The sequence below is a fragment of the Tiliqua scincoides genome, chromosome 1, assembly GCF_035046505.1.
Source record: "Tiliqua scincoides isolate rTilSci1 chromosome 1, rTilSci1.hap2, whole genome shotgun sequence".
NCBI classification, from domain to species: Eukaryota; Metazoa; Chordata; class Lepidosauria; order Squamata; family Scincidae; genus Tiliqua; species Tiliqua scincoides.
The window spans coordinates 58,012,784-58,130,176 of NC_089821.1; the positions used below are offsets into that span (position 1 = coordinate 58,012,784).

At 41.9% G+C, this 117,393-nt stretch overlaps 1 protein-coding gene across 1 annotated transcript; it reads left to right on the plus strand.

The window, feature by feature from the left end:
• The first annotated feature begins 8,783 nt into the window (after positions 1 to 8,783).
• CHID1 (chitinase domain containing 1) lies at positions 8,784 to 107,270 on the plus strand. Its single transcript, XM_066635809.1, has 13 exons — positions 8,784 to 8,866; positions 13,624 to 13,770; positions 17,306 to 17,455; positions 17,656 to 17,788; positions 19,156 to 19,200; positions 20,111 to 20,217; positions 21,119 to 21,180; positions 31,154 to 31,246; positions 59,125 to 59,226; positions 60,897 to 61,052; positions 102,180 to 102,260; positions 103,803 to 103,845; positions 107,061 to 107,270. Exons 2-13 carry the CDS (start codon positions 13,657 to 13,659, stop codon positions 107,157 to 107,159), a joined length of 1,185 nt encoding a protein of 394 aa, XP_066491906.1. The 5' UTR covers positions 8,784 to 8,866; positions 13,624 to 13,656; the 3' UTR covers positions 107,160 to 107,270.
• Positions 107,271 to 117,393: the final 10,123 nt, after the last annotated feature.

The window sequence follows — 117,393 nt, forward strand, 5'->3', positions numbered from 1 at the left end:
GATCCAGTGGGGCTGTTCTTATGTTCTTACCATCGTGAAGTGACTGCATTTAGGGAAATGTTACAGATAGGTACTTCTAACAGGCTCCTACAGTGTTTCTCAAATGGTGGGTCAGGACCCACTAGATGGGTCCTGAGCCAATTTCAGGTGGGTCCCCATTCATTTCAGTATTTTATTTTTAATATATTAGACTTGATGCTACCTTGGGATGTGACTGCATTTGGGGAAATGTTACACATCTGTACTTTTAACAGGCTACTATGTATATTATTTTAACAATGATAGTAAATGGGACTCACTCTTAGGCAAGTGTGGGTAGGATTGCAGCCTAGGATTGTTGAAAATTTTTTGCTTGATGATGTCACTTCCTGTCATGACATCACATCTGGTGGGTTTTGACAGACTCTCATTCTAAGAAGTGGGTCCCAGTGCTAAATATGTGAGAAGCACTACTACTATGTATATGCTTTTAACCATGATAGTCAATGGGACTGACTCCTGAGTAAAAGCCCAATCCTTTCCAGCACCTGTGCAGCCCTGAGGTAAGGGAACAAATGTTCCCATACCTTGAGGAGACCTCTACCTCCCCAGCACAGTAAGCAGTGCATACCCCATTGGCACAGCAGGACTAGCACTGGAAAATTGGGTAGGATTGGGCTCTAAGTGTGGGTAGGCTTGGAGCCTAGGATTGTTAAAACTCTTCCTGCTTGATGATGTTGTTTCTGGTCATGACATCACTTCCAGTGGGTCCTGACAGATTCTCATTCTAAAAAGTGGGTCCTGATGCTAAAAGTTTGAGAACCACTGCCATAGACTATAATGGGACTTACTTCTGAGTAGACATGCATAGGATTGGGTTCTAAGGGCCCAATCCTATCCAACTTTCCAGCACCTATGCAACCACAATGCAGCCCAAAAGTAAAGGAAGACATGTCCCCATACCTTGAGGAGGCCTCTGTGATTACCCATAAGAACATAAGAACAGCCCCACTGGATCAGGCCATAGGCCCATCTAGTCCAGCTTCCTGTATCTCACAGCGGCCCACCAAATGCCCCAGGGAGCACACCAGATAACAAGAGACCTCATCCTGGTGCCCTCCCTTGCATCTGGCATTCTGACATAACCCATTTCTAAAATCAGGAGGTTGCGCATACACATCATGGCTTGTACCCCATAATGGATTTTTCCTCCAGAAACTTGTCCAATCCCCTTTTAAAGGCATCTAGGGTAGACGCCAGCACCACATCCTGTGGCAAGGAGTTCCACAGACCGACCACACACTGAGTAAAGAAATATTTTCTTTTGTCTGTCCTAACCCGCCCCACACTCAATTTTAGTGGATGTCCCCTGGTTCTGGTATTATGTGAGAGTGTAAAGAGCATCTCCCTATCCACTCTGTCCATCCCCTGCATAATTTTGTATGTCTCAATCATGTCCCCCCTCAGGTGTCTCTTTTCTAGGCTGAAGAGGCCCAAACGCCGTAGCCTTTCCTCATAAGGAAGGTGCCCTAGCCCCGTAATCATCTTAGTCGCTCTCTTTTGCACCTTTTCCATTTCCACTATGTCTTTTTTGAGATGCGGCGACCAGAACTGGACACAATACTCCAGGTGTGGCCTTACCATAGATTTGTACAACAGCATTATAATATTAGCCGTTTTGTTCTCAATACCCTTCCTAATGATCCCAAGCATAGAATTGGCCTTCTTCACTGCCGCCGCACATTGGGTCGACACTTTCATCGACCTGTCCACCACCACCCCAAGATCTCTCTCCTGATCTGTCACAGACAGCTCAGAACCCATCAGCCTATATGTGAAGTTTTGATTTTTTGCCCCAATGTGCATGACTTTACACTTACTGACATTGAAGCGCATCTGCCATTTTGCTGCCCATTCTGCCAGTCTGGAGAGATCCTTCTGGAGCTCCTCACAATCACTTCTGGTCTTTACCACTCGGAAAAGTTTGGTGTCATCTGCAAACTTAGCCACTTCACTGCTCAACCCTGTCTCCAGGTCATTTATGAAGAGGTTGAAAAGCACCGGTCCCAGGACAGATCCTTATACTATTATATTATAATACTAGCCGTTTTGTTCTCAATACCCTTCCTAATGATCCCAAGCATAGAATTGGCCCCCCAAAGTGCAAGCTGCAGCACACATCCCACTGGCATGGCTGCACCAGCCCTGGAAAATTGGATAGGATTGGGCCCTAAGCCCTGTGAAAAATTAGTGCACTGCCTTCTGAGTAAGCATGCACCCAGGGATGGTTGTGCATATAATTTATGTAGGAGCCAATGGAGGAATTCTCTTGGTGGGGGGGATGCACTAACCAATTTAAAGGTCACTTGCCAAAAAAATAAAGCACTTCATGGAATCAAGTGGATCAGAATCCCAACTTCACAAATATTTTGGGGGGGGGAAATGGGGAGGGGGGAACCACTGTAACCATTTGTGCCTGAATGGAAGCCAAAGATGTATCTCCAGGGTGAGCAGCAATAGATTCAGTGGTGGAGTTTCTGTAAAACCAGGGAGTGAGGCAGGATTTTAAACTACCACCGAGAGAAAACTGAATTTGGCTGATTTATGACTGGGGAGATGAGAAACCACATGGCTATTTTTTTAGATCTTTCAGAGGCTATAAAATAGAGCACAGCCCTAAGCCATAACACACAGGACCCTTCCAAGTCAGGGCCCAATCCTATCCAATTTTCCAGCACCAGTGCAGCTGCAATGCAGCCCAGAGACAAATGCTCCCATACCCTGAGGAGGCCTCTGTGATTGCCTCCCCACCACAGGATGCAGTGCACTCCCCATTGGCACAGCTGCATTGACACTGGAAAATTAGATAGGTTTGGGCCCTCAGTGACCACAAGTAAGATAAATGTGATAGTTTTTTCTATTAGTAATGTTAGAGATTAAATTTAGATAGTGCATTCGGTAAAAAAAAAACACCAACCAAATCAAATGGGCTAGTATTTCTTTTACTTCCGCTCTCTAACTTGTAAAGGGGCTTGTGTGTAATTGGAATAGATTTCATATTTTCTACAGTATAAGGGTAAAGGACCAATATTGACTCTTTATTCCTGTTGCCTTCTATGGATACAGAAATCAATGTCTAGCACAAAAGAGGCTACTCTGTGCAATTCCTGCTCAGGGTGGGCCTGGGGCATTTGGGGGATACCTGAAGTAACATCCAGTTTGCAACCCCCTTTTTAAAAGTAGCACATGTCCCATCTCCCCCTGCTGCCACCACCTCTGGCTCATTTCTCTTCCAACAACCCAGCCCATTTCTTCAAAATTGACAGATGCAGGAGCATGTTGGAAGAGGATTCTGCTCCCAGCATCCTCCCATCCAGCCTGATTTTCAAAAGTAGCCAGATGGTGGAGGAGGAAGGAGGCAGAAACAGTGAGAGGAGGGTATATTTTTGATGGCTCTAAACAGAAGATGAATCAAAACAGGATTAGAGCAGCCCTTTACCAACTCGTCCAGCACCAGCACTGCAGTCATGTCAGTAGCTCTGAGGAGCTACTTCCTAAGGTGATTCTTCCTCCCTAGGAGTAGGGCTTGGGGAAGTCACCCCAATTCACCTTTTCCTAGGGACAGCTCTGCTCCCCCTACACTCTTACCAACTGCAAGCTTTGAGGCTTTGCCATTGTATCCAGCTTCCCTCTAATTTTTTGTTTTACCATCTCACCTGATGAAGATCTTAAAAGCTGCCTGGCTGTTCACAGTTTTGTTATTTTGGTTGTTCTGACTATGGCTTTTCAGTTTTTTTTTTCCTTAATGGACCAATACAGCTATCTGGTAGCCCAAACTTATGCCAGCCTCCACCGGTGGCATGAGCACGTGCACTGTCACAAACATGTTGTAAGGCTTGTCCCACTTGCTAAAAGGGCTATACCAGCCTCCCTGATGTCAGTTGGAGGCCAGTGTTCACCAGAGCAGGTAGGCGCTTCTTGGTTGTTAGGAGGCAGAGGAGGGCAGAACGGGGCAGGGAGGCAGTATGTGGCAGGGGGAGGGCAGAGAGGGAGTGGAAAGGCACAGGAGGCATCCACCACATCCTGTCCCCCCTTCCAAGCCTAATAGCCCAACATGGGGCAGCCAGGATTTGCACCAGCTATAGAGCTGGTGTGGATCTGAATAGCCCCATAGAGGTTGCTGGGGTTTTACCTAGGGTAAGGGGACAAAGGTCCCCTTACCTCAAGGAGTCGTCCAGCAGCCACAATATTCATGCTGGGTGTGGCGAATCCTGCACCAGCCCCTGCTGCACTGCAATACAGGAATTTGGTTATGATAGGGCTGTAAATTTTTTTAATCCTATGCATTTTCTTTGGATGTAAATGCCGTTCTATTCAATGGGCTTAATACCAAGTAAGTATACATATGATTGTGGCTGTAGTCATAAGGTTTTACTTGAACATAGCAATTAATTGGTGCATTTTCATTTTTGGGTTTTGTCTGTTTGATCCTTTTCGCATCTTCAGATATTACACTGTTATGCATAGGTTTCTATGTGCATGAATCAAAGTTGAACATCTAACAAAGTAACTCCTAATATAACAGTAACCACCTCTATGTCAGCATGTCCACTTTCCCCCAAGCCCAGTATGCAGCACCTTCTCACTCATTGCTTGTGCTTGTCCTCCAGGAATCATTGGGATTAGATAGCTGTTCTTTTCAGGGTAAGTACTTCCTGGGTCATGGAAGCATTTTCATCAAGGTCTTTCTCACATGCAGGCTTTCTCAGCAATCTTGGAGCCCAATCCTATGCATGTCTACTCAGAAGTACTTTCCATTATAGTCAATAGGGCTTACCCCCAGGTATGTATGGATAGGATTGCAGCCTTAATCTCTTTTTCAAAGCTTGCAGGCAGCTCTGTCAGGAATTTAAACCTAACTTGCCCACTTTTACTGCTAAACTGTTTCACTTACAGATCCTGGATTTTCCTGTCTACAGTCTCTGACACAAGATGAAATCTCACTGAGGCTGCAATCCTAAACACACCTACTTGGGAGTAAATTCCATTAAACTCAGTGTGGCTTACTACTGAGTAGACTGTCAGATTCTCTGCTTTCTTGCCCTCTGACCCCATTAATAATTAGGTTACAATCCTATCCACACTTACCTGTGAGTAAGTCCTATTGACTACAATACTTACTTCTGAGTAGACATGCATAGAATTGGACTCTTAGTTCCTTGAGTTCTTGTTTAGCCATTAGTGAATGGTAGTTTGCTTCAGTGTAACAGGATAACTAAAACTGTATTCTTATTTTGGAATAAGCACTTTTTAACTCAGTAAGTCTTAGCAAAAATATAAAAAAAAAAGTCAGGCAGAAGTTCAACCAAGGCAGCTAACAACATTTTATGCAACAAATTTAAATAACAATAAACAAGAGAAAAACAATAAAAAGAATAGTATAGACATAAAATAGCAGTTAAAATGCACTGAAACCATATCAAAACCATTTTGAGAGTAGACAAACAGATCAAAAGGGACCATCATTAAAATACTAACTGAAAAAAGATACATCTTCACAGTCTACTCGCAACCAGGTAGTGAGGAGGCAAGGCAGGCCTTGCAGGAAACAGAACTGCACAATCTGGTTGACACTGCTAACAAGGCCCTATCTTAAATCTCCACTGACTGATCTTCCAAAAGTGAATGGAAGCAAAGCAGGTTCCCAGGTGATGAACACAGCAGGTGAACAGGCTCATGTGAAAGAAATGGGTAGCACCAGAGGTCAGCCAGGTTGGACCATGGCCAATGATCCCATCAGAGGGCCCACTTGGCCAAGCTGACCTTTGAACTCTTTGTACAAGTAGCAGCACTCAGTGCACCAGTTGGTGTGGCATGTAGGTCTGCTGCAGGGTTTTGCCAGAGATCACCCAGCAACCTGGCACCGGCAGTGGGATGGAGGCTGTTCTTCAGGTTCTTTCATGTAGGGCTTTATAATTATAAGTAGCACATTTAATTGTGCCTGGAAATACAAGTACAATGGTGGCCAGTATAGCTGATAAAATGCTGGGGCTATACATTGCAGCTGGTAAGCCTCAGGTAGCTTTCCAGTGGTCACCTACAAAACTATGTATTGAGATGTATGTGTCCATCCCACATCTTAAAAAAGTTGTGTATCTTCTCTTCAGACATTTACTGTCTCTTGAATCCTTTATGAACAAATTCTGTATTGTAGTGCTACTGCTTGAAATACTCGTTTATGGACTCCACTGATTCAGTTCTAAGATACTGTGAAAGAGGGTAGTTCCAACTCATGCAAGAAGGGCCCAGGTCCCAAAGTTGGCATTTGAATCCTTTAAGGGCACAATCCTAATCAATATTCCAGCACTGACTTAGCCGCAGTGCAGGCCCAAAGTAAGGTAACAGACATGCCCTTACCTTGAGGAGGCCCCCTTGACTGCCTCCCACTGCAAGATGCAGGGCACGCTACATTCACACAGCTATGTCAGTGCTGGAAAGTTGGTTAGGATTGCGCCCTAAGTTGTTTCTGTTGTTTATCACAACCTATTCTTGATCCAGTAACATAAGGCAAGGTATGTTTCTCTTTTCATGATAAAACAATTTGCTTGCCTCTTTCTCCTGTTCTTCTGCTTGCAGCCTACTGACACCTATGATAGTTATTCTCTCCTAATCTGCCCCCTTTGGGTTCCTCACTGAGAGTTGTGGCTCTGTCTGTGGGTGTCATGCCAGTGCCTGCAGCCTGCCTAATTTTCTCTCAAATTGTGCCCACCTCTGACAGACTCTGCCTGTCAGGTCTGCTATATCTGGAGTAATACCAATGTTCTTTGACCCACTTTTATTTCTACCTTGGTGTTGTGTTGTCCTTGGGCAGTCATGGTAAGTAGAAGCCCAATAATAACTGGGGTGTCTGCCTGCTAACTCTCCTGTCTCCTTGCCCTCTGCTTCTCTACCTACAGTGTACTGCCCATTTCAGCAAGAGGGAAACTGATGGCTCTTGTGTCCATTTCAAGCGAAAGTGAGAGTGTATTCACATTTTCCTGCCTCTATGAGGAATATATTACATCCACCTCTATGAGAAAGAAACTGTGCCCACGCACTCCAACTTCTGCTACCTTACAACACAAGCCTATGCAAGTTTACTCAGAAGTAAATCTTACTGAAGTCAGTGGGATTTAGTGCAAGGTACTGCATAGGATTGCAGCAGCAGTGTGTGTATATGTGTGTGAAAGAGAGACAGTGTTATTTCACTGTTACTACAGAGTGCTACCTGCACCCATCTGCTACTCAAAGCAGCTGTTTCATCACACCTCATGGATGGACTGGCCCTGCCTGGATCAGTCAGGGATTATCAGATCTCTTTCTTACTCTTCAGTGCTCCCAAATGACACTTATGTTTTATGTATGTTTACAAGATATGTTTTACCGATCTTTGGATCTCTTACAGCAGTGGTCTTCAACCTTATTTTGTGCATTGACCTCACTAAAAATAACTGAAGTACGAGACTGGGGACCCACCACCAATCCTGCGCCCCTCCTGGGACCTGATCTGCTTCCATCGCTGCCCACCCCCTGCCTGCTCCATTTCCCCCTACCTCTTGTATCTTCACAACAACCCTGCTAGGTAGCAGCCTAAACAGGGCTGGCCTTAGGAACTGCAGTGCAAAACAGCAAGAAGAGGCTGTGTAGGATTGTATTAAGAACTCAGTTTTGAGAAGTCAGGACCGTTTTTGGATTGGATCCAACCTAGCCCTCTCTTGCACAAGCTTCAAAAGTTTGCTGCGACCCCCAAAATGAGGCTTTGCAACCCCATTGGGATCCCAAACCACAGGTTGCAGAACACTGTCTTACAGGATCTCTTTACAGATCCTGTGTCCGTGGGGACTTCTCCAAGTAAATATGCATAGGATGGCACCCTTACTTGGGATTTGTTTCTGTGTGTGTGTGTGTGTGTGTGTGTATATATATATATATATATATATATATATATATAATATGCATAGATAGGATAGCAATATGACAGCCCAATCCTTGCGTGTCTACTCAGAAGTAAGTCCCATCTGAGTCAATGGGGCTTACTCCCAGGAAAGCGTGGATAGGATTGGGTTGTTACTCATTCTTCTTCGTGGGACTCATAAGAAGAACACCCCTGGAACAAGCCCCATCTAGAAGACCCATCTAGTCCAGCATCCTGTATCTTCCACCAGATGTCTCAGGGAGCACCCAAGAGACCTTCCCCAGAACTAGGGGAACTAGAAGACCCATCTAGTCCAGCATCCTGTATCTTCCACCAGATGTCTCAGGGAGCACCCAAGAGACCTTCCCCAGAACTAGGGGAACTAGAAGACCCATCTAGTCCAGCATCCTGTATCTTCCACCAGATGTCTCAGGGATCACCCAAGAGACCTGCGTCTAGATGTCTCAGGGAGCACCCAAGAGACCTTCCCCAGAACTAGGGGACCCATCTAGTACAGCATCCTGTATCTTTCACCAGATGTCTCAGGGAGCACCCAAGAGACCTGCGTTCCGATGCCACCCCCTGCATCTGGCATTCTGAGGTAGCCCACCTCTAAAACCAGGAGGTTGCATGTGCCTGTAACCTCTGATGGACATTTTTCCTCCAGACATTTGTCCATTCCCCTTTTAAAGGCATCCAGGCCAGATGCCATCACCACTTCCCGTGGCAAGGAGTTCCGCAGGGCGCCCCTCTGCCCCTCTCCTCGGAACCTGCGACTGGCACTGGGGGCGGCGCCACCGCGGCTCCTTTAAAAGGCGTGCGCCACCTGGTCCTCCCGCTGGCGCTTCCACTTCCGAGTTGAGGAGGATCCGGTTTGCGGAGAGTGAAACGGGGGTGCGAACCAACCAGCCACCCGCACGCGTCCCTAACCAGGTGGGAGGGGGTGCCGCGCTGCGGGCAGGAGCCCCGCTGCTGAAGCGGGACGGGGGCGCGGAGCGTTTGATCCGGTGGCTCCAGCTGCGTGGAAGGGGAGAGGGGCAGAGAAGCTCTTCTGTCTGGGCTGCCTGCGCTGCAACTTGGTTGCTCCGGCTGCAGCTTAAGAAGAGCTTCCTCTCAGTCCTAAGTGGTGTGTGGGGGGTCCCCCATGACCATTTCCCCCTTCGTTTTCCTTCTCTCCTTCCATAAACTATGCTTCCTTTGAGTCGGTCTGCACACACTAGTTTGCAATTACTAGTACATACCACTAGTAACTTAGGAGTGAATTACTTAGTAGTAGTAACTTAATAGTTAATAGTTACTTATCAGTAACTTAGGCTGCAATCCTAACCACACTTTCCTGAGAGTAAGCCCCATTGACCAAAATAGGACTTACTTCTGAGTAGACCTGTTTAGGAGTGTGCCCTTAATAGTTACTTCTAGTGGTATTGTTCAGTTGTTAAGTCGTGTCTGACTCTTTGTGACCCCATGGACCCCATGGCAACATGCCAGATCCCTCTGTCTACCACTAATTTCCAGAGTGTGCCCAAATTAATGTTCATTGCCTCTGTGACACTGTCAAACCATCTCATCCTCTGCAGGATCCTCATCTCATCCTCTGCACCCATCTCCTTTTGTCTTTAATTTTTCCCAGCATCTGGGTCTACTAGTTTACTACTAGTAGTTTTCATTAGTAACTGCACACAAGTGTGTGCTTACTAACTAGTAGCTGTAGTAACTAGTCCACAAGTTTTGTCACCCTGTTGTGCAGTGTTCAGACCACTAAAGAGAGAGTCCCCCCCCCCAATGGCTTGGCTAAGGGAGGAAAGGGCATCCTGATTGTGAGTAGGGCAACAGAGTAATTGGCAGCCTAATCCCTAGAGACCAGATGTCCCTGAGCCTAATCCCTAGGGACCAGATGTCCCTTCGGCTAGTCACCGAAGAAGCGCTGAACAACATTGAGTGCCTGCCTGTGTTGGAGGAGCTTGACAGTGAACCAACCCTAGAAGAACTTCACGTGGCCCTGGACTCCCTTGCCTTTGGCAAGGCACCAGGAAAAGACAGCATCCCTGCTGAAGTCCTAAAGTGCTGCAAAGAGATCATCGTCACTGAGCTGCATGAAATCCTCTGTCTTTGCTGGAGAGAAGGTGGAGTACCTCAAGACATGAGGGATGCAAACATCATCACGCTGTACAAGAACAAAGGCGACAGGGGTGACTGCAACAACTACTGTGGCATCTCTCTCCGTAGCGTAGTAGGAAAGCTGTTTGCCCGAGTTGCACTAAAGAGGCTCCAGGTACTTGCAGAGAGCGTCTATCCAGAATCGCAGTGTGGATTCCGAGCCAACAGGTCTACCACTGATATGGTATTCTCCCTTAGACAACTGCAGGAGAAATGCAGGGAACAACGACAGCCACTCTTTATAGCCTTCATAGATCTCACGAAGGCTTTCGACCTGGTCAGCAGGGACGGCCTCTTCAAGATTCTCCCCAATATTGGATGTCCACCCAGGCTCCTCAGCGTCATCAGATCTTTCCACAAGGACATGAAAGGCACTGTTGTCTTTGATGGCTCCACATCAGACCCCTTTGACATCCGAAGCGGAGTGAAGCAGGGATGTGTTCTTGTGCCAACCTTGTTTGGGATTTTCTTCGCTGTCCTGCTGAAGCAGGCCTTTGGAACTGCAACAGAAGGCATCTATCTCTGGACCAGATCAGACAGAAAGCTCTTCAACCTCTCCAGACAGAGTAAAGTCCAAAGTTCAGCTGAAATGTTTGCGTGACTTCCTCTTTGCCAAGGATGCAGCTGTCACTACCCACTCTGCCAAAGATCTCCAGCAACTCATGGATCGTTTTAGCAAGGCCTGCCAAGATTTTGGACTGACGATCAGCCTTAAGAAAACACAGGTCATGGTTCAGGATGTGGACTCACCTCCCTGCATCACAATCTCTGCGCATGAACTGGAGGTTGTCCATTACTTTGTGTACCTTGGCTCAACTATCTCCGACACTCTCTCGATACCGAGCTAAACAAACGCATCGGTAAAGCAGCTACCACGTTTTCCAGACTCACAAAGAGAGTCTGGTCCAACAAGAAGCTGACGGAACATACCAAGATCCAGGTCTACAGAGCTTGCGTCCTGAGTACACTTCTGAACTGCAGCGAGTCATGGACTCTTCGCTCACAACAGGAGAAGAAACTGAACGCATTCCACATGCGCTGCCTCCGACGCATCCTCGGCATCACCTGGCAGGACAAAGTTCCAAACAACACAGTCCTGGAACGAGCTGGAATCCCTAGCATGTATGCACTGCTGAAACAGAGACGCCTGCGTTGGCTCGGTCATGTTGTGAGAATGGATGATGGCTGAATCCCAAAGGATCTCCTCTATGGAGAACTCGTGCAAGGAAAGTGCCCTACAGGTAGACCACAGCTGCGATACAAGGACATCTGTAAGAAGGATCTGAAGGCCTTAGGAGTGGACCTCAACAGGTGGGAAACCCTGGCTTCTGAGTGGCCCGCTTGGAGGCAGGCTGTGCAGCATGGCCTTTCCCAGTTTGAAGAGACACTTGGCCAACAGTCTGAGGCAAAGAGGCAAAGAAGGAAGGCCCATAGCCAGGGAGACAGACCAGGGACAGACTGCACTTGCTCCCAGTGTGGAAGGGATTGTCACTCCCGAATCGGCCTTTTCAGCCACACTAGATGCTGTGCGAGAACCACCATCCAGAGCGCGATACCATAGTCTTCTAAGACTGAAGGTTGCCAACATGCAATCCTTAGGTGTGTTGGTCCTGAAGTAAGTCCCGTTTTGTTCAGTGGAGGTTGCTTTCAATTAAGTGCACACAGACTTGCCAGTTGAAAGGATGTTAAAAGGTGGTACATGTCTGTGTAGGAGGCAATTCATTGAGCAGTTGTTAAAACAACTGTAACCAAGTGCCATACATGTGGGCTTTGCAGACTGGATCAACAAGGCTCTCTGTTGCAGAATTCTTATGATTCTGTGTTTAAGAACATAAGAGACCTGCTGGATCAGGCCAAAGGCCCATCTAGTCCAGCTTGAATGCATCTTCCTGATATATTCAGTGTCGCTGATTCTAGCTCCAATTTTTCAAAATATTATCATCCAACTGAGACTTCATTTTGCAAGTAATTTCTTTTTTATCATTTTTGTGTATGTTGGTAACAATTTCAGTTATATTCTGGAAGTGTAGATGGATGGCATCTGTTTGAAGTAGGGTTCCATCAGGTGTGGGTACTAAGTAATAATTATAGTATCTAGCATGTACAACAATGGCTAGAATTTCCAGAGGAGTTACCAGGTGAGGGCCTATCCAATTTTCCAGGGCCAGTGCAGCCATGCCAATGAGGCATGTGCTGCATCCTTTGGTGGTGAGGCAGTCACAGATGCCTCCTCAGTGTTAGGGAACATTTATTCCCTTACCTCCAGGCTGCATTGCAGCTGCACCAGGGTGCTGGAAAGTTGGATAGGATTGGGCTCTTAGTCTGTTGCATCAAAAACAATCAAGATTTGTAGCACTTAAAGGCTATCATATTTATTGTGTCATAAAGATGTGTGTACCAGATCCTTGAAACCTTATGGCCCAATTAATCCATTGATTTTCAGGAAGCTGTAATGATATTTTCAAGTCTTGCAGAGTGAACCGGACCTTTCAAGGAGATATTTGTCTAGTTTTAAGGAATGACTCAACAATATTCTTGATATTTAAGATTGCACAGTACTAACAATGTAGTCCAGTATACATTTAGCTGGAAGTTAGTCCCATGGAAATGGGACATATTTTGAGCAAATAGGTTTTAATGGTTTGTGCTATAATAGCACCTTTTGAATTTGCAAGTCAGAGAGCTTAAAAGGATTTAGTGGCATGTGTGAAAATGCTCTTGGATTTGTGTTCTGTCTTTATGCTGGTGTCTGGAAGCAAAGATAGGGCTGCTCATTTTCTTGCAACTTTCCTTTGTTGAATGCATAGTTCATTGATTTGTGACTAGGAGAGCTGAGCAGTTTTGAGAAGAGACTTTAAAGCTGTTGAACTGGGCAATCAGAAACATGATGGGATAATTTGTGGCTGAAACAAGCCGGTTTTATTTATTAGTGGTGTTGCATGCTGAAGAGCAGTTAACCTCACTCCTCAGGCTCATTTTGGATACATTAAGGATGGCCCTGGCATTCCCAGAGTAATGGCATCTATAAATTTAGGCTAACAGGAACTAATTTGCTTTGGATAAATTAAAATGTATGCAATTAACTGAGAAAAGTGATCATCTGAGGGTCTTTCTAGATAAGTACTTAATTATATAGGAAAAATGCGGTTATGTCTGGTTAAAAAAAACGTTATGGGTGTTATTGCTGCCCCAGGTAGCATGAGAATTGCAGGGAAACAACATCTGCGGCTGTTGAGAAAATTTACGCTTTCTCAACAAGTAGCACTGGTCCATTGCTTTGTCTACCTGTTGTCTACTCTGACTTCTTGGCTTTTTGAAATCCCTGGCAGGGATCTTTCCCATTCCTGTTTCCTGAGATCCTTTTAATTGGAGATGTTGGGGGGGGGGAAGGCTCTGCCATGCATGCAAAATATGTTCTTTGCTGAAGGAGGGGGCCACATCCCTGACACATCCATCTTTGGCTGCAACAACTAATCAGAATTAGATTGCTGCCTAGCAAACCACACTCTTGCTTCTGTTTTCTCTGTCCACAGAAAGTCAAGGTGACTGGAAGAGCTAAAGGTGCCATGAGATGCATCTGTACCAGACTTCTGGTTTTTGCCCTGGTTTCTCTGCTGGTTGATGCTACGTTGTCAAAGACAGATGCAAAAAAAGCTGCCTCAAAAACCCTGGAGGAGAAGGTAGGAGAACATACTTGAACTTAACTATCCATATCTTGTTAGCAAAGATGTTCATTTATTCTCGTAAAAGATTTCTATCCTGCTTTATCCAAAGCAGCGTACAAAATAAATATATACATTATTTAAAATAGATTAAAATGAAATATACAGAATATAAACAATGCAGGCAACACTAAATCCAACTGGCATCAATGCCATATGAGTGGATTAAAATATAACATAAAAGTACCGTAATAAAAAACACTGAATAGCTGCAAAATAAAACCACCAGATAGGAGCAGCACTAAATAAGACAGAATATGTAAGTAATGGTTTTCAAAAGAAAAGAGCGACCAGGTTATCCTCAAAGGCTAATTGGAATAAATATGCTTTGAGCTCCTCTGAAAGCTGTATAAAGATGGGCTGTCCTCATATCTTCTGGAAGTTCATTCCATAGGTGTGGTATTACAACAGAAAGACCCTGCGCCTTGCCACCTTAACCTTGGATGGTGGTGGTATCCTAAACAGAGCTCTACCTGACTGTCTTAGAGGACGGGCAGGATTATATGGGAGAAGACAATCCTGGTGCCATGCCATTTAGGGCTTTGAAGATAATCACCAATTGTTTGAATTGGGCTTGAAATTGATGGACAGCCAATGTAGCCACTGGAGAACAGCATGGCAGAGTCAAACCACCAAGCCCCAGCAACCGTATGGATTGCTGAGTTCTGCGCTAACTGCAACTTCTGAACTGTTCTCAGGGGCAGCCTCACATAGAGTATGTTACTGTAGTCTACACAAGATGTCAGTAGAACATGGGCCACCATAGACAAATACGACTGATTCACCTATAGTTGCAGCCAGCACCCCAGCAAAGTTGGGCAAAGGCCCCCCTTGTCACAGCCACTACCTGGCAATTCAAGAATAGCTGTGGATGCAGAAGGACTTCCTGGGTGTGCACCTGCTCTTTCAGAGAGAGTGCTATCTCATCCAGGTCATCCAGTTTGTGGGGATTTGAATCTGATGCTCTGGAAGCTGGTAGTATTGACCTTTGCCTAGAAGGTAGCTGCATATTCTAAAATACCTTGCGGCCAAAGTAAATAGGACCAGAATAGCTGTTTTTGTTTCTTCATGTATCTGACTTGTTCATGTGTAAAGTGGATAGTGGGTCTAGTTTTAACATACAGCTGGACTGGGAGAAAGTGTCAGGGGCAACAGAACATGTGGAGAATTCAACTCCCTTGGATCTAGTTAGATGAGATTGTGGCAGAGATGTGACTGAACAAATATGACTGTTCTGGGCACATCTAGTTTGGCTCTTCAACTGGACAACAAAAGAAAAAGCACCCACTCCCCCCAACTGTTTGTCTTTTCTATTTTCCCAGCCTATCTTCATTAATCCTAATATCTCATTTCCAGCTTGTGGGCTGTGGCATGACTGCTTGAATTCCTAGTGAAATTCAGATATGGACTATTAATGTTTCCCTGTTATTTCTGGTTATGCTGACAGCTAGTCTGAGAAAAATTAGGATATGTCTGCATCAGTTGTCTTTTCCACACTGTGTTCAAGGACACACCATTTCCAATGGCACTGGAGCCCCTACTTGTGCAAGAATCAACTTGGGAGCAATGCAGAGCTCTTACATCCTTCTTTGTTCTTGTGGTGTTCTTCGCAAGTATTGTTTTCATAATCTTTTGTTCTTCAGGCACTGGGATTTTCCAAGGTAGCAGGCAAACAATGCACCCTTTTATTTACAGCTGCACTAGTTGAATAAGGAGGCACACAGACAGTGTTACTTTCAAATCAGTTTCAGCACAACACCCACTGTGTGAAATTCCCAGACCGTTTCTGCCAAGTTATTCTAAACATCTAGAACTTTTTTTTTCTTTTTATTTGGTCAGATGAGAAGTATAAATTCTTCTTTCAGACACCCAGGTAAATAGATGTGGTATTCTTGGGACGCTTATAGCCACTGCCTGTGATATTGCATTTATGGACAAGGGCTAGGTTATAAAAGCATATGTTAATTGGAGCCATGTGGTATAAAAGAATAGCATGGTCATAACAATATGAATTGTGTGTGCACAGATGAGCAGGACAGGAGCAAATGAAGAACAAAGATGCACATTGAAATGGGATGAAGGGGAGGAGAGGAGGGCGGCCATCAGATGCAGTTGGAACCACATCTAGAGTGGCTGCAGGAGCCCACTGCAGCTCCCCACTGTTCTGTGGGCATGAGTGGGTCACAGTACCACCCCCCAAGCTCCTACCTTCCAGGCACCCGGGGCATTTGCACACCTTGCTCCCACTTGGGTACACCAGTAACTACCACCCTTTGCTTCTGGAAAGTTCTGAACCCTTATGGTTGGAGCCTAACCTTCAGTGAACAGAAAGAGAATTGTTCTCATGCAAGGGGACCTTTTGTGAGGGCAGGTCTCCTTCCATTGTTGAAAGAGCCCATGATGATGGAGGTCCCTCTGCTGACCTCGTTGCCAAAAGGTAAAATCCAGTACTTACTCCAAGTGTGAGTTCTTTCATGTGTTTCTATGTGCATAGCCACAAGCAGAAATCCATTAATCTCACAATTGCCTCTTAGATTGCTAAGCAGGTAATAGTGTAGTGTGAAAGCTTCTAGGCAATATAAAGGCATTCTGTAGTTGAAGAGTTATGTTTAATTGTTAACGGACTCATGTGCATACTTGTTCCAGAAATATAGGAATTACAAAATGGGAGACTGAATTTACATCAGTGATTTAAATGTGTGTGTTTTTTCCTCTAGCAACAAATCATGATTTAAATCACTTTGGTTAAAAATTAATCCATACTGCTCAAATTCACTAGTGGACAAGTTGTGGCTGTGCAACTGCCTGGCTCCTCAGAAGAGGCATTTGGGGAAAGAAGTTCAGAGCAAAGCCCCAACTGTGGATCAGACTGCTTGCTGCTGCGTGCAGCTACCATCTCTAGTGGCAGTGGTGGTACTTGCGAAAAGCGGTGCCTGGGAAACTAGTACAGTACTTGCAAAAGCAAAAAAAAAAAAAAAAAGATTGAAAAGCTAAATGTAGGATGTGCTAAATGAAAACTTTGACAAAATGAAGATTTTCTTCAATGTTCTCGTATCTGAAGAGGTACTGCCTGAGGACACTATCAAAGTCTTTATTCAGCTGTATGAATTTGTCATCTTTATGTGAAATTGTCAGAATGTAATGATGCAGTTTATATAACTTAATAGCTGTTTGTGTTTGTGTAACTGTAAAATGAATAACACAAGAGCATAAGAAGTGCTTTCTTAGGCTGGACCAAAATTATGTTTAGTGCAAGCTTCTGTTTTCTTCAGTTGGCCACCTGATATTTCTGAGAAGTGCACAAATAGGGGAGAAGCATTAGATGTTCAGAGGTGCATTCCTTTAGTACATGTAGGTTCTATTTAGCTCTCAGGTTCCTGAACCACTGTTGACCATATTTTTCTTACATTTGCCTAATCCATTTAAAAGCAATCAGAACTTGTTATCTGTTATGTTTTGTAGCAGTAAATCTAAAAGAACTTCTTTTTTCTAGGCTCATCATTCAGATAAAACCGTGCAAGACCGTGGTCTAGTAGTCACCGATTCAAAAGCTAAGGATATTATACTGGAACACAAAAGCTACTGTGCCAAAAAAGCACGAGACCGATCCTTCTTAGGAGATGTACTGGGCTATATTACACCTGTAAGTGTGGAGAAAAGGAAATTATATTGAAATGCAGCCAATTGTGGGAGTGCCGAGTCTGTTGCAGTCTTTTTATGACTGAAAGTAAAACTTCACTTCAGATTAGGAACATCATCCTAATACTTCCTACATGTGATACAGCTCGAGGATGTAAATACTTGTGAGTCTGGTCCTAATACCTTTTTTTTTTCCTTTGACAGTGGAACAGCCATGGTTATGATGTTGCGAAAATATTTGGAAACAAATTTACAACCATCTCACCGGTTTGGCTGCAGGTGAAGAGAAAGGGCAAGGAGAGATTCCAGCTGACAGGGCTCCATGATGCTGACCAAGGTTCTGTACTTCAAATGCTGTACTTGGTAATCCGTGTCTAGTAATTTAGCAGTTTGGCTTGCCAGTGTGTTAATCTGTATTTTGTAAATATCCAGTGATCCAAAGAGCTATTTGGGCATACCCAGTGGAATTTCTGACTTCTTCCTTGTGAGTGGCAGTTTGCAAACTTCCTTGGTTCCAAAGGAAGTTTGCAGTATGGGAAAGCTGTTTAAGAAACACAAATCCCACTCTTCCTTGAGTGCCTGTAACTAGCCATGTTATTCTTTAGATTGAGGCTTCTGAGTTGTACTGCAGGGTGTTTCTTGTTTGTTTTTTTTGATTGTAGGAGTAAATCTTGCATGGCACCTCATTTTAAGGAGCATAATAAATTTGCTTATAGTTGGATATATGTTAGACAACACAATTTTCTGACCATGTAATGCCACAGCATATTTATTTCAATTACAAACTTCTACTTTAACTTCATCCAAAAATAGAGAGTTCTGTTAGAACTGTAAAGACAAATTGAATTTCACTTGAACTTTTCTCCATGTTATGGCATATATCCCAAATGGTCATAGTAGTGTTCATCTGTGAATGCTAACTATCAAAGAATTTAGAGCCTGTCAGTGTACGTTTGACATAGGGGAAACAAATGTTCACTGATACAATTTAGTGAACATAAACACTCTTATGCAAATGTTGGCAATTGCAAATCAATGTTTACATTCGAAAAATGCAACACATAAGCCCCACAGGGGAAAAAGACTGCTGCGCAAATTGAGATAGAGAGATATAAGAACAGATCCTGAAGGTAGAGATACAATGCATATGTCAGTTGAAATTAATGAGAAACATTAACTTACTGGCTCACAAGCAGGGAGGGGGGAGGTAAATTCAAACACAGCTGACCAGCTTAGGCTGGTGTTCAGTTTTTTATGAAACCAACCACTTACATGTGAGACCACTGTTTGTTGTAATTATCAACAGATTGACTAGTAAATATTGGTAGCCCAGGTTAATACCTTGCAATAAGGATCCTTTGTATCTGAAATGATATTTACTGCCTTGCATAAATTTTACAAGCTAGTTTGTACCTGCCTGATTGAGCAAACCCCCAAAATTATTGTATTAAGTAAGATGTGTGTGGTAGTCTGTGCTGGGATTGAAACCTTTGCTTAGCAAGTAATCTTAGCAATCTGCTCTGGAGTATAGCCAGTTGGCTTTCTTTTTTTTCTTTTCTTTTTTTACAGGATGCTCCATCCTGCCATTATTTTTTCTGTCAACTACAGAGTGAAAATTTTTGAAAAGGCATATCTGTATTTGAAGATGTGGCTGGTGAAATTTGGCACGTACCTATTTAATCTTCATGTTTTGTCTTTTTGCAGGTTGGATGAAAGAAGTCAGGAAGAATGCCAAAAACATCAAAATAGGTGACTAGCGTTAATCTTTCATATTTGAATTCTCTTGCTGAGAGATCTTTGAGGAAGAGTTAATTGTAGCCATTTCTGTCAGCACATAATTGCCTTTGTAGTCAGTTTGTTTTTAAAACACATCTTAGCCCCTTTTGTGCAACTCAGGATGGTTTTCACAATCATGAAAACTTGGATACAATAGAATAGCAAAATCCTGATGATCTCTAATTCATGAATAGAATAATTTTTGAGTTACAACTTTGAGAGGTTTAGCATTATACTGATTCTGGGTTGCTGCATTTGGTCATTTAAGATTTCCAAGCTCAGTTTAATCTTTATAACAACCCTAGGCATGCAGTATTTTTTTTAAAGAAAACTAGTACCACCTGGTTGACAGATTCTTAAACTGGTGTTGTCAGCTCTCTATTTCAGAGAAATGGGAAAACTGTTATGATAAATCACATGTCGCATCTACTCTGATGTTGTAAGGTTTCATATGATTGCCTAGGCCAAAGCTCTTGTGATGGAGCAGTGGGCAAGCATGCCCTCTTCACCATTCCTATGTCAGATGGCTGTATGTGCAGAAGACCAAATTTGTTTCCCTTCTCTCACTTCCTTTCTTGACAGGAGAAAATTTGAGCCTCTGTGTACAATGGCAGCCATGAGGGGCTGTTTTCCATAATTTTGTCTTACTTAGTATGGAAATAATATATTTAAACCTTAAGCATATTGAACTTCATGAATGGAGGGGAGATCTATTTGGTGCTGTGGGAGGGATGGAATGTGGATGGCAAGGAGGCACATAATATTGACAATATTATAAAATATAATCCCAAATCCTTTCTTCATAGAACAACAATTCTTCTAATGGTATGTAGAGAATTGATGCCAACTTCTGTGGTTTAATTTTAATTTTTTCAATCCTTAGTTCCAAGGATTTTGTTCGAAGACTGGAGTTACCATGACTTTGAGAGTGTGTTTGTCAGTGAGGATGAGATAGAAGAGCTTTCCAGTCAGATGATTCAAGTAGCCAAGGTAAAATTACCCAGGAGAAGTAAAGAACCTGCGCAATATGAATGGTGTATGTGATATATTAAGACATCTGTTTTTACTGTTTTAAGTAACATGTTAATTCTGTTTAACATATCAAACTCAGAAGTGAATAAATGTGGCGTATGTGTGTATGGCTCAGTTGTAGAGCATATACTTTACATGCAGAAAGTCTCAGGTTCAATCCCTAACAACTAAGTAGGGGTGGGAAAGCCCCTTGCACAGAACTCTGGAGAGCTGCTGCACCAATCAGTGTAGACACCTGAGATAGATGGTTCAATGACCTGATTCAGAATAAGGCAGCTTCATGTCCTTAAATAAAACTGTACTCCTAGGTGTTAAAGTAAATATTTACATGTGTTTTTAGTGCCCAGTAAGATCACTTCCTTTAATATGTGGAGAAAATATGGAACCAAGCTAAATGCCTGCACTTTCCAAATTTAAATATTTTTTAAATTTCATATACATATAACCACAGTGTATACTTTGGTTAACAGTGACACCATGGCTGTTTGTGCAATGGTGTGTAACATTTGCTAACATCTATTTATTAAAATGTATTTCTCTGCCATTGGATACAGTGGAGTATAGACAAAACCAATGACAACATTTAAAACAAAAACCAGTAACACAGCCCGATCCTATGCAGGAGTATGTCCCATTCTGTCTAATGGGGCCTTCTCCCAGGAAAGTGTACATAAGAACAGCAGAAAGGGTGCTACCATAGCTGACAAAGCTTAAGGAGTCATAGGCCAGTGGGAACATGAGATTTTACAAGCAGTATAAAACTATATGCGAAAGGAAGTCTGACATTATCAGAAGGAAGTTATGCTCTGTTATCTGTGTCTTCCTTTATTCTGAATGGCTCTAATGTACATTATTTTAGGATGAGAATTTTGATGGCTTTGTGACTGAAGTCTGGAGCCAACTAGGAAATCAAAAGCAGGCGTAAGTATGCGATTTTATTTATTCATTTATTTTAGAGATTTTTATCCCGACTCTCTATCCACTGAAGGACATTTTTAAGATGCTACATGTTTCAATGTGTATTGAATCCTCCGAACCTATAATCACAAGTACTATTAATACTTATATTAATAGTATTAATAGGCCCCATGCTATTTAATATCTACATGAAACCGCTGGGAGAGGTCATCCGGGGGTTTGGAGTGAGGTGTCATCAATATGCTGATGACACCCAGCTCTATCTCTCCTTTCCTCCAGACTCCAGGGTGGCGGTTGAGGGCCTGGAGCGCTGTCTGGAAGCAGTGAGGATCTGGATGGGGGCTAACAAGCTGAAATTAAATCCGGATAAGACAGAGGCTCTCCTGGTTCGGAAATCCTCGATGCAGGTGCTGGATTATCGACTAGCTCTGAATGGGGTTGCACTCCCTCTGAAGGAGCAGGTTCGCAGCTTGGGGGTCCTCCTGGACTCGCAGCTGCTCCTGGATTCCCAGGTGGTGGCTGTGGCTAGGGGGGCCTTTGCTCAGCTTCGGCTGGTGCGCCAGCTGCGACCGTACTTGGATCGTGCAGACCTGGCCACGGTGATCCATGCCACGGTGACATCGAGGTTAGATTACTGTAACGTGCTCTATGTGGGGCTGCCCCTGAAGACGGTTCGGAAACTACAATTAGTACAGAATGCGGCGGCCCGTGTGGTCACCGGAGCCAGGCGGTTTGACTCTGTCAGCCCGCTTCTCCGGGGGCTACATTGGCTGCCCATTCGTTTCCAGGCCCAATTCAAGGTGCTGGTTTTGACCTTTAAAGCCCTATACTGCTCTGGGCCAGGATATCTTAGAGACCGCCTACTCCCGTACAATCCGGCTCGTCCTCTCAGGTCATCAGAGAAGACCTTTTTGCAAGTGCCGCCACCCAAGGAGGTCCGGGGGCGGCTGCAAGAAATAGGAGCTTCTCGGTAGTGGCACCAACATTATGGAACTTCCTTCCCCTTGACTTGAGAATGGCTCCCTCTCTTGAGAGTTTTCGGCGAGGCCTGAAAACACTGTTGTTTAAACAAGCCTTCTGATTTCTGGCCTTCTTAACTTTTTTATACATCTTTTAGTTTTACAGGCTTGATTCCTCGGTGATCTGCTCTTTTACTCTTTTAATCTGACTACTGTTTTTATGGCCTCTGTAGTGTGTTTTTAAATGTTTTTATCTGTTTGTATTAATGTTCTTAAAATCTGTTTTTTAATATGTTGTTAGCCGCCCTGGGTCCCGTTAGGGAGAAGGGCGGGATAAAAATAAAGTTTTATTATTATTATTATTATCATTATTATTATTATTATTAGAAAATAGATTTTATTTTCTGATAACTTAGACAGATTGCAGCTATGTGGCTAGTGCCATGGATTATATCCTAAGTCAGAGGTTCTCAAACTGGGGCATTGAGATGCCCCAGCCTGAGGAGCTCTGTCTTTGCCCCTTTAAAGGGCGGAGAGGAGGGAATGCAGTGACATGATCCCCAGGATTGTGCTGCTACCAGGGGTGACAGGGTTTTCATTTTATTCACTGACAGCAGCAGCAGTCTCCCGGGGCTGCAGGTGTGGGAAGAAAGCCCATGGAAACCTCTACAGGGCTCCACAAGCCTCAGAAAATCTAAAAATAAAGACTGTGACCCACTTCTGGTTTTTGATCGTGAAACCAGAAGTGGATTACAATCTTGTTTTTAGATTTTCTGAGGCTTGGGGAGCCCTGCGGAGGCTTCTGTGGGCCTTCCTGCAATCCTGGGAGACTGCTACCGCTGAGTAACACAAAGCCCCTGTCACCTCCACAGCGGCTTGATTCTGAGGATTGTGTTGCTTTGTGCCCCTCCTCCACAAAGAGTTATTGCGGCTTCCAAACTCCTGGAGAATTTGGGAACCACTGTCCTAAGTAGCGCAACCATGACTGAGTTCAAACTCACTTCCCCATTCACTACCCTGCTAGGTCAGTTCAAGCCCTCAAAAAAAAAAAAAAAAAAAAAGAGGTACTGCTCCTGGCAAGTTGAGGAACTCTTAGAAATGATATGTTATGCTAGTGCTGATTAGTGATTTTTATAATGTGGGCAATGTGTTCAGCAGGTGATATGGCAAAATGGTTTTAGGAAAAATGAGGAACGAATTCAGTTCGTGTTGAGTCCTTGATCACTTTGCCCCACTCATTCTGCTTCATGTATGTCAAATTTGGCCCCAACTTTCCTTGCTTTTTTAACAAAGGGGTCATCAGCAATGAAAGTTGAGGGCAGTTGTAGTCAAGATTTTCGTCACGATTAGAATTTTTTTTCATTGTTGTTATCTTGCAAAGGCCTTGTCACTCTAGATTGCTAGAAAAAGTAATCTTGATTTTGTGTGTGTGTGTGTGTGTCGTTCTTCTGCTTGCGAAACAGTCCTTAAGTAATACAAGTGTAGCTGACATCAGAATTTTAAGCAAGACTTAAAAGTTTTCAACAGCTGTTGTCAGTGGAGATGAACACCATATTAACTGAATTGGTATAGGTAGAATGTGCTAGTTCTGTAACTGAACTGAAGGGTGATGTATGAGTGTAGAAACACCTTCCAAGAAGAAAATTTTGCACTTGGGGGGGGGGGAATCTGCAGATGTTAATACTGATTCAGGCCCTTGGCATATGCTTCTGTAATGCAGAATGAAATGTTTTATGTAGCATAAGCCTTCAAACAGTGTTTTTCCTATTTGTGTCATCAGTACTATAATGATGCAATTGTGTAGACAAGTGGTTCTTAAACTTCTTGGGAGTTTTACTCCTGGGGTAAGTTTTTACAGGGGAAGGGGAGAAGTAGCAAAGCAATCTCCAAGATTGTGTTGCTTACCAGGGTGTAAGGGGGGGTTCTTAAACTTGCAGAGGGCTGCTACAAGCTGCTGAAGGTGCAGGGAGCAAGCTGCAGGAGATGCAACCCTCTGAAGGGCTCCTCAAGGCTTAGAATGTTCAAACGGAGCGATCACAAAGCACTTCCTGTTTGTAAATGCAACTAGGAAGTGCTTTGCAGTCTCTCCATTTGAACATTCTAAGTCTCGAGGATCCCTGCGGAGGGTTTCATGAGGATCTCTGGACTTCCTGCAGCTTGCAGCAATCCTCTGGGAATATAAGTACCCCCATTAGCGACTCGATCCTGGGGATCGCTTCACTGCCTCTCCCCTTCCCCTGCCCCTTAAAGGGACTGGGGGACCTTTACACGAACTGGTGGGTCACGACCCACCCGTTTGAGTACCACTGGTTTAGAATATCTCAATGTTTGCTTGAAGCATGTAAGAATTATCATCTTAGCATTTTGTTTAGGATGTATGCTTTGCATTACTAGTCCAGATGGCTCTGGAAGCATTTTACAATAGGTTGAATAACTTGAAGCAATAAAAGTTAAAGATTTTACCAAAATAAAAGAACATGCTAAATTCATAAAACACTAAAAATATAGCAGAATGAGTCTTTCTCTCCAGTGACCCAAAAGCCTTCCTGAAAAGGAAGGTATAGCTAATCTGAGTTCAAGAGTGAGTTTGCCAGGCATGTTTTCTTAGATAGAGCATTCTAGTAATAGGAGTACCACCTTGGAAGAACAGAATCTGACAGACAAGATGTTGCATGGCTTGGTTAATCTGACTGGAGAAGCATGGCAATGCAGAAGTATTCTAGTTTATCACTCAGAACAGAGATGGACAATTGTTTAATCTGGGTAGCCAGCCACTCCTAGGCCAAGCTGCTCTTTCTTTCCGATGATGAATAGAGCTTAATAATATGGCTGAAGGCACTGAAAGAAGCACTTCGCAGCTCAAAAAGAGCATTTTATGGATATTCCAAAAAGGAAAAGACTCCAGGAGCATGCTTTTGTTTTGTGCTGAGAGGTACCTGGCAGTTCAGAGGTTTGCTTTTTAGTCAGTGCTGGCCCAGGCAATGCCCCTTGAACGTAACATGTGAAACTGCCTTACACTAAGCTAGACCCTTGCTACATCTAGTGCAGTCTTATCTAACTAGCAGTGCCTGTCCAGGGTTTCAGGGAGAGGGTCTTTCCTATATCTAACTAGGGTTGTTGGGGATTCAACCTGGGACCTTCCATATGCAAAGCACTGGTTCGACCAGTGAGCTGTGCTCCTTTCCCCAAGGAGTGGGAAACTGCACTGTCAGGACCAACACCTGTGCCCACAACTTCACTTTTGAATTAGTCATTAGTACCCTCAACCTTCCCAGTGCTAGAATGGCATTGTTTCAGAAGCCTCTGTGGTGTGTCTTTGGTAAGCAGCAGAAGCTCTGATGTGTTGCTGGATGGGTCAGATGAAGATCTTGTGTGAAGATATTGCCCCTGGCAGATCTATTTCCAAACAAACCTGCACCCTGCCAAATGAAAGTAACTTAGGGGAGCTGCTTGCATCCTAGAGATCCCCAGCTGGCCATTCCTGCTTTAAAAGACTTGCAACCCAGTCCTGACCAACTTCCTAGTGCTGATGCAGCTGTGCCAATGGGGCATATGCTGTATTCTGTGATGGGAAGGCAGTCACGGAGGTCTCCCCAAGGTAAGAGAGCATTTGTACAGTCTCGAGTCGTTGATATTTTCACCAGTTTCCTTCACCTCTTGTCTCCAGTCTTTGATAACTCTGAAAGAAGGAAAACTTGCTCTGCAAAAAAGTCTTCAGCTGTGCATGTATCAGAGCAAATACTGTAGGGATTTGTCTCTGGGACTTTTAGCAGATGCTGATCCATGCTTTCTAGCTCCCATCCATGGTTCAAATACTTGCTCCTTTTTTGGTTTTCCCTGCGTACTTCCTGGTGCCTCATGCTTCCTCACGCTGTTTTCTGTGTATGTTTCCAATTATAAATCCCCCTCTTTGCCTGAGCCTGCAACAAACTGAGTGGTGTGTTTGTGTAATTTGTGTATATGTACACCGAACACTGGGTTAAGTAATTCACAGTGTCAACTTAACAGCTTTTGCAACTCTGCACACCCAAGCACTCCATGTGTCTGTTTTATTCATGTTGAAGTTACATAGCGATATTAAAGGTATATTTAATCATATAATTGTTTTGAGCATCTTAAAATATTTGGTGCTGTACTTAATATTTGCATAAAACTTTTTAAAAATCAAGAGTAGCCTTTTGGTCTCTTGGACCTATGCTGAATGAGAATGAAATCGCAAGTGCATTTTAATATCATGCAGCAGTTTTTCCCTGCCAGCCTGAAATAGTGGTTTGGATCTTGGATACAGTGTCCACTGAATCATTGTCAAGACTGGTGATAGACTTACTGTTTCCTATATGAAAATATTTGTATCTCACCTTGGGTTGCTGTATCACTTAAAAACAAACTAAATTAGTGGTCCTAAATAACAACAGCCCCACTGGATCAGGCCATAGGCCCATCTAGTCCAGCTTCGTGTATCTCACAGCAGCCCACCAAATGCCCCAGGGAGCACACCAGATAACAAGAGACCTGCATCTTGGTGCCCTCCTTTGCATCTGGCATTCTGACATAGCCCATTTCTAAAATCAGGAGGTTGCACATACACATCATGGCTTGTAACCTGTAATGGATTTTTCCTCCAGAAACTTGTCCAATCCCCTTTTAAAGGCATCTAGGCCAGATGCCGTCACCACATCCTGCGGCAAGGAGTTCCACAGACCAACCACGTGCTGAGTGAAGAAATATTTTCTTTTGTCTGTCCTAACCCTCCCAACACTCAATTTTAGTGGATGTCCCCTGGTTCTGGTGTTATGTGAGAGTGTAAGGAGCATCTCTCTACCCACTTTATCCTTCCCATGCATAATTTTGCATGTCTCAATCATGTCTCCCCTCAGGCGCCTCTTTTCTAGGCTGAAGAAGTCCAAACGCCATAGCCTTTCCTCATAAGGAAGGTGCCCCAGCCCAGTAATCATCTTAGTCGCTCTCTTTTGCACCTTTTCCATTTCCACTATGTCCTTTTTGAGTCATGGACAGCTCAGAACCCATTAGCCTATATGTGAAGTTTGGATTTTTTGCCCCAGTGTGCATGACTACATTTACTTACATTGAAACACATATGCCATTTTGCTGCCCATTCTGCCAGTTTGAAGAGATCCTTCTGGAGCTCCTCACAATCACTTCTGGTCTTCACCACTTGGAAAAGTTTGGTATGAACATGTATTTCATATGTTTCTTATGTGTTTATGTCCAAGTGCCAATGTCATGCCATAACTATAATTAAAGGCAGGTATTTGTTCCCTGGATAGAAAAGCATTGCACCAAGGATGTTCTGCTGCTTGAAATCATTAATGCTGTTCTTTTTATAATCCACAGAGTGGCAGTATTGCGATGATTTTTGTGTTCTATTAAGGTTTTTTTATTTTTTAAAGGGGATTGCCACTTTTTTCGCCTTGACCAGTTCAAAGTGAACTGTGGAAAAGTGAAATAGACCTGAACTCTGTGTCTGATGCTTACCATCTTTGAATATATAAGCAAAACAGAATTAAGATATAACATCTAATTGACAATCTTTATCTTTATATTTTTATTATATGCCAATAAAGGTCTGTTTGAGTTTATATAAACAAGCTGAAGTTGAAAAGGGGAATGAAACCCTGATTACTAAGGTTCTGGCTATTTTGCATTTTTTAAGTTTGGGAAGAATGATCACATGGACTGTTCTATTCGCCTGATTAGGTTTTATTAAGGCAGTTCTAATAGACAGTTCTAGTTAGCTGTCTAATAGACACCTTTTTCTCAATAGCTACTATCTCAGGTAAAGTGAAAGGGGTGGAGTTCATTTCCGAATAAATTCTGAGGTTAACAAATTAACCTCTGAATCATCTAAGGCAGAAAGCAGTGATGTGTAGCAGAAACACTCCCGGATTCTTTTCTAACATATAAACAAGGTTTGTGATTATTCAGGATAATCTGATTTGACAAAAAAGCTCAGATCATTTGTATAGACAAGGAAGAGAATTAAGGTGAAACACAGAGTTTGGAAATAGATTTGGATTAGTTCAGTCCAATTCAAAACCTGCTAGTTTGAAGAAATCCTGTGTGAAAATCCAGTTTCAGTAGTATTAAACACCATACACCAACAATTCCCAAACTCCTTGGAAGTTTGGGAGCTGGGGTAAGTCTTTGTGGGGGAGGGGGAAAGGCAGTGACATGATCCCCAGGGTTGTGCTTCTGCTGGACATAGAAGGGACGATTTAAACTGACTCATTGCCATGCTGGCCTGGGTGGGGGGGGAGCCCTGCAGACCCTTCTCTGCAGGGCTTTGGAAAGTGCAAAAATACCTATTGTGACCCACTTCTGAGTTGTCATGAGAGTTAAAGGAGGGGAAGGAGCCATTTACGCTGCCCTGAGGTCCTTGGACTAAGGGTAGTACATAAAATATGGGGATGATGTGAACGTCAATATCTTGCACATCTACTTTATTATTTAAGCAAATTTTTTTTCTGGATGTGTTGCTTGACATACATGATAATTGGAAAAAATGTGGATATAGTAAGAAATAACAGGACGTTCAATATTTTGTGCTAGAGAAAGAATTGTACTTCCTTAGGTCCTCTAGTAAAGTTCATACATGGGAAGTTCCTATTATGTGATGCTTGTTACTTGCTGATGTTGGAATAAAAAACAGAAGAAATTTTAATTTGGCATGCATTCTGTTTTCTTTGGTATAGTTGGGCTAGTATAGATAGAGGGGTGTTCTCCTGTTCACTTGATTCCTGCAAGTAATTGTAAGATATGTTTAGAACTCCTTGTTCCCAACAATTCAATACATTAAAGAAGACTTGGGCCATCATGTGGAATGCAGCACGAGTGATTGTATGCAGAAAATGGGTAGTATCATTTTGCAAGTCAGGAAATGGACAGTAGATGGTGCCACCATCACATGGTTAACTTGAAAAGTACTGCCTTTGCTATATGCTGTAGGAACAGCTGTATTTGACTTTCAGGTATCTTCTTAACCTTGGGAGTAAGAGGAAAAACCTCTATTGACACATCAGTGCTTCAGGCTGAGTCTTGGAAATTTAACCTATAAATCAAAGACTTACTGTAAGTGGCTTCCTTTCCTGGTATTACCTAGGTAGAGAAAGGGCAACTGGCTGCAATTCATTCCTGAACTGAGACAACATTTGTTTAACTTTTATCAGTTGTCTACAAGGACAGCTTTATTGTGTTGCTGTCTTCTTAGTCATCCTGGAATCACTCCTTGATGTGAGAGAACAGTGGCCACTGAAACCTGAATATTGGCTATGGTTACATTGATAAACTGAAGGTATGTTGTAAATATGGGGATGAACTATCTACTGTGGTCAGCATAATTAGCAGTTTCAAGAAAAACAAAGCAGTCTGTGATGCCCAAAGTGTGAACATATATTTAATGAAGGGTTGAGGGGAAGCTAGAGGCAAGAAGGGGAAACTGTGCACTGTATATTCAGAAGGCCAACATTTATTAGGGGAATTTGGCCAGAAGTTTTTTTTTAAATAAAACTTAATTGGTTCAGAATAGATTCTCGAAGTTGGCCTGTGCTTTAGAGGAGTCTCTGACGTTAAATTTGACAATGGCAAAGTACATAATGAATATTTAACTATGTTTTGGCATGAAGACGGAGTTCGCTTCCATCTCATTATACTTTTAAAAATGCTATCCAGCTTATTTTTCCTTTCCAAGTTGGCAGTGGTAATATAGGAAAATATGGCTCTGAAAACACTAAAGACTACTTTGGAGACATGTAGCAATATAATTTATAGGACGAATTTAAATGGGCATTCAGCAAGGGTTGTTTGGGAATGGTGGAATGAACACTTCTGTGATTTGCATAATCTGTTTTCGGTGACAAATGGGAGTGCGCTTAAATGAAGTCTGAGCATTAGCCACTAATCCCCTGAATCAGCATGAAGTGCTCCTGGGCCAGAGGATCGGCTTGATGGGTTAGTCTTCCAGTACTTAAATCGTCTTGGCTATTTTTCTTGTGAAAGAACCTGCCATTCCTCTCCCACCTTTGCCATAAATCGGCTAAAAAGTATACAATACCAAGTTTAGTAAAACGTCATGTTGATGGATGTCTTCCAAATAGTATAAGGTCACAAAGGGGAAAAAAAGATATATATATATTTTCTTTTTTTGCAACCTGTAAAAGCCGTAAAAGAGGAGGTGTTGTATGTTGTGGAGCTCTGAAAACATTTGCTGAAATAGGGAGCAATTGCTAATCCTGCCTTTTCCTTTTATCTGTGTTCATGACCACAAACACACCAGCCATTGTCTTTCTGCCTAACTTAGTAATATGTACCTAATCCCTAGCAAATCTGCAGAAGATGAGAAGTGCTAGTAATAGCTAAGTCCATGCAAAGAACAAGTAGCTTGTTTCCTTTTGGACAGAGAAGTTGTTTGGTGAGTTGTTGTATTCAAAAATTAATACACAATTTTGGCTGATTTCTGGATTCTTCTATGCAGGTGGTGATTTCACTAAATTAGGTGTTGCAACTAAATTCTAAGGAAGGGTATCCCCTGCCTTCAAAATGTTGATTGAATATTCATTTTTCTCTTCCCTTCCTTATACTATTCAGGAAGGCCTCTGTTCTTCTCCCCCTTTCATATCTGACATTATTACATAATGACTCTTGACAAGTGATGATAAAACTCAACAGTGGGGCTGCTGCAGGTTTAGGTGTCTTTGAGTGTAACCAACGATAAGAATTTCTTCCCAACTTTGTTTCTTACTTGTACTGATAAATTTAGATGGCCTGCACCTAATGGGTAAACTACGAATTTTCTTACTTGTGTTCTGCCTCCTCTTGTTGCATCCTATCTTTTGAAGGAAAATGAAGCATTAAAGGCTTTGTTACAGTGCTCTTTAGCATTTAATTTTGGAAGAGGGTATCTCCTGACTTAAGTGTAGAATTTAAACTGGACATTTTAGCATGGAGAGCACAGTGTTGTGATTTTTACCTGTGAAACTAATGCCATATTTGTTTTATAGGGGTTTGATTCACTTGCTCACTCACCTCTCTGAAGCTCTGCATCAGGCACAACTTAAGCTAATACTTGTCATCCCTCCTGCTGTCATGCCAGGGTGAGTATCCTATTTTCAGAGGATCCCAGACAAATCTATTTTCAGGCTATTTGGATTTATTGTTGCTCAAGGCCCAGCATATACATAGCCTCGCACTTGAAGCAAATGTTTCTTTTTATGTTCCAAGAAAAATGTTGTTGGGCTCGGCATGTTGTGAACGAAAAACAGAACCCTGATTGGACTTGGCTGGATCACCACAATTTTGAAAATGTGATTGTGCCAGAAGGTACACCCTCTGGGCATGAGTTGTGTCACTCCTTCTAAAACACTGCTTTTTGACATATTAATGACGGTTAATGATGAGACAAATTAGCAAAGGATTGTAGAGCATGAGGTGTACTGAAAGGTAATATAGAAGACATAAAGAATGTTAAAATGGAAAGCCAAATTCTAAATAAATAAAACTTTAATTTTATCTTCTAAACCTGAGGTATTCAATCTGTGCATCCTGCCTCCCTAGTGAGGTGTGGCTAGCCTTCAGGGGCGTGGTGAGGCATCTGAGGAGAGAGGTGGCCGTAGCTGTGCTGCTCTGCTCTGCTCAGCTGCATGTGCTGCCTGCTGACTTGCTGCTTTTCTGCAGCTGTGAAAGGAGGTGGGTGGGGCGTGTGAAACAGGGTGGGGGGAGATGGGAGAGAAGGCTGACTGGGCAGCAGCAGAGGTGCTGCATCTCATCAACACCGGGCATGCTCTTGGCAGGCTTCAAACTAGGAGTGAAGCTGACCTAGAGAGAGCTGTTTCCTCCTCTTGGGAAGGAGGGAGCCAGCCTGCTCTTGGGGAGGTGTCCAAATGCCCCAGCCTGCATTCCTCTGTCTTGCCTGGGGGGAACAGGGGTGGCATCTGCATGTTGGGGTATATATGTGTGAGTATGCCCCCATCTACTTTGGGGGTGAGTTGTAATCTTGCTTGGTGTGGCTGCAGTCCTTTCCACACTTTCCTGGGAGTAAGCCCATTTGACTCAAATGGGACTTACTTCTGAGTAGACCTACGTAGGCTTGAGGTCTGTGTCAGCTTAACCAAGGATCTTCATCTTTCTCTTTTTCCTCCCCCTTCAAAAAAGAAAAAAAAAGCCACTCTTGATGACTTTGTCTCCAAAAATTGATTAAAAAATAAAAAATACTTATTCCTTTTCAGCCACCCCGCTTTTTCCTCCTGCCTCCTTTTTTTTTTTTTTTGGGGGGGGGGGGGGTACTCTGTTAGCTGCTATTGTAAGACAAAAGGCACAATCCTAGCTAGGTCTACTCAGAAGTTAGTTCCATTGTGTTCAATGGGACTTACTCCCAGGAAAATGAGGTTAGGATTGCAGCCAAACAGTCTCTAGGTCTCAGTTTGCAATTAGCAGATACATACAAAACAATGTCTTCCCCTCCCCCAGCAAATTCATCACTTCCCCCCTCCCTTTCCAAAACCCTCCAGGTGTGCTGCTAACAAACTCAGGGCACAATCCTAACCAGGTCTACTCAGAAGTTCAGTGGGGCTTACTCTCAGTTAAGTGTGGTTAGGATTGCGGCCTCAGAGTGCTGGCAGCTGTTTTTTTTTTTTGTTTCTAGTGTAGAACAATAACACCTTCATCCCCATTTTGGGGGTAACTGAGGTGAGGTGTTGTAATGGGGAGCTGTGGCCAATGGCCACAAGGATCAGGGGAGCCACGAGCCAGAAAAGTTCGAGAACCACTGTCCTAAACCTTCATTTACAGTTGTAGTGTTCATTTGCTTCTATTCGCCCTCTGCCAAGTGAGTTATTGGCATTAAATATTCCTGTAATCTAATGGTTCTGAGTTCAGTTACACTCTGTCCGTGAAGGAACAGTGTTCCTCCTGTGTGCCTATGTGAAACATCCTTTAGCCATATGTGTTAAGGATAGTAAGGATACCAAGCTGTTATAATCCTGTTTGAAACTGAGTTTAAAATGGTTGTTTCTAATAGCCCCAAGCCCTTAACATTTTATTCAGTTCTATAGAGATCTGCATGGGTGCCAGGTAGTTGGTACTTTGTTTCTGGGCTGTATCCTGTTATTTACAAGGGCTTTTAGTTTCAGTACTTGGCACACCAACATTGAACTGGTGGTGGCAGAGGGTCTATGTGCATCCTATTAGTATGGATAGGATTGCTGCTGTCTCTTCCTGGTCCTGCAGTCCTGCCTTTTCAGTAAGGTCTTCCACAGTGCAGCTGTACTGGTCTTAGTTGCTCCTTAGTTGCCTGTTCTGCACTACTTGTGATTTTTTTACATGGGCAAGACATCTTATGTCTGATCCTCTTCCTTTTTACTCTTGGACAGGGTATAGGATACAAATTATAGGATTAGGCTGTTGCAAACTCATTTTTGTTTTGCAGTTAAATATTGTGCAGAAGTTTAAAATTCATCTTCAGAAACTCTTGTTGAGAGTCTGTGTTGTCAAGCATTTATTCTTAGCTCTTGTGTATACCTTTTTAATGTTGGACACAACCCAGTACTTTTTAACCTGTCAGTGTGATATGTATTGAAACAGAGCATGAATGTGGAGATGTGTGGGCAGGAGTCAATATATCCCAGTTAAGAGCAGCAGAAATGCCAAATTGCTCCGGTCTGTGTCTGCCTTATTTTAGATTTTGAAGCAGATTGTTCCTGCTTGCTAATTGTAGTCTGCTACAGAAAGCAAATGAGAGCTCTTAAACACATTTGCAGCATTTACATTATCAGTCATTATTACAACAAAGCTTTCCATAGAGCTAATGCATTCTTTTCAAGATCTAGGATAATTGCGGCAAATAGATATTGTAAAATACATTCTTATATTTTGAATGTTAAGTAGAATGTAGGAAATGTTGAAACTGAATACTCTCTTCCCCTGATAGCCTGTGACTCTACAGAGTTAGGAATTGCTATACCTGATAAGTCTAATAGGCACATCCTTCAATAGGCAATTGTGAACTAGCCCACTTGGCTGAAATGGCACTTATAGAGTACTAATATGATACCCATGCTTTGCTATGGGTGACAACTTTATCAATTTTAACTTTTTAACAACAACAATTTTAACAACTTTAAATCCATTTTGACTCTAATAAACTTTTTTTATTGCAATGAACAATTGAAATTTAGCACAACTGCCCCATGTCAAGCAACACCCTGTAATTATTGAAAGTCATGGTTCTGTAAAATTCTTGTTGTATAAATTGTTTTTGTATTTTGAATTGGTTTTTTGCTGTAATAGCATAGTACCCGTGCTTTGCAAAGGTAAAGGAAAACAGAAAAATAATGAAGTGAAATTCAAAATATAACATTTGATGAAGAAATGACAAAGAGAAGGTTGTAGCGGGGGAAAAACAGCAAAAAATACCTTGGTTCTCTAAGGACCTCTTTGTAGAAAACATTGGTGGTTCTCCCCTCAATTGCTTGGATCATCATGCTGCTGGGTGAGCTCACTCTCCAGTAGGGCAAGTAGAACTGCCCATGTGTGAAGCAGTCATCTTTCAAGTCAGTGCCTGCCACCTTCAGTGACTGTCCCTGGAACTGGTTGATAGTCATAGCAAAGCAGACCTTGGGGGTAACTGCAACCTCTTGAAGGAGTACTCTGATAGTATGAATGATTTACATGGTATGAACACATACTCCCCCCCCAAGCAGTTGGTGAACACTGTGCCCTTGATGATGTTCCTGATGACCTTCAGTTGCAGCTTGGTGCCATTGCAATTTGGGTGGGATGAGGTTCCGAAGCAATATACTGGAGCCCCCGCTTTAAGGAAAAGCTTGTGGGAAGCCAGGAGTGTTGAGGGTGCTAAGGAACTCCATGGGGTAGTCATCAGTTTGCACCACTGACCTGTAGACCTCCATTTCTGCTCTTTCAAATGACTTGAGTGTGACGGCAGCCTTGTCTTTCTTGGAGATGGGGGTCAGAATGTCACAGTCGCATAGCCACTCCTTGGACTTCTTTTTGATATAGTGATATCGGGGTATATCCTGGTTGTGAGGTCTGCTAGGATCGTCACTACTGAGCCCAGATCTGACAGAGCCCTGAGGTATTCCATTTGAAACTGTCCTCCAGTTGATGATGAGGAGCTGTTGATGAGTACTGAGGAGTACTCATGATGATGTACTCATATTGATGAGGAGCTGTTGATGAGTACTGTTTGTCCGACCAGTTGTGGATAGAGTCTAATGATTGTATCATTCAGCCCATATTTTATTAGCTTGCTGAACAAGATGTTGTGGGAACTTTGTCAAATGCTTTATTGAAATCAAGGAAATTGTATCCACAGCATTCCTACCATCCAATAAGCTAGTAACCTAATTTTAAAAAAAAAGAGAATTAACAAATTAACCAACTCATCCTGGTCGGGGATCTTCTGCCATCAGGCAGTCAAGCATGGAAGGACAAGTCCTGCACTGCTGTAGCAGATATTAGAGCCTATCCCTGAGCCCGTGTGCATCACCCTTGCTGTGGGGTCAGCCTTGTCTTGCTGGGCTCCCCTGCCTTATAGGGGAAGCTTGCTCGCTTAGTGGCACTGCGAGCAGGAAAGGGAGCATGTGAGCACAGTATCCAGGTTCCCCTCACAGAAAGTAGGGTGGGATGAGGACGTGTCAGGAAGCTTGTTCTTTATTAAACCCTCCTGTTTCTCGGAGGGTGAGAAACAGCCAGATGCATTGCTTGACAGGATAGCCAAAGCTTTGTTCAGGCTGCCACCCAGTCAAACTTACTAACAGCCATCATGTTTCTACGGGTCCTGAAGAGAGTCCAGCCTCCTCCATCAGCAGGGGGCAAGCATGGAAGGATAAAAGGGACTGCGTGCTTAGCAGCAGAATCCAGCAAGGTGAGATTGACCCAGCCAACATCTATGGCCTGCTCCACACCACATGGTAGTGTGAGAGTGTTTCATCCTAGTCCTTCCCAGGGTGGCCTGAGAACATGTCAGTGGCTGTCCCTACTCTTTGCCCACCTTTTTCTAGAAATCGGCCAGAGTTGTGCCCCTGCCCCAGGTCTCCTGTGCCATTCCCTTTGCAGTCCCTGGCTCCATTACATTCCTACTTCATTGCAGGTGCAGCACCTATCTGTGTTGCTGTTTCCCTGTCCAGGCCCCGCACCCTCTGTTGCTTCAATATTAGTCCATGTTTTTAGAGTACTGCAATCAGCAGCGGGACAGGTTGGTTGGCTGGTTGGCAACCTTCAGTCTCGAAAGACTATGGTATAAGCCTACAGCACCCAGTATTCCAAGGTGGTCTCCCATCCAAGTACTAACCAGGCCTGACTCTTCTTAGCTTCCAAGATCAGACGAGATCAGGCATGTGCAGGGTAACAGTTGTTGCAGAGTACTGCAATTATTTGGGGGGAAGGGGTTGCAGTTAGATCAGACTTCTGTAATTCTGTGTACAGTTTAGGGGGCAAGCATGTTATGTATAAAACCGGGGGGGGGGGTCGTTTTAAGAAGCTTTGCGACAAGATTCAAGACCAAGAGTGAGTAAAAGGAGGTGATGGGGCTAGGTGGTGCGGGATCAGCAGTGGGCCTATTTATTTATTTGGGGTACTGGCACAAAAAGGTTGCAGACCACTGATTTAGTCTTTGAGTTTAAGGTTTCTGGTAGTTGGTGAGCTGCTACTATTTTCATTGACTTGTATTGCTTGTGGCAATATTTAGTTATATTTGTTGGTGTCTTTCTATTATTTTACAGTTAAAAAGTTTAGGCTGCAATCCTAACCAACTTTCCAGCACCGACATAAGGGCAATGCAGTTCTTAAGTAAGGAAACAAACATTCCCTCACTTTGAGGAGGCCTGCGTGAGTGCCCACCAATGGCAGGATGCAACACATGCCCCACTTGCACAGCTATGCCAGTGCTGGAAAGTTGGTTAGGATTGTGCCCTTAGGTTACTTTTTATGATATTGTCAGCCTCTCAATTGGAAGGTGGGATAGGAATGTTATAAATAAATATTCTGCAAAATGCTTTGCATTTTGGCAAAATAGGAACGTAACACTGGGACATTTCCTGTTCATAGATGGGGAAGTAGTCTCCACATCAGGAGTCTCAAACTAAGATTCAGCTGACTAACTTGAAAAGGCCTCCTGCCTAGTAGGCAGAATTCATAAAAACTTCTCGGCTTCCCTTTATTTTTTTCTTAGAAGTGCCAGAGTTGCAATATGTGGTAAATTAGATTCATAGAATTACTGAGCTCTTGCTGAAATCATCTTTTCATTGGCATATTTAATACCACGTCATCTTTATTCATTGTCACTTTAGAATCAATTTGGGCCTAACCTTTACAAATGATGGAAAGTGTACTTTAAAAAAAAAATCTAATATCCTTCATGTGTTGGATTTGGAATAGATTTAATCAGCCATCCAGCAAAAGGCATAGAAAAGGATACAGTAAAGAATTAAATAAAATTTGTAGACTCCATATCTGGTAGAAGTATGATAAGGTAGACTTAACTGTTCTGTAAAATACCGCTCTATTCAACGGGACCCCCGGTGGCTAAAACAGTGCTCCTTTTGTATTCTCTCCTTGTTTAAAACCCTGAAGGTACTGTACTTATTCAGGGCCTATTAACATCAATGCTCCAAACAGTTCAGTTAGAAGAAAACTAAGGGAAAAATCATTATCTGGAAAATGAAAAATAAGTGCATGGTTATGTTATGAAGGGTACCAAATTGGATTGGTTTCCTACAATGAGTACTCAAGTTTGGTGTAATACAGTAGCCACAAATGTGTAGAGTGGATACAACCCTTGCTTTGGAGATGCAAATTCAAATCCCTATTGAATAAGGAATGCACTAGATAGCCTTGGGCAGCTCACTACCATTTAGCTTTAATTCTCCATACACAAAATAGAAATTAGCATTTTACATGGTCTGAAGAACATTACAAACTTTTCTCCTCTCTCAAAAACGCTATGAAGTAGATGGCACTGTATGTAATGGTTCTCACAAAGCAGGAAGTGAACCACTGTATGGTTCTCACAAAGCAGGAAGTGAGGTTTTAGATTTGTATCTTGGATGTATCAAGATGGGGCTCATATGTATGAATACACCTCCGTCTCAAAAACCTCTCTTATAATCTTGTCAAATTAACATGCTGGGGAGAAGGTTAGGCTGGAATGCCAATCTGTTAGTTTTATGTACACAAGACAGACAACTGCCAGTGTAAACACAAAGTCACTGCCTTCCTTCAAAGAGCCCCCTGCAGTCTTGACCATTTTCTCTTCCCATAGAACTTAGTGATGGACATTTTCTGTAGGGGAAGCTGAAGTGAACAAGGAAGAAACACTGTTTTCTCCAGATATATTTTTCCCTTTCCGGGGAGGATCTCCCAGGTTAGCTGGAGTAACAGAAGATTCTGATCTAAAAGACCTTGGTCCTGGTTTCATGGCTACTATGGCTGCCCCCAAGATGGTGTGTGCTAATATTGGGGATAATATCTAAAGAGACAAAGATTTGCACTTGCTGCAGGCAGTGTTGAGTTGTTGTTTTTTAAATCAAACGGTGAGCTGTTTAAGATTTCCTTTGCTGCAAGTTCCCAAAATTAAATGCTGCATTATTCCCAAAATTAAAATAAAAATGTTTGAGTTGTAAGGACTTGACCATATATACTGACTGTAACTTACAATACCCCCAGCAGGCCTGTGTCTTTCAGCCTGGGTGTTATCAGACAAATAACCTTGAGCAGGCTGTCAGTTGTTCTGAGGGCAAGTCATCCAAAGTTTTACAAGTGAAATGAAATGCAGACATTTCAAATAAGACAGAAAGTTGGACCTAACTGGATGCCTCGTATCATAATTTTTCAAAAGAATGTAGGAGCTAGAAGGCAGGAGAACAACTGTTGATGGATAGTGCTGGATGAAGCACTTCCTGCAGGATGCCCATTACTACAAAGAAGGGTTATGTGAAAAGGCTATGAGAGAGGATGTGAATGGCAATGGAATAAAATCCCTGTGGTTTAGATTGAACCAAGGGAAAAGCAACAAATAAAAGATCTGCATCCTTGCAGGCACTGATATAAAGTCAGCCTGGCAGAGCCCGTAGAGACTTTACCTGGCTAACCAGGTTCATTGTCATAGATATCCTCTACCTGCCATTGTTCTCCCCACATAGAGGTCATCTGTGTTCATAGAGCACATCTTTCAACATTAAAGGTAACTCTTCTTTATCTGCAGCCACCAAATCTGGTGTGCTGATGAGCTTATTGTATATTTTGTATGCATTTAGAAATCCCTCTTGTCTCGGTGACTGTTCTTGCATTGAGAAAAAGAGCAGATAAAAAGTTAAGAACAGTGCAGAGAGAGAAGGAAAAATTAAAGGACATGAGAATGGGCAGCATGTAAATAGCAAAATGTAGAGAGATTGCTAGAATATTATGCATTCAAGGTGTAGGGAGAAAATACCTAGCTGGACATAAAGCTCTTGGAATGAATTCACATTTTCTTCTTACTATCAAAGTCGTAAAACAAATATAACAGAAGAGGCAGTAGAGAATCAAATAGACTTCAGTAGCACTATAGGTTGCATGTAAGTGTGTGATTAGCTCGCATATTTGGTTCAAAATATGGGCCATTTTTCTTTTCTGTTTATAGGCCTGGGGCATATCTTTTGACATTTCGATGCAGTGTTCTTTTCTCTGCTGTGAAAGGCTTCCTCCCCATTATGAAACCAAATTATAATTCTTCTCTCACATCTATCGTCGCTTTTGGAGGACCAGAGGTTTCAGAATATCAGTCATGGCAACTCTGTAAAAAGCACAGTGTTATCCACCTTTCATGGACTTCCTTGGCCATTAGTTTCTCCTAGTGCGATAACCATAATATAGTAGTTAGATTGATATCACCTTCTGGGTTCTTTCGCTTTCTCAATTTTACATAGAAAGAGTTGACTAACTGTTAAGAGATTGAATACTAGGGTTGGATCCCTAAAGATTCCCTGCATGCAGAGCCCTGTACAAGCATTTCCTCTCCTTGCAGCTGTGCATGATAGCCTCACACCCTCTCTCTTTCTTTTAAGGCATTTGTCTTTGCAGACAAATTAAAGAGAGCAGGAGTGGGGTTCTCCGGCTTGGTCTTGACAACCCCCCCCCCAGTTTTCCTTTTCCATAGGAGAGAATATACGTGATCAGGTATAGAGTAACAAGGATATCTGTGAAGACTGGTGCATATGGAATCTAAGCCAGCATCTTCTCTTTGGTTTGCCAATTTCTTCAAAATATTCTGGGTTTGGCTGCATTGCCTCTACTGTGTTTTTTTCACTGTAGGTCCCTGTTTTCCACACTCACCCAATTTTGCCATGAAAGGATGATGTGGCCATCAGTTCTTCTTGTTATTATCGCAGTGACCCTCTTCCATTTCAAGAACATGTTGATATCGTAGATCTCCAAATGCTGAAGAGCATTGTCAGCTGATCAAGCTACTTCAGGTTTCAGCTGATACCAGTTCTTTCACTGGGAATCTGGTCAATTGTTGATCCCATAACAAGACTATGAGATGCCCAATTTCTTGCATATTGGTTCAGAACTATTAGATCAGCATCACTCAATGCTGATCTAATAGTTTTGAACCAATATCACAGCATATTTAGCATATACATAGCATAGCATATACACAGCATATACATATGCTGGAACATCACAGCATATTTAGAAGTGCATCTGTGTCCTCAACTTTGGATTTTCAAGAGCGCAGCCACTATCACACTGTAGTTTAAGGGTTGAAAGGCTCTAACAGCTGTTTGACTATAGTTTCTCTAGTCTTTAATATCCAAGGAAAACTTAAAGCATCAAAGCTGAGTGGCTTTGATGCTTTAAGTTTTCCTTGGATATTAAAGACTAGAGAAACTATAGTCAAACAGCTAGAGTTAAGGAACTGAAGAATGAAGTTGCTGATCTCTTGACTAAAATATGCAACTTGTCCCTCAAAACGGCCACGGTGCCAGAGGATTGGAGGATAGCAAATGTCACGCCGATCTTTAAAAAGGGAAAGAGGGGGGACCTGCGAAACTATAGGCTGGTTAGCCTAACATCTATACCGAGTAAAATGGTGGAATGCCTCATCAAAGATAGAATCTCAAAACACATAGACGAACAAGACTTGCTGAGGGAGAATCAGCATGGCTTCTGTAAAGGTAAGTCTTGCCTCACAAATCTTTTAGAATTATTTGAAAAGATCAACAGGCATGTGGATGTGGGAGAACCCAGGGACATTATACATCTGGACTTTCAGAAGGCTTTGACACGGTCCCTCACCAAAGGCTACTGAAAAAACTCCACAGTCAGGGAATTAGAGGGCAGATCGTCTCCTGAATTGAAACCTGGTTGAAGACCAGGAAATAATAATAATAATAGCAGAGAGTGGGTGTCAATGGGCAATTTTCATAATGGAGAGAGGTGAAAAGCAGTGTGCCCCAAGGATCTGTCCTGGGACCAGTGCTTTTCAACCTCTTCATAAATGACCTGGAGACAGGGTTGAGTAGTGAGGTGGCAAAGTTTGCGGACGACACCAAACTTTTCCAAGTGGTGAAGACCAGAAGCGATTGTGAGGAGCTCCAGAAGAATCTCTCCAAACTGGCAGAATGGGCAGCAGAATGGCAGATGCGCTTCAATGTCAGTAAGTGTAAAGTCATGCACGTTGGGGCAAAAAATCAAAACTTCACATATAGGCTAATGGGTTCTGAGCTGTCTGTGACAGATCAGGAGAGAGATCTTGGGGTGGTGGTGGACAGGTCGATGAAAGTGTCGACCCAATGTGCGGCGGCAGTAAAGAAGGCCAATTCTATGCTTGGGATCATTAGAAAAGGTATTGAGAACGAAATGGCTAATATTATAATGCCGTTGTACAAATCTATGGTAAGGCCACACCTGGAGTATTGTGGCCCGTTCTGGTCGCCACATCTCAAAAAGGTGCAAAAGAGAGCGACTAAGATGATTACTGGGCTGGGGCACCTTCCTTATGAGGAAAGGCTATGGCGTTTGGGCCTCTTCAGCCTAGAAAAGAGGCGCCTGAGGGGGGGCATGATTGAGACATACAAAATTATGCATGGGAAGGATAAAGTGGATAGAGAGATGCTCTTTACACTCTCACATAACACCAGAACCAGGGGACATCCACTAAAATTGAGTGTTGGGAGAGTTAGGACGGACAAAAGATAATATTTCTTTACTCAGAGTGTGGTTGGTCTGTGGAACTCCTTGCCGCAGGATGTGGTGATGGCATCTGGTCTGGACGCCTTTAAAAGGGGATTGGACAAGTTTCTGGAGGAAAAATCCATTATGGGTTACAAGCCATGATGTGTATGTGCAACCTCCTGATTTTAGAAATGGGTTATGTCAGAATGCCAGATGCAAGGGAGGGCACCAGGATGAGGTCTCTTGTTATCTGGTGTGCTCCCTGGGGCATTTGGTGGGCTGCTGTGAGATACAGGAAGCTGGACAAGTTGGGCCTATGGCCTGATCCAGTGGGGCTGTTCTTATGTTCTTATGACTATTGAACCATCACTTGCCTACTACTCGTCTCAGTAATTCAGGAAAGAAGGATTTGCTCTTTGTGATTTATAATGAGTGTTGAGTATGTGTTGAGGATTTATTTAAAAAGCAAGAACATTAAAGGCTGCTTTCTGTTGAGTGTGAGTCATAAATAACATCATAGCTGAAGACATGTTGTCTGCCTTTCTTTATAGGAAAGTTTAGTACCCCCAAGGGAGAATCCACTTGCAGCCTAGCAGTAAAACAGCAATATTTGCTAGGCTATTAAAAGCAGTGACACAGCATACAGGTCTTTTTTTATCTATCAGAGTTCCTCCAGTAAACCTGTAATAAAAACTTTCTGTGGTTTGAGACTCCAAACGCTTCCTCTCTTTGGAGATAAACACAAGTTATATCCTGAAGTGCCACCTGCTCACCAAATATGAAAGGCAAGGATGTTACTGCTGCCGCTTCTTCCTGCTTCCCCCCACCCCAGTAGTAGCCGTAAGGTGACTAAAAATGGTCTTTAGGTTGGAAAATTACCGTATTTATCGGCGTATAACACGCACAGGCGTATAACACGCATCTTCATTTTAATAATATGCGGCGGGCGCAGCGCTGACATCACGTCACGATGCTGCGCCGCCGCTAGGCACTATTGGGAACGGGATCCCTTAAAGAGGATTCCGTTCCCTGGACATCGGCGTATAACACGCATACATCATTTGCCCCCTATTTTCAGGGGGAAAAAGTGCGTGTTATACGCCGATAAATACGGTAATTATTGCATTGGGTGGTCATAATGATCTGTACTGATTTGTGTGTGTGTTTTGTTTATAACAGAATATATTCATTTTTTTTACAAAAACAATGTCAAAAAAGTTAGAAAAATATACAGAACTGCTTCACAATTTGGTTCTACTAATCTATCCTCCTCCTGATTTTTAAAGGGAATATAGTATTGGTTAACTATCAGCTTTTCTTCCTGATTCTTTCTTGCCCGGTATTGATGGAGTTTATTCACCACCTCTGTCATGCATAAATCCTTTTGAGTTTATTACACATTCACATGCTTTTCAATTTGATTGGATTTCTTTTATAGTATATATTTTTTCAAGATGCTGTTGGAAGCAACTCTTCTTCCAATATTGGCCAATCATTTTTGCTGCCATCAACAGGTGCAAAACTACTACTTCCTGTTTCCTTCCTATATAACCCAATAACAGTAGGATCCAAGGGATGCTAATCTCAATCATTTCTGTTATAGAAATGTTTTCCCAAAGGTGTGCACAGCTGGACAAAACCACCAAATATTAATAAGATCTCTGGTTCTTGATGCAAGCGTGATCCATGTTTTAATACTAGAATTTCCTCACCTCTGCATAGTTTTTTGGAACGATTTTAGTAAGAAGTAAATGAAAATTTATATGTGTGAATAGGTAGGTCAAAGACCTATGAGTATGACAGGCAAAAAAAAGCTAGTGCCAGCAATTGCTTTGAAAGTTTTTCAGTGCTATGCATATTCTATCAGAAGTAAATTCCATTAAGTTCAGCGGGTTCATTAAGCGTTCATAGGATTGCAATCTTGGCTGATTTGTCCGGTGACTTGGAGGAGCAATGATAGCGATAGCTAGTAAACAATTGCTGCAAAAGAGCTGTTGCCCTTTTGCAAGAGCAGCTTGCGGTTATTATGTCAGGCTTGTTCTTGGTTGGAAAGGGAGGGAGTATGAATTGCAATTCCAGTGAATTGAAAGTAGACATTGACACTGTGGTCCATTTGGGAGAATCCAAAGCATGTGTGTGCGTTTATCCATATACAGTATTTGAATGTAAAGTCGAATCATGAGACTAACAAATATGTGGATTTATATGATGCTGTGCATACTGTTGAATTTGGAGATAGGAGACCCAGTGCCAGAACCCTGGCTCAACCTTTGATCTTGTTTGTGGCACACACTAGACCTGCTACCATCTGTCAGCCTACCTCAGATTTGTAACTATAATTACTTTAGAATTGTGAGGCCATTTGTATGCTGGAAAGTGCTGTAGAAATGATGGAGGGTGACAATTTACTGAGTTTAAAGTTACTTGAATGTTAAGCAGAAGTTTTGAAACTTAAACTCTAGAGTTCAGTTCATTTTTACTTGTCAGCTAAAAAGTTCAGATTTACTTCAGGAAAGCTTAAATGTTTAAACATGTTCCTTTTTAAGATAATTCTGTGGGTTCCTATTCTTCATGGAGTACTTAAATGGTAGAGGTAGACTTCCAAAGTGTGTTGTTGTTGGTGATGCTGAAAGGAGCCCAGTCTGCCAAATGTTCTATTGTATTGACAAAGGAACCTTGCATGTGTCTGCCGTTGCATGTCTTGACTGCATTTTGTGGCAAGCACATGAGATATTAGTGATTAGATATAAGCCTGCCTAATGGTCCTTCTGGCATTTCTGTTGTGTTCCCCTTGGTAGAGCTCAGTGATGTCGCTAGGGCAGTGCGGGAGGGCACACCAGGTGGCATGTACGGGAGGTGGTGTTGGTGGCACCACTATTGACCAAAATTGTGAAAATCTTGGCAAGCGACCCCTCCCACTCTCCTGAGCAAGTGAAAGAATGCTAAATGACAGTGATTATTATCTACTCCATTCTTTCTCTCATGTTCCGATTCCTGGTGAAGGGAGGGATTGCTGCCTTGGAGTGAAGGCTTTCTAAGTGTCTGAAGAGAGACTGAGTGTCTGATTCATCACAAAGGTCGGCAAGGCTGTCTTTAAATTGCCTAGAAAAATATTTTTTTAATGGATTGGTTTTAATGCAATTTTTGCCATTCATTTGTGTTCTGGGAACAGAATCCTTGTGAATATTGAGATTTAACCTGTAATACCATCATCTTATACACATGTATATCATTAAATGTAGAATTTCATGCTATGAAACAAGTCACATTGAAATATCTCTATCAAAAGTTAGAGCAAAAAAATAACACCAGAAAAGGAAAACACAACTGCCTTATGTAACAAAAAGTGGATTTCCGTATCTTAAAACTGACCAATGAGACTGATTGTTCCAGGAGCCAATGAGGTGTTATGACACAGCAGGGAACCATTAAGATGTTAGTATGGGTCAGAATTCATTTCCATAGATCAAAATTCATACTAGAACTCTTATTCAATTCTGTGAGTGAGTGTCACAAGTTGGCTGCTGTTTTTTTGTAGGTTACTGATTTGTTGGTTGACCTGTACTATCATATATCATACTACCATATATTAAAATTAATAAAGTTAATGGGAGTTGCATCAACCCTAGAGATGCCACTGCATTTAGGCTGTGTGTATGATATTGAACATAATGACCTAACCTTAGGTGCTTCTGGGAAAGCTCTTTCATACTGAAAAATGTTGAAGTTGACACTCAGTGTTTTAAACGGCCTCCTCTGATAAAGCCTGATTCCCGTTTGTCAAATGCTATGGCTACACAGCTCTGGCACTGTCTCTGAAGACAGTGCAACAGTGTTTCTCAAACTGTGGGTCAGGACACACTAGGTGGGTTGCAAGCCAATTTCAGGTGGTTCCCCATTCATTTCAATGTGTATTTTATTTTAGTTATATTAGACTTGATGGTATGTGACTGCATTTGGGGAAATGTTACAGACCTGTACTTTTAACAAGCTACTATATATAATCTTTTAACAATGATAGTAAATGGGACTTACTCCTAGGTAAGTGTGGGTAGGATTGCAGCCTAGGATTGTGAAAAATGATCCTGCTTTAAGATGTCACTTCCAGTCATAGCATCACTTCTGCTGGGTCCTGTCAGATTCTCATTCTAAAAAGTGAGTCCCGGCACTAAAAGTTTGAGAACTACTGCAGTAGAAATCTTGCTAGCTGAAGATTTTTCTCCCTGCTCTACATCTGAGAGAAGGGATTTGAAGGAGTATTGGAAATATCATGCCTGTATTAGAGGAATTTCAAGTAGGGAAGAGTATCAAATCCAGATACCTTCAACCGTGTTTTCTGTTCCTCTGTTCAGTCAACTGGAGTGTGTGAGTGTGAGTGTGTGTTGGCCAACATGAAGAAATACATTTTAGAGCTCATTGTATTCAGTACTATCACAATCCTAGTTGTACTGTATATACATTTTGCCCTAAATGACTACAGTGACCATTCTGGTTTAGAAAATGTTCCAAAGCTTTTGGATCGGGATGGGTTGGGGAGATTAGATATGAATTCCATTGTAGGCTTGCTGAAACTTGTGCTGCATTCAGATGAGCTCCAGACGGAGCATCTTTTGCCGGCTAAACATAACCTATTCCAACAGCCTATGACAAGAAGGCATTACATTTGGCACGAAATTATATAAAATGAGACTGACCACCATTTCTGCTGTTAGCTTCTTTCACTGAAAAATGTTTTAAAAGCACAAGATTGAAACTCGTATTTTGGTAAACTGTAAAAGCAGTGACACATTCACTTTCTCTGTATTTGTGACATCAGAAGCCACTCTTGTTATTGGCAAAATGGGTGATCACCTTTTCTCATAAATGCCTATTTATGAACAAATACTTTGAGAAAATAATTTCCTTTTAAAATTTTAGCCACTTTGTCAACTTTTTCTCTCTATAAGAAAAGTGAGTTAAAACTCTTTTAAATTGGAGCCAGTCAGTTACAAATGTGACCCTCATGCTTTTTGCAGTACCATAGTAACTAATTCAGTACAGAGTCGTGCTGGTGGGTAGATATTTGGTCTGCGTGCCTGATCACGCTGCAGTGCCCTTGCTTAATGACCATTCTGCCCTCACCCAGAGCAGCATTCGTTTTGCTGTCATTTCATGGGCATTTGTTGGGAGTTTATAGATCCAAGCAATAGAATTGTCCAACTTTGTGATGTGTTTTGAAGCAGGACAAGTGCTGTTAAAATTTATAATTCAACAGCTGGCTTTTATCTTTTACCTTTTTGTATCTCCCAACTTTGAAGAAAGCACATTAAAACCATGCAGCCTCAGCAAATAATCCTTATCAGATTGTTAGCTTTACTCATTTTAATGAAATGTGGTTTTGAAAGTCAAACAAACCATCTCCCTCCTTCCTCTCAGGCTTCAGCTGCTGTGTTGTGTATGCATGAAACTCCACAGTCACTGAGTGAGATATCCATGTCTTCTGATGTCTAGCAGTTCTGATGCCTGTGGCTCAAAGCATAGACATGGATTTTATATTGTGTGCCATCAATTTCTGCATAATCTTTTAAGTGTTCTGGCCTGTCATGTGAGGAATAGCTTTGCCAACTAAACATGAAAATAACAAAAGAGATATCTGTACTGAAGTTCTATAAATTTCAAACTGATTCTAATTATCACAACCCCCCCATCATAGTTCTGTGAATGATGACGTTGTTTTGTGTGTGAGAGGTATCTCAGCTGGGAAAGACCTTGGCCCAAGGCCTTGAGGAGCCACTGCCAGTATAGAAGGCAGTCTTGGGTTAGATGTAACAATATTTGGATTCTGTATAGGATGGTTCATTGTGCTGTATACTCTTGCTGGTCCACATCAGAAGCATGGATTTTAATCAAAGATTCAGAAGAAACTTTCCTTTCTGTACTCCTCACTGCAATCCCCTAAACCAGGACTTGGGGGGGGGGGGTTGAAGGCGGCGATGCGATCACTAGGATCATGCTGCTATCAGGGATGAAATCGGAAGTGAGTTGCAATTGCTCTTTTCAGACTTTCTGAGGCTTGGGGACCTCTGCAGAGACACCTGGGGGGCTCTCTGCACCTACTAGGAGGCCAGTGTTACTACTGGTAAGTACAAAAAAAACCCCTTTCATCCCTGGCAATGGCACAATCCTGGCAAAGACATCTGCCTTTGTCATCGCCTTTGCCATCACCCTGCTCCTTAAGGGATGTTCCAGTTTGGGAACCTCTGTCCTAAACACTAACACTACATGAGTTTCTTATTTAGAGTATAATTTGAAACAAAGTGGCCTATGCATCACAAGTATGAGCAACCCCTTGGGGCAACATGCTGTTTTGATAGGTAGCTATGCGGTTTGTTTGCTTCTAGTGGTATGGAGACTGCATTGGTACTTGTCACTGTTACCAGAATGTGAGTCAGGAGATTAATTAGTAACATAATGAATACCATACCATTCAAATCAAGCAGTTGATGAATCAAGTGTACTAAACCTTTATTCAAGGAGCTATTCTTAGGAACCAGGCATGCATGTATAATGGATATCCATGCATAACTCTTGAGTATTTAGAATTTTCAGTACCTCAGCTAAAATAATTTAAATAAGGAAATGCAGTATATACTGTTGGATTGTTATGTCTTAAAATATTTGCAAATGTTCCAGTAAAATTTCTATTAGAGTTTTAAATTTGTTTGCCTATAACATTTAAACCACATTTACAACCCCATCCTGTGGTTGGGCAGCAGCAGTGTGCAGCGCTGATGCTGGGTTTAAAAGCACTATAAAGCACTTTTCCACACCCAGTGAGTAAGCAGGATTGGTGGGAAGGCCTGCACCATCCCATGGGCGTACATACCACCCAATGGCCACCGAAGCGAGTGTTGCACCAGGTGGCGGAAGGGCAGGGGGAGGGTGGTGTGAGAGCATTCCAGGGGAAGGTAGAGGGTGTTTTGGAGCAGGAGGAAGATGGGGAGGGGGCAGTTCAAGCACAGGAGGAGACAGGGATGGCGGAGCAGGCCCCTGCCACATCGTAGCTCCTGTCCTGGACCTGGAAGCCCTACTCGGTTCTGCACCAGCTAAATAAGTTGTTGTTTTGTGGTATGTGTGTTTTTTTTGTAGATTAAATTCAGAGGCCCACATCATTCTTTTACTCAAAGAGACTTTTGTTTTCTCAGTCATTTCCTTGCACAGTGAGTAGTCATCTTCCTTGTAAATGCAAAATAACTCATTTGATTAGTAACCCTATTGTATGCTGACTGGGCCCACTGATGCTGTCTGCTCATGCATTTGCTTGCACCCATGAGGAGAGGAAAAAGTCCAGCCATGGATGGATGCCATTTTATTGGGAGGGAGCTCACACTGTTGTCCCCCCCCCCATAGTGTCCTGGAATAGTACTACATCAGGGGCATTGTGGGAGAAATTTGGTTGGTGGCTGCTCAGAGGAGCATCATTGCTGAGATGGCCCCTCCTAAGATTCATGGGGTGGGGGCAAACTGGAGGGCACTTTGTCAAGGGGCTCCTCAGACTTGGAGCCAGTTCTGAAGGGGTACCAATCATGATTGTTTGATTGCCCCCTCCCCTGCAAGCCTGGAGAACTAGGGGCTAGCAAACACAAGGATTGATTGTTAGCATGGGCATAGAGGACAATTTGTGAATGTAGACTAGAGTTCATTAAGACGTACTCTGTAGTGGTGATGGTAACAACGAAATTTTACTTTTCTGCTATCAATGCATTTGCTCAGAGTATTTCAGCAGAAGCTTCTACCACATGGTGAAGGGTTAATTACATCTTGGCCCTCAAGGAGATGCAGAGAGCTTGATCAAATCTGTGAAAAGCCCTTGGCGTCTTTAGTGTGAAAAGCAGCCTTCTTGCCCAGCTCTACTGTGTTGCACCTTTTAAAGGCCTTATTTTTCCAACAGTCTTTTGACCTGTTGAATGATATATTTTGCCTGACTCCTTGATCGTGTTTTCTGTGTTGTGAGCCATTGTTAAGCTGTTGCCTTGTGCATGCTTTTGTTGCTGGTTTTTAACTGTGTGTGCTTAACTGTTAATATAAGTCATCTTGGGCATCTTTGAAGTAGAAAGGCAGGGCAAAAATGTTGTTCACATTGCATTTGACCCTGCTGTGCACAATTACAAGGTCAGGAACTTTGTCATATAAGGGACTTGGCCAGCCTGTACATTCCTGAAGTGCTGTATTGTCAAGAGGCACTCGATCCTCTGATTTCACATGTTCAACAGATCTGGAAGGTTTGTCAACTGTGCCAAGCTTGACTTGGTTTCAATTTCCTGTACTTCAGCAAATATGAAAAAGCTGCTGACAAGCTGTTTAAACAGTTGCTGTGGCTCTGTGTGGTCTGCCTGTTTTTGTTTTCACCTGTTAACCCCAGACTGTTGCTTTGGGTTTGAATTATTTATTGCCAGGATTTGCACTCTGGTATTGATTGTTCCTTCGAGTTTTGGATTGGCACGCTCTACCTGAGTCGACCACTGATGTGCTTAGACTGCAGTCTGGACCTGTTCTAGATTCTCTGGGGTCTTACAATCAATCACTTTTTTGGCATTCTGGTCCTGCAGCTCCAGTATCTTCAGTCTGGTGCCTGATGTGGACCTGGAAACTAGATTGTGGCTTGCATTGGTTACTACATTGCTTTGAGAAGTGTTGCCATCAAAGGGACTTTCTCTTGTTTGAGGCACAGGTTGTCCTATACCATCCTTTATGTGCCTGCTGTGCTGATCTTCACTTTGATGCATTCCAGCTGGAAGTGATATTCCTTTCTCATAGCCCCGTAGGAATGTAATGCATTGCATTCTGCCTCTGTGGCTGCTCATAGCAAAATGTTGTTTTACCCAAACAAAACATGCAACAGTATTGTAGGGTTCTAACCCAAGAATGTTCTTACTTACTGATCGTGAAGTATTGCATGCTTAGTGTGGCAGCTCGCTTGTTTTAAATATTCCATTGATATTTCTCTTAGTAGTCATGTCAGTTATGAAGAGTAGACCTTTGTCCTTCAACATTCTGTGGACTTGTGCCATGAAGCTACAAAAATTGACAGCTCATTGTTCGGTGTCTTCAGAGGTTTAGAGATGTACCCTTTGTAATTAACTTGTTCACTGCAGCAAATGCTTATAGAACAGCAACGTAACCTGGCAACTGCATGAATTTTGATGTGGCATATATGTTCCTGAAACTTTGTCTGTAGTTCGTACTTATTTTCTGCAACAACATTGTGTCAGAGTCCTGGCATTCATCCATGTGCCACTTTCAATACTGTGTGCCATCAAAACAAAATGTTTTAATACCTTTAACATTTCCTTCTTAGGTGACCACAGCCTTGGATCTGTTTTGCCTCACCGTGTCTTATGAGTCCAAATAAGCAATTGCTCTTATCCCTGCAGTCATTAAACCCATTTCTGCCCAGCCCATAGCTGTACGCATTTGTCCTTGTTGTGTTTATGCAACGTTGGGCAGAAATGGCTTAAATTCTTTCCAGAGCCAAGCATCTCTGTGCTACTCTCTGGTTTGCACAAGTATTATCCTACCAGGTATGGCTGCAGTGTTCATTAAGCAGTGTTAAAAACTGGAGGAGAGTTTGGAGGAGAGTGCCAGGTAGCCCACTTCTCCTTCCTCTTTCATTATATCCTCCTTTTTTCCTTTTCAAATCCAAGGAGTAGAATGAAGAGGACACATCACCATGTAAGGAGGGGAGCAACGTTTGTCATGCCATCTGAGGCATTGGGAGGTGTTGGACTGGCTCTGTGTTCTTGCATATAGTAGTAAGAGTTTGCATGCAAATTATGTATGTGTTGGATTAGCAAATAAACCCTTGATATTTCAACTCATGAAACGAAGCGTTAGCTGGCTTATAAACTTAATTACAATAAACAATGAATTGCTCTTATGAATAAGATGAAACTTCAAATCAGCATAAAATATTGACGGAAAATTAAGCTTTCTCATTGGGTGGGGATGAGAAATGTTAAAGAGAAAGAGAAATGAGTTGTGTAGAGAAATACTGAATTAAGTACTTGATTTGTCCTTGTGGTTTAAAATGCATTTCTGAAATTAGAAATCGAACTTCTTTCTCTCTCAGCATTCAGGGTCTTAAAGGGTTTGTTAAAGGGTATCTCCTCCTTTGCCACCTTCCTTTTAACGTTTGCATTGAGGAGACAAAAGCAGCTGTTAATGAGCAAAGTTCATTCCATGCACAAAGCTATGGAGCTATTATGTTGTATTAAGTGATTTAATGTTATAGCTTGCATGCTTACAGATAACTTCCTCAAATAATAGTGTTTCTGAGAATGTCATGAGTTGTCATGGATAATTCATTAGTGATTGTCTTCTCAAATGTGCATTGCACTCTTCTATTAAGCTCTGTGTGTGTGTGTGTGTGTGTGTGTCTGTCTGCATTTGTCTTTGACCTCATTTTGAAACATAAAGTCCTTGTAGTAAAACAGTAGATTTATGACAAATATGATAGGGCATAATTATACCTTTTCAGATTTTCACAAATAACATTTCCATTAAAATAAAGCGCTTTGTGAGCTTTTTGTTGAAAAGTGGTATATAAACACTGATGACGATGATGATGATTCAAGCCCTTACCCTCCACCAGCTCAGTGTTTTCTATCTAAATCTTGTCAGGAGGTGTCAAGGTTAAACTAAATGTGTATGCAAACATGCTACAGAGGATCTGTTTCCCATCCAGGGTTCTTTTTGCTGCAAAAAAAAACTGCCCGGGGGAGGCCTGGGTTGAGTCTTCTAGGACATGCTAAGAGAGGGAAGTTTATTCTATCTTCATGCGTTGTTTTCCTGCTAAAAATTGTTACCCTGAAGAGCCAGTTTGCTCCTGAAGCAATTATTTTACTTGGAGGGGAATTTTATTTTGCCCCCATGTGAAATGTCCGAAGTGAGTGTGGAAAAAGCACACACTTCTATCTTTAAATATTCCCTTGGTTTAAAATTTGTATTTTAAACATTGATTTTAAACATTGTATTTTAAGCATTGATTGAAATTTGTGTAGCCCAGTTATAATTGGCTCAGGGAGACTTGCTTAGCAACAAAATTCCAGATCCAGGACTTTCCTGTATTGAAATGGTGTAGTTTTGCTTGTTATCAGTAAAGTGATTAGTTGGATTCCTTTATGAGGGAGGATTGTTCGTCCATGTTTGTGTAGGCCAATGTACTTCAAACGTCTTGAGTTCAGGGCCCTCAGCTTACCTGGTTCTACCTTCTGCCTCAATGTTTCACCAGTGAAACTGTCCGTTCCACAAGTGAACATTCAGGTATCTATGCACATAGTTGTGTGCATGCAGCAGGGACATGCCATGGCGTTCTGTACCAGTGAGGCACAGAATGTCTTGAAACCCATTGACCCTGAAGTGGCGTTAACAATTTGAGGTCACTAGGCCTCCAAACATGACCAGAACCTTGTTCCAGTTTCATCTGGACCCTTTCTGTAGCTTTTCACCTAAAACTGGAAGTGCTCTTTAAACATCTCTGGGAGCTTTTCTGAGGCTCGTGTGTGGTCCCTATGGGCCTCAGAAAGGCTCCCAGACACAACCAGAAAACATCTTGGGTCACTTGTGGTCTCTTAAAACTAGAAATAGGGAAACATAATTAAAGCTAAAGCAAGTAGCTCTTTCAAATCAGATTGGGATGATGTAGCAAATAAAGCAGCTGTTACCCCTCCTCCCCAACAGATTCAATGTGGATCAGTGAGAATCCTTTGCTAGCAGGCATTCAGCTCATTTGTATCTTGTCTGCTGGTGGAAGAAAGTGACCTGGCTGAAACTCTGCCTTGAGCTTTGTCTGAGGTAGCCCAATTCCATTGATCCTCTGTGCACACAATTCGCTCACCATGACCACTGTCCCTTCCTTAACTTCTCTCCCACTAGTCACTAGTGCATCTTCAAAATGGACCAGTGCAGGAGAGAAAACATGGGAAAGATCTCCCCATGGCAGACTGTGTGGAACAAGCGTCAGTGGGAGAGGAGGTAAGGAAGGGGCAGTACTCCCAATTGCTCTCCTTCCAGGCTGTTACTTTCCTCTCCAGTTCTTCTGCCACAACTCTGACCATTGGCACTCTAACCATTGGAGGAGATAGCCTATCCCTTCCATTTTCTTGCTTACTTTTCAAGGGGAACGAGCAAGAAGAAGATGGGCTGTGGCCAGGCAGGTGATGAGTTGGGGGGAACAGTGGATAGACATGGGCTGTAACGCACCCCTGCAAGTTTGCTGCCTCCTCCAGTTGGCTGAAGAGAGTGCTTTGATCAGACCACTGTCTGCCTTTTTGCCCACCTCAGCATTCTCTGCCACCCAAGAAGGTCTTGTCCCACTGTTTGAGAACTATTGTGCTTTAGACTTCCTCAGCATTTACTCATTGCACTGACATGTGTGAAGCAGCTAAAGAGCCAAGTGACACATTTTCCAGATGAATTATCTTCACAAGGTGCCAGAGGCACCTTTCTTTGAGGGGTGATTCATAGATACTAGGAGATGGCAATGAAAGGCTGATGCAGATGGAATTCCAATGAAGAGGGTCATTTTTTCAGATTTCTTTGCGCAGCAGTTGCAACTCATAGTGAACCACTAAATGCAAAACCAAAGTCTGTTTTGTATGTCTTTTCAGCAGTGTTCCAACCAGTCACTGGTGGCTGCTTCACACACTAATGGCCAGCCATAAATTGGGAGTCACTGGCAGATAGGCCAGATGTACATATAAAAGAATTCTTGCTCAGGAATCGGGGAGATCTGAGTGAGAGATGAGATCTTTTGTTTATTGCATTTCCATTGAATATTCACGGGTTAGTCCCAGGACCACTAACATGAACTTTAAAACGGTTTATAATAAAAATAATTGGAGACAGACCAAAATGATAGAAACTAGCCAGAGACTGAAATTTCAGCAGCAGAAGACACAGGAACAACTCAGCTTCCCAACCCCAAAACTTGGGAGAACAGGTGCATTAAATGCCTTAACAGGGTGGGGGGCTCCTGAATATCCTGGGGCATGGATTGTCTCATCTGGAGGTCTATCACAGAGAAGACTCTTTCTTGCATGCATGCCAATCAAGCTGTGCTCAGTCATGGCAGTAGAGCAGAACCTTCCCTGAAGATCTTAATAGACTTGTAGATTCATATGGCAGAGGGTGAACTTTCAGAAATCAGGGACCCTCATTGTATAGGACTTTAAAGAGAACAACCAGCACCTTGAAGTGAACTTGGAAATTGGTGATAAGCCAGTGTTGTTCCTGAAAGATGGAAGTAATGTATATCCCCTCTGCATCAGTAATCTGGCTGTAGAATACTGAACCAGTTGCAATCTCTGAATATTTTTTAAGTGAGAGTGTATTGCAATCATCCACTTGACTGTAACACGAAAAACTGATGAGTTTATGCATAAGTGTAAGAATTCAGGGTTGCTCTGTACAGCACTAATTAGAGAGGTACGGTAGTGGTCTCTTAAATGGCCAGCACATCTTTCTGAATATGAAGATGAAAAATGTGTTAGACAGCTGGAATGAGGGAGGGTTTTCTTTGCTGTACGACTAATGTTTTCCAACCTGGGGGAGGGGTTGCTATCCAAACGAGAATTCACATAATGTTTCCCCTCCACATCAGAATCCTTGGCAGTTGACTAGAATGGGGTATCTTCCTCAGTTTGTCTAAATGCGTTGCAGGCTGCTTGCATCTGGAGGTGGAGTGGAAAGACCAAGTTCTCGAGGAGCAGTAAAATGGAGAGATCCTGAAAATGGTTAATATCATCAACTGGTGGCGGGGGGGGGGGTAGTTTGGGATGTTATGCTTGCAGTCCAAGTAATTAGTAGAATTAATCATACTAGGTGGGGAAGGGTTACATAGGTTATAAGCTGCTTATTAAAGTACTTTGCTTGGCTAAAAAGTTACACTCCAACTTCATTAAAAGTTCTTTCTGTAATCTATGTGTAATCTGTAATCTGTAATCAACTTCTTTCTGTAATCTATGTGAAGTGATATAATGCACAATAAACTATAGTGCATGATGGAGGATTGTTATTTTTTTCTCTTTTCACAACTTCTCTACTCTCCCAAGTAATGAAAATGTATTTCCTGGAATTGCCAAGTTGCCAAGGTTGGGGAAAGAAATTGTTTTGCCTCTAGGCATTTAAGGTTACTGTGACATAATGGATGCCCTTCCAGTTATATAGTCTCACAGTGTTTGCAATTTAAATGTGCAACAAATGCCAGATAACTACTGCGAAGACTGATGGGTTCATGTAGGTCTCAGAAGGGATGATTGCTTTTAATTTATGTTTGAACTTCTGTCGGGAAAGGCCTGTTCTTTTAATATGACAACTAAATTATTGGTTATTTGAACATGAGGTAGCTGCAGCATACATCAAAATAAAGTAGTCACTTGAATGTTAAAGTCTGTCAGAGGTAAATTGCCTTTGTTGTCATTGTGTTCTTTATTTATAGTACATGCTGACCAGGCTGAAAAATGTCACTTAGAAGCATTTATAACTTGTCATCATTGCATGCACTCTATTAGTCCAATAAGATAACAGAGAAAAATTGCATTTAAGTAATCTATTAAGCAGGTGAGTGGTTTTACCTCTTGGGATAATGTACTCTGCCTCTGCTGGATGATCATTCAGATTAAAACAAATTATCTGAACTAATTTATATTTTGAGATTAAAGTAAAATTTAGTTTCTACACTTCTGTAGGAAGTGTGCTGATCAAAATAATGTTTTGATGCAAAAACGTTTCATATGGAGTTTTAAGGTGTTCATATGCTTCATGAAGTGCTGAAGGTTGAAGACATGTGATGGTGATTAATGTTTGTACTTGTGTTAGAACAAGATAACAAGATAAGGCATATTAACTTGGGTTTGCAGTTAGTATTAACTTTGGGAGGCAGTAAGCAGAGCACATCATGTATCCCCTTTCCCTCGCAGTTCTTTGGCTGGAGGTGGTAAAATAACTTTCCTCTGGGTATGTTGTACCCCCTCTTCCTCCTTAATATATTTATGATTAGGTGAGTCTTGTGTCCCCTCTAATAATACTTCTGGGGGGGGGGCAACCTTCATCTGGCAAAGTGGTCCTAGGGGTTGGTGAGAGAACTTCGGATGCAGTAGAGGTACCCTGGGGGTCTCTGCTGAGTGCAGCCAAACCCTGTGCTTTCCTTACGTACTCCAGAGCAGGGGGTCAAAGTGACCACCCCTTAGCCAAGACTCCTTGGGTTCCCTAGTAGTCAAATGCAGCTTGACAGCCTAGCCCTGTCCTTTGCTATGCAGCTCCAGAGGGGAGTGGAGGGGGACGGAATGAGAAATGGTTTTCCTATTTTGCTAGTAAATATGTCCTACCAAGATCAGTTGAATTTAATTTTGAGTAAGCGCAGAGCTAGTATAAGAAGTTGCCTAAAGCAGAAAATTCAAATAGTGCATCGTCTTTGGGTTTAGATCGTGATGCACAGACTAAGATTGACAGCTGGAGCTTTGCAAACTTTTGTTTTCTGCTCTCATGGCACTGCTGAGAGTGGAAGAACTCTAGCTGCACATGCAGAATTATCAGTGCATCAAGGACCTTTGTAATATAAGCAGTTTCAGGAGTAGTTAAAGTTGCTAATGCTTAAAAAAAAATCCCATCTGGTACACTTGTCTAAAACATTGTCAAGTTTGTAATAACTTCAATAATGAGGAGAGCTTTTTTTATTCACCATTGTTTTGACATTGTAAAATGTTAATTGATCTGAGCTTTTTAGAATGAATGAGATAAGTTTTCATTTTAAAAGGTAGATGAAAATCAGTCCAGAAGTAACTGAAAGTCTTAAGCCATACTAAAAATCTAACTATAATATTGATGATTTATCACTGCTTTTGTAAGTGTGTACTATAATGTGAGAATGGTTGTCTGTTGTACTTGCAGAATATCAGTGAAATCTTTCTTGTTGTCTGAGCTTAGAAGACTTACGGTAATATTGTCACAGAGCTGAGGCCATTTGCATGTCACAGACCATGTTTCAACAGTACTAAAAAGGAATTATGACATCTTAGGACTGTAGATGTAGCAGTGCAAGTATTTTGGATAAGGATGCTTTTTAATGCTTCATGCCAGTTTATGCTCACATTCACCCTAAGGAAGGCGGGGGATCTTCATGCCAGTTTATGCTCACATTCACCCTAAGGAAGGCGGGGGATCTTCATGCCAGTTTATGCTCACATTCACCCTAAGGAAGGCGGGGGATCTTCATGCCAGTTTATGCTCACATTCACCCTAAGGAAGGCGGGGGATCTTCATGCCAGTTTATGCTCACATTCACCCTAAGGAAGGGAGAGGAAGACAGCGAAGAAAGTGATGTAAGTGATTGTGAGCAAATGAGCTTCATAAATTCTGACTCTAGCGATGATGAGTTCTTGGGGTTTCCAGAAAACTAGAGTACTCAAACCTTTAAGTTAATGACCATTTGTAATTGACAGTGTCAACGACAGTGGTTCTTAATGCCACTGTTGACTGCTGTTCACTTTACAAGGAGCAAAAAATACGGTATGCCTTTAAAGAGCACTTAATAAACACTTTGTAAACCAAATTTGACTTTGTTCTGACTTTTTTTGCCCATAGGAACGCATTAATTAAATTTCAATGCATTCCTATGGGAAAACGCGCTTCGCAAAACGAAAAACTCACAAAACGAAAGGACTCGCGGAACGGATTAATTTTGTTATGCGAGGCACCACTGTACTTCAAATGCAGTAATTTTCAGTCAGGAAACAATGATCTCTTTGTTTGTTCTTTTCTGAAGAACTAACCAGCTGGGAATGTTCACAAAGGAAGAATTTGATCAACTCGCCCCAGTAGTGGATGGCTTCAGCCTCATGACGTACGATTATTCCTCACCACAACGGTAAGACAACAAGAGCAAGAAACAGTAGTGGTCAGTGGGTCAACAATGATGATGGACCTCACAGAGACCCTAATTTATCCTTCAGTGGTAGACACTTGGATGCAGCCCTTGTTGGTTTTTCAGAACTAATTGGTGATCTAGCCAGTGAGATCTCTGCTCATTTTCTTCTTGTGAAACCTTGAATATTCTTGTTAGACCTGATAGCTAGTCCTAGTGCTACAAAACTTGGTCATTCTGCAGAGCAATCCTAAGCATGTGTACTCAGAAATTTTGCTGCATTCAAAGAGATTTGTACCCCAGTCAGGATGTGTTTAGATTGCAGCTTCAATCTGTTAAAGGTTTGCTTTCCTTTTGTTAGTGTATTTTTATTTATTTAGTTTAATTATATTTTAGTGTTAATTGAATTCCTGTTCTGGTTTTATTTTCTTGGTATTGCATGCTGCCCTGAAGACTAGATTGTTGAAAACAATATACAAATATTTTAACTACTAGATTAGGATTTCTATAATAGGATCAATGTGCGTATAGTCCATATAACAGTTTGTATACATCATTATATGTATACGCATTGTATGTTAGCAAGTTTCCAACTTCCCAGTTTTGAGCAAGATGATCAAGTGGGTGGTGGTGACCTGACTCCAGAGTCCAGTTGGATCAGATTGTCTTGACCTTTGAAATCTTTGCCCAGTCTGATGCTTGTGGATGGGCTGATAAGGCTGACATCCTGTGCCAACTTACTTTGAGTAAGTTCTATTTGAAGATAATAGGACCTTCTTGTGGATAAGCTTACACAGGATTGTGTTGTGACTCTGCTTCACTTCCCTCTCTTTGTTCTGAAACAGTTCAGACTGTTTTTAGGGACACACAAAATAACTTTTTTGCCAATTTATCAAGCAGTGCCTTAAGCATTTTTGCCTAGTTACCTCAATAGCCACAATGAAGTGTTCACTTAAGGAAATCATCTAGTAGCCTGTCCTAGAAAAGTACAAACAGAATGCAATATTACATAGATTGTACTCCTTTTTCTGTGGGGCTTTTTATCTGCCAAAACCTGAGCGCCTCCACTTGACAGCTGCATCAAAAATAGGCAATAAAATGTTACAACAGAAGCAAAGCCTTAGTGCATCGTCAACGTAGTTCCCCCAGCTTCCCCCAAAACTCCACTTTCTCTTAAAATAAATGAAGTGTTCGCACTTGAAAATAGCATACAAAATGATGTAGTTGAAAATACAAATTTTATATGTAGAAATATACTAGTCTCTCTGTCATTTTGAGGGTTTTAAGGAGGAATAAGACAGAGTGTGATTTTATGGATTGTTTTACAAATGAAGATATTAACTCTAACACATCAACTGTTTGTCACACTTTCAACTAAATCCTATGCATGTCTACTCAGAAGTAACTTTCATCAAGTTCAGTGGGGCTTACTCCTAAGTAAGTGTGCATAAGACTGCAACCTGTATTTCTTCAAGATGTGTTGTTCACATCTTTCTACTAATAAAAACTGAGGTTTGTTTTGGGAGTTCCAAATCCTTGCCCAATCTGATGTTTCTGGATGGGCCAATAAGGTTGCAATCCTGTGCAAATTTAGGATTGTGTAGAAACTTAGGATAAAATGTTTTGCATCCTCTGAAACCCAATCATGTGTTATTTCTTTGGTGTTCCCACAGGCCTGGTCCTAATTCCCCTCTACCCTGGATGCGCGCATGTGTTCAGATGCTGGATCCTGAATCAAAATGGAGAAATAAAATTCTTTTGGGGCTGAATTTTTATGGCATGGACTACTCAGCGCTGAGTGCTTCTGGGGAACCAATATTTGGTAACAGGCAAGGCTTCTAGCTTTTTGAAAGACTTATTCTTGTGTGTTAAGTACATGCATCTGTAGAGGACCAAACTAGATGTAACAACGTTCATGTGTCTGCCCAATTCCTATATAAAGTGAAGTGTGATAAGTCTGTAAAAGTAGTGCATGGGAAGGGGTACTGAGTCTTCCCTCCCTGCCTCTACTTGCATCTTACGTCCCTTTGGTAGAATGGAACAATCAACCAAGGGGACATAAGATGCAAGTTTCTATTATATGGCTCTCTATGCAGCTTTGGATCCCCTTTGGGGAGAAAAACAGAGTAATTATTTATTTATTTGCTTGTTTTTTACTCTGTTTTTCTCCCCGAAGAGCATCCAGAGCTGCATACAGAGCCATAAAGTAACATTTGAAACTATAATTTACAATGTAAATGTTAAATTATGTATTTAAATTAAAAATATAAATAAAATAAAACTACTGCTCTTCATTCCCTTCTCTCATACTGTTATGGAGTCAAGTGGTTGAAACAGCAGACCAGGGGCAGGTTCTGCACCCTGCCTCTCCTGTGCAGTTCTTATACTGTTAAAGAACTCCCCACTTTATTTATTTAAAATATTTATACCCTACCTTACCTATGCCAGAGCAAATGGGTGGATCTATGTAAAGAAAGGTGCATCCACCACTGTTGTGTCTAAGGTTGACTATGTGTCTATGGCTTTCTTGGTTGATTTTAAATCAATGTGAAATTTGACCCCATTTCAGCTTCCCTTTCTGCTGCTTCTTGGACCTTGCCATCCCTTTTGCTCTTTAGTTCACAGTCCCTAACTTTCAACACTCCCTTCCCCATTGCATGTCAACTTTTCCGTTCATCCTCTGTATGTAACTTTCCCCAGTACTACTTGGTCCCACTTCCATGTTTCTTCTCCCCACTTGTTTTCATTCAGGGCTCTGCATGTTTCACATCTATATCTGTCTAGATCCATGCTTTCCTCAAGGTCATGCTTCTCAGTCTGTTGCCTGCTCTGTTCTTTCTTCTTTTCTTTTCTATTCTTCTGCCACTCTGCCTCTGGGTACCCTTAACATCTGTAGCAGCTAGACCACTTTATTGATTTCAGTCCCTTTCCCCTTTACTCAGTAGTCCTGTCTCTGCTTTCTTTTATGACATACATGAATTTTTTTAAAAAAGTAATAGCAAGAGCAAACAGAATTAGATTGGAATTAAATCCTGACATGGAATAGCCTTGATTTTTTGTGTATAGGACTAGCTCAGAAAATTGTGGAATACTTCAGTCTTCTCCCGCCATGGGCGTATCTTTAATAATCTGAAGAGAAATTTTTGCAGTGAATGAAACAAGAGTTTTCAGTCTTAGTACTTCCAACTGAAGCGTTTTGTAGCGTATCTACTTGTTAAAATTAATTTACCAGATAATATTTCACTGCAGAAATATTGGCTTGGAAAGTTGTAGACTCTGGAGCACCTTCTTATTCTTTAATAGCAGCTTAGTACACCGTAACGCTTTTGACTTTAAGTGTCCCTGTTGTATTTCCAAATGTCTCCAGTGCTTTGCTTACTGCAACTAGGAGTCAGCTAAAAATACTTCTGCAGCCAATATTATTTGAATGTAGACTGCTCGCTTTAATTGACATGATATTTGGAACCTTTGATGTATCTACAAAATTTGGTTTTTCTGAATGCAGACTTTAGAAATAAACCTTTTGCAGATTTGACTGAAGTCCTCTCAGTTGAGAACAAACCCTAAATATTGGCTCTGTGCAGTTAAGAGAGAAGCATATCAAACACTTCATAGATCAACTTTAGTACAACTGCAGATGTAATAGCTGCTTTTGTTCTAGGGTGGATGTCTGAAATGTGTTCAAGACTTGTTCTGAGATAAGGCTGTGCGTGCTCTCAACTTCTTGAAAGGAATCTTGAGCAGGTCTTTTATGTCACTTAACATGCTGGGAGAGATTTTGATATAACAAATTGCCTGTTGAAAAATTTAAAAGATTTGACATTGGATTATACTATTCAAAGACAAAAGAAGATTTCTTGCAAACTAAGGATGTTGAATTCCACTGAGAGCTTTATTGGCTGCTTGCCATGCTGTAAATAGTAGGTAATAAAAAGTGATACTTAAAATGGCTAGAGGTTATATTGTCCCTGAAAATAGTCAATGAAGCACAGTAGAGGGATGTGTCTTGGGGAAGGCACATGTTTGGTAATACCAGGGTGCATACTGCTGTACATGACTAGGCATGACCTGTTTGCAGTAATATATCCACAGTGGGGAGATACAAGCATGAGTCCAAGGTGCAACCTGGACAGGATACAAAAAGGTCCCAAATGTAGTAGAAAGACAGATACTGAAATGTTAAGTTCCATAATGCTTTTTCACATTGGAATAAGTGAACTTGAGGTGGTTGCTTAGGGGAAGCTTAGCAAGGCAACTGACTAGACCTGCGTTTTTCAATCTTTTTCATCTCATGGCACACTGACAAGGCACAAAAATTGTCAAGGCACACCATCAGGTTTTTGGCAGTTGACAAGGCATACCATGCTGCCAGTGGGGGTTTCACATCTCCCATTGGCCCTCCTAATAAATGACCTTCTCTCAAATTCCTGTGGCACCCCTGTGGACTATTCGTGGCACACCAGTGTGCCACATCACAGTGGTTGAAAATGGCTGGACTAGAAAATTGACGCTTTTGCTTGTTAGCTTGTGCTTTGCAATATAAAACTCAAAGCAGTGCAGTCACTGAATAGAACTGCTATTGAAGGGAAGAGCTATTGCTGATAGGACTGCATCAGACCTTGTGCAGCACTACTTTTATTGTCAAGCAGCAGGTGATACCTATAGCAGCAGTAAGAGCTTGGAATTTCAGCTTCCTTAAAAGTATGTAGTCAGTCTGAACCAGTGATTTTCAGCCACTGTGCTGCAGCAGTGGTCTGCAGATGCACTGTAGAAGTTTGGAGGGAGGATCACTTCTTATTAGGGACGTGGTGGCTCAGTGGGTTAAACTGCTGAGTCAACAAGCCTGTTGACCGCAAGGTTGGTAGTTCGAATACGCACATCGGGGTGAGCTCCCATTACTTGTCCTAGCTCCTGCCAACCTAGCAGTTTGAAAGTGTGTAAAACTGTGAGTAGATAAACAGGTACCACTTTGGTGGGAAGGTAACGGGGTTCTGTGCGCTTGGGAGTTTAGTCATGCTGGCCACATGACCATGGAAACTGTCTACAGACAATGCCAGCTCTTCGGCTTAGAAACAGGCATGATCACTGCCCCTAGAGTCAGAAATGACGAGGCTTAATGCCAGGGGAACCTTTATGTTTTTTCACTTCTTATTAGTAGGTATATTAGTATTCCGTGACATTTCCTAGAAAAAGAACACGTGCAAGTTGTGACCCTTGTAGTTTCTTTGCCTCGCATGTTCTTTCCAAGCCCAGGTGAAACTTTGGCACTGCTAAGCCACCCCATCTTCCCATCTATACAGGGAGAGGCAGGGTTATTTAATACTCATCACCCAAAATAAAGAAATGCATAAGTGGTAGCAAAGGAAACCAATCAAATACCCCTACGAGGCACAGTTGTAGCTTTTTGAAAGCAGTTAGTTACAACGGGAGACTGTAGAATTAAAATTGACAGGATTTTTATCCAGTGTTTTTGTCACTGCCGAGTAAAAACTCTGGAAAGTATTTTTAGTGTTGACTAGTATTTCCTGTCCGTCCTTGGATTGGGTGAGAGATCCATATGCGTTAAGTGTATGCGAGACAGCAGAACTAATTTTTGCAGAAGAAGTGGAACTGACAGGAATCTGAAATAATAGGACTGAAAATTCATCAACACAATGATTAAAATTAGTTATTGAACTTTAAACATAATCTTAACTCTTATTAAAATGATAAAATATATTCTTTCAAAAATTGATGTACCTTGATAATTTTAGCGTCTTGTCAGTGTGCAGAGAGATTTAAAAGGTTCAAAGTGACTCTCTTGGCCAGTCTTTCCTCCAGGTTTGTTTGTGTCAAGACTGTAATAATGCTTTTTAGAAGAGAGTCAGAAACATAATTATTAAAAACATAAGAACTGCCCTGCTGTTATAACTAATAGCCAGTGATTGACCTCTCCTTCTCCATGAATTTCTCTAATTTCCATTTCCTGCCATCCAAATTAGTAACCATCACCACATTCTGTAGCAGTGAATTCCCTAAATAAGTAATGTGTTTTGTGAAGAACCTCTATCTCGTTGAATCTTCTGCCAGTCATTTAATTGGTGGAACCTGAGTTCAAGTATTATGAAAGGGGGCGAAATAACCTTCCTTTGTTCACTTTCTCCATGCCAGGAATAATTTTATAAACCTCTATCATATCCCCTTTCACTTGCCTTTAATTACTAGGTGAACACTGTAGCTGCTTGTCCAGCATCAGATTGAAATGATGCTGGCAGTCAGAGTACAGCTATCCACATACCTAAGGTGAATCAGGGAGGGTTCTGTCTCACATTCAACTCACTCTCCTTCTTGGTTGACACAGGATCTCATCTTCAGAAATCCATCCTTTCCTCAAATGTTTGTGTTCCCTTCAGGGTTTGGAGGCCCACCTTGCAGTTTGAGAACAATAGTTCAATTCTCAATCCTTCCATATAAAGGGTCTATTATTTATAGATGGATCCCATTCTAATCCTCAGTACTTAGGGTTTGTTGTTGCATTAAAATAAGACCTATTTTATATTACAGAGTAATTTTTAACAAGTATTCTCCTAAGCCTAAGATAAATTTAGTGAGGCTTAGGGATATGCTTTGTGTATAATGTTTTCACTATATCCATGGGTAGACTGGGAGAAATGAGTATGCAGTTTCATGAACATGGGAGCAAACAAGAAAGCATTTGCAATATTGTTCCTGCTTTTGCACAGTTACCCAGTAGTTGGTTACCAACAGTCCAGGCTGTGAATTTGAGCTACTGTAAAGGTAGCTGAAACAACAGGGTTCAAATGCAAAGTTCAGCCCTCAACTCAATTTGAAAAATAAGGCAACTTTTCTAGGTGCCAAGATAACTATTTGGTATGTGGTAGATAGGGTTACATTACATAGTCTGTTTTTCAAGCAGTGGCAAAATTTCTGTTTTTACAGTTGTTGACTAGGATATGTATCATTACTTGGGCAAATACATAGTATCAATTTGACTCATTTCCTTTCACATAGTAAGCATATTATAAGTTGACTTTGTTATAGCTGCTGAGGCATAGAAACCCTTAAGGGTCCAGGGAGAAATTTTCTTAATTGCACTACTTGTCCCAGTTTGAGGCTTTGATGTATTTATAAATAGGAAATAGGTGTTGGAAGGGAGGGGGGAAGCCAACTAATCAGCAAAAGCACCCCTTTCCTATGGTAAAAATATATCCCACCATCCAGGCTAGTTGCTGTAAGTAAAACATACACATCAGCAGAAGCTTGGTTAACATGGCTCCACGGCATTATTTTTAAATGAAATAAACCTTGAATTGAAAGTCAATGGAAGCGTTTTTTTCTCATTTAAAAATAATGTATTGTGGGCGACACGGGAGCAAACAGTCTGGATGAAAACCATAGTGAGGAAAAACTGAAGTCCCCCTATCCTGATGTTACTGTTACCACATTCTGCTCTGCTTACCTATTTATAAATAAATCATAGCACCAATTGATGCTAGGTGTGTGATTAGCGTCTAATTAGATACACACTCAATGTTTAGAGTTGGGCTGCTGCCTTTATAAGCACAACAGTAGTGATGGACTAGTTAACTGCAGTGTTTTGCTAGCTTTTAATATACATCATGAGAAATACCAAAACAATATTTTTCAAAGTAAAAAGCTTTTTTTCTTTAAACTGTATTTGTTTTCATAATTGCAACACCCAGTAGATATTGCTGCTGCTTGAGTTTAGTAAAAGTTCAGAGAAGCGGATGTTTTTTGGTCACTATAGTCATTTATTCTGTAAATGTTAATTACCGTATTTATCGGCGTATAACACGCACAGGCGTATAACACGCATCTTCATTTTAAGAGGAAAATTTCAGGAAAAAAATAAGGGTAGCTCAGAACTTTTTTTTATTAATATTATTACCACATATAAGGTAAATAATGTAAAAGGACAGTAAAAGCAACTGTTTTAACAAAAGAAACTTGGATATTTTGTTTTTACAAAAGTTTACTCAGAAATCACTATCTGGGAAACCAAGAAACTCTTCATCTTCACTGCTATCTTCAAAATCGCAATGAACACTGCTGCTTTCACTGCTACTATCTTCATAAATCAGCTCATCTTCTTCACCATCCAAAGCATTACTTATGCCACCTCACCTCAATCCCTCCCCCTCCCCTCCCCAAAGAAAGGGTCTCCACTTACCATATTCATCAGCTGCCAGCGGCTGTGATAATATGCGGCGGGCGCAGCGCTGACATCACGTCACGATGCTGTGCCGCCGCTAGGCACTATTGGGAACGGGATCCCTTAAAGAGACATCGCCGTATAACACGCATACATCATTTGCCCCCTATTTTCAGGGGGAAAAAGTGCGTGTTATACGCCAATAAATACGGTAATCTAAATTGAGAACACAGAGAACACACATATCATTGTCAGTGCTTGTATATGCAGTGTCTTTAGCTTATACTTTGTAGCTTGCAATACAAGCAAAACCCTTACTGTGTGTAGGTGAATATGTGTTTCTGATAACTGGAACCACAACTTGAACTGTAAAATGGTTTGCCTCTAAGTGACAGTTCAGACCTGAATCTGCATCACTTGATTTTTCTGTATGGGACTTGCAGCTGAATGAGTGAATGGACTCTGAGGGAAACATTGGGTTGGATCCTAGCTTGTGCTTTCATGTTAGGAAAAAATAAGGGACATTTTTACAAGATCATGCACAGGAAAGGGGAGGAGGAGGATAGCTGAGAACCATCCCTTGTGCCTACATAACTTCTTTTGTCACACAAGTATTAGCTGGAATTCTTTCCTTAATATATAAAGTCACATAACACAATACATGAGTTCTGAGACAGCTTAATACTAATAATATCAGTATTTATATACTGCCTTGCTTGTCATTTGATTTATCCTCTGACTTTATTCAAGGTGGTTAATATAGGCAGGCTTACTAAATTCTCCTAGGGATTTTTACAATAACAAGTTATATCTTTCAAGAATGCCTTCATTCTAGGCTTATTCACACAAGCAAGCATTTGATTCTGTAGTTATGAGATAAACATGCATGAACCAACCCTAACAGAAAAGATGTATATTTTATACCTTTTCTACACAGTGAGGACTAGAAATTCTTTTTAATGGAAGGAAAAACTGGAGTTCTGAAAGAGTCTCCTATGTGCTACCAAGCTTGATTCTTCTTACTGTATTTTCTAGTATTGCCTGCTCCTTTAGCATTATGTATCTGTATTTATCACTTGCCACGGTTGCTCCCAAGATTAGATGTCCCACTTTTCATGGGGAACTCCACTGGATTTCCCTCAGTGTCCTTGCTGCCTTCTGTTTTGTGTTGTGGCAGTTTATAGCCACAAAGGGCACTTGACTGCAAATCTAGAAAAACAGCATGCAAATGTGTAGCATTTAGCTTTAGTTAATACTGTGCAAATATTCCATATCTTCATCTCTATGGAATATTTGCACAGGTGGCAAGTCAGCAGGGACACTTGAAGAGATGTTTGCTTTTATTATTTTCTTTACATGTAGTTCAGAGGATGCACTGAACACGCATCTTGCTATTCCATTGTCTCTAGATGTTTAAATTTTCAGCAAAATGGAAATCTTGCTGCGTGTGACTCGGTCTTGATTGATGTTCTTAGCATTCTTTCTACATTAGTTTGCAAACCAGTTTAGTTACTGATTGCTGCAGGTTACTGTGCCTGTGCCTTTTCCTCTTCTCTGCCCCTACTTTTTTTTTTAATTGTTCAAGGTGAAATTCAGCTTCTATCTGCTTCTGGCACTTGCTTACTTACTCATCAAGTATCCTTGGCCCTTTTTGCTTTCGTATGCCAGATTGTGCAACTTCTGATCTCAGAACAGTTATTCTGGCATCTTCATTTATGATAGTTTCATACAATCACTGATGGATTGCTAGATCTGTTCAGTTTTAACGGCCACATTAGCAGCCATCATTATAATAAAAACCAGACTTGTGAAGCTTGCAGGCATTGAAAAGCTAAGCACCATAAACTTATTTTCACATTAAAGTTTTATAATTGGAAATCTTTAAGACAGAAGGATTTGTAGTCTATTTGAATTATCTTCAACATTAATTTTGCTGCTTGTTCATTTGGATGAACTCATTGGCTACAATGCAGTGAACCCCTTCACATACATATGCACGCATGGATTATTTTACAGGTACACTTAAGGAGCCTGTTTCCTCTGACATCTCTCCCTTACCCAAGCCTTTTCCCTGTGCTGCAGCACTAGCAACTTTTTTGAGCCAGAAGAATGTTATAAAGCACCTTGTGATGTGGCAATGGCAGGAGGTGGCCCTGCTGTTTTAGGGGACAGAAAAGAACTAAGCTTCACTGCACAGAAAAAAGAACTGCTTCTCAGCATTGTGACCATTGCTGTAGGTGTATTCAGCCACTGACTCACAAAGCTTTGACAGAAAGTTTTGAATCAAATTGAATATAACTTGATCCTGTGTATTTGGGGGGGGGGATGTTTTTAATCGAAAATTGGCTCATTAAGATGGATTTCATGACTATAAATTCTTTTTGCATAAAGGAGCTAATGAAAACCTAAACTATTTACTGAGTAGGTAAAAAGAGAGCTGCCTTATGGAGAAGAAAACTTAGGCAGCTCAGATGGGGTCCATGTCTACCAGTTTATTTACCTTTCACAATCTTGAAGCCTTCCTAACTATCTTCTGCTCTTGTGGGTAATGTTTTTTAAACACCATTCTCCTGATTGCTTGTGGTTTGGAATATTTCAACTTTTGAAGTATAGTAGTTTCTGGAAATCAAAGTTTCATTCTGAAAGTTTGAGTCTTGTCTTTCTGATCTCTGGGAACCTCACAGGACAAGAAATCCCAATATTTCTTAAGGAGAAAGCATTGATGATACATCACTATGAAGCTTTTAAGTGTGTAGAGAAGACGTGGTCATTGAATGTGTAAATGATTTTTCAGACCTTTTTGAGATGTTCTGATCTCCTGTTGTCACTCTCTTGTTTTTAGTGCCTTAAGATCCCTTACCTCTGTGCCTGCTTTATCTGAACTTCCAAAGTAGACTTGTTTTCTGTTGCTGGCTTTCACCAGCAGAGATACTGTGAAGTGAACATGAATGTTGAAAGATTTCCATTCTTGTTGTTCAGTCTTCTGGCTAATCTTTATTTCTAGTCAATGAGCCTGGTAATTAGATGTATAGCATTAGCAAGAACAAACCCTGTTCAGCCCTTTGTACAAGACACTGGCATGCAGGAATAGACATCAAATGTTCTTTGTGGAGCAGGAATAAGAAAGGCATATTAAAGTTCCAACCATAGCTCTTGTGGTGTTTGCCACCTTTTGCTGAAGTGAACATAAAATTAAACGTGATTTATACAGTACCTTGTTTGTGCCTTACTGGGTTGATGTGACTTGCTGGCATTTCCATTTGCATATTTTATTTGAAATATGATACTTCCCTTGAATACTGAAATATCAGAATATGGTATGCATATTTAGGGCATAGTGTCTAAATTTCTGAATAAAAAATGGGCCATATGCACCTGTTGGGGATTGGAGGGGGATATTAAAAATTTGATGAAAAAAAATTAGGATTTTATTGTGTGTTGGAAAAGAATGTTCAATTCCTTGGTAGCAGAGGCATCACTAGGGATTGCGTCACCTGGTGCGAGAGCTCATTGAGTAATCCCCTTGATGGACCTCCTCTGTTTTTATATATAACAGTACAGGTCGCTCAACAAATCAGTAACCAGCAAAAAAAACCAGCAGCCAACTTGATGAGTGAATAAGAGTTTTAGTACATAACTGGCAATTGTGTTTTCTTTTTCTGGTTATTTGGCTGTAACCTTTGATAGAATATGGGATATTTCAATGCAGATTGTTTCGTTGTCTTCTGCATTAAAGTATGTATTAAATTGTATATAACATGATGGTCTTCTTCAACCCTTAGTTGGCATTGGAGAGCAGGTTTTCCTCAGTCAATATGCTGCTGTAGGTGCTGCTGGGATCTGTGTGTCATTATGACACAGTAATCCAAACATGTTGGGATTATTCGTAAATACCAAGATTTTCACAATTTGGGTACTAGTGGTGTCACCCGCTTGAGGGTATCATCCGGTGCAGTCTGTATTCCCCTTGCACCTTCTAGTGACTCCACTGCTGCAAGATAAGCCACCAAGATGGAAGTAGGCTACATAGAATTAGAAGGAAAATAATGTGCTCATTTTCTGACTCAAAAGAGAGTCCCTGAGTGCACACTTTGAAGTGTACTGAAAGTGTCCATGGACTCAGACGCTATTTCATTAGACAGAACACTTTAAAAGTACATTCTTCATAATTGCAAGCGTCTGTGATTTTTTCAAATAAGTGGTTATCAATCTGTTATTGTAAGTTTTGAACACGCTCCAGAATTAATACCAACATTAGCAACATGTGAATTGTTGACAGTGCATTATTTAGTGCATCCAACACATCTTGTGACAGTATCAACAACTCTCATACTTTGAACTCTATAAAAAAGGGCCAAAACTTCCATGTGTAGGGCAGTTGAGAACAAAGCATCTTGCAATGAAAGATGTGCTAAGGTCCATCCACTGGTAATAAAGTGGCAATGTGTGCAATTGTCTTTGTCTGAAATGTGGTTCTGAGAAATTAGGGCAGATTCTCAGGTGCAGGGGTGATGCCAAGATTGGCAGGTCAGGCACTGGCTGAGGGCCCAAGATCATCAGAAGATTCACGTGGTCAGGCTAACCTCTGATCCCTCAGTACCAGTGGCAGTGAAAGCATCCAGTGTGCCATAAGGAGATTCAATGAGTGACCCTGTGTAATACTGTACAATAGGTTCCCCAGTTGATTCAGTGAATGCAACTGTGAATGTGTGTTATGGAATACAAATATTCTGAAAAGTTTTGAAGCGTAGTGTGTTATCTAGAAGTGGTCAGGTGACTTGAGGGATCTGAAAGTTGTTGCCAACATTCTCTCTTTTCCAACATGTATGCAGTCTATCCTAACTCCATTTTGATTTCTAGCTGACATTTCCTTGGGAGCTAGGCAGGACTTTGCCTTGGAGGGGGTGAAGTAAGGCTGAGCTCTTAGGAAAGGTCATGGTAGTCAAGGGCCATTAAGGGGAAGGAAGTCTGTAGCATTGTGTGGCATCTTTGTGTCTAAAATCTTGCAGGTTTGGCTTCTGCTTCTTGATATGATTGTACTGCAAGCACAAGTCCTTCTGCATTATACAGGTGGACCATCAGTATCCACTGATTTGACTCACCACTGACACCAAGGTCTACCTTTAAATGCCTTATAAACAAGCACCAAAATCCAATTTCCTACCTTCATGCTGTTAAATTATAATTTCAATCCATTAGATTCCATTATTCCATCTAGTGGCTGAATGCAGTATAGTGGTATACCAATGCATTCTGGGACAACAAAAGAGGAGCAAGGAACTTGGAAGTGGGTTTTCAATGCTCTTTTTTTCACTTATTTGATATCTACTGATTTTTTTCTTAATCCACTGAGGGTTCCAGAACTGCCCAGTGACCAGATCACTAGGACATTCTTCAGATGTCTTTGCCAGATTGTCCCACTGATGACTTGAGCATGAGTGCAGCACACACCCTGCTATATATATCTGTTGTCCCTCAGGAATTTCTCTACTTGATGTGCAGTCAAGCACCTTTGTATACTCTTGGGAGGACACACCTTCACTCAATCAAGTTCAGAAACTCTTAACTGCACACCCAGGAAAAGCTTCAGATACTACTGTCCATCCAGAAATACTTTTGTGTGACTTCCTTTACGAGCTTGATAGCATTGAGGACTGCTAGCTCTTGCCTCAATTAGGCTTTACCTGTGTTCAGTGAATGTGTAGCCTGGTAAATCAGTTATTGGAGTAATATGTCACTCTCTTCTTTAAGGTTCTTTTTAGAATTGTACATATATACAGTATTGTGTTCTTTCTGAACAGGCAAACCATAAGTGACTGATGAGATGAAAAGGCCTACTAGACTTCAGTGAATTCTTTTCTTCAAAGAAGAAATAATTTTCCATAGCTCATTGTTGAATTTTGGAAAAATTAAATAGAGGCTCACTCCTATATACACCTACCTGGGAGCAGGTACCATTGGACCTAATGGAACTTACTTCTGAGTAGACATGCATAGAATACTCTGTAAGTTGTCCAGTGTTTTCTCTAAAAATAGAAGTAACGCAAAAAAATTCAATATGACTTTGGATCTCTACAGTTGCAAGATCTCCATTTTGATGGCAAAAATGAAGAGATTTTTCTCAAAAAAAATCTCTTAAGACAAAAATGACTAGTTTAATTTTGAAAATGTTTAGTAGAACTTTAGTAAAAACCAAAGAGTTTAAGGATAACTGTCTAAGCCCTTGAAACATTAAGCCTTGAGTACATTTATACCAATATATTACAAAGTGACACCTTTGTATGAATCAAAATGTGTTCCAGTGAGGAAGGTAATGGTAGAAATATTGCAGACATAACATCCATTATCTTTCTTTAGAGTTTTGCATACTAAGTGGGAATTTTGGCATGTCAGATGTTTGGGAAGCAGATGGAGATGAAACATGGCTCTAACAATTCCTAGTAGCTTTTTCTGTGTCATTTTTCAACAATTACATAACTTTATCCTTCAAGACCTTCCCAGGCTTGACCCATCCATGAGGCCAACTGAACTGGTCGCCTCAGGCAGCAGATTAGTGGGGACTCATCTTTGTCCAACTACTTGCCTTCACTGCTCCTCATTTTTCTTTCACTCCCTGGACTAAAGAAGGAAGGGCAGGAAAGGGAGGAAGAGGAAATGTGTAGGGGAGGAAGAGAGTGCTGAGCTAGAACACTGGAGAGTGGGAGAAGCAGAGGGCTGGCTCATAATTGAGTAAGGAGGGGCAGTATTTTGCATGCTGTGACAAGAGGTCTTGGGCTGTCCCTGGACCTATCACAATTATATCACCCTTAAAGTTACAATTTCATTCTTCTGTCATTGTAAGTTTATAAGAGGTGTGAAATTTTAAAGACATGGAGATATGTAAAAACACACATTAAAAACGTCGTGCTTTTTATAATTTACACAGTGACAGGCCTGTAACTTATGTCCTCCCCAGTTGAATTGATGGTGTAAATTGGGCAGTCTTTGAAGAATGTCTTGTAGTAATCTAAGGAGGATGTTACCAAGGCACATGTTACTGCAGTCTGATCTGACTTCTCTTTGATGGCTTGCTGAACCAGTTGGATAGATTTGTAGACATAAACTATCCAGAAAACACCAAACATTCTGAAAAGTTTTGTCTTAAAAGCTACATATGACTTGGTACTTATGTCTGAAAGAGATAATCAGGACATGTAAGCAAAAATCACCTAGACTGTCCCAAATTGATTGATTTTGGAGAAAAAATGGATTTATAAAGTATTTTGTATGTTGCCTTACAAGTGCTTTGTGCTTGCACTTCATCAAGCATTAGGTCAGTGTGGAATGTACCAAAGCTGTTAATATAAACAACTAACTGCAAATGAGAGAGTTTAGGGTTGCACAAATCCTTTAAAGCCTATATAATAATCAGAGTGAGCAGCTGTTTTAAGTTCTTGGTGAAGCAGGCATGTTAATCTCACTCAGAGCAAAACTATTCTAAGTTTCCCAACTTGAGATGACTGTTTCTGTTCAGGGTTAGAGTGTGCTTCTACCATGAAGATTATCCTTAGTCCATAGAAGCATAAAGAGCCCATATTTTTTATGTTTAAAAATATAATAACTGTTTAAAGTTTGAGAGATCTTTGTTTTCAAATATAAGCATGTCTTTTAACTTGATTTTTTTATGGTTAACCAGAGGTAGCGGGTTTGGGATAAGGAGTTTAGGAAATCTAGTTTTCAGCAGTAGTGGCTTGTAATTGATCCAGAAAGTGATCTAAGCAGAAGTATACATTTTTGAAGAAAATATACAAATGATATTGCATTCAGATAATTAAAATGTCATAACAGTATTCATGTTTCAATGCTTAATTAAGGGCAATAAAGAGCATGCTAAATCAGAATGAATTTGTAATTTCAGCACTAATCGCACAAATGCCAATGTCGGCTTCGTAATGAGATGCACAAATCTGGTGGTAATGAGACTGTGACTATTGGGGAAATTAAAGTGAGCGCTGGCACAAATTATATGGCAAGCTTTAGTCTACATAGTTGGGTATTAATTCTATTTCCAAGCAAAGAATTTTAACAGCTGGTGATTTAACTTCTGTGGCAGTCTTGCACCTTGGTGTGGTTGTGATTGCTTTTTCTGGCTTGCCTGCTCAGTGGGAAAATCACATATTTCTGTGCTTTCACAGAACGCCTTGCAGCTTCATACCTCCAGGATGACACATGCATATGGATTAATTTGTTTAAGCATGTTTGGATTCAGCTTGGAGTGTAATGGTGCGGTGCAGGTGGCAGAACTAGTAATAGCGAGATTCCTTCGGTCACCCAGCAAATTAGGTATAACTGGTTGATATCTGTTGATGGGTTTCATGGAGGCCTTAACCCTTTTTTGTTTTGCCTGTCCAGGGCTGCCAAAACCAAGAGATTATTAAGCCCTAGTAAACCATTTGTGGATTATTGGCTGCAGTTAGCTTGGTGGATCTCAAGTTGTGCAGCCAGGGTTAAGAAATGAAGGCTGAACTTTGGCCATCTGAGAGGTCAGAATTTAATTGAACCTTGTATATTAAGACTAGAATCCCAAGAGCCCTACTTGTGGCCCTAAAATACTTGCCTGAAAGCACAGGATTCCATCAACATTTGCTTTTGGCTGTATTTCTTTGTGCTGCGTTGCATCCTGCCAAGAGAGCTACTTGCTACCCCCAAATGGCTTTTCAGGAGATACAAAGGGAGCCTGCTATGATGAGGGTAGAGTGAGAGAGTCATCTTTGACTTTTTAAGACTGGGACCCATCTCAAACAACCTGCAACACTGATTCACATAAAAGAAGGCAGTAGATGAGAGAGCTGGGAAATTGATATCCATGGTTCTCCTTCTTTTCCCACCCAGGAGTAGTTGGTTTCACAGGTTTTTTGATAGCACCCTGTCTGTCCGGGGATGTTAATGTGAACTTGAGATAGTCATGCAGTCTTGTGGGCCTGGCCATTTACAGCCCAATCCTAACCAATTTTTCCATTGCTGATGCAGCCCTAAGGTAAGGGAACAAATGTTCCTTTAATCTTGAAGAGGCCTCCATGACTGCCCCTCCCCTGAAGGCTGCACACACACCCTGTTGGCACAGTTGCATCAGAGCTGGAAAGTTGAATAGGATTGGACTCTTAAATAAGTAGCCTGCTCAGGTTATATAGAGATCACAACAATCAGCAATTTTATTTACCTCACAAAAGTCCAGTAATAACAAACCAATAGTGAGAAAAGAGTAATTTTTTTTTACAGCCGTCAGTATACATACTTTTATTTTTGTGCTACTGCAATCTCATCTCATCACTCTTCAGAAGTGGCCTTTTAAACATCCTGTGCCTTCTCTTCTCCTAATAGTCTCAGTAAGTTGTAGCTGCTGGAAACTAATTAGTTCGCTCTGTGACTCACCATGCACTGTAACTAACAAATGCTCATCCACATGCATACGCACGCACGCAGTGACAGTGCTGCAGCCTGAAACACAAACCTCACGTTCACTTGTCACTTTATAGTAAGTGTAATCTCCCTGTCACAGGTATGAGTTAGTCCTCCATTCAAAAGTTGACCTGAAAGGGGAAGAAGCTCTGTCTTCCACAATATTGTGATTATTTTTAGTATACTGTTATTAAATTGGGATTTAAATATTTTCTGTCCTTGGTAGAAGATTTCTTTAAGAAACGTTGCCATCTTTGAATAGGGATGAGGAATGAAAATACAAGGTTATCCAAGCAAGTTACAAAGCTGCTTACCTAACTTGGTGTCTGGCTGTGCATTATGTATGGAGGGTGTGTGAGTACTGGGTTACACATCATCATGGGCTGGCTAGGTTGTTTTGTTTGAAATTTATTTATTTGAGAAATTTGTATCCTGCCTTTCCCATGCTGAAGCAAATGCCCAGGGGGGCTTACAAAGCTCCATAACAAAAGTACAAGTAATGCAACAGGTAAAAAGAAAAATGTCAAAAAAGCATTAAAGCATTAGATTTAACAGTAAAACAGTGAAGCATAAAAACAAGACAAGGCAAATCTAACACATATTGTTGAGCCAACGAAGGAGCAAATTAGTCTAGGGCAGGGGTGGGCCACATCATCTCTCTGACACTGTGTCAGGGGCCAGGGAAGAAAATAATTAATTTACATTTAAAATTTGAGTAAATTTACATAATTTTACATAAATAAATATATTAAAGAGGAACTTATATGAATGAATGAAGGTCTTGCAATAGCTCAAGGCCTATAAAAGGCCTTGCACAAAGAAAGGCTGGCCTTTCTTTTGCTGCTGCTACTGCATCACAGATGTGAAACAACAAGCAGTGAAGGAAGCCCTCATCCCACAGCTCATGCAAGAGGTCAAACAGTCACCGTCACACTGAGAGCGGTTGCGTCGGGCCAGTGTGGGCTCCAACAAATCTCTGGAGGGCCAGAGGCTCATTGGAGACTGGGGTCTCCCTGAGGGCCGCATTAAGAGGCCTCGAGGGCCGCAAGTGGCCCCCAGGCCGAGGTTTGGGCACCCCTGGTCTAGGGCATTAGTCTCGACCCAAACTGTGGGTTAGGACCTGATTTTTGATGTATCACCAAAAGGTGATGAAAAGATAACTAATTGCCTCAAGCACTCAGGCTATTCAAAAATCAGATACTGTAGCTGTTAATTATGTTGCAAAGAGCCCAACTCCTGCAGTTTGCAAGCATGTGTAAATATAGGGAGATATATCTTTGAGGGTCCTTTTCTGGTTATTATTACCAATAAATAAATAAAATCTTTCTAGATTTTTTTTAAAATTGTGGTAAACCTTGGTGGGCCTCGATAGAGTGTTGTTTAAAGAATTGATCCTGGTGCTAAAAAGTTTGGGGACCACTAGTCTAGGGAGTCAGTCAAGCCACTGTAGTATTTCAGAAGAGCAGAGGGCAAATATTCACTCAGCAACTGAATGCTAGACAGAACAGGTATGTTTTGAACCCTCACCTCAAAGTCATGAGGGAGGGACTCTCGATTTCCCTGGAAGGGAATTCCTTAGGACAGGACAGTTGGCATCCTTCAGTCTCGGAAGACTATGGTATCGCGTTCTGAATAGTGGTTCCGGAACAGTGTCCTCTCCAGTGCATGAAGCCTGCGTAAGGTAGATATGGAGGATAGACTGTTACCCATGTAGCAAATCCCCCCTCTCCACATCGCTGAAATGGTCCAATGGAAAGGCAGAGGCCAATACGGTTGGTCCTGTTGCAGGAGTTGCCAGAACGTGACTGTGTTCAGGCATGAACTGCCTCAGGGACTCCAGCTCCGGATTTTGCCTCGAAGTTGACTCCTGAAGCCTTTTCCATAACTGGATGTAGCCACAAGGCAGTGGAGGTTTGGGATCAGAGTTTTCCTTCTCTCAGATGAGCTGCCTTCCCAGGCTAACGAGTCCCATCTACCATGTGGCACCATGACAGAAAAAAATTTTCATGCATCGTTTCCTTTAGTGCAGTGGTTCTCAAACTGGTGGGTCGCGACCCATCAGTTAGTGTAAAGGTTCCCCTGTCTCTTTAAGGGGCAGGGGAAGGGGAGAGGTAGGGAAGCAATCTTCAGGATTGCGTCCATTTGAGGGGGTGCTTGTCATTTACTTTTAGAAGGCAGGGCTGCTGCAGGCTGCAGGAGGTGTGGGGAGACCTGCGCAGCCTTGCACAGCGCTCCCCAAGGTTTGGGACTTTCACTGAAAGCAGGTGCAAAGTGCCTCCTGCAAAATGGAAGTGCACCCCCTCGCCCCCCCTTAGCAGCTCGATCCTGGGGATCGCATTGCTGCTCTAGCCCCTCCCCCACAAAGACTTACTGAGGGAGTAAAGCTCTCTCAAAGTTTGAGTACCACTGCTTTAGTGCATGAGTAATGTATGGGCATTATCAGTATGGAACATTGTGAATGGTAGGAAGTGCAATGTGTCCAGGGATTCTGTGGGTACAATGTTTGGTATGGTGTTTCTACACGTGGCTTTTCTGTCTCCAGCTACTGTGGTGTTGCTCTTGCTCCCAGGCAGGTCATCCTAAAACATATAGTTGCTTCTTGATGGCAGCATATGCTCTCTATTTTTAAATGTTATAATGATATGTTGTTTGGCAATCAGGCTGGTGTGCTAGCAGGTTACCACAAGATATCTGTAGCAGTTATAGCTGCATTAAACAGTTTACTGCTAGGATAATTTTTTTCACTAAGACAGAGTTTATATCTTTAGCCCACCCTCCACTTGTTTTTTGTAAATTGTTAGTATAGTACTGCAGTCTCTCTGATATCCTTAGACAGTTCTAAAGTTATTTTTGTAAACAATTTCAACTACAGCTATGTGTGAAATTTTAGATGAGAACATTTATTTAACAGGCCTTTTGAAGTTGCTCTGGAAATCTATCTCTTTTTTTTCTTACCTTCTGCCTCTGTTCTTCCTCCCCCTCCCTGTACAGGCACTTACATAAGCCACCTTAAAGAGTCTGTCTTGGTACTATGAAATTAATTGACACAGAGGAAACCAAAATGCATTTTGAGGTGCCCCCTAGTGCATCTATCTGTCTCACACTTGCACACACCCCTGAAGGTATTTTTAAACACTGTGTGGATGAACTGGTCTATTCTGTTAACACTCTTTTAGCATGTTAGCAACTTTTCTGCTATGCTGGTATTTTACATATTTGTCGATGTCCTGCAGAGTGCTTCAAATTGCAAATTTTGCCCAGTCTCTGGCTCAAAGCATCCTCCAAATTGTGCTTGTCTTGCTCAGAGTACTCTCCAAACAGAAATTTAAGCATCTCTTGAGGTTTGTAAAGCATGTCTGTTAATTTATTTTTCTCTTATTTGTAACTGTGTGGTGTTTGATTTTTTTGTTTGCCCGGATTCATTATGGAAATTATGTTCATCAGTCTGTGAAGCCTATTTGCGAAGTAGTATTCAACATGGAAATTACAGGCCTGAATTTTCATGCATACAGATGAATGATAAATTTGTCTATATTGCAAACTGTAGCAAGATGAACCTCCATTTCTTAATTGGCAAATAATAGTGAAAGTAAAAGACCAATGGAAAAAATTTAGAAATCGGTTTCCTCAGCAGCTCTTTCAATTTGTATTTTCTGAAATTGGTTTAAGAGCAGTATTACTGTTGCTTATTTCTTTTATTGCTAAAATGAAATTTCATGAAATGTTAATACCTGGTGAATTTTAAAATTATTTTATTTATTTTATTTATTTATTTTTATTAATTTATACCCCGCCTTTTTACCCAAAGGGCACACAAGGCGGCTTACAGACAATTTAAAATACAACATTAAAAACAATCATTAAAACAATTTACAGTAATTAAAAATCTAAAAAACAAAACCCCGTGGATTCTCATACAAAAAAGCAAGAAGCAAGAACGCCAGCCAGCCTGTCAACAATTAAAAGCTTTTTGAAATAAAAAGGTCTTCAGTCCACGCCAAAATGTTAGCAACGAGGGAGCAGTTCTCAATTTTAAGGGGAGGGTATTCCACAGTTCAGGGGCCACCACCGAGAAGGCCCTCTTCCTGGCCGCCGCTCCCTCACATCTCTTAGTGGCGGCACAGTCAAAAGGGCCCCCCCCAGATGATCTAAGAGCACGGGCAGGATTGTAGGGAAGGAGGCGGTCCCTCAAATACCTCAGACCCGAGCCGTAAAGGGCTTTAAAAGTCAAAACTAGCACCTTGAATTGAGCCCGGAACAGAACCGGCAGCCGGTGTAGCCGCCGAAGCAACGGCTCGACAGAGTCAAACCGACGTGCCTCAGCAACCACACGAGCAGCCATGTTCTGTACTAGTTGTAATTTCTGGACTGTCTTCAAAGGCAGCCCCACGTAGAGCACATTGCAATAATCTAATCTAGATGTCACTAGGGCATGGGTTACTGTGGCCAGGTCCGTGCAGCTCAGGTACGGTCGCAGCTGGCGAATCAGCCGAAGCTGAGCAAAGGCTCCCCTGGCCACAGCCACCACCTGGGACTCCAGGAGCAGCTGTGGATCCAGGAAAACCCCCAAGCTGCGAACCTGCTCCTTCAGAGGGAGTGCAACCCCATTCAGAGCAGGATGATAGTCCAGTACCCGAGCTGTGGATTTCCAACCAAGAGCACCTCTGTCTTATCTGGATTTAATTTCAGCTTGTTCGCCCCCATCCAGCCCCTAACTGCTTCCAGACAGCGATCCAGGACCCCAACCGCCTCCTCAGAATCAGGAGGAAAGGAGAGATAAAGCTGGGTGTCATCAGCATACTGATGGCAACCCACTCCAAACCCCCGGATGACCTCTCCCAGCTACGGACCACACGAAAGAGCTCAGTTTGACGGTTCACTGCAGATGCAATGGTGGCAGAGAGGTGCGCCCTTTTAGCTGCCACCACCGCCTTAGAATACGCTCTCAACTGGGCCCTAGCCCGTGTACGGTCAGATTTGGTACGAGTCTTTCACCACTGATGCTCTAGACGTCTGCCCTGCCGCTTCATCATTCGCAGCTCCTCTGAAAACCAAGGAGCCGCTCTGACTCTGCGACTGGGGAGAGGACGCTCAGGAGCGATCTCATCCAGGGTCCTGGCAATCTCCGTATTCCAGAGATCGACCAGGGCACTGGGTGAGTCTCCAGCTCTGGCAGCAGGAAAATCCCCCAGAACCCTCAGGAATCCATTTGGATCCATCAGCCTCCATCAGCCTTAAACAATTTGCATTTTGATGACAGACTTTGATCTCACCTTCATCACTGTTGGAAATTGGTCTGTAAATATTTATTACTTTCTCATACAAATCAGACATCAATTACTGATTGCTACTGCATGTCTGCTATTAGACCTTGTCAAATGTTGGTGACTGCTGCTTCATGTTCGCTGTGAAATCTTGTTGAACGCTACCACATATCTGATGTGGTTCAATACTGACATTGCAAAATATTTGACTGTTAAATTATTTAAAATATTTATATACCACTTTTCATCAAACCTACCTGCTAACCTCTGCTACTGCCTCCCAAGTACCAATCACCTGGCACACTACTTTTTAGGTGCTAGAAACTATTATGCATCTTGTTAATAACCTCTGTAACAGAGAAAATTGCACCAGACCACTTGTTAGATACAGCCTGCTATACTTGTACATCATGCACAGGTTTCCAAAGAAGTATTAACAAATTATACCACTGCATCCTTTCCATGCAGTGGAAAGCAATAGATTTAGAAAAGACAAAAATACATTCCAGTACAGGAGTGATGTGTTTGTTCCATAGGACTGCTTTCTGAGCCAGATGTTACTGTGTTTATTAATTGCAAGCATTAGATGGTTGCAACACAGGTGTTATGAATATATAAATCCTTAATTCATTTTCAACTATAGTTGTGAAGGTATATACTGAATAAGTTAATGAGATATTACAGTTCTTTTATTGTTGCTCAAGGCTAATAATTTCTGCCTAAAAGCTTTTAAATTTGGGCAGAGTGAAGGGACAAGAATTGAATTGCTAATGGTGTGTGTATTCAGTCTTAGGGATAAGGTTTCTGTTTTTGTTTGCATTAGTCCTACTTTGCTGAGAAGAAAAATGGAATGAGTTGCCCCAAGACAATAACCTTTTAAAAATCCTATAACTAGAATAATGGGCTCTAGAAAGATAACTATTATTCAGTGCAGTTTCCTTTTATTCAAAATTGAGTGAGGAATCATAACTTGAATGACAATTGATGTGCATTAAATTCTTTCTAGATGTTAATGAAATACTGAAGTGTGTATGTAATATGATTAACAACAAAAATTTTTAAAAGAATCACTTGGACTCAAAATAAGATCGTGCATCACAGATTATACTTCTTCAGGTTAAGTATTCTGTGTATGTGTTTTGTATTTGTTATAAAGTATTAATAAAGAAAAGGCTTACCCTGATGGTGCTAGAAAACTCACAATAGACGATGAAAACTTTCTCAACCACTTTTCTTTGCCCTGCCATTTCTGCTTTTCCTGCTTATTCATCTGCTCTTTTTTTCTTCTTGTCTTCATTAACGATGTTGTATGTTGGGAGAGGCAATAACTTTTTCTAGTAAGGAAAGGTATGTCCCTGTCCTAGAAAAGGTTAAATAATGAGTTAGTCCTGGGGCCTTTCATCCTAACTGCATAGGAAAGGGATGGGCACAGGATGGAAGGAAGGAGTTGAGAGGGCGAGATTATAAATTTAACCCTTGTTAGCTCTATTTTGTTGTTGCTGTTGATGTTTTATTGAAATTCTTTTTTCCCTTTACAAAACAAGGCAACAAGTAACACCCTCCCCTCCTCTGTGCATATAAAAGAAACAAATGATTAGCAGGCTGTGGAATCCAGCAATGACTTATTTGTCCACAGTGAGACTATACTAGCCACCCAGCCTTCTGTAGGTTCACTTTCTTTCACCAAGTCTGACACTGACAAGATTGAGCTAATAGACTACATTTGAAATTTGCTTAGAAATCCATATGTAAAAGTAACACAGATTCTCTGGCTGATAACAAGCTTTCAGGAATGGATGCCACTGTGAATGCTGCAAGAATCTCAAGCACCACTGACAGCAACAGCTGTAGTAATTAGCCAATTAAACAGTTTTGACTGATAATATGTGATGGCTAATAAATTTTAACAAGCTGTAAAACACCCTATGGATCAGTTTTGGTATTAGCAGCCTGGATCATAACCAATAAGCATTAAGATCACTGTAACGTTGTCAGGAGTATAAGAGATGGAGGAGTAAAGACTTCTGTGCTTTGTTGAAGATTCAAAATGATTTACTAAACTTTTTGGAGGGAGTCTATAGCATTATTGATTCTCTGAGGCTTAAGAAAGGCAGGTAAAAAATGTGCATGTAATTTAACCTGATGCTTTAGGTACCAGCAACTGAATTCGAACTTGAAACCTCAATGAAGAGCAAGATGTTCCCTTTGTATTAAGAATTTGTCATAAAACACGAGCATACTAGTTTGAATGGGACATCTCAAACTACAGTAGCATCTCTGGGGGGGGGGAAATATGTAGAAAGGAAGGGCAGTGAGACTAAGTCACTAGATATATGTTGAAAAATATATTGACATTTTTACAAGAATTAGTGTTTCACAATCTGATCAAGGCTTTTGATGTGTTGATGTCTTGGTCTGGTACACCAAGAACATGCAGATACAAAATGATGGCTCTGGACAGATGATTTTAATCATTAAGGACCCCATCCTATTCAACTTTCCGGTTCTGTTGTAGCCACATCAATATGGTATGGCTTCAGTGCATCCTGCGGTGGGGAGGCAGTCATGGAGGCATCCTCGAGGTAAAGAAATGTTTGTTCCCTTATCTCAGGGCTGCATTGCAGCTGCATCAGTGCAGGAAAGTTGAGCAGGATTGGGTCCTGAGTGTGTTAGGTTAAGTATGCATATTGGAGGTGCTACAGTTCATTGAAATCAGTGCAACTTGGGAAGAATGGCACGATGCTGTACACAGTCCCACACGTGTACTCCGCAGGTAGTAGCAAAAACAGAAGCTCATGGTTTTTGCAATTAAGGTCTGATTTCATATTTTGAAACTTTAAAAATAGATTTTCACCATTTTTAAATTGCCATTGCAATACTATTCATTTTGCCATTATTACAGGTTGGGTAGCCTGTGGTGAAGAGTTACTGGCTTGTGACAACTATGAACATTGTTGATACTGCAGGTCTGAGGTAGAGCTGATACTGGTATACATTCCTAGCCACAGAACCTGCTTTGTGTTGCAGCAAAGCTCATTTTATTTAAATAGTCCCCTCACACTTCTTCCTGGGCCAAGTCTAGAACTCAGTTGGGATGCAGAAATGTTGTACTTCACTGATTTGCAAGTAGGCATTGCTTGTTTACACTGTTACATGTTGAACAATGAAATCAAATTTAAAACATGAAATGTTTCCAAATTGGAAAGAGCATAAGCTTCTATCTTTACTGTTACGCTAAAATCCAGGATTTTTCCATTGTATTCTGTGGGATGGTGGTGCTTCTTCTCAGGAGGAGAAAAAAACTAAACAGCTTCTTAAGGGAATTGATAAGTTCCACCTCACACAACTGTATACTCTTTGTAGCTTTGACGGCCACATTGGTGAAAAGGAAAGAAAGTACACTGTCCTTGGTTTCTTTGCAGTCGAAGCTCTGCTTTCCCTTTTTGGCTAGAAGAATGGAAGATGGGAGCAAGGTCTTCTCACAAACAGTCACCTAAAATACTGTCTGCACATTATGGTGCATACCTTGGTTTCCAGAGCAGCTATAAAGAAAGAAAAATAAACCTGGCAATTGGGTCCAGGTAATGAGCAAAATGGACATGATGGGAGGCCTAAACACTGGAAAAATCAACTGATCTGAGTAATATGGCAACCCTTGGTCTGTAGCCTTTCACTGTGTTTGGGAAATGCCACTTGGAAAGTTCAACATAAGCTTGAATGAAAGATTTCTTACATTTAATAAGGCATGAAAGTATTTTTGTACAAAAGCATTTTCAACTCTTAGTGAAAAGAGACCAGCCTCTTCCCTTGGGACGACATGCTGTACTGCCTATTGGAAACTTGTAACTGGGATTGTGGGAACCTCCCTTGTTAAATTAGAGCAATCAGTGGTAGAGCAGTGGGGTGTGGCTTGCCCACAGATACCAACCATAAAAAGGTGCTGAGGGAGTGCAAGTATTGGTCCCACCCCAGCTGCACCAGCCTCTGACATGCAGGAGTCTCAGTTGTCAACAGAAGAGCCGTGGGTGGGAGAGCCAGTGGTGCTTGCCACGGATGGAGCTAATGTGCACCTGGCATACCATGAAAGACAGGCTGAGCAGCAGAGATAGTAATGCCCCAGTCTAGAAACAGAAGTGGGGCTTTAGATCTTCTCTTCTCACCATAAGAAAACAATTTATACTTGGGTTGTCTCTGAGACATTTTAAAGAGGTTTTTCTTCACACCACCAAAGGCATTTCTCTACATTTCAAACTTGCTTTTCAAAGCAGAATGACTGACATTTCTCTAAAAGCTTTCCATGATGTAACAATCTCAGCAACATCTGTAGTGATGGACAGAACCTCTGTGTCTTAGGGATCCTATCTCTCCCTGGCACCCAGCAGTACAGAAACACCAAAATGGCTGCTGCTATATCCTATGGGGCCAAGGAAGATGCAGCAGTAAGGGAGTTCGCTTACCTTACCTCAGTTTCCTTACCCCGTGTTGAGCGTGGCTGGTTCTGATGTGTCTAATCTACACCAGCCCTTTTGCTGGCTCAGAACTAAGGAGACCCATGTTGGGCAGTTCAGCTTAGGAGGGGGCATAGGATTTGGTGGCAGCCTCTGCTACCATCCTCGCCCCCCTCCCAGGCCCAATCTGCTCTCAGGCCCATCCTCCCGCCACTCCTCCTTTGCCTGGAAGACCTCCGTGCCGGGGGGGGGGAAACTTACCACTCAGCACTCCTCAAGACGTCCTTTTGGCACTGAGGCCCAGCACCAACTGGCGCTGGCCTCTCTGCCAGCACAGCAGGCTCACTGCCAGTGCTGGAATGCCTTTTGGCACTTTTATGATGCCCAGTGCTAGCGGTGGGGCTAGAGCACTGGCTGGAGCAGTAGGGCTGGAGCACAGGATCGGGTTGCCCAAGTGGAAACACAACAGAGTTGGTAGTACCTGCTTATTAATTTAGGGTGCGAGTATTAATCTTTAAACAATCTTTAATTAGCTATGACTATTATCACAATGTAGTTGTAATGCAAATCAGAACATGCAGGAAACTTAGAAGCAGTATTGAGACATCTGAGTAATTCCAAATGGAAAATATGACGTGTAAAGAAGAATCTTTAATGTGGTAGAGTTGTGCAAAAAGCAGATGTACAGCTGTTCAGATTGCATGCTGATTTAAAATTAGCACATGTGTTCAACTGATAATCCCTTATGAGGTAGAACTAATTCTTTCCTTACATACACACTACAAAATCAAAGCAGAAAGAGAGAATTGAGTTAAGGTCAGAGTGAAGGCATTATAAATGTAATAGTCTTTAGTACTCAAAAATATCATTTGATTAAAACAATGGAATACCTAGGAGAGATCCATTGCACATATTCTTTGGTAATTCTTGGTAACCTTGAGCAAATAATTAAAATCTTAATGTTCTTATCAGGAAAATGGTAATTTAGAGAGCATTAATTAGATAATGCATGTAAACTGATTTGAGGATGCTAAAACTCATGAGGACTTTTTTCTGCCTAACCCCAGAGTCTGCATGCAATCATAACAAGTTACATTCTTGCTCTGTGCATGTCTTTTTCGTGCAACAGTTCTGAACAAATTAATACATTAATTTCAGACATGTAATTTGCCACATTTTCATCACCAATAATATTTTTGCTGTTTTGCATTCATTAAGCAGTAATCAATTCCTGACAACTGACTAACTTTTGGACTTGCTTACCTCATGTAATAAATCAACAGCAAGGTTCATTAGCCTTTGTAATTTCTCTGGGACACATAAGTCATAAAAGTTATTAGTGCTTATCACACACACTGATTGCATAATTTTATTAAAATTTATTTGGAAATAGAGTAACCAATTGGCTCAGTTCAAGAGGTGCCAGAGTTAAATTATTCTGGGTTTACTTCTGTTAATGGAAGGGATCCTGTCTATTTCTTCTGAAGCTAATTTTATGCTTCTGTATTCAGAATGAGTCATTTAACAGAAAACTGGATTGGATGTATGCATCATCCTTTTTTGTTGACAAAATCCAATCTCTCTCCTTAAGTGTATTGTTCAATCAAAACAGGGAGATCAATTTTCCTTTCTTTCCTAATTGGGGAACATATTCTCTCATCAAGCAATTCTATGCCTTGCTTGGCTTCAGTTTTCTTGTGAAAATGCACACAAAGAAGAACTTTACTGTTGGGAAAGGAATAATGATATGAGGCCCTGTTGACAACTAAGGCCTAGACAGGGGGCCTTAAATGGGGCTGGACATTCAGCAGTGACGTCATAGTATCACCGCTGAACTTCAGGTTGACAGGCCTCTGGAAGTATCTGCATGGAGTTCAGCTTGGGAGGCAAAGCCACCTATCCAATTTTCCATTCTTTGGATGGTGAATGGCAGAGCCACCTGCCCGGGCTCATGTGCTGCACAGCAACTCTGCAAGTCAAGGCAGGCAGCTCCACCATTCCCCATCTGGCACATGGAAAATTGGGCAGCAAGTTTTGCCTCCCAAGCCAAACTCTGCACAGGTCAGATGACTTCAACTGGCAGGTCAGATCTGGCCTGAAGCCATAGGTTGCCAGCTCCTGGCCTGGACTATATATGTTGTACATCCTTGGGAAATTGCATCAGTGATTGTCAACCCATACGGGATTTGTAACCACCACACTTCACTCTAATCCAGGAGTCTATCCATAGAAAAAGCCAATCACTCCTCTGGCACTGTTGGCCATCCTTTGGCAGTCTTTCTATGACTGCATGTTTCCCAGCTGCATTTGCCCACCAAAAGGGGCGAAAGCCTGAGAGAGTCTAAAAGCAATGGCTCCATTCTCCAGGGGACTATATCACCTCCTTTGAGGACTCAAAAATCCATCAATATTGGACAGCCACATGAGTTTCCAACCATATGTTCAAAACCCATGTGATTGATTCCAAATGCAAATTATTTCCAAATTAAGAAGTGGAAATAGTACTTGGCTTATTCTTTGGGAAAGATCTTATGGACAGGGAAACCCACATGAGTTTTGTACCCAAACATGCTATATGCATGGGAAATGCTAATTCCCATGTGGGTATTTGTCTTTTTCTGGGTCTAACTCACTGAAAGCAGTAGCAGTTGTTAAACAATTTAACTGAGCTCCATTTAACTGATCTCCAAACATGGGAAGTAGCCCATGTCTTTTCAGAGCAAGACAAAAATGTTCATTCTCGCTATCTCTGGCAAAAACTGGTTTTCTGCACTTTTAAAAAATGAGTTAATTCCTTTTTCCATACTGAATTGAATGGGTATGTATGGTCAGAATATTCTTGGTTGAGAAGGTAAAATAAGTATGCATAGTGCTCTGAAACAACTGTGGCATTTAGTGCATTCCTGCAAGTCTCCACGCTTTCTAATTCTTAGCAGTCCCTTAACAGAAGAAAAGAAACCAAGTGTTCTTATGTGAGTGTTGTACAAGATGAACTCTGCCATCCTAGTTTCCTGGGGGTTAAGAACTTCTGAGAATTGGAGCACTTTTCAAAAACTGTTGGAACAGCATTGATGAAGAGGTGAGATGGCATGATACGTGTTGTTTGCGATTGGATCTGACTGTGATACTGTATTCAAAAGGCATGTGAAACTCTTTTGCTCTGTGTTCTAACCAGCTCACCTTCAATATGAGATTGGCTAGTTTGTGGTATAATTATAGTGGATTACAAATGAGATACGGCATTACAATGCATCTTGCCTGGGAGCAGACCAAAAATATAGGGTCAAGACCTCAATTACAACTGAAATATATTTCCTATTGAGAAAATAGGAAATCATAGCAAGTTAACTTTCTAGTTGCCATTTTTTTAAAAAAGAGACTACCTTGAACAGAATCAAACTAGTTTTGTGAGCACATTCAGTCTTTTTCAATAGCTAGGATGCAGGATCAGTAAAATAGGACTCTTTTTTGTTTATAAGGAACTGATAAAAGCTTGCTCTAAAGCAGGGGTGCTCAATAGGTAGATCGCGATCTACCTGTAGATCGCGAGGCAAAATGAGTAGATCGCGGAGCGCTGACCCCCCCTTCAGGTGCCTCTGGGAGGAAACGCCAGGAGTAAGGCCCATTGTATTCAATGGGGCTTACTCCCAGGTAAGTGTGGCTAGGATTGCAGCCTCACAGCCTAATCCTAGGCATGTCTACTCAGGAGTAAGTCCTGTTATACTCAGTGGGGCTCAAGGTACACCAACATACATTGTACACATAAATGTTATATGTTATGATGGCGCGAACATTGTAAAAAAAACTCTGGTAGATCTCCGGGCCTTGCTGGGTTTCAAAGTAGCTCTCAAGCCAAAAAAGTGTGAGCACCCCTGCTCTAAAGGGAACTGTATCAAATTCCAGACAAAAACACTTGATACTTTCCAAGTGCAGTTGCATGATTCAGTGATTGCAGTGTTTGTTTCCTTTTATCTAGGCTTTATTAAAAGGGAATATTGTACATAACTGAGATCATTCTAATTTTAGACTTTCCTGTGGTTGTATCTTGAAAGCAAATTAAGTCTCTGAAACCCCTAGGCCAATGAAAGCATATTCTCAGTGCACTTTGGTGATTTTAAAAAAAGTATATCTATTTTTAGCAAGATGTCTACTATGCCTGATGTGAACAATTATGAAGGTAGTATGGAAGGTTGAACCAATGTGGCCCACAGCAGATTATAATGGCTAGCTTGATTGGGGCTAAAAATATCAAATTAGCCACATCAACCTGTTGCAGTTCACACTGGTTCAGCCTTTAGTACCGCATTTCCAAATTGTTTATAATCAGACACAACTAATTTTCAGGGATGTGCTGTAGTCACTGGGCCAAGTCACGAGTCAGCGACCCCATGACTCGAGATGAGTTATAGCACGTGCTGTTGCAACTTGACTCATGGAAAATTTCACATCATTTTGCAAAAGTCCTTGAGGAAAAAAAAAATTATGCCTTCCTCCACCCCTTATGCCAGTCCCTACCAACTAGAACCACCTACCCTCCTCCTATTATGTCTGCTGCTGCCATTGGTCTGAAGGCTAACTTCTGGACCTCCCACAAGGTCAAAGAAGCTAGCAAGAACACACACGCACTAGAGACTCTTAGGGATTCTGTTTGGGTCATGACACTTTTTGGAATCACCAGACCCAAATTGCAAGTTGAATCTGTCAGTGATGTCCATGAGTTGAGTCACCAAAAACAGTGTTTTTTACAAATCGAGTTGAATGCCCATCCCTGCTATTTTTTTTACATTTATTCCATGCCAACAGTAAAGTAGGTAATATGTCGACAGTAAGTGCCACACGTTCTTTCCAGAGGACTGGGGTACAGAACCCTTGTACACAAATGAATGATGAAGGAAATAGACAGGAATTAAAAGAATAGTGGAAATTAAGACAGAAGAGATTCAAATTTCCATAGACGAGTAGATAAGATGAGGCAGAACCGGTTTCAAGAAAGGCTATGTTGGAATATGTGAGTGCTGATCTAAAGGATGAGAAGGAATTGCCACTAGTCTAGGTTGAGCAAGCTGCTGACAGCTCCTCCTGCTGCTTCTGGAGGAGGAGAGTAAAACCAAGAAAAATAATCAGTAAATGTAGATATGCCTGTTTGCTTCCACACCGTTTTTTCCTCAAATGATTGTGAATAAGATGAAAGCTGTCCTTAAGCAGATAGGCATCTGTGATGGAATTGGAGTTACTGCACTGAAAAACATGTCAAATCCAAGATGGAATCATACCATTACAAATTACAGCAGAATTTGTGATATCTTTGGGACTCATTATAATTACTCAGGCCTCTTAGAAAGGGGCACAATGTCAGCATTTCACCTTCTTTAATAGAATATTAGAAAGAAAATATTTTGATACCTTAGAGATGATGCAAGATATGGGGCAATCACTAAGCTTAGATGGCCTTCAGAGGATTGCACAAGTATTCAGAGTTTATCAGTGGCTAGCAGCCAAATTAGCTACAGCAATACCTTGCACTTCCCATCTGTTTAGGGACCAGAGCATATATCAGGGTTCTCCAAACTCTGGCCTGGGGGCCAGATGCAGTCCATCTATCTGCCTGAAGGTTGCATTGCTCAATTTTGTAGGTATTGAAGGAATCAAACTAACTGATATTTCTGTACCACTATATAACTAAGACTTTTTTTAGCTTGAAAAGACAAATAGGAAATAAGATGGGGAAGCATCTCCTGTGCATAAATTAGTTTTTAAGCCACAAAAGATGCCATAATTGTCAAATCTGTTCACACCTCATTGTAATACTGAGGCTGTTTTTATAATATTTGAGTGCTCAGTCTGTTTTTCCTAGCACCTACTTCTGCATTCATTTTCTTTTGTGATTTTTCTACTTAACAGGATCATTCAGTCTTTGTCTCTGTAGTTATTATAGTACCAAGAACTGGGGCGATTAGGCATTTTGCATCAGAAGAGTTTCTAGGCAATTATCTTACCTGATGCTTTTGAAACAGCTGTGTTTGGCAAAAGGAAAGCTATACTCCCCTCAAGTCCATGTTATCTTCTTCCAGGAACTGAGGTCTTATAGATGGTGCTAACTTTTTTCTTCTTCATCCTACTCTTCTAAGTTGGTGGAGTCTCTTTTCTAATTAAAAATATGCAACAAAGTTTTTCCTTAGAAAGCACCCTGTATTCATGAATTAATAAAAATTCTGAAAGTTTTTAAAAAAAAGAAACACAAAAAAGTGACATAACTTTGCAGACAGATGTTACTATCCAAGATTGCTTCCTCCTCTTTTGCACTTAGATCATTTGTCATCCAAGTTCTTGTACATCCAGTAGCGTACAGGGATAAATGTGAACCATTTCACACATCTTTGAAGTAATCTTTAAAGATACAAACTTAAAAATTGAGCTTTGTTTCACGAGAAAACTTTGCCCATGTTTACTTGGAAGGAATCCCCACTTTGTCCACTGGTACTTGTACATGATGGAATTTATTTTCAAGTAATCATGTGTAGAGTTGGGCTGCACAACCTTAGCTCATCATAATTTGTTAGTGATCTTGTCAAGGCCTCGTGACTTGAAAATAATTTACTTATATTGTTTTAAAAGGGAGATTAAACATGATTAGCCCATGATTGTGCTTCCAGTCCCACAGCTAAACTTGCCTAAGGGAACAGTGCACTTAAATGGATGAGCATTGGATAGGCTGAAATTTTTTGCAGCCTATTGAGAAAACAAAGTATGTATTTCTTGATATTCAAGGTTATTACGCATACATTGCCTTGATCTTAAATGCTTCTTCATGTTGCCTGCTTTCATAAAAGGCTGGTAGTCAAGACTGACAGCTCTCATTCTTGTCACAAGCAGATCATGATCAATACTGTGCTAGCTTCCAGTATTGTACTAATCTTCCCTTGGAGAAAACAAGGCCAGTAGTTTAAGCTCCATGTTGTGGAATCTTAAATGATCACTGGAAGATTTGATCCTCAGTAAGAGGGTTTTTATAAATTTTGAGAACTGAGCAGGATTCTGTTTGACTGGAGATGAACTACAAAAGGCCTAACAGAGTCTTTCATGTATTTTGCTGTATACTTTCCTGAAATTAAAACTTGGCAGTTTTGTTTCTTAAAATTATCTTGTTACTTACAACACTTATACACCAGAGGGAGCTATTTTTCTACCAGCGATGTAACTAAAATTTCACCAAGCAACAGAAGCAATAAAACCATGTTGTTGTTGTTTTTCCAAAACTGAATTGTCAATCCTCAGCCCCTCTATTTGTAAAAGTGTGTATTCTGTTGGTAGATATTCCCTTATCAAAATGGGGTAAGGGGCTGGATTAGAGGGGTAGCCCCTACACAGACAGGTGAATCCCACGTAGCATGGAGGAAAATCCTGCATTTTAGCATTAGTAAAACCTTGGCTCCTCTCTCCACACCTTAGTAGGAACCAAGGTCTGTGCTGCTCTTTTGCCGCCAACTCGTTCCAACCCCAGGGATGCTTCCTTATATGAGAGGAAATGCAATCTATCCATGCTGCATTGCTTACAATTGCATGACCATCTGGATGAACACCCAAAGGCATATCTCCCACTGTACATAAAACCATGTATTCCAACCATCTTTTCAGTCTCACACCTTATATAAAACTTCATGTATGTGAATGATAATATATAACTAATCTTTTAAAAACTATGTAGTAGCCTGTGCCTTCTGAAAGCTCATGCCATGGGACGTTAAAAATTGTCCACCTTTAAGAACCTTTGTTGATATAAGCTAATATGGCTACCTTTAATTGATGGCAGTAATATGGGTTAACATTTCATTTGCTAGAATTAAGATAATTTTCTCTTAGGGGCACAAACATCGGGGGCGGGGGAGGCGACGACACAATTCAGATTGAGAAAATGGTGCAGTGGGAAAGGATTCCCCCCCCCCACACACACACACACACACCTGTGTTGGTCCCAATGCTGTCCACTCCTTTCATGGCTCTGCTTTCTTTTTTCTTTTTCTTTTTTTGGTAAGCAAGACAAACAGTGTTGTAAGTCCTGACCACTGTTCTCTTGCATCCTGTCTAGTTTGGCCTTCATGAATAAATGGATTAAACAGATGAAGGTCTCTCCAACTGTCACAATGCCTGCAATTTTTCACAGAACCAAACAGTCTAAAGCAGAAATTTGGTGTCCACTATTTTGACTTTATGTTGATGCACGAGGGTGAGGGGGGAGACTTTCTGAAGCAATGTTGCCAGTAAGAATTGTGCACGCATTTTGCTATAGATTTCAGTGTGCAAGTACTTATGACCTATAGAGTGAAGATCATGAGTGCATTGATCTAACCAAAGTTAGATTTTAAATTCTAATGATTTCAGCTGGATGGAGTTAACCATATGTGCTCAACAGCCCAATCCTAACCAACTTTCCAGTACTGATACAGACACAATGCAACCCCAAGGTAAGGGTACAGATGTTTCCCTTATGCTGACTGGTCTGTAAGCCTCTTGTTGGAAAAAGTGAGATTTAAAAGTGTGAAACTGCCATATCTTGAAGTTTTTGCTTTTTCAGTAGAGGGTTGGTAAGCTGTATGCTTATGAAATAGTTGTCTCACTTCTTGAGTTGGTGACGTGGGTCACTAGCAAGAAGATTCTCTGGGCAAGGTGGGGAAAGAAATGGGAGAGCCTCTAGAAAATATACCAGAAAATACTGTGTTTAAAATAATTTTTTTAAAAAGTTACTCTGCTCTGCCATCTCCCACGCATGAACCCCAAAGCCAAGGGCTTGGGGCAATGTATGCTAATTGCTAGGGAACATTGATAGCAGAGAGCCCCTGGCATGCAGGCATGATCTCTCAATTTGGTCTGGTAGTTGGACCTGTTGCTGGTTTCCCTTTACACTGAACAGTGCAATCTTGTGTGAATTTGCTCAGGAGTAAGTCACAGATTATTCCCAGTAGTGTGCACAGGATTGCAACACTAAGCATCTCACCATAGATGAAAGATTTCATAAAAGAGAATGGTTTATGGCAGGTGCCTCAGTATATGTGAAATTAGAGATATAAATGTTCAGTAATACTGATGATTTATCAATAATTTGTATTTTACATATTTTTCCATTAAGTGGATCCAGACAGTCCTCTGAACATATTGCTTCTAGAGGTGATTTGAATGTTGCTTTTTATGATTACTGAACAATTAAACATCCCTTAACAAATTGTCATTTTGCAGGGTGATTAAGGACCTAATTATTCACCCTAGTTGACTGTCACATATTGATTATTTTATCTACAAATTAACCCCCCCCCCAACTGGTTTGTTGAACCTATTGATTCTAACAGAGTCATTTTAGAAGTTCAACTAAAATTAATGCTGCAGTACCCTCTTGCAAATCGAGGTGAATACTGGAGGAAAACTTAAATGTAGTATTTAAATGAACATATCTCCAACAAGGATCTCTCTTTTTTTCTCATAGCAATTTCATCTTAAGTAAACAAGCCAATGTCCTCTTCACTCACGGAGAACATATTCTACATCTCATTTCTTAAGTGCCCCTTTTTTATGGAATTGCTTGAATCTGGCTTTGCTTGGGCAAAATAAATTACTCTACCATTAACTTGTCGGTCATCTGACAAGAGGAGTATCATCTATAGTTTCCAACAGACAAAGATGTCCAGGTCATCTACCCACTTTTTTAAAAGCCAAGGACTTATTCTGTCAAGGCAGACCAGGCTGTCAGAGCCAGACCTGTTGTAGAGAGAGACCTGTCAAGTTTTAGATTGGATAAAGTGAGGAGAAAAATGTATGGCTAGCTGAGCAAATACTAGAAGAAGATTGTCCAGTATTTTAGTAAGGAAGGGAAAAAAGTTTAGCCTTGACTTATTATAGTCAAGCAAGTGCAAAAATGCAATGCTAAGAAAATGCAAAGAAGTGATGCAGATGTTGCAAAGACACTTAATGAGTAATTGCCACAAATTGATTCAAAAAGGAAAATTACTTTTCCTTTTAGCTGCAGAAAAATAACTTGCAGAATGGAAAACAACAAATGAATGCGGGTACTCAGTTTCCCTGTGCAGTATCAAAATTATGTTAAGTGTGCATAGATGTCTGTGAGTTCATTGCATTGTTTGTCTGGGAAAGGATATATATGTTTGACAATAGGGATCTCATTTGTTTTCATGGAGTATTCATATTTTCTTTAGTTTTTAACGTAGGCGAGTCATTAACTTAAAAGCACAACTGGGAAAGTTGACAATTTCATTCTAACTTTAATGCATAAACTATACATTATTTTAGGATCAAATGGAACTTTATAACTTCTCTTTTTGCCTCTACATGGTGGATGAGAGAGGTTGTGGCTGCAGTCTAGGGGGACATCTAAAATATGCTCTCAGACTTTAGTTTTTTGGAGTTTTCCTTTGAATAGCTCTCAAGGATAGAAATGTTGCATATGTGCAGCAGGGTCAGTTTCATTGGATGCAGCTCTTGAGCCAAACCAACTGACTGTTTTTGAACTTGAGAGGAGTAGTGTAAAGGTACATTTCAAAGTGCAGGACTTCGGTATGTTACTCTCCTTATAGCCATAACCCCTGAGTTGAGTGTTCAGTAGGACTTAACTCGCAGGTCAATGTGGGATTGTAGCCTCAGTGTAACGTGAACTGCATATTGTCTCTCACGTAGCCCTTTGGAAAGACTGTGGTCTGGATCAGTGGTTCCCAAACTGGTGGGTTGCGACCCACCAGCTAGTTAAGCACTTGTCCCTGCCCCTTTAAGTAGCGGGAAGGGGGAAAGCAGGGTTGCGATGCCCAGGATTACGCTGCTGCCTGGAACAGGAGGGATTTTTTTACTTACTGGCAGCCAGCACCAGAGTCCTGGGAGTCCAAGGAGGTCTCCACAGTGTTCCCTGTGCCTCCAGACATCTAAAAAAAGGGGGGGGGAAATGGGCACTTCCGGTTTCATGACAAAAACTGGAAATGCCTGTTTTTGGAGGCACAGAAAGCCCTGCAGAGAGCTCTTCAGACCCACCGCCGAATCCTTGTGATCACATCACTGCCATTGCCCCTCCCCCAAACGTGGGGCTCCTTGTTAATATCTGTTTGTCTTGTGTTGAACCAGGTGCTTCTTCTCAGCAGGTCCTTCATTGGTATCAATGGCAGCACCTGAGCACACATGCTGATGATGTCACTGCTGCTGTAGGACAAATCCCAGAGCTCTGCTTTCACCCTGCTCATGAATTTAAAAAGTGGTTGAGTTTCTGTGCGGACAACGGATGTTTCAAGAAATTCAAGAATGTGTGCTTACAATTCATGAGTGCTACTCTGGCTTATGCCACACAAGTTTTAAAACGTTATTTAGAAATGTGGAAGTTTACATATGGTTGCTGCTTGCATTAAAATGTTATTACTGCTTAACTACTTAGGTAAATTGCCTCCTTAAGGACACATTGCTGTTAAGAGCGGTGTTGAACCTTCTGTTGTCTTTTCATAGGAGTTCATAGGAGTTCTGAATTATTCAGTTAGCTCCCAGGTACCTGGTACAATATCCTGCTGTCTAAAAGTGTGTGCTGCATCACCATGGGCTGTGGCCATTATCAGCATAGATATTTTCTGTGGTGCATGGTGGCAGGATTGCCTGCCTGGTTATAATAAACAATTGCATCCTTGAGGCAATCTCCTTCCCTCTCTTTTTCAGCAGAAAGGTGGAAGTAGACTCTCACTTGCATAATAATAACGGTATTGGTAAGAAGGCAGGTGGAAATGTCACCTACAAAGCATTCCTGTTCAAGTTCACCTTACACAATAAATCTGTTTTGCAGGGGAGATGTGTATCCATCTCCAGCTTTCTGTTAACGTTTGCTGAATTGTCCCCCCTAGTGTGCAAGCTGCCTGCCTGCCTGTCTATAAGCTTTCTGCTTACAGTGTCCTATAAAAGCAAGATACCTGATTGATAGTAATGTGGGCAGTTCAAAAGTGAAGTACTTCACTGCTGAAGAAACTTCAACTAAATGACTGCTATTTGAGACAGTATGTGCAAAAATACCCTGAGAATTCTCGGCCTTCTTTAAACTACAATTCTTAAGACTTGAGCAGGGGGGTTGGGGAGAAACCATGAGCATTATACTAGTATAACTGATGGTCTGGAGTCACTGTGTCAGGACTATGATATAACCTCCCCAGTTTATCCTTCATCAGATCTCCTGCAGGAACTAATAGTTTGGAAGCTGGTATCTTAAAAGTACAAGTTCCAGGTGCAGAGTTTAAAGTATATGCCTCCACATTCTACCATTTGTATTCTTAATTTTAAAAACTTACAGAAAGATTTTTCTTTCAGTTGATATCTGAAAATTAAAGCCATGTGCAATAGATACAATTCCTTCTTGCAGGACTATAGATCATTCCTTTCTTGAATGGACCAGAGACATAGCCATTTTATATCCTAGTCAAAGTGCTCCTTGTTCAAACAGCATCTATCATGAATCATGTTCTCTCTAATGGACCCTTTTTTCATGGTTAGATGCATTAGATTGTGCTACTTCATGAGTATAGCTGGGTTAGTATATTTTTAGGTCCACAGATTTGTCATCCAGGTCTAAATAAAAGTGCTCAATCATAGCTAATTTGCTGTCTTCACACAGATGAAATAGAAATGAAAAGTTGGATGTATCTGTGTGAAACCAACTGTGTTCCTTGCAGTGACTAAGGAACCATAAGTTGTCAGAACCCTGTTGTAAAAATGAACACATTAGCAACATAAGAGTCATGTAAGAATAATATATTGTGACTCCTGCTATGGTGCTGTGTGTGCGTGTGTGTGTACAGGTCCAGCCTATTTATACACGGATTTTTTATACACAGATTTGACTCAACACGAATGGCCCCTGCAAATGAGAATGTGCTGATCCCTGGAGAAGGGGAAAAATGCATCCCTTTAAAATCAGTTTTAAAAACTGAACAGTCCCTTAACAACAGTCTCCTTAATGAGACAGAGAGAGAGGGCAGCAGGCTAACAATCCATCAGTCCTTCTCTCTCCTGCAGACCCCTCCCTTCCTCCAGCATGTGAAAGAAAGGTGATCATTTTGCATTGGTGAAGGGAGGGGCTGAGTGAAGTGCTGATGGATTGTCTTCTTAATGACTCTTATCTTAGAATCAAAAGGTCAGCTGTTTTTAAATCACTAGAGCAAAGAAACTTTGTTTTTTAAATTGATTTGCTATAGTGCGCTTTTTTATCCAATGCTTGGAATGGAACCCATGCGAATAGTTAGTCACAACCTGTACATGTTTATACATGCATGCAGTTATTTACTAAGAATTTCTTACTTTCCTTGGTAGCTGATGGGGCAGTCTGCTCACTAGGATTGCCAGACAGGCTCCTTTTCCAATTAAGTCTTCTTTTGGGAGAAGGGCTCCCCGAACACACAGGTTCTGCTTCAGCTACAAGTATCACACTGTGAAGGAGAGTTGTTTTGTTTTATAGTAGCCTGGTTTTCACGAGCAGCAAGATTGAGCCAAAAGAAATAGGAGATGATGACCCCTTCTGCCATTCAATCTGGGAGCAAATCCAGAAGAAGTTACCACTCTTCACTGTCTTGGTACCCTTCTCCCAGTCCTCTCTCCACTTTCCCCATGTAGTGGTATTTCCATGTTTCAACAGGAAGAAGTTATCAAAGTAACTACATAGTAGAAGAAATGAGAAGATGGTTCCCTGTCTCAGATGAAGAAGTTATCAAAGTAACTTTACATAGTAGAAGAAATGAGAAGATGGTTCCCTGTCTCAGATGGACTCTTAACCTAAAATTCACTACCCCAACCACCTGAATATATGAGTACTTAAGCCATAGCCTTTCTCTCACCTTGGCTCTTCCAGTTCTTTCAACAATGTAAGAAAAGATTCTGCCACCCACCCTAGGCTCTGCCTGTTGATCAGCACTCTGTCGTTGGCCTGTTGCAACACTGGTTCTGCTGCAGTGGTTCTGCAACAATAAAAGTTGTAGCCCCCTGAAAGTGCTGGTCCCAAGCTGATAGTGCCTTCAATGTCTGTATCACAAGGAACATCCTTTATTCTTCTCCCAACCAAGGCTGTTGGATTCCTCTGATATAGGCTGAGGGCAGACTCTGGTGTGGGTGCCTAAATGGTAAATCAATCAGTCTATGCTAGTTATGATGACATGTTTTGTTCTTTAAATGTTCATAAAAATGTTTCCTCTCTGTTTTTGTATGATTGTGCCTTCATTCACAGGTAAAATGTGTGTGCGTTGTTGTTTGTGTTTGAACAATGGTGGAGTTTCTAGGGGCATTGTGGGAGTGCTTGTCTGTCTCTTTCAATGTTCTAGGTTTTACAGCTGTTGCTTTGCTTTCTCCATTAATGCTAATGCATGAGACTGCAGCTACATTCTACCCTGGCTTTAACTCTGGTGTAGCAGCTGCAAGTGTAGTTGGCCCACAGAGCCAGCCTTTCAGCACTATCAGTAAAAACTATAACAATGTTTAGAGTTACACTTTTTGAAATTCATCTTCTTTGATTCAGAAAAGACCTCAGTTTCCCATTTGTTCATCTGTAGTCTGATTGAAATTTCAGGTTGGGTTGGGTTGATTAATATTTGATGGAAATCAGTTTACACTCTCTAACATCTAAAATAGTTGTTTTCTAATAAAAATATTTAAAGTTGATTGCTCTGAAATATAACAATTAGCAAGTGCATTCTGATATAATAAACCTGGTGTTTACTGGAGAGATGGCTTCTTGACACCACTCAGATCATAGAACTGCTTCTTAAATAACATGAGCCATGTAGTGCGTTCTGATAGCTTCCATATGTTGCAAAGCCCACAAAACATAGTCACTTGGGACTGGGACTTAAATCCATAAATCCCCAGACCAACATGGTAGATGTGCACAGAAGGCATCGCTTGCTGGATGAAGGTTACTACAAACACTAACAGAAACTTAGATTTCCAAATAGATGCATTCCTGTTGGAAAAAAGAGCTGTGCATAAGTATGCAAGCAAAGCAAAACGTTAAGGAGAGTAGTGGTGAATAGTAATAGTAGTTAATTTAACAGAACTGAAGTGTTGATTCATCTTCAAAGGACAATTACCTGGTGATGTTTGTACCAGTTTAAAGGTCAAAGATATCCATGCTGTAGAAGAACTGCAGTACGTAGTAGAGTGAGGTGCTTGCAAAATGGAACAAGAAGTCCTCATTTAGGGCTTACTGTGATGGAACAGTATGAGATGCCCATTGTATGAGATGGTTATAGATAAAAGCTGATGGAGTACCTAAGAGATTGAGCTATGAATTAGGAAGTCCCTGGTTTGACTTTCACTTCTGTCTTGAAAATACTACCAGAACTAAAAGTACTTAATGTAATAACAAGAAAGGGACCAGTTTTTTGATTGCTACAGTGCACTTCTTTACCTTAAGAGGTGGAAAAACTAAAATTTGGAACAAATTTCTCAGTGCTGAAATGGAAGTCTTAAGAGGTGTGAGTCCTATGTTGTGTAACAACTCAAATATAAATATGGGGCTTGTGTGGCTGGACGATGTCATTGTTAACTGTAAAGTTCCTATGGTTACGTATGTGTTCTGGAGAGACACTTGAATACTGATGCATGCTTTTAAAACGTTTTTTATAGGTATATAGAAGTCTTGAAGGAGCATAAGCCTAAACTGGTTTGGGATGAACAAATAGCTGAACATTATTTTGAATACAAAAAGTGAGTTGCAACCATTTATTTGTGTGAATAGATCTAATGAATGCAGAACTGCTACTTTGCCATCTGAATTCACTTGTCAGACTGCCTGTATTTGTCTCTACCTCTTTTCAAGGTGGATGAATAAAAGAGCATTTGATGATTTGAACAAGTTACAAGCAACAGCCTTGTGGAACCTCAAGGGCTAACAGCTTTATTGTCCACAAAAGCTTGTACTTAAGCTGCACTAAAATTGTTAGTCTCTAAGGTGCCACAAGGCTGTTTGCTACAAACTACTTGCACAGCTATTCTTCTGGAAGGGCTTATCAAACAAAGGGCTTATTAAACAATAACAGAGTGTGTGAAAAATATTGTAACTTCTTGAAGCAGTCACCAGCATAATTAAATCAAATTGCACAATCTGCACTAAGATTGCAAACTGCATGCTTTGTACTAAGCACGCACTGCCCCTTAACCAAAAGTAAGAGCCACTTTATGAAAACAGCACTTATTTTAATTGAAATCATGTTTACAATTACACAAATAATTGGAAGTAACCAAAAGGTAATGTTTTAGTTATTATACACCAACACCTTTTGATAGCTCTCCTCTGCCTCCCAACAAGAACTCTCAAAGCCCTTTTTAAGTGAGCCATCATAGAACTTGATCTCAAGAGAGACTGATGTTAAGCTGTGTACTGGCGCTAATGTTTGTTTATAAATAAATTCAGTGTGTCTCCCAAGCCACGGCTGGATGTGGCAGTAAGCAGTCTTGCTGGTTTTATAAAAAGGCTAAATGCAACTGCTGGGGTGAATATTTGCATCTGTGGAGGACTGAAAAGAACTGCAGAATATCTGATCAAGGTTCCTCTGCTATGGTGTCTGATTTGGCCATCCGCCCCCTTTCTGAATTAGTTCTTCTATTTCTCCTTTCCTCCCATGATGGATAACCCACAGACTAAAATGGCTCCACACTCTCAATTTAAAATTTAAGAGCCTCTCCCTACAACAGCTCCCCTCATCATTTCCAAGAGTCCCACCACTCTAAAGAAGCTTTTCAGGAGGGCTCTTTGTGGAGAGACACGTGGAAAAGTTCCCTTGCCTTCTACAAGTGCTACAACACATTGTGAATTTCTATCCCTTGACACCTTTATCATTTTATGAAGATTTAGCTAAATTGAACGGCAATCTTCTGTTGGTACTTGCTAAAAAGCCTCTACTAAATTCAAAAGGACTAAGAAATAAAATCATAAATCTTTGAACAGCTTATGTTTGCATTTGCAGTCCTTTGTGCTTCAATCAGTTGCTAGCTTTATAATTCATAATACGCAATTGCAGTTGGATAGTTCTGCATTGTTCGTGGCTTCAGACTGCAGTTTAGTGGCAGGCAGTTCAGTAATTTTTTTGGTATGTCTAACTATTTTACTGTCCCTCTCTATTCTTTGAAAAGAACATCTTGTCCCTCTCTGTTCTTTGAAAAGAAAATCACCTGGGGAAAACTTTTTGCAACATACATCTTTCACAATAGAGTTGTTGTTCATGGCCATTGTCTCTTTGTCCTTTGCAGAAATAAAGGAGGCAAGCATGCAGTATTCTATCCAACTTTAAAGGTACACATTTTTTTGGTTTTTCTAAATTCTTAACAATAGAATTTGTTAGGATTTAACAGAATTTGTTAGAGTTTAACAGGAGCAATATGGCCAAGTGGTTCAGTGGTAGAATTCTCGCCTGCCATGTGGGAGGTCCGGGTTCGATTCCCGGCCAATGGAAATTACCTTTTTTAACCCCTGGGGGCTGGGGGATAAGAATAGCCCCTCAGTTTGGCTGTACTTGTCGCCACTGGGTAGATGGGACTCATTAGCCTGGGAAGGCAGTTCATCTGAGAGAAGGAAAACTCTGATCCCAAACCTCCACTGCCTTGTGACTACAACCAGTTATGGAAAAGGTTTCAAGAGTCAACCTCAAGGCAAAATCCGGAGCCATAGTCCCTGAGGCGTTCATGGCTGAACACAGTCATGTTTTGGAAACTCCTGTGTCGCCGCTGGAACCAACTGTATTGGCTTCTGCCTTTCCATTCGACCATTTCAGCGACCTGGAGAGGGGGATTTGCTGCGTGGGTAACAGTCTATCCTCCATATCTACTTTACCTAGGTTTTGCGCACTGGAGAGGACACTCTGTTCCAGAACCACCATTCAGAGCACGATATCATAGTCTTCCTGAAGGATGCCAAAAAGAATTTGGCCAAGGTCTAAATCTGACTTTAAGCCATTTCTGCCCAATGCTGCATATATGCAACAGGGATCAAATGTGTACACCTGTTGCCTGGGCAGAAACGGGTTAACTGTGCCCATAATACAGTGGATCCCTGCTTTACAATATTAAACTGTTCCAAAGACCTGATTATATTGTGCAAATATCACAATGTGAATCTAATAATACATTGATTTTTGGTGACCCAAGACCTTAGAAGTTGAAATTTTCACCATAGCACTAAGCTGTTTCCTTCTCTAAAAGACTATTTTTAGAATGGAAATATTAATTTTATATAGAATACTAACTAAATGAATATTAAAACATAAGTTTTTTTAAAAAAAGATAAATACCTTCTGGTGGAGTTACTTTTTTACTTACTTTTTTAACTTAAAGGTTGTTTCAAGTGATAAATGCAGGATAGAAACATAGCACATAGCAAGATGTTACAAGCACTGCTATTGGTTGAGATGCTGTCCAAAACATTTGTGTGCTTATCACTAATTGGCCCATGTGATCCTGTTGAGTTCACTGTACATATATAAACTGTATACATAGACATAGATTTCTGTACAATATTTATTCAATATGTGGTGCACCCAAAGTTTTGTTTGCTGGAATTATTCAATTATAATAATTAATTAAATTATCAGATTATTTAACAACCAAAATGTATAGAGCAGTGGTTGCCAAATATACCACTGCTGCGTAACAAGAATGTGGTCCCCATTCAGTCCGCATCTTACTGTTCTGCCGGGTTGCCATGTGTATTTCTACTAGTTCGGGGGACAGGGATGCTCTAGGCCAGGGGTGTCAAACATAAGGCCCAGGGGCCTGATGCGGCCCGCAGAAGCTTTTTATCAGGTCCTTGGGCTCTCAGCTGCTTAGCAGTGCTGAGGTGGCACTGCTGAAAGGGCAACTCACATTAAAATTAGGCTCTCCCATGTCTTGAAATATGATCAAGATTTGTGTATTTTCTCTTCTGTCATTTGCAGCTAATGAGTTCCTAAGTGAGAAAATGTGCTTATTTTTGGTTATGACCTGCCTGCCTAATGACAGCACCTTTGGCCTTCAGCAGGCATCTTGAATCCTATTCGGCCCTTGGTATGAAACAAGTTTGACACCCTTAATCTAGGCAGTCGAGTCTGTTGCCCAGCATCCCAGAAGACTGCGCAACAGGACGTCCGGGCAGATACGACTGCCCAGAGCGTCCCTGTTCCCTGATCTATTAGGAATACATGCGGCAACAGTGAAGTCTACTCAGAAGGTGGATGCAGTAGCATAGCTAAGGGAGTGCAGGGGGTAGCAAATGTACCGGGCTACGGCTGCTGTAGGGGCAACATCAGGGGCTGAGGGGCAACATCGGGGTGCACGTGAGTTACCTTGGGCTGCTGCTGCCCCGCCAGGCACATTGGCCAGCAGCCAAATATCAGTCGCGTGCTTGTGAGCAAAGGCGGTTCAGGCGGGGCTTCTCAGCCTTCCCGGCTGCAGTGCAGCCCGTTGCCTTGTGAGTGAGTAAAAAGGAGAGGAGGGGATGTGCAGCTTGTCCTTGGCGAAGCCCAGAAGGGGGTTGAGGCAGCGACAGCAGATGCAACTCTGTTCTGTTGCACCTGAGACATGGGGAGGGGACTGTCTTTCACTATAATGTCTATTATAGACTTTCATGGGGGGGCGTCTTGGTGCGGGGGAGCTAGGCATGTCTACTCAGAAGTAAACCCATTGGACACACTCCCAGGAAAGTGTGGAGTGGATTGCAGCCTCAGTCAGGCATGACTTCCTCCCGCCTGCAGGCTCCAAGTCCTCCTCCCCGCAGCCTCTGCAAGTGAGGCTTCACTCAGCCAACCCTAGGCACCTCTACTCAGAAGTAAGTCCCATTATAGTCAATGGGGCTTACTCCCAGGTGAGGGCGGATAGGATGGCAGCCTCAGACAGCCCCTGCAGCCACTGGCAGCAAGCAAGCGGGCTTTTCCACAGCCTCCTCTCCCCCCCCCCACGAGACAGCTGCAGGACCGAGCTCTGCCCGCCAAACAAAACAGCCACCTGGCGGGGCGCATGACCCGACCTCCCCTCACACAGGCCCAGGGCTGGCCTCAATGTACCCATTGCTCCTGTAGTCTAACGTGCCTGGCTGATGGGGTGCGCGCAAAAGATGACGGACTGCTTCATTTGGAGAAGCGTCTGCAGCTTGGGGGTGAGTAGGAGGAAGCTGGTTCTGGGGGGAGGCAGCAAGCAGTTTGGGGGATGTGGCAGATTTATTTTGCAGTTTTTAAAAAGTGAGTATGAAATAAAAACCCGGGAGTGACGTCACTTCCGGGGCATCATCTTGAGCTGTGCACCGGGCAGCAGGATTGTTAGCTACACCACTGGGTGGATGGGTTTGTCCAAACCTCGGATGTGGCCCTTGGGCCAGGTTTTGTATGGCCCTGGTATAGAGAATTTAGTTTAACCTCTCATTTTGAAATAAAATGAAGGGTTTTCCCCATTCTTCATCTCTGTCCCTGCAGAAACAAAACAAAAATATGGTTCAAATTCAGCAAAATTAATTATGCATCATGTTTCTCTTATGTTTTGCAGTCCATTCAACTGCGGTTAGAACTTGCAAAGGACCTGGGCACAGGAATAGCCATCTGGGAGCTGGGCCAAGGCCTGGATTATTTTTATGACCTGTTTTAGAATAAGACATTTTCTTCACTGATATTGCATCCTCAATCAGTTAAAATGGGAGGGGAGGGTGTACACACAGGAAATTGAGATTTTTTTTTGGTAATTTATATGAAATCAGTTTCAAATTGTTCAATAAAGAGCCTCTTCTGAGTTGTTAATGCTCCTTGTAATGTATGGAGATGGGTAATTGTAAAGCAAGAGGAACTAACTATATCACAAGGTGCTATCAAGGTAACAGGAAAGTCGACTACCTTGTTGGAAGGTAGGTGCTCTTATACATTCAGTTTGTTTTTTTTTTTTAAAAGATTTAAAGCAAACTAATTTTTTCATAATAGTTTAATGGAACCTATTCCCATATTGCAGGGCTTTTCAAACTGGGCGGTTGCAACGCCCCAGCCTCTGGGCCCTGGCCTCTGCCCCCTTAAGGGGCAGGGGCAGCCAGGAGGCAGGGAGGAGGCAGCTCAGGGGGCTGCAGGGGCTTGGGTGCACTTACCAGAGCCTCCTGGGGGTGCGTGGAGCCCTACGTGACCATCTGCAAGGCTCCCTGATGCTTTAGAAGTGAAAGTGGAGCAATCGCGCTCCATTTCCACTAAACCGTAAGTGAAGTGCGATCGCTTCATTTTCACTTTAGCAGCTTTGGGGATCCCTGCAGACAGTCGTGCAGGGTCCCTCACACCCCTGGGAGGCTGCAGGAGGCTCTTGTAAGTGCACCCAAGCCCCTGCAGCCCCCTGAGCAGCGTGATCCTGGGGCTCGCGCCGCTGCCTTCCCCCTGCCCCCGCTGCCTCCCGCCCGTGCAAAGACTTACAGCGGTTTTCAAACTCCCAGAGAGTTTGAAAACCATTCCCATATTGGAACATTCACCTACTGAGGATTTGAGATTAGCTGACTCTATAGCAAATTCAGTGTAAGGTTGTAGTTTAACCTTAATTAACTGCTATTAAGCCTAATCTAAACTTCAAAAACACATTTAGTTATTTAATTGTTTATAAGCGCTAAATTTTGTTTTAGTTTGGCTGTTAAGCTTAAGCATTAAAGTTAAATTGTAGGTTTTCTGCTTAGTTAAGTCTAAAGGACTTGAATCCTTCCTACCCTACATATTTATATTGGTTTTACAACCAAAAGGTCTTAAGTCCCTGCCAAAGGTCTCCAAAGAGGGAGCAGTTCTTAATTCCAAGGGGAGGGGATTCCACAATCAGGGTACCACCACTGCGAAGGCTCTATTCCTCACTATCATCCCCCTCACCTCCATCAGTGGTGGCATGGTTAAAAGGGCTTCCTCTGACAACCTCGGTTTATATAGGAGGTGACAGTCTTTCAGTCAGCTAGGTGTGGAGCCGTAGTGGGACTTAACCCATTTTTGCCTGGCCCACAGGTATACACATTTGGTCCCTGTTGTGTATATGCAACGTGGGGCAGAAATGGCTTAAAAGCACTTTGAATTGTGCCCAGAAATGAACCGGCGGCCAGTGCAGCTGCTTGGCTTGGCTGAGTTGACCCCTGCAACCACACATGCAGCTTCATTCTGCAATAATAGTAGTTTCCAGACATTCTTCAAAGGCAGTCCCACACAGTGTGTGTTGCGGTAATCTAATCCTGATGTCACTAAGGCATGGGTCGCCATGACCAGGTCTGAAAAATGTAGGTATGGTTGCAGCTGTTGGATCAACTGAAGCTGAGCAAAGGATCTCTCACCACAGCCACCATCTGGGAATCCAGGAGCAGCTGTGTATCCAGGAGAATCCCTAGGCTGCAGATCCGCCTCTTTAGAAGGAGTGCAACCCCACTCAGAGCAGTGCAGTAGTCCAGTACCTGCATCATGATTTCCAGATCAGCAGGAAGTGTCAGGATTTAATTTCCGCTTCTTTACCCTCGTCAAGATCCCAGCTGCCTTCATACAGATGTTAAAAAGCATGGGGGATAGAGTTGCGCCCCTGCGGGATACCAAGCAGACACCTACAGAATAGGCTCTAAAATGAGCTCTAGCCCAGAATAGGCTCAGCACAAGTTTTCCTGTTGCTCTAGCCATCTGCCTAACACTTCATCATCTGCAACTCCTCAGTAAACCAAGGAGTCACTCTCACTCTGCAGATGGGCAGAGGATGCTCAGGAGCAATCTGATTGGAAGCCTTAGTCCTCTCATATCAGAGATCAGCTGCACCAGGATGCAGGTCTGGTGTTATCTGGTGTGCTCCCTGGGGCATTTGGTGGGCCGCTGTGAGATACAGGAAGCTGGACTAGATGGGCCTATGGCCTGATCCAGTGGGGCTGTTCTTATGTTGTTAACCAGGGCACAGGGTGAGTCACCAGCTCTGGGCTAAGGAAAATCCTTGAGAACCCTCAGGAATCCCTCCCTGCAGTGGCAAAGAGCCACAATAAGCCTAAATTCAACCAGGAAGTGATCTGTCCCAGATAAAGGAGTGTTCTTGATCTCTTCCAGATCATCGTCCACCTGCCCACCAGTAAACCCCAGTTCCAGTGCGTGTCTCATCTCATGTGTTGGGGCAGATATTCTCAGACCTGTGGTTGCCATGGCAACCCTGAACTACATCTGTCCCAGGGGCCTTGACATAGATATTAAGGCCTCCTAGCACTAACAGGCAAGAAAATTCAACACCACACACAAGATTGCAATAGTTTTTTCTGGGAAGAATGCCGTGGTCGAAACTAGTTTGAACCACAGCATTCTTCCTGGAAAAACTGTTGTAGTCCAGAATGCAGCCCAGCTGGGAAAGCCTTAGAATGTTTACCATACTCAAAATCATCCCAGTTATGGTAGCTTAGACAGGGAGACTATTAAGTAGTATGGCAGATCGGTGCACCTGCCCGCCATACCCTATTCCCTTTTCTGTCTCACCAGTCCAGAATGACAGTAGAGTCAGTGTTGTTGGAGAAAGACTGCATGGCCAAGTAGGAAGGTAGATTTATGAATTCTCTGCCTTTCCTATGGGTCCAGCCAGAGCAACATTCTTAGCCAATGTTACCTGCTCAGATTGGCACATACAAGCCAACTGGGCATCCAGCCTGATCTGACCAGGTCAGAGGTAGGATCTTCTGGTGATCACATGCTATCAAATAAGCCATACCAGTGATATCATCAACTCTAAGTTTCTTAAGGTCAAGTCCAAGGATGCTTGGATGCTCTGGGTTGAGCTCCCTCAAAGATTGAATCTGTGCGTGACCATGCGTTCTGAGGATTTGAGGGTTGCGAAGGTCAAGCTGACTTTGAAATAAATACCATTTAAGGAACAGTGACTTTTAGATGTGTTGGGAACGTATTTTTGCTTTGAAGTTTACCTGTAATTGCCTGTTTGAATTTTTGTTAAGGTCTGCACCTGGACACTGCCTATGCCCAAATCTTTCCCCAAGACTGCTTGTTTTATGCTTTCCTCCTTGCATTATCCAATCTCTTCTCTTGTATTTTCATGCGCACTCTTTATGTTTTAAGCCTCAGCCTGCCTGCCTGCCTACCTGAGGTTGGATATCTAAACTCTGTTAGAGTCTTGGCCCAGTCTTCCTTGACTCTAGGCTACATGCTACACTATAGAATAGTTTGAGAGGAATTTTTCATGTTACTAGGAGGGAATATTCCGAGGTTCAACCTTTTTACCTGACTTTGTTCCAATGGTGGCAGCAAAGTTTACTGGACTTTGACTCTGGAATGGAGCAGATTAGACACAAGGAGAAAATCGCTGGGACCAGGGCTTGCCCATCTCTGACGCACTGCTCTACAGCCATTTTTTGGAATTTTTCGACCAAGCACCCTGTGTATTGAAGCCATCTCACAGATTTCAGAGGCTGATTCAAGTCTGCATACTTGAAAACTTCAGACCTGCAGACTGTTGCGGTACCTCCAGTATGCCCCTTCCCTAACCTGAGCTTTTGCTTACTACCTAGCAGAATTAATAAGAGGAATGTAGCACATCACTCGATATATCTGTCCTTAGCACTGAAGTCCAACTGTTGTTCCCTTTAGCTCTTTCTAAGACATTGACTGTGCTTCATCCCCTACCCACTAATTAATCTCAGCAGGAAACATGCCTACTTCTGCTGTCTTCCAGCAAATAAATCCTCTGCAATCCACTGCTGATTAAAGCCCCATTGATTTTCACATTTCTGATTCATTTTTTAAACTTCTCAACCCTTTGTATTGTAAAGTATTCAGCAGCTTTGCTAATCAGGCCCCCTTTTTTCTCTTGCTATGTCAATACAGATGTACCAGTAATTTGCTGTGTGAATCTCTTGTTGAGTTTAACCTGAATTCCTTTAGTTTGGTCAGAAGGTATTTAAAGTAACACTTAAATTGTCTGAGGGTTTTTAAAACTAGGATAAAAGTGCAATCAAACGTTAGAACTATGTGCAGTGTCAATGATAGCTTTCCTTGTGGCCATCAGCACATCATGAAACCTATCATGTTCTCAGTTTAGAGAAACTGCCATAACCAGAAAACTCTTCTAGACAGTTTTTCAAAACCTGAACAGAAGTTTGTCATTGTCTGGGGCAAAGTTGTTCAAGCTCTAAATGTGATCTTGGGCCAGCCTACCCAGACTTTCCCCTACCAGAAGGAGGCACCCTTTAGAGTTCAGAAGTATAACCCTAAATAGAAAACTACTACAGGTAGTACAGCAACAATAGACCCCACAAAAAGCCAAAATCCAGAAACAGAACATTATGCCAAATCAACAGAGACAATGCAACTTCAAAATTTTGAGAGAAAATGTTGTCATCTTTGTTTCAAAAGGTGAAACAATGGGAGGGTGCTAACTGCAAGGCCAGAATTCCACTAGAGGGTGTCACTGTGGAAAAGGCCCTCTCATGGGCATGTGTCCCATGTATGTCGCTGTCCCTGTTTTTGCCTTTTGGAGACACCTTTTTAAAATGGTGTGAGGGGACTTAACATAAGAATAGCCCCACTGGATCAGGCCATAGGCCCATCTAGTCCAGCTTCCTGTATCTCACAGCGGCCCACCAAATGCCCCAGGGAGCACACCAGATAACAAGAGACCTCATTCTGGTGCCCTCCCTTGCATCTGGCATTCTGACATAGCCCATTTCTAAAATCAGGAGGTTGTACATGCACATCATGGCTTGTAACCCGTAATGGATTTCTCCTCCAGAAACTTGTCCAACCCCCTTTTAAAGGTGTCCAGACCAGATGCCATCACCACATCCTGCGGCAAGGAGTTCCACTGACCGACCATGGAAGTATTATCATCCTTCAGAGTTCAACTCTTTATTCAGGGTCTCCAGATGCTAACTCAATGTGGGGGTATCTGCATCTTGTGCACATGCCTCAAAATGCACACATATGAACATTATGTACCATGCACACCCTGCAATTAGGCATGTTGGTGAGGTTCCCTCTGAACTATTAATAACAGATTATAAAACGATGGAGTTTTTTCTAGTACTAACTGAACAGATGAATGTGTTTTTGGCTTTTAAAATAGAGAATGAGAGACTCTTGCTGTGCAAGTTAATACACTGTACAGAAGATGGTGGAAAGTCTTCAACAGTATGTAATTAAATGGGCAGTGGTCCTTGGAATCAGCGTTCTCTCCCCTCTCCCCCCATGAAGTGCTGAAGGGGTGGGACAGTTTGTGGAAAAGCTCCTTAGATATTGTGCAGCATAGAATTTCCAGAAGCTTATTTTGGCAGGAGGTGTGAAATTAGAGGTCCAGTGAGTATGCAGGGAGAGACTTGAGCAGTGGGCAGTGTATTGGGTGGTAAACTTGCTGGCAGCACAACAGGAAGGACAAAATAACAATTGTGTAAAAACGTTTTTTAAGGATGTGACCTTTCCTAATAGACGGCATGCATTGTATCTGCATGCATGGGCTGAACTTTGCATCTTGACCCCTGGTCTTTTTGGGTGGTCTTCTACTTTTCCTAGCTTTATTTTTAAGCACACTGTTCTCTTCCAAGTTTGGGGGGGCTTTATCCCTGGGTTTCTTTCAGCATCTGGTTTATTTGCCGTTTGTGTTTGGATGATGCTGTATTATTTTTTAATCTGGATGGACTTCACTTCATGTAAATTCCAGATTCATGTTATTACTTGTAGTTTGAAACTTACTCAGTTGTAATTTGTCAGTTTGCAAACTTGAGTCTTCAGTTCATTTCCCTTCCTAGTTTTTGTGTCTGCTGTTCAGTGTGCATGAATTTCATTTCCAATGTGCCTAAGTTTGATGAGGTATACATCAGTCACTGTGCATCTGTTCTACGACTTGGATTTCAAAACATGCTTGAAAAGAAACCTTTTTGCAGTAGCCACGGCGTAATCCTAAATGTCTTTTTTGTGCAACATATCTGTTAACAGTACATATACCAGACATGTGCAGTTTTTTAAAAGACTCCATGATTGTTCACGGACTTTCTGATTTTAAACATGAGTCAAAAGATGCTCGCAGTACAGCAGCAATAATGGCTCATGATAACGAACTGCAGAAAAATTGCAAAATCAATATCAAACTAACTTCTGAAATAACAAAAACTGTTATAGGAGCTACCTCAGCCAGGGTGCCAGAAGATTGGAGGATAGCAAATGTCACACTGATCTTTAAAGAGGGAAGAAGAGGGGACCCGGGTAATTATAGGCCAGTCAGCCTAACATCTGTTCCAGGTAAGATGGTGGAATGCCTCATCAAAGATAGAATCTCAAAACACACAGATGAACAAGCCTTGCTGAGGGAGAATCAGCATGGCTTCTGTAATGGTAAGTCTTGCCTCACGAACCTTATAGAATTCTTTGAAAAGGTCAATAGGCATGTGGATGCAGGAGAACCCATGGACGTTATATATCTGGACTTTCAGAAGGCGTTTGACACTGTCGCTCACCAAAGACTGCTGAGAAAACTCCACAGCCAGGGAATTAGAGGGCAGGTCCTCTCATGGATTAGGAACTGGCTGAGGTCCAGGAAGCAGAGAGTGGGTGTCAATGGGCATTTTTCACAATGGAGAGAGGAGTGCCCCAAGGATCTGTCTTGGGATCTGTACTTTTCAACCTGTTCATTAATGACCTGGAGGCAGGGCTAAGCAGTGAGGTGGCCAAGTTTGCAGATGACACCAAACTTTGCCAAGTGGTGAAGACTAGAAGAGACTGTGATAAGCTCCAGAAGGATCTTTCCAAACTGGGACACTGGACAGCAAAATGGCAGATGCATTTCAATGTAAGTAAGTGTAAAGTCATGCACATTGGGGCAGAGAATCAAAACTTTATGTATAGGCTAATGGGTTCCAAGCTGTCTGAGACAGATCAGGAGAGAGATCTTGGGGTGGTGGTGGACAGGTCGATGAAAGTGTCGACCCAATGTGCGGTGGCAGTGAAGAGGGCTAATTCCATGCTTGGGATCATTAGGAAAGGCATTGAGAATAAGACAGCTAATATTGTAATGCCGTTGTACAAACTGATGTAAGGCCACACCTGGAGTATTGTGTCCAGTTCTGGTCACCACATCTCAAAAAGGGTATAGTGGAGATGGAAAAGGTGCAAAAGAGAGCAACCAAAATGATTAGTGGGCTGGGGCAACTTCCCTATAAGAAAAGGCTACAGCGTTGGGCCTCTTCAGTCTAGAAAAGAGCCGCCTGAGGCCAGACATGATCAGTGGCTTAGCTAACGATCCTGTTGCCCAGTGCAGAGCTCAAGATGATGCCCCGGAATTGACGTTACATCCGGACCTCACTCCCAGGTTTTTATTTCACACCTACTTTTTGAAACAGCTGAAAAATAAAAATCAGCCACATGGCTCAAGCTGCTTGCTGCCTCCCCCCAGCACCAGCTCCCTCCTACTTACCCTCAAGCTGCTGCCACTTCTCCAAAGGAAGGGGTTGCTCCCCACTTCCATTCCCTCTGAGGTCTTACACTGGCTGCTGCAGCCCCTCCAGGCTCGTTGGACGGGGGGGGGGAGCAGTCCACCACCACCATTGGCGCACGCCCCACCAGCCAGGCACATTGAACTACAGGGGGCAATGGGCTGCATTCAGGCAAGCCCTGCGCTTGTGAAGGGAGGGAGGAGGGGCATGCCTTCCCCCCCCCCCAATGGCCAATTTCTTTGGCAAGCACAGCTCCAGTCCCTCAGCAGCCTCGCGGAGGGGGGAGAGGAGGCTGTGAAGAAGCCACCAGCCCACTTTGGCTCGCATTGGCTGGGGCGGAAGTAGAACTCAGGGCAGGCAGGTGGAAGGAAGCTGCACCTGACTGACTGAGGCGCCAATCCTATCTGCACTTACTTGGGAGTAAGCCCCATTGACTCTCATGGGGCTACTTCTGAGTAGATGCGCCTAGGATTGGCAGTGAGTGAAAAGCTCACAGCTGCTGGAAGGAGGAGGACTTGGGGCAGACAGGCAGGAGGGAGCTGTGCCTGAGGGACTGAGGCTGCAATCCTCTCTACACTTTCCTGGGAGTAAGCCCCCTTGACTATCATGGGGCTTACTTCTGAGTAGACATGCATAGGATTGGGCTCTGATGCTCCCATTCTCTCCACACTTTCCTGGGAGTGAGCCCCATTGGACACAATGGGACTTACTTCTGAGTAGACAGGCATAGGTTTAGCTCTGAGTGAGTGAAAGAAAGGCTTGTTTGCTCACAGCAGGGGAAGGAGAACTTGGGGCAGGCAGTGGGAGGAAGCTGTGCCTGACTGAGGCTCCCATCCTCTCCACACTTTCCTGGGAGTAAGCCCCATTGGACACAATGTCCCCATGGGCACTTCTGTGACTGTGCCACAAAGAAAAGGTTTTTTAAAAACATTCCTGGTGGTTGCTATGGCCCTCTGGAGAGTGGGGGCTTTGGCCCCTGCAGTCCTCTGTGCTCTTCAGAATGGCTCTCTGAAGCTACTGTGACCTACATCTGCCCTTCTGAGGGGCTATTAAAAAAAACCCAGATATGGTTTCAAAAACCAATTTCCTTTGCAGCAGCACAATTGTGGAAGTGCTGTTGCAACATCGACACCCTCTCTTAGGAGAGCAGTGACAATATTCTTATGGCTGGGATGTCACAATGCCCCAATTTGGGAACCACTGCATTAAGAGCTTTCTTCCTATGGGTGGCTGGACGTACCATAAGATATGCAAATAGGTTTTATCTGTTCCCTGGAATATTTTCATCAAGTTCACCACTTCGGTTCTTCTAAAGCAAACACCCTTGGAATCTTAAAGATTGGTACATGATCAGAATTTAGTTTAAGGCCACAATCCTAGAGAACCAGGTGCATATGTGAAAAGCACATGTGCAGCCAGAGGGAGTGCTGCATGTTTTAAGTTATCATAAATAAAGCAATTCTTTTTCTTCATGACCGTGTGCCTTGATGCAACCCTTCTAACAGACCTCCTAAACCTGCTGTGTAAAGCAGCTATAATAACAGCAGCAGAGGCAAGGATGTTAACCAGGGATGTCCTTGTTCACAGCTCAGTATTCACTCACTACAATGGCTGCAGTATGATCACACATCTTTTCTTGTAACTGACAAAAATACATAGGAAAAAAGGCAGGTACATTTTGATCACTTCTCCCTTGCTGTAGTCTGTAATAAGCAGACTAATCCATGTCTATTTGTCACTGCCTTAGAAGTGGAAGCTTGAACTTTATTCCATAGAGGTGACTGTCACAGCCCAGTGTTCTATCCCTGCCTCCCCTAGGATTTGAGCAAAAGGACTGGGAAACACCAGGGATCTATAGAGCTGTTATCAGAATAGACAGGGACTGGTGGACACCGAGATGGACCAGTATCTGACTCATTATAAAGCAGCTTCATATGCTTGATTACCTTTACAGCCTCATCCATTTCAGGTCTTTGATTTTTTTCTCTCCACTCTTAATTAAGAAAAGCTTTTCTTCCCAGCCAAGGTTTGTTTTGGCTCTAAAGCTATTTCATCCCCCTTAAATGCTTTCCTGTTAACATTGACAATTTGGAATAGCAGAGTAACTGCTTTGAGCAAAATTGTGCATTTGCAATGGATGTTGCTTGACAGATCATGTTTTGTTATGATTTATACTCAACTCAGCAATAATGCTCTAACACATTAGATTTATCACCGATATAAAATATTTTAATTATTTTACAAAAAGTTTTCCTTTATTTCATAGTACTATTGATAGCCCTTCTTCTTTGTACTTCTAAGTTCAGGGAAGATAATGATCATCCTTCTTTCTCCTTTCCTAGTATAATATTTAAAAGTCATTATGAAGTGTATGGTTTTTTCGGTCTGCAGATACTTTTTTCGTTTTAAATCAATGAAGTCATTACAAAACAGGTC

Excerpts from the sequence above, each read along its gene's own strand:
- CHID1 (XM_066635809.1), top strand. The coding sequence starts at position 13,657 with ATGAGATGCATCTGTACCAGACTTCTGGTTTTTGCCCTGGTTTCTCTG. Across the intron at positions 13,771-17,305 it reads CAAAAACCCTGGAGGAGAAG|GCTCATCATTCAGATAAAAC; the intron begins GTAGGAGAACAT and ends TCTTTTTTCTAG. Across the intron at positions 19,201-20,110 it reads TGCCAAAAACATCAAAATAG|TTCCAAGGATTTTGTTCGAA; the intron begins GTGACTAGCGTT and ends TTCAATCCTTAG.